At 50.8% G+C, this 143,332-nt stretch overlaps 1 protein-coding gene and 1 pseudogene across 1 annotated transcript; one reads left to right on the top strand and one right to left on the bottom strand.

Moving 5' to 3' along the window:
- Positions 1–5,604: 5,604 nt before the first annotated feature.
- On the top strand, positions 5,605–8,037 carry LOC134433346 (olfactory receptor 14A16-like; the record flags this gene model as incomplete). Its single annotated transcript, XM_063182203.1, has 2 exons — positions 5,605–6,333; positions 7,996–8,037. Coding segments are annotated over 2 exons (771 nt in total), but the record flags the coding sequence as incomplete, so codon positions are not given.
- Positions 8,038–19,359: 11,322 nt separating this feature from the next.
- Positions 19,360–98,033, bottom strand: LOC134433347 (serine/threonine-protein kinase pim-1-like; annotated as a pseudogene).
- Positions 98,034–143,332: the final 45,299 nt, after the last annotated feature.

A 143,332-nucleotide genomic window follows, 5' to 3' on the forward strand; every position in this document is an offset into this window, starting at 1 on the left:
TTTATAAGAAGGGGGATTAGGATCAGGGGATGAAGGAATGTGGGCGAGGGAATATCTCAGGGCAGCATGGCCACTACCACCCTGAGAAGAGGACAGAAAAGGAGGGGAGATGGCAGATGGCAGATGGCTTGTCTGTGCCGAAAACAGACATCCTGTTCTCAGGGAACGTGGGTTCGGGAACGTGGCGGGAGGATTGAATAAACCAGGATAATGGGTTGGAAACATGAACTCATTACATGATCCCATAAATTGAATGAAACAACAGATAAAATTTCCCAAATTTTAAAACCCCTTGTATTTGTAAAATATAAAGCTTTTTCCCAACAGTAACCCAAAATGGTAACTGATAGAATCAACAGAGATATCAGGAAGCTCCTCAAATAACCATGAACAAACTCCCCTCTGAAAATGAACTCCCCTCTAAATTTAAAACTCCCCAAAACTTAACAAAAACATCCTTTTCAGCTTGGGACTGATTATTTCCCATAGCTCCCCCAATAGAAGAGGGAATGCCCACCCACAGGAACAGCAAATCAAAAGCCCAAATCCCCGGGAGCTCTCTGCCCCTCAGTCACACACTCTCAGTCTCACAGACACAACCTTCAGCCAAAGTGGGGCTTATAGAGCTGTCAGAGAAGCTGGTCCCACAGATGTTGAGGGGATTGTCAACTTCTTCTTCAGTGAGATTCAGTAAAACTTGAGTCTAACTTCAGTGTTGCAGCTGATCCGAAGGGGTAGAGCTTCCAGTGATGTCTTACTGGCTGGATCACCACTGGAGACACTCACAGGGACCTCAATGAATCAGGTCCCTGTTAGGGTGCCAGGTGTACCATTGTGGCACTACTGAAGCCCTTGCAGCATCCAGCACTCATGGGCCCAAAGCTCACTGCTACCTCAGAAAGCTGACAGAACAGGCAGGATGGGTTTTCATATGATCTGCTGCAAACTGGGTTTATTGGTACAGGAACAGGGTACACAGCTGAACAGGGTCCAGGGGCAAAGACAGGGTGTAGGCTGAGGGAACAGGGCCTTATATGGGGTAGTGAGCTGAGAGTCAGAGTCCAATGGATATGGGGGAAAATGGTGCAGAGGAGGGGTCAGATCTCAGGTCAAACAATAGGGAAACAAGGGTGGAGGAATACAGCAAACTAGGGCCAATGGAGGGACAGAGGGAGAGGAACATTCTAGGGCTAAAGAAACGTAGGCAATAGGAGTTTAACTAGGGTAATTAGGCCAATGGGCCAATGGGGTAACATAACGTGACATAAATCAGCATGTGTCTGCAAAGATCAATGGGAGAGGAAAGCGTCTCACCCTAACCTGAAAGCCTATTCCTCTTATCTGGAACCAGTCCTCCATGTCTAGGGGCTTGAGACCCTCTGGGCCTCCACACATCCTCACAGCTGGCCCAGGGCAGATCTGGACTGGTCTTGGTGGCAGCTTGGGCTTGGCACACACTTGAGGAGGGTGTCTGTTTTCAACAGGGAGCTTAGGAGTTTCAGATTGCTAAAATAAAAGAAGAAAAACCCCTCTTTGGCTGAGTGCAGCCAGTTCTCCAAGCTAAACTGACCCCAGGTGAGTGAGGAGAGACAGGATGGGGTTTGGAAATGTGGAGCAAGGCTCTCCACACTGGGTCAGATCTCAAGACACAGCTTCTCTGACCAGGCCAGACCTCCTTAGGAAAGCCCCTGGGTCTATCAGTCACAGAATGCTGCTATCATTTCTTCTCTAAAGAGAACCATACACCCTTAAAACAGGAATATGGATTTATTGGAAGCTATTTGAAATATTTCTCTGTAACAACAGAAAAAGAACTTCCTAGTGAACTGCACTACAGTTGAGGGAAGTCAAAGCAAAACCACAGCTTGTCAGGAGTGCTTGATCATAATGAGGCCCATGGTGCATTTGGACCTGAGCCCTGAAACCTCAGAGCCTGAGAGGAGATTGCACAAACCTTTCCAGGAGTCAAAGACGGACAAAAACCCCAAAGTTTCTTGAGGCATAAAAAGGTCTCTCTGAGGTCCATCCCCAACACAGGCTCCTCATGGACTCCTTGGAGGAGAGTATTGGTGGCCAGGATGGCATGAAATCCTCTCAGAGATTCAGTACAGAAAGGAAAATCCAAAGTACCTTAAAAATCTTGAGTATCTCAAAGTATTAATGAGCACTACTGGGTGTCAGTACAAAGCTCTCAAGGGACTCGTTAGAGCAGATAATTGGGGCCATGATTGTACAAAGCTCTCACAGAGTTTGTATCAAAAGGGAAACACCAAGTACCTTAAAAAATCTGAAGTACCTGAAGTATTAATGAGCCCCACTGAGTGTTGTTACTGACAAAGCCTCTCCAGGGACTAATTACCGCAGATAATTGGAGGCCATGATTGCACAAACCTCTCAGAGACTCCAAGGCAAAAGCCAAACCCAAAGTCCTTTGAAAAACCTGCAGAGAGGCTCCTGGCACAGAGGCAGTTCCCGGCAAGGGCAGCACTGCAGAGAGATATCTGTGCCCAGTAGCAGCTCCTGTGCACAGCCCAGCACGGCTGGGGCACTGCCTGCAGCCACCCTGGGCACAGCACAGGGGCACACAGGGGTTAAGCTCAGCCTGGGCTGGGAGCACAGAGCAGAGCTACGTCAGGGCTCACTAGAGCAGAAATCAGCCCAGGTTTGAAACAGTCATTGCCTGGCTGTGGGAAGAGAAGCTGCAGTTCCTGCAGGGATCTCCTGGAGCTGGCACATCCCACGGCTTTGAGGACCTTTCAGGAGGACTCTCAGAGCTGCTCCAGGGCAGGGCTGTGGCCCTAGGGCAGGGCTGGCTTTCCAGGCTGCCCCAGCCCAGGCACAGCCCAAGGCAGCTCCTGTTGCCAGGCTCTGCTGCAGGGCTGAGCAGCCGGGGCTGCAGCCAGGGGTGCCCAGGGCTGTCCTGCAGAGCAGGGTCCTGCAGGCCAGGGCGCTGTGCTGGGGCAGGGACTCTGCTGCCTGCCAGGGACAGCTCTCAGCCAGCCCTGGCAGCTGCTCCCAGCACTGGAGAGAAGCTGTGGGGGGAAGGAGCCACCCTGAGCAGGGCAGGGGCTGCTGCTGAGAGGGGCTGGGTGGGGCAGGGCTGCTCCAGGCTCCAGACCAGCCTGGGCACAGCTCTGGAGGACACTTCCCAAAGAAGGTAAGCCAGGGATTGCTGTAAAGATCAGGAGCTTTCCTGAGAGTGTTTCAATTTCCTTCTTGGAGAAGGATGGGAAATTTGGGGTGATGACAAAAATATTTTTGCTTTTTATACATTTTGAATGTATTCATAGTTCTGTAAATTACTATTATATAGTTATAAAACTATAATCCTTACTCTAGTAAACTCTTAACTAACTCTATTAAACTACTATTATATACTTATCTAACCATAATCCTTAATTAGCTCTAGTAGGTTTCCTAACCTTACTCTTAGATTTTAGAACAATAGACATTTTAGACTGTCTAAATACATTCCTGAAATACAGTATAGTCTTATTATCAGGAAGAGGACCAATAGGAACATTTTTTTATTTGATCAGAATGTGAGCAGTCACAGCAAATATTTTTGGCAAAGAAGCCTTTGGACCTAATCCAACAGGTTGTACGAGGGGTGTGTAACTAGGGAAACTGAATCTCCTATGGGATGTTCCTGTTAAATTTTCTTTATTAATCAACCTTAATAAATTGTGTAAATCAGGAGCTGGGTGTGGCCCATCCCCACTGGGACACCTGGAAGCTTCCAATGAATGTCTGGTTCTTACTTTACTGTTCTCACACTGTTGCAAGTGGGGTTTTTTTTCTCTTTGGATTATAGACAATGAGAGAAGCAGAACACGAATTTTAATCCCAGATTGACAGAACATTCTGAGTTGAAAGGGACACACAGGATCATCCAAGGAATGTTTGAACATTTACACAGACTCCAGAACTGTGACTTAAGCTGGTCAGTCTCTCTGCTGGAAGCCTCCCAAAGGGCCCTCAGCCACTCCTCAGCCCTGGGCAGCAGCAGCATCACCTCTGCAGGGCCCAGCAGGGCTCTCCTGAGCTGCCCTTGCCCAGCTGCACACAGAGCCTGCCCCAGCCAGGGCCCTGCACACAGGCAGGTTTCTGTAGGGCCCCGGCCAGGGCACACAGGCTGGGATGGGCTCTGTGAGCGCTGGCAGGGACAAGGCTCCTCTCAGGAGGGAATGTGCAGGCCCAGGGAGATGCTCAGGGAAGGAGAGGGGGCTGAAGAGAGCAGTGCTGGGGGCAGGGGAGCACTGTTGGTGTGTGGGAGGTGCCAGGCACAGCTGGGCACGGGAACATTGTCCTGAGTGCCCGGCTGTCTCTGCCCTGCCCTCTCAGGCAGAGCACCACAACATCTTCTCTTGGTTCTGCCCTGCCTTTATATTGTCAATGTTATCTGCTGGTGTCAGGGAGGCTCTGGCATTTGCAGCAGCTGAGTCAGGCACTGCCCTTGGCATTCCTGCCAGGCAGGGCTGTCCATGGGAATGGGGTGTCCAAGCTTCCCTGGCACCTGTGGGGCTGTGGGCAAAGCAGTCCATGGGAAAGGGGAATGAGCTGAGCCTGCTCCCTGAGATCCCATCATGGGCACAACTGGGGATCTCCTTGCTGTGCCCTTCCAAGCTCTGAGCTGCCCTCCTGGGTGCAAATCTGTGCCAGAGCCTCTGGGAGCTCCCTGAATGTCCCACGGGGAAGGGCAGAGCTGCCAGAGCTGAGGAAATGCTGCTGGGTTTGCCAAGGGAGCCGTGAGTGTCCTTGGCACAAGGGGGTGCTGAGACCTTTCCCAGAGACCTTTAGAGAGGGTGAGACATTCAGGGATCCCTCTGCTCTGGGCAGGGTCTGGTTTATCCCATGGTGATCCAGGAGTGTGATTGTGCTCTGATTGCAGCCAAAGGTGCAAAGCCAGAGCAGCTGGGAACAAGCCCATCCAGCCCCTCACCTTCCCTCAGCCACAGGGAATCCTTTGGCTCTCCCATCTCTCAGTAGCAAACTCTGAGTGCAGCAGAAATGCTGGGGATTTCTGACGGCAGAGAGCCAGGAATGATGTGTGTGTAGGAAAACAATTCCGATAATAAATTCCTGCCATCCTTTAAAAGTGGGAATGCAGATGCTACCATGCCTTTCTGCATTAGGAGTGATTCCATTGACAAATCCTGAATATCCAGCCTTGTCCCTCTGCCACATGGCCACAAACCAAGGGCAGTAGGGCAGGGATAGCTCCTTGAGGGCCCTCACGCTCAGGCCTGGCTGCTCATGGCACACTCAGCCAGCACAACTGGAGCTCAGGGACCTGTGTGAAGGTTTTACCAGAGCAGCAACAAGGGTGGGTGAGTCCCAGTGGGACAGTCTGCAGGGAATGGCCCAGGTTTGGCTCCAAGCAGCATCTCCTGACTTGTCACAGTCCTTTCTCCATTAACAGGTCCCCATGTGCAGCCCCAGCAAATGTCCAACAGCAGCTCCATCAGCCAATTCCTCCTGCTAGCATTGGCAGACACGCGGCAGCTGCAGCTCCTGCACTTCTGCCTCTTGCTGGGCATCTCCCTGGCTGCCCTCCTGAGCAACGGCCTCATCATCAGCGCCGTAGCCTGCGGCCACCACCTGCACACGCCCATGTTCTTCTTCCTGCTCAACCTGGCCCTCAGCGACCTGGGCTCCATCTGCACCACTGTCCCCAAAGCCATGCACAATTCCCTCTGGGACACCAGGAACATCTCCTACACAGGATGTGTTGCACAGGTTTTTCTGATTTTCTTCTTTCTTGGATCAGAGTATTTTCTCCTGACCATCATGTGCTACGACCGCTACGTGTCCATCTGCAAACCCCTGCACTACGGGACCCTCCTGAGCAGCAGAGCTTGTGCCCACATGGCAGCAGCTGCCTGGGCCAGTGGTTTTCTCTATTCACTGCTGCACACAGCCAATACATTTTCCCTGCCCCTGTGCCATGGCAATGCCCTGAGCCAGTTCTTCTGTGAAATCCCACAGATCCTCAAGCTCTCCTGCTCAAATTCCAGCCTCAGGGAACTGGGGCTCATCACAGTTAGTGGCTGCTTGCTGTTTGTTTGTTTTTTGTTCATTGTTTTCTCCTATGTGCAGATCTTCAGGGCCGTGCTGAGGATCCCCTCTGAGCAGGGACGGCACAAAGCCTTTTCCACCTGCCTCCCTCACCTGGCTGTGGTCTCCCTGTTCCTCAGCACTGGCACAATTGCTCACCTGAAGTCCCCCTCCATGTCCTCCCCATCTCTGGATGTGGCCCTGTCAGTTCTGTACTCGGTGGTGCCTCCGGCCCTGACCCCCCTCATCTACAGCCTGAGGAACCAGGAGCTCAAGGCTGCAGTGTGGAGACTGATGACTGGATGGTATCAGGAACATTAAGCTGCTGACCAATTTCTGCATATCACTTGTAATAAAAGTCATCTTTGGTATTTCTTGTTGGTTTCATCTTGGAGGTTCTTTTGCTTGGCTTTACTTAATATTGTGTCACAAGAAATGTCATTGTTTGTGCCATTTCTCATTTAATTTCTCGCCATTTTCTCTATGACTGCAGACTGTGTCAAGGAGGGGCTGTGCTCTAGATGGCTTTAGAGATGTAAATGCTCTCCCAGCAAAGTTTTCTGCAGAGATGCCTTTTTCTTGCCTTCTCTGCAGCTGCAGCAGCAATGTCTGTGTGCAGAGCTGGGGGCAGATCAGTGCTAGCACAGCAGCTGTGCCCAGCAGCAGCAGCAGAACTTGTTGTTGCCAGTGCTGCTGCCGTGGCCCTGCCCTGCTGCCCCAGTGACCCTGGTGTTGCTGCAGGGCCTGAGTGCTCTCGGGGCCAGGCACAGTCCTGGGGGTGGCAGTGCCAGGGCTGCAGCAGGGACAGGCCATGGGCACTGCTGGGGCAGCGCTGACGCCTCAGCCCAGGGCCTGGGGGCTCCAGGCTCCTTGCCCAGGCTCTCTCAAGAACACACCCAGGCCAATGCTCAGCACAGAAAATCCCCGTGAGCAGCCCCAGGCTGGCCATGGGCAGGCTGGTGGCAAACAGCATGGCTGGGGCTCTGCAAGGGCCCTGGGGCAGATGGGAAGGAGCAGCAGAGCAGGGGCTGATCCATCCCCAGTGCGCTGCACAGCCCAGGGCAGCGTCCCAGAGCGTCCTCATGGAGCTGCCAACAACATCCCCCCTCTGCAGCCCTGGCCTCTCCCCCAGCTCACACAGGTGCCCCATCCTTGCAGGCACAGACACAGCAGCACTGGCTCAGCAGCCCCTGTTTTCATTGCACACAGCAGGTGGAAGCACCCCCATGGTGTTGGTGTGGGGACATGAACCTGAGGGAACACAAATGCCATCAGCCCCTGGGGCCAGCAAGGGCTGGGGGACACCAGGGAAACCACTCAGCTTTGTCCTGGCCTCTGCAGTCAGCCAGAAAGTTTGTTCCCATCAGCTGGGAGTTTCCTGTCCCACTGCAGATGCTGTTGCTCAGAGCCAGGGCTGCCTGACCAACTGCCCTCAGCATTTCCTTGGCTTCACCTTTGCTTTCTTTATTCTTCCTGCGACAAATTTCTTCCTATTGCCCACACCAGTGGGCCCAGAACTGGACATAGCCCTTGAGGTGCTGCCCAACCAGTGCCCAGCACAGGGGAAGAATCCCTGCCCTGCTCCTGCTGGCCACACCATTCCTGATCCAGGCCAGGAGCCATTGGCCTTCTTGTCCAACTGGGCACACTGCTGCCTCATGTCCAGCCTGCTGTCCATCAGTGCCCCCAGGTCCCTTTCTGCCTGGCTGCTCTACAGCCACTCTGTCTCCAGCCTGTAGTGCTGCAGGGGTTGTTGTGGCCAAAGGGCAGGATCCGGCACTTGGACTTGTTAAACCTCACCTTGTTGGATTTGGGCCCTGAATGCAGCCTGTCCAGGGCCCTTTGCAAAGCCCTCCTACCTTCCAGCAGATCCACACTCACACCCACCTAGGTGTCATCTGCAAATTTGGTCATGATGGATTCAATCCCCTCATGCAGATCATCAGTGTAGATATTGAGGTCCACGCTGGCTGGCTCTGACCCCTGGGCCATCCTGTGGGTGCCCTGTGATGCCACTCAAGGTGATCTGTTCCATAACCTTTCCTGGCACCCAGGTCAGGCTGACAGGCCTGGAGTTCCCCAGCTCCTCCTTCCAGCCCTTCTTGGGGATGGGCTCACACTGGCACCTCCACTCCTCTGGAACCTCCCTACTGAGCCAGGACTGATGGTAAATGATGGAGAGCAGCTTGGGGAGATCATCCACAGCTCCCTCATCCCCCTAGGATTGATCCCATCTGATCCCTTACACCTGTGAGCATCTGAGTGGCTCAGCAGGTCACCAACTGCTTCCTTCTGGATTCCAGGGAGCTGTTCTGGTCCCTGTGTCCATCTACCAGCTCAGGAGAACTCTTGTTCTGAGGGCAACCTGTTCTATTATTGAAAGTTGAGACAGACACTGTGTTAAGTAACTTAGCCATTTCCTTATCTTTGGTTACTATATTTCCTTTTCCTTACTTTGGTTTCTATATTCTCCACTGCATCCAAAAAAGAGTAGAGGTTCTCCTTCTCCCTACTTGTTTTTTTTAATTAAAACAATTTAATATTATTATTTTTACAGAGGTGGCCAGGTTAAGCTCTAATTGAGCTTTCCCCTCTCAACTTTTCTTTCTGCATAATGTAAGGACATCCTTAAAATCTTCCTGAGTTGCTGGTCCTTTTTACCCTGAGTTCCCACAAAAGTTCCATGGGCAGCCAGGCCATACTGCCGGCCAGGGACTATTTACAATTCACAAATAGGATGGGACTGCTAGCAACTTTCCTTAAGCTGTTTTATTTTTCAGCATCAGTCTCATTCATGGTTATGGCAATGGGAAGATGCCATCAGTTCACAGCCCAGGAAGCAGAGAGAGAACTTAATGCTACAACTTATTTTAAAAGTGTTTTGACCAATCACACAAAGCAAAAGCATATTGACAGTAGTTCTATACAATCACTTTAAGCACATGTACCTTTGGTTAAAAAAATGCTTGCTTATTTCAAATACAATACCTGCATGTAAGCCATAAAACACAATGCATAGAGCTCCATTATTAAGCTTCAAACTTCCTAATATCTTGCTAGATAAACTTCTCTGTAGCTGAGGGAGTTATTCTAGACAAGCGTTAATACACAGACCATTGTTCTATTTGTCTTTAGTTTTCTACTTTTTAAATAATTTTCCTGCTGACCTATCTCACGGCAACTGCTTAGCTCAAATCACAATTCCACTGTCTCAGTGGCCTGCCTTTTGCAATTTTCAAAAAACCCTCTGATTTTATGGATTCCCACATGGTCAGTAATTTTCCTTACCAGCTCATCTTTTGCCACACTGGAACAGGCTGCTCTTTCCCCCTTAAGATTACTTTCTTGAAATGTGTCCATCCTTTTTGTACCCCTTTGTTTTTAAGGGCTGTTTCCCTTCAATAAATCAGGACCTGATTTGGTACTCCCCAAATCTGCATCCTAAACAGACCAAAGTCTGCCCTTCCTAATTCCAGTGTAGAAGTTTTGTTGCTGCCCCTCCTTCTTTCACAGAACATTGAAAACTTGATTATTTCATGGTCACTCTGCCCCAGGCCGCCTCCGAGCCCCACATCTGCCACCAGCCCTTCTCTGTTTGTAAACAGCAGCAGACAGAGCTTTCCTTGGCAGTGGGAGTGTTACCATAAATTTGGTAAAACAGAAAACTCCTCAACACCAATGTAGCATTAAGAAGCATCATTCTTTATTCAGCTGGATGCAGGGGGGATAGCTCCTCCCAAAGCTGTGCATGCTGAGAACAGGAAAGTTTTTGTTAATTTTCTGTATTTTTCACACATATTCATTGATTTTCCCAGACTAAACATAAATATGATAATGGTTTCTCCAAAATCATTAACATATTTCTCCTCCCCTTTACCCATGCATTCTTCTGTCCTGGAGGTCTCCCTGGTGCTCATGGACCCCAATGTTCCAGTGGGCCTGGCTGTGATGCTGGTCACAAGGGTTGCATGAGAAGAGAGAGGCGAGAATGTTGATCCATTATCAGAAGGCTTGATTTATTATTTTATGATATATATACTACATTATAACTGTACTAAAAGAAATAGAAGAGAAAGGTTCTCAGAAGGCTAGCTATGTTAAGAATAGAAAAAAAAAAAGAATGAATAACAAAGACCTGTGTCTCAGAGAGAGAGCGAGACCGAGCTCTACCATGACTGGTCAGTAAATCCAAACACCCACAGGAGATCAATCACGGATCCACCTGTTGCATTCCACAGCAGCAGATAACCATTGTTTACATTTGTTGCTGAAACATCTCAGCTTCAGCTGGAAAAATCCTAATGAAAAGATTTTAATGAAAAGATGTCTGCGACACCTGGCTGAGCTGGCAGGACACTGAGGCTGGTGAACTTCCAGTTCCCCTTCTCACACAATGGGCATTGTGTGGTTTCCATAGATCTGAGGTTTTGGAGAAAAAGCTCCAAGTGTCAGCTCACCTGGTGTACACAATTGATCATCTCATAACATGAGGTCACAGAGTGGGTTATGTGAGGTCATTGAGAACTATGACATCATAGAACTTCATATGTGACATCACATGGAAGAGGTCTGACATCAGAGAGCCGGCTGTGACATCACAGAGTTGGCTGCGACATCAGAGACCAACTGTGTGACATCAGAAAATGGGCTGTGACATCACAGAGCAGGCTGTGACATCACAGAGGGGCTGTGTCACATCCCAGCAGGGCTTTGTCAGGTCACTGGGTTGGTCACTCTGCCCCAGCTCCCCCTCACAGTTTCTCCCAACAAGTCCAATGCTGTTGATTCCCATCAGGGTCCCTGTCCCCCAGGATCCCCCCGGCCCACCTGGAGCCACAGTCTCCACCAAAGGATGTTCCACAGGATCCACCCCAGAGCCTGACATGGGGACAAGGGGCCAGGGCTGTGTGACCGGGACATCAAGGACAGGGATTATCCAGGTCACTGTGGCCTGGGTTGGGTTCCCCAGGGCAGGAAAGATGTCTGGCAGCTGGAGCAGGGTCTGGGAAGGGCCTCCAAGTTGGGGCTGGAGCCCTTGGGCTGTGAGCAGAGGCTGAGGGAGCTGGGCTTGTCCAGCCCGGAGCAGGGAAGGCTGAGGGGCTCCTCATCCCAGCCTGGCAGTGCCAGTGAGGAGGGGATGGAGAACAGAGCCAGGCTCTTCACCAGGGGGCTGGTGGGAGACAATGGGCAGAAGGGTTGGATGAGGGAAATGTTGGGGAGGGGATAGGGACAAAGTGTGATTGATTGTCAGCGATGAGGAGTTTTGATTTTCATATCTGTTCAAAATGCATTAGAAGCTGTTGAGGGCCAATATAAATTGGACATTGCTGATATCAACCTAAACTGGAAAAGACAACTGAACAGGACAAAACAGTTCTCTCTGCATTGTTTTCAATATAGTATATTCATTTTGAATACACTTCTGCAATGTGACTAATTAACCGCAGAAGAATTAAAAACTTCAATGACTCCCAGAGACGTGTCTTATTTTGGTATTCTCAACAAATATTTATGATCTTTTCTAACTGAATTCCTGAACCAAAAAGCTGAAGAAAGAAGAGGCCCCTGGAGCAGTAAAATTCATCATCGGTCTCCAAGTGGCTGAGGATCCATCCCCATCAGAGCAGCAATGAACAGAAATGGGCCCAGCTTTGTGGCTGCCCCAGCTCTGAGATGGGCCCTGGGCCTGGAGCAGGAGCAGCTCTTGAGGGCCCCAAGGCCACGGCTCTTGTGCTGCCCTGGGCAGATGGGATGGCAGCAGGGGCTGCAGAGCTCTCAGCACCTCAGCCCGAGGGGAGCAGAACAGCCAGGGAGCCTCCTTTGGCCTTGGCCAAGCACCTTCCCCCATGGCTGGGGCTGAGTCCTGTGGCAGCTGCAGCTGCTGCTGTGCCCTTGCCAGGGGCTGAGGACGTGGGGCAGTGCCCAGAGCAGCCTGGCCTGAGCAGAGCTGTGGGGCCAGAGCTGGCTGGACTGGGCTGGGGAGAGGCCCTTGGTGCTGCCCAGAGCTCAGGGCAGCTGGCAGAGCTTGCAGGGAGCTGGGCTGGGCTCAGAGAGCCTGGCCCAGAAACCATCAGTGTCCATCTCAGCCTGGCTGAGCGTGCAGGGGCAGGACTCAGGCCAGGCCTTGTGGGGCAGGGCCAGCACCTGTGCAGTCATTGCAAACAGGCAAGTGGCCCAGAGAGGAGGCTGCTCTGTGCCCTTGGTGGCATGGACAGAGCAGGGAGGGGGCCCAGGACATTTGTCAGTTCCAGCCTCTGTGCCCAGCCCTTGGCAGCCCTGGCTGCTGAGCCCAGCTTTGGCCTGGGCTGAGTTTGGCTGTGGCCCAGCTCCATCCTCCTGCAGGGCTCAGGGCCTGTTCCCAGCCATGGCCAGCCCTGGCTGCCTCTCTGCTGGCCCAGAGAGTGGCAGAGCCCGGGGCAGGGCTGTCTGTGCAGCCCCACAGGTGCCACGGGCTCTGCAGGAGCTGGCAGAGGCTACCCAGCAGGGAGGCCATGGGGCACACCTCAGGGCACAAGTGGCACTGCCTGTTCATGGGCACACAACTGATGTCTGCCTGGAAAGGGGCACAGGTTTTAACACCATTGGTTTCATAATATACAAGCGTATTTTTATTATCTAGGTCATTTAAATACATTTAAGAAATGGCAAATTTTTCCCGCCAGGAACAGGAATTTCCTGGATCTACTAGATCCTTTTAATGATGGCAGGAGAAGAAATACTGATCTTCACCTCTGCCTTTGCCTTCAATATTCAGCCTAATATTTCATGACACTCCTTCCTTCAGATGTTTCCAGGTCTCCTGGATAAATGGCCATGTCGAAGGACATCTCTTCACTTGACCAGCTGGATCTATTTCCCTTTCATTTCTCCCAGATTTCCTCCTCCAGATGCTTTCTGGTCATTTGAGTGCCTACCAACTGACTGGCTTCAGGCTTTGAACTTCAGGAAGTTGCCCAATCTTTCTAAATTTCCAATTAATATCACATTAGTCAACATCCTAATTACATTTATATCTATCCTAGAACTACTTTTTTATGTCTTTGTCTAAAACTCCTCCTGCACGGAAATCCCTGAGGGATGGGGGACATGTCATATGCTGCTGGGACATCCCAAGGAGCTGAGGGAAGAGCTGTGATGGTTATTAAACTGTTCAAATATTCAATTTGTGTTTGTGTGCAAGAAACCTTTCTGTGCCTCTGAGTGTAACCAGTCCCTGAGCCCAAAGGACACAAACCTGATGAGTTGTGGTTCCCACTGCAGGGGCACTTGAACCTTGGCTGTGAACAGGAGAGCTCTTCATCCCCTTTCTCTCTGTTCCTCCCTCTGGGCATGGAGGGAGCTCCTGACTTCAGCCTGTGACTCGTGTGTGCAAAGAGCAAATCTGGGCAGAATTGGGGCAGGAAGGGTTTGGGGGGACCTTGGGATTTGTGCTGGGCACAGAAGGTGTTTTTCATTGCTCTGAGACTGTCTGCTGTGGAAAGTGAATTCAATATCCAGCAGAGGAATGACTTTTGCATTTGATGGAGCTTTGTCTTCCCTTGGCTTTGTCGGCTGACAAGAAATGAACATCCCTCTGTGTCTCGGGCAGCTCTGTCTCCAAGGAAAGCAGGTGGGAGTTGGAGCCAAGGAGCTGAAAGCTGCAGGTGCAGCCTGGGCTGGAGGGAGCTCAGATTGGCACAAGGCTGCACTGAGTGCCAGGGCTTGGATGGGGAAATGGTGGGGTGGGGGGAGGGACAGAGTCTGATTGTTTGTCAGCCATAAAGGGTCTTGATTTTCATATCTATTCCAACTGCTTGAGGAGCTACTTGGATTCTGTGTCAGCTGGAGATTGCACATATCAATTTATTAACAGGGAAACAAAAATAAACAGGACCGAAAATAATCTTTTCTCACTGTCTTCTTAAATATCATGTTCACTTTGAATCACTACTGAGATCTACCTAACCACAAACGATTTGAAAATTAAAATCAAATTATTCCCAGAGGCTTGGCTTGTTAAAGTGTTCTGAATGTTAATGAGCCCTGGGACACTGAATTCCTGCACTGAAGATCTGCAGGCTGAACAAGCCTCTGGAGCAGGAAAATTCAGCAGCAGCCTCCAAGGTGCTGAGGATGTCAGCAGCCCCCACTGAGGCCATCCCTGCCCAGAGACCGTGGGGGAATGGGCAGACAAGGAGAGCATCCCTGGGGCTGGGGCAGCACAACTCAGAGGCACCAGTGGCTCCAGCTGGGAAATGGAGTGTGGAATGTGGCTGGGAAAGCCTTGCCTGGGCTGTGCCAAGCAGGACTGACAAGCCCTGACTCCCATCCCCCAAACAACTCTGTCAAGGAGACATTTAAAAGAAGTTACAATTCGTTGTGTGCTCTGAGTTGAATGTACTGGAGAAATACCAACAGGAGATTCTCAGAAGCTCAAAACAACAAACCAGGAACTTGACTGGCATTTTTAGAAAATCAAAGAAACTTTGGCAACATGTTTAATACGACATTCAATCAACAAAACCACTTCGCAAAGTAATAACTTGGCCCATTCAACTTCACAAATTCTAAGTCTACTCAATTTTAAGTTAATATTTGCAAGAGGACAAAAATAGAAAAAGTATTTTTCTGTCTCTCTCAGACATGGAGAAAGAAAAATAAGATTTGGAGAAGCGCACACACGCAGCTACCAACTCCTGAATTCCAGCAGTGTTCAGATGGAAATTCCAAGAGGAGATAGGGTCAGGATGTGTGCTTGCCTTGTGGTCAGCCTTCAATACCCCTTTGGTCTTCCTGGATCCTTCCCCCAGCTGGCACTTGGACTCATTTGGTCCCTCAGGAGCTGGACTGGGGGCTCCAGAGGTGGCTGTGGAGCATTGCCTGTGCTGTGCCAGAGACTGGCAGACACTCCTGGGCTGGGATAGAGGCTCTGGGATGATTGGGGTTCCAGGGCAGGGCAGGGCTGGACCTGCCCCTTCTCCCCCACACACGAAATGTTTTGAGCCAAAAATCTCCTCCAGTCTGTCACAATAAGGAAGGATGGAGGTGAATTCCCAATTCTGGCCATGGGCACCTGGATAAGAAGGACAGTTCTTTTCCATAGGAGGGAAAGCAAGGAGCCTCAGTGTTTCAGGAGCAGATGAGAAGAGACCCTCAACATGCCCAGGTAAGCTGGCCCAGTCAGGCAGTCCATGGGAGGCCAAACCAGCCAGACCTGTTCTGTGTTCCCTTGGTTTTATGGGGACCCATAGTGTCACAATGGACCCTTGGTTCAATGGGGTCCCAGAGTGTCTCAATAGCTCCAATATTCCAGAAGGCCCCAAAGTGTCACAGGGGTCTTAAATCATTCCATAAGCCCTTGCAGTGTCACAATGGTCTCCATGGTTCCCCACGCCTCACAATGTCATGGGACTCCTCTGTTCCATGAGCCCTGCAATGTCACAATGGACTTTTGGACCCTGGGGGTTTGCAGTGTCACAATGGTCTCCTTTGGCTCCACAGTGTCACAATGGACCATTGATGACAGGAGGCCCCTCTGTGTCACCCTGGAGCTTTGGTTCCATGCAGCCCTGCAGTGCCACAAAGGCCTCTTGGTTTCATGATGCCCCAGAGTATCTCAATGGTCCTCCTGGTTCTATAAGGAACCCCATGGTCACAATTGTCTCACTGGTTCCATGAGGCCTCATAGTGTTATGATACTTTGCTTATTCCCTGAGGCCTCATAGTGTCACAATGGTCTCCATGATCCTATGAGTCCCCTCCGTGTCACAATGGCCACTTCATTCCATGAGGCTGTGAAAGTGTCTTATTGGTGTCTTCATCGTTCCATGAGACCTTGCAATGTCACAATGGACCTTTGGCCCATGAGGTCTTATAGTGCCACAATGGCCCCTTGGTTCCACATCAGACCAAAGTGTCACAATGTTCTCCATAGTTCCACGAGGCCTCTCAGTGTCACAATGATCCCTACACTCCATGGAGCGTCAGTACATTCCCCTTGGTTCCATGAGGCCTAGAAATGTCACAGGGCTCTCCATGATTCCATGAGGCCCCACAGTGTCACACTGTTCCCTCAGTCTCACAGGGCCCTACAGTGTGACAATGGTCCCTTGGTGTCACAGGGCCCCACAGTGTCATAACGGTCCCTTGATCTCACAAGACCCACAGTGTCACAATGGTCCCTTGGTCTCACAGGGCCCCACAGTGTCACAATGGTCCCTTAGTTCCATGGGCCCTGTGCTGCTGCATTCCCCCCTCCCCTTCTCAGGCCGCCGTGCCAGCTGAGAAATGCTCCTTGGGCCTCAGCTTTGGCCAACAGCCCCTGGGCTCAGCTCCTCTGCAGCTCATCACAAACACTGTCTGCTCCAGCCACTGCTGCTGCCCAAACAGCTCCTGGTTCCTTTAGGAGCAGCCCTGGGAACTGCTTTTGTTCCCTCAGTGGCACAACATCCCTGTTCTCACACTGCCAAAGAAAGCTGCTGATGCCAAGGGCGGCCAGGATGAACCATTGCTGGGACTGAAGCCCCTCTCTTGGGGCCCTGCACGCAGCGCTCCAAAAGGAGCCCTTGGAGCTCTCCTGGGCCAGCGACTCCCTCTGAGTGGGGCCTCTCCCAGCCGGGAACTCTCCCGTTTGCTGCACTCGGGGATCGCCAACAACAACAGAGCCTGGGCCTATCCCCGCACTCCTCCAGGCTCAACCCCTCACCCACTGGGGAGATGCCAAAGGATCCACAGGGAGCATTCCCTGTCCTCAGGGGAATTTTTCACAGGTGCCTTGCACTGACTCTTGGTGTCTGTGTGCACACAGGAGTGCCTGTGCTGGGGAAATGTGGCAGAAATGCTGCTCTCTGAGGGGTTGGATTGCCTTGGATAGCTGAGTCAGTCAGCTATCAGATATCAGTAAATAAGATTAAGTCATGGGGTATAAGCTGTGAAATGCTTCTGAGAGTTGTTCTTTTCGAAGTTGTTAAGTTTATTTAAGTTATGTGATAAGGACTGTAAAGTGTTATTCCTCTAGTAAATTGCTAAGTCATAGGTTTTAAGTTAGGTTAAATAGTCCAAAGTGCTGTTCTTTTGCTAAATTGTGAAGTTAAGGGTATCAGTAAAAGTTAAGGTATAAGTAAAGTCCTGTTAAGTTTGACCTCTGTTAAGCTTTTGGCCCATATTCCTTTTATCTTTGCCCTCAATGTCCTTGTGTCACACACATACCCAGGAAGAGTTCTTGCCTGATTTCTGGTGTGATTGCCTGGATTTGGTTTGGTTTTGTTGTTGCTTTGTTTCCTTGGTGTGCCTGAAGGGTCCAGTGAGGAGCAGAGTGACTCTTGCCAAGGAACTTTGTGCTGCTGGCCCTTAATATTAAATGTGGTTTTTGCTGATCCCTTGCTGGGGATTTTTTCAGCACTCTCAAGCCCTCGTTTGTAACAGGGTGAAGGAGCCCTGGCCCAGGCTCTGGCCCTGGGGGACATGGGGACACTTCCGGGGGGTCCCTGTCCCCCTGTGCCACCCCCGGGGCCCCGGCCCCCCGTCCCCGTGTCAGGCTCTGGGGTCGATCTCGTGGAGCATCCTCTGGGGGAGGCTGCGGGGCCGGGGGCGGGGGGACCTGGGGGGACAGGGGACCCTGCTGTGCACGAGCAGGGTTGGACTGCTCTGGGGGGGCTGTGAGGGGTGCCGGGGATGAGTGACCTCCCCAGTGATCTCACACAGTCCCCTGTGATATCACACTGCCCCTGCGATGTCACACAGATCCTGTGATGTCACAGAGCCCCCAGTGATGACACACAGCTTTTTTGCAGTGTCACACAGCCACCTGTGATATCACACAGCCAACTGTGATGTCACAGCCCACTCTAGCACGTCACACAGCACCCTTGTGATATTACACAGCCGTCTCTGGGATGTCAGCCTGGAATGTCATGCAGTTGCACTGTGATGTCACAAAAGGCTCTGTGATGTCTGAAAGCCACAATGTGATGTCAGAATCTGTTCTGTGATGTCACCACCTGCTCTATGATGTTACACAGCCACCCAGTGATGCCACAACCCATTCTCTCATGTCACAGAGCCACCCTCTATGATGGCAGGATCTCCTCTATGGCCTCACACCCTACTCTATGATGTCACAGAAGCTGTATGATGTCACAACTCCCTCAGTGATGTCACAAAACCCTCTCTGTGACATCATACTGTGATAAGTAGAAAAGTTGCCCATTTTATTAAAAGGTTGCAGAGTTCACAGGTTGGGCCATTTCCTGCCAGGGAGGGGTTCTAACTGTTTGTTGTTGTAATCATCTGTTGTTAAGAGTTTTTCGTTAACTACCTGTTGTTGATGGTTGAGAATTCCCCTTTTTGTCGAGTGGCTTGCTGCTTCCAGGAGGATGGCACTCAGGATGCTGAAGAGGAGGGGACAACCAAGTTGGCATGCAAATGACATCAGGGTTGGCATGCAAATGAAGAAACCCCGCTCCAAACCTAGCCAAAAACCCCTAAAAACAACAAACCAACATGGAATTGAGGGATCAAAGTGATGTCTAGACGTGAAGAACAGAATCCAGTGTCCACTAAGACCCTTTTTACCCCTCATCCTAACCTAAAAACATGTTGGTTGGAAAGAGGACCTCAGATGTAAAACCAAAATACTGGGAATCTCCTGGTGCTGTGGTGAGGAAGGAACCCCCAGCTTTGCCTGCAGACTAGTGGACAAATTGGACCCTTTCTCCTCCTCTGTGCCACTCCTGGGAGCAGTGGCAGTGTGAGACCCAGGGGATCACCCTACCTGAGCTGAATTTTAATGAAGACATTAAAAAGGAGAAAGAACTCCTGCCTGATTTATTTAGTTTATATTAAAAAACCACATTTTTAGAAACCAAAAACATTATTGGTCATTGGTTCTAAGTAACATAATTGTCTTCATTGATTCCTTAATCTCCATTGGCTATTTATTTATTCCTCTTTATGGTAACTAGTAATATTTGAGTCTTTTTGTCATCTTTTTTATAATCGTTTTCTCAGAAAGGGTCAAGGGAGGCACTTTGGGGTCCCTGGTGACATTTCTGGGGCACATTTGGGGCAGCTTTGGGTCTGGGGAGGGAATTCAGAGAGAACTTGAGGGTCTGGAGGACACTTGGGGGAGCCAGGTGGGCACTTGGAGGGGAATTCAGGGATTCCGGGTGACAGTTCAGGGTCCGGGACAGCACTTGGGGGTCCAGGGGGGCCCTTGGAGGTCAGGGAGGGGAATTTGGGGCCTTTGGGGTCCGGGCTGGCCCTTGGGGGGCCCTGACGGGCTTCTCTGGGGTGCAGGGGGTGATGGGAGTTGTAGGCGCAGATCTAATACTGTTTAACGAGGCCGTGGAGCATCACGAGAGTTCGAGGCGCAGCTGCAATAGCTCTCGGTGGGAAGCGCAGGGCATGACCCGAGATGAAGTCCTGGCTAGAACGGCACAGGACGTGCGCCGCGGAGAACAATGGGAGCTGTAGTCCCGGAAGTGGCTCCAACGCTTTGTTCTGGAGTCCGGGAATGCTCCTGGGGGACTCTTCTGCGTCCGAGCCGTGACTTGAGGTCCTCAGGGGAATGTAAACGTTCAGGAGAACTTCGGGGAGCTCGGGAAGCTCTAACTGGGCTCTTTAGGGTGCAGGGCACAGCAGGAGTTTTAGGTGCCTGACTGTGTTCTGAGGCGCTCTGGGGCCGCAGGGGAGGAGATGAATTCCCAGAAGTGGCTGTACCGGGCATCCGTGGGGTCGGGAGCACTCAGGGGTCCAGGGACGCTTTTAGGGGGTTCCGAATGGGCACTGAGGGGGCACTGAGGGATCCTGGAGGGTCTGGGGGACACTTAAGGGAAAAAGGAGGGGTGGATCCCGGGGTTCTGTGGAGCGCAGGGCATGACGGGCGTTGTAGTCCCAGCTCCAATGGGGCTGAATCGGGCCGCGGGGCATGACAGGAGCTGTAGGTGAAAATATGTCACCCATCCTAGGCACTGCTCAGGAGGCCCCGATTCCGGCGCTGATTGGTTTTGGGCAGTGATGGGCAGAAGCCTTGGCAAATGGGATGCAGCAGAGGCGGGAACAGCCCATTGAACTTCTCCAGTCCCTCCCAATACCGCCCAGTTCATCCCCAGTACAGACCAGTACATCCCCAGTAAAAGGCAGTTCATCCCAAGTAGAACCCAGTTCAACCCAGTGCCCCTCCAACCCCTCCCAGTACAGCCCAGTCCCTCCCAATTCACCTGAGTTTATTCCCAGTCCCTCCCAGTTCATCCCAGTGTCATCCACAGGATGCCCCAGTGTCCCCAGTCTTCTCCGCAATGGCCCCAGTGTCCCCAGTATGTCCCAGTATCCTCCAATGTTACTCCCAGTATGTCCCAGTGTTGTGGTGTGCTGTATTGTCCCATTTTGGCCTTCCAGGTCACTTTCCCAGGTGTGCCTATGTCTCTCTCCCTTCCCCCTTACCCCCATGCTGAGTGAGTCCTGTCACTCAGACCTAACATTCCAGCAAGGCGTCATGTGGTTGGTCAAGTTTAAAGGATGCCCCTATGCCCAGAGGTCATTGGCCTGTCTGGGTGTCATCTTCCCCTGAGACCCTGCCCCTCTCACCTGGTTGGTGGCTCACCTGTACCTCCCCTTCCCCTGTCCCTGAGCTTAAAAAGGGTGATCAGACCATGCGGCCGGGTTCTGTTGGAGCAGTTGCTCACGTTCAGACCTCTGTAACCATGGAATAAACCTCTGGACATTAAACCCTCTAGCAGAATTCTCTCTTTTTTCTCTTCACCATGGCCTGAAGCCATTCTTCCTGAGGTAAACAGGGTTCCTAACAAGCCTGGACTTGTTCAGTGCCCAGCTGCAACCACCAGTAAGCCAAGGTATCTCTGGGGTGATACACTGCATTTGCTGCCTTTGGCCCAGCAGCAAGGGTCAGACTGGCCCAGGCACAATCTAACTGGTAATATTGGGAGCCTTTTTTCCAATATTTGGCGTCCCTGAGGCGGGCTAAGTGACTCTTCAGCCCGAGACGGACCCGCAGCACCTCGGAGAAGCTTCTAGCAGCCGTGCATCCAGCTGAAAGGGGCTTTGGTTGCATTGCCCTCAGCTAGAGACTTTGGGAATATTCACAGAAGAAGTTTCGTGGACTGCTCGGCACCTCTGGAAAGCCCAGCTCCTTTCTGGTGAGCAGATTTTCCAGAGGGAGGACAGGGTAGCCTCTCTCGCCCACAGAGAGGTCCTGTTCCGGTGAGGAGACCTGCCTGTACCCAGCCAGCTACAGCTTCCATTTCGGGTGAGTATCTCTGCTCTCGGTAGGGCAGGAGCTCAAAAACAGACTCTGCCGTGAGTTCTGTTCCTTTTTGCGTTTGCATTTCTAGCTGCGCAGCCCCACAGACGGGAATTCATTGTGTTCTCGCTTTTAGCTTTCTGCCACGTGTGTTACTCTCTTTTGAAATTCGCACCGGAGTGGGAGCTCTCTGCCCTTCCCCCCGGCTTTGCAGCGCAGCGTGCTCGGCTCTCTCCACATGGTCAGGGGATGCCTCTCTCTCTCTCTCTGTGCGGGGGAGGGGGGTCTCTCGGCTCTCTTGCCGCGGGGGACTCTCTTTCTCAGCTCTCTGTGCGGGGGAGGGGGGGTTCTCTGCACACGTGGCACGGGGGGCCCCGGTTTCGGCTTGCCACGTGGCGTGGCTGCTCTCCCAGCTCCGCGGGGGGGCTGCATTCCACGGTGGGGGAGGCTTTGTTTCTTCCTCGGCTCGGCTCTGCTGCTGCTGCCCGGGAATTTTAAAAGCAGTATATACAGCTGCATTGTGAAGCTTTTGTCGGCTCGTTATCGCTTTCCATCTGTGGTTTTTTTAGAAACCGGTAGCTGATTTTAGCTTTGTTTTTGGTCAGGCGGGATCTAGTACTTTGCTTTTTACATCTAACATGGGTTTGAAACTCAGCATTGTACAAAAAGGAGTGTTTTATAATATTGTTAGCATTTTAGACAGTGATAATGTGAAGTTCTCAAAGGGAAAATTGAAGCAGTTTATAAGATGGCTTTTCCTCCACTTCCCACAAATCTCCCCTGAAGAAATCCACAATATTCAATTCTGGGATAAAGTTGGAAATGAATTGATAACCTTAGGACAATCTAGCAATGCACCCTCAGCTAAATTTGTGTTTTGGAGTTTACAAATTCGAAGAGCATTGCTCAAACAAAAGGAAATGGAGAAAAAGCCAAATGTAAAGCCATGTACCTCTGCTCTCCCTGTTTCTCCCTCTCCTAGCTCTAAAACCCCTAAACCTCTTTCCCCAAAAGTTGGTATTTTAAAGAGAGCACACTCATTGGGAAGTCGACGCCCAAACTCTGTTGAAATGCCTGAGTTGCCCCGTCCACAAGGCCCTGGCCAGGCTGCATGGAACCTTTCCCAATCCCCTATGTCCCCTCCTCTGAAACCCACAGCATGTGTCAGCTTTCCAGAGAGCAGTGATGCCCAAAATGGCCCCCAGTCCCTAGGGGGTCCACAAGATGGTGGATGCCACATGGCATCTTCTCAAACCTGGTCTTCTTCTTCCCAAAATCCTCTTAAGCATCCTGAAACTCCAGCCCCATCCCCCTCTCCTCCTGTTCCTCCTGATACCTTTCCCCCTCCCCCTCCCTTTCCTGCAATACCCTCAGCTCCACCCCTCTACTCCTCCCAGGGGGCGTCTGCTGATGTGATGTCACAAGGCATCCCCGCCCCCTGCCTGCCCCTTGACCCCGCCCCTTGTTCCCACGGTTTCCCCGCCCCTTGCCGGCCCCCTGTCCCCGCCCCCTGTACCCGTTGCGTCCCCGCCCCCTGCCAACCACCTGTCCCTACCCCGTGTACCCGTTTTGTCCCCGCCCCCTCCCCGAGTTCCCACGGTGGGGACACACCCACTGCCGTTCCCCAAACCTGTAGCTGTGATCCCAATGCTTCCAATTCAAGGGATACAGAGCAGGGAACAGCAGATTCAATGCATAGTCCCATGTTGTCACTGGCTCCTGTCACCTTTCAGCCTGCAGCTCAGGGAGGAGCAGCTCCAACTGCTAATTGGAGTTCTTTTGGACGACAATTGATTAAAGAGATCTGTAAGTCTCATAAAGAATATGGTCCACACAGTCCATATTTCCGTGGCCTTTTAAATTCTGAATTGAGTAGGACTGTAGTGATTCCACATGATTTAAAACAGCTTTTTTCCTGTCTCATGACCTCCACGGAATTCATATTATGGGAAATAGCATGGACACAAATGCTAAAAGATGCTCTCCCAGGCTTGCATTCTGATCCAAACACAGCCAAAGACAACAGTGGTAACCCTATCACCATTGAGCACCTCTGTGGTGAGGGCCAATGGTCTTCACCCCCAATCCAAGCTACTGCAATTCCTGCAGAAACATTCGAGAAAGTAAAAGAAGCATCTGAAAAAGCATTCTTTCCCCTACAACCTGAGGGGCCTTTTGAGCCCTATAGTAAAATTAAACAGCTACCATCAGAGCCTTTTTTGAAATTTGTAGAAAGGTTAACTAGAGCTATTGAAATACAAGTTAAAAAAGAGAATGCTAGGGAAGCAATTTTAGAGGAAATGGCATTTACAAATGCAAATGAACAGTGTCAAGCGGCAATCCTGAGCCTTCCTATAGAGCCTTCTCCAACCTTAAAGGATATGCTCCTAATGTGTAACAGGAAAGTGCCTCTGATGAGTGTGGCTGAAGACACCAGACCAAGGCTGCTGCCAAGACCACCTCAGCGTGTCACCGTTGCCAGCCCTGTGCCTTTCCCCTCAGCACAGCAGTGCCCTGGGCAGCAGCGGAGACCAGCAATGGTTGAGCCCACAAAGCCATGCCTACTTTGTAATAACCTAGGGCACTGGAGTAACCAGTGCCCCCTGAAAAGGGAATTTGATGAATTTCGAAATGGCAGGGGAGGAGAACTACAAGCCCTCCCGGGGGGTCAACAACAACAAAAAAACTGAAAAGGGAGCACCGGCCTGCCAGGCGTGCAGACACAAAAAGAGCAGGCCAAGGGAAGAAGGGTAGCAAAACAAATCAAGCGCGCAATAATATTAATGTTTGTGTAAGTGAAGCAGGTGCTTCAAAGACTGTGTATGATTTAAGTGATCCTGTGTTAACCACGTCTTCTGTCAATGAGCCTTACAGGTTGCAGCTGACTGAGTCACTCCATCTGGAGGACACTGATTGGCATTTTGTGTCTGCAAATCCTGAACAGAAAGGTACTTGGAACCGGATTCGTTGTAAGTACATCGTCATTGGGGACACCAAACACACACCACAAGAGATCAGAATTGCTCCGGGAATGACAACATCAGATCCTGAGCAATTTGTTCTCGGCCTGCACTGTTTCCACCCACCCCTGTTTCTTCCCAAGGGACAAATTGTTGCACAAGCTATCCCTGTGCCATCTTTACCTGAAAGTACTGAAAAACAAGGGCCCACAGTCGCCCGAGTACAAGTTATTGGGAAAGACAAACCCAAATTATGGTGTAATGTCAGTGGGGGTGGGGAGTCAAAACGCATTGAGATGCTTGTAGACACAGGTGCAGACTGCACAGTGATTCCAGTACAAGACTGGCCAGCACATTGGCCTTTGCAAAATGTTGCCAGTCACCTTCAAGGTGTAGGAGGTCTTCAATTGGCAAGACAATCCAAAAGCATTATTCAATTTGAGGCACCAAACGGACAATTTGCAAATATCTGTCCATTTGTGTTGGATTTTTCGGAACCTTTGTTAGGGAGAGATTTGATGGCCCAGTGGGGTGTCACAATTGATATTCCAGACTCTCCACAGCATATTTGTACAGCAGTCATTGAACAACAGTGCCCCACCCAAAAACTGAAGTGGAAAACAGACAAACCAGTTCAGGTAAAACAGTGGCCGCTCAGTAAACAAAAAATGAAGGTGCTTGAGGAACTAGTGGAAGAGCAACTAAATAAGGGCCACATTGTGGAGACCATGTCCCCATGGAACTCTCCAGTGTTTGTCATCCAAAAAGCTGACAAAAAGTGATGGCGACTCCTCTGCGACCTCCAACAAATTAATAATGTAATTGAAGATATGGGTTCTCCCCAACCTGGTATGCCATCCCCAACAATGCTTCCCCAAGATTGGAAATTAGCTGTTATTGATACTAAGGATTGTTTTTTTCAAATCCCCTTGCACCCTGACGATGCACCGTATTTTGCATTCTCTGTCCCTTCCATTAATAAGGAATCACCTATGAAAATGTACCATTGGACCGTTCTTCCTCAGACATTAAAGGTATCTCCAGCTATCTGCCAGTGGTATGTCTCTTCCCTGCTTTCCCCAGTACGTGCAGCCGCAGAGAAGGCCATCATCTATCATTATATGGATGATATCCTTGTGTGTGCTCCCAATGATGATTTACTCACACATGCGCTTGACCTAACGATCGATGCATTGATTGTTGCAGGGTTCGAGCTCCAGGAAAAGAAAATTCAAAAGATGCCACCTTGGAAGTATTTGGGCTTAGAAATTGGAAATAGGACCATTGTTCCTCAAAAACTAGAAATCAATCCAAGGATCAAGACCCTTGCGGATGTCCACAAGTTGTGTGGGTCTTTGAATTGGTTAAGACCATGGCTCGGTCTGACTAATGAAGACCTTGCCCCTCTCTTCAATTTATTGAAAGGGGGAGAGGACCCAGGTGCTCCTAGGTCTATTACCCCAGAGGCACGGAAAGCTCTAGAAAAGGTTCAGATTGCAATGTCCACAAGACAGGCCAACCGATGCCGGCCTGACCTGCCATTCAAATTTATCATCCTAGGTAAGTTGCCACACCTCCATGGAATTATTTTCCAGTGGGAGGAAAAAACAAACACCTAAGGCAAAGAACACACCAAAAAGAACGGGACCAGAGGGACCCTCTCTTGATCATAGAATGGGTTTTCCTCAGTCACAAAAGGTCCAAGAGACTGACAAAGCCTCAGGAGCTGGTAGCAGAACTGACCGAAAAGCAAGGACCCGGATCAGGGAGTTAGCAGGATGTGATTTTAAGTGCATTCACATTCCAGTTGAGTTAAAATCAGGTCAAAATACTATGAAAATACTGGAACAATTGTTTCAAGAAAATGAAGTGTTGCAGTTTGCTCTGGATTCCTACTCAGGACAAATTTCGGTAACGCGGCCCGCTCACAAATTGTTCGAACAAGATGTTCAATTCACCTTAAAACTGAGAAGTGCTCTAAGTAGGAGACCTTTAAAAAGGGCTCTGACTGTCTTCACAGATGCATCCGGGAGGTCCCACAAGTCCGTTATGACTTGGAAGGATCCTCAAACCCAGCAGTGGGAGACAGACATTGCTGAGGTGGAAGGTTCACCTCAGGTTGCTGAATTGGCTGCGGTTGTTAGGGCCTTTGAAAGGTTCTCAGAACCATTTAATCTGATTACAGACTCTGCATATGTGGCAGGAGTAGTATCCAGGGCAGATCAAGCAATACTGCAAGTTGTGTCTAACATCGCACTTTTCGAATTGCTCTCAAAACTGGTAAAGTTAGTCACTCACCGAGAGCAACCATTTTATGTGATGCATGTCAGGTCACACACTGACTTGCCAGGGTTTATCGCTGAAGGCAACAGAAGGGCAAATGCTCTTGCTGCATCTGCAGTGATGGCCACTCTCCCAAATGTTTTTGAACAGGCAAAAATCAGCCACCAGCTTTTCCACCAAAATGCACCTGGCCTGGTTCGTCAGTTTAACATCACTCGAGAACAGGCCAAAGCGATTGTGGCCACATGCCGAAATTGCCAAAAACATGCACTCCCTACAGTGAGTACGGGAGCAAACCCAAGGGGACTGAAGAGTTGTGAACTGTGGCAAACAGATGTAACACACATACAGTCTTTTGGATGGCAGAAATATGTTCATGTTAGTGTAGATACCTTTTCTGGAGCGGTCTATGCTTCTGCCCACACAGGAGAATCATCTATCGATGCTATTAGGCACCTCTTACAGGCTTTTTCTTTCATGGGCATCCCCAAGGAGCTGAAAACTGATAATGGGCCTGCTTACAAATCCAAGGAATTCGGGAGCTTTCTGCAGCAATGGAGAGCAGAGCACAAAACTGGCATCCCCTACTCCCCTACAGGTAGAAAGAACTCACCGTGATATTAAAAGGGTCCTGGACCAGCAACAACAGGTTCTGAAGGTGGAACCTCCCCACATCCGGTTATCCAGGGCGCTATTCACAATCAATTTTCTGAATTGTTCTTTTGACAGCCTGAACCCAGCCATCCTACGCCACTTTGGGGGGAGCAATCATAGGTTAATTAAGGAAAAACCTCCAGTTTTAGTAAAGGACTCTGAGACTTGGAAAATAGTGGGACCTTACAAATTGGTTACTTGGGGACGTGGATATGCCTGTGTGTCCACCCCCTCTGGTTTAAGGTGGGTTCCTTCCAAATGGGTAAAGCCCTATGTTCCCAAGGTCTCAGAGAAATCTACAGAAGCACCCCAGATTGCTCATGCTGCCTGGAGAAGAAAACGCCGCACGTGTTCTCTGGAGGAATTTCCACTTAAACCTCCTATCTGGAATAGTTTGTAATAAATGTTTGTTTCAGGTTTTTGTACCAATTTAGATCCCACTGTTCGTGTGTAGCCTCGAGACGCCATGAGACTGAGCCTGCTTCTCGTCCTACTCGTGATCATCCCACCTGTGACCTCCTGCATAATGCCGCAGCCCAAACCACATATGGACTACCTTGACAAAAGCTCTCAGACATCAACAGAGAAACTGACAACTGGCTGAATGGACTCTTCAATGGCTGGGGACTCTCTTACTGGTTGGGATCTATTCTGAAAACTGTGTTTTTAGTGCTGTTTATTTTAGTTATAGTTATTGTAGTTTTTAGCATTGTTTTTGGACTAATCAAATGCATGGTGCTCAAGTTAATTTCAAGCTCATCTCCGCCTCCTGAAGTCTACCATTTAGAAGCCCTCAGTGCTCCAATGGATGACCTGGAAGCCTCAGTGGAAAACACTGACCCTCCTGTAGAGGAAGAACCGATTTACCAACCATGGTTTGGCAATCATTCTGCACCACAAACACAGTCCTTTTCTTTTTAAACAAAACTAGGGGGAGATGTTGTGATGTGCTGTAATGTCCCATTTTGGCCTTCCAGGTCACTTCCCCAGGTGTGCCTATACCTCTCTCCCTTCCCCCTTGCCCCCATGCTGAGTGAGTCCTGTCAATTAGGCTTAACATTCCAGCAAGGCGTCGTGTGGTTGGTCAAGTTCAAAGGATGCCCCTATGCCCAGAGGTCATTGGCCTATCTGGGTGTCAACTTCCCCTGAGACCCTGTCCCTCTCACCTGGTTGGTGGCTCACCTGTACCTCCCCTCCCCCTGTCCCTGAGCTTAAAAAGGTGATCAGACCATGCGGTCGGTTTTTCTGTTGGAGCAGTTGCTCACGTTCAGACCTCTGTAACCATGGAATAAACCTCTGGATATAAACCCTCCAGCAGAATCCTCTCCTTTTTCTCTTCACCATTGCCTGAAGCTATTCTTCCTGAGGTAAACGGAGTTCCTAACAAGCCTGGACTTGTTCAGTGCCCAGCTGCAACCACCAGCAAGCCAAGGTATCTCTGGGGTGATACACCGCAGTTGCTGCCTTTGGCCTAGCAGCGAGGGTCAGACTGGCCCAGGCACAATCTAACTGGTAATATTGGGAGCCGTATTCCAATAATGGAACAACACGATGTGTACCTCAGGGAGATCTGATTGTAGGGTGAGAATGAATTGCAAATATCACTTTTCTTTGGATGTTACTGCCATTGTCTGTACATTAAACCACATACACAGGGGATAGAAGAAAATGTGCAAGTGTTGAAGGTCTGAGCAAGTGGAAGATGGAGATGTGCAAGTGTCAAAGGTCTGAGAAAGTGAAAGATGGAGGTTTGAGTGAGTAAATTGAAAGGGGGGAATCCCACAGCTCTCTATTATGGGGCGTGGATTCAGTTGTTCAATGTGGGGATGTGATGAGGACATGATGGATATTGCTTGTAATTTTGGGGGGAACAGATGGAAATGTTGTGTGACTAAATGCATGATGTGTGGTAGTATGTTGATGATATGGGGATAGGGGTGGAATGACCTGGGGTGAAATTATTACCCTTGTATACCCATTAATGTGTTCTGTTTATGCTGGATATCACGTTCTGTGCCTTTAAGACTGGCTCTGAAGAGTGAAAGTTTTGTTTGGGTTTTCTTATCAGCCGCTTCCCCCTGGCTGGTGGGACACAGAGACAGGGCAGTACATAGTGCAGCTTTTGCTTTTTTGCTTTTGCTTTTCTGCTTTTGCTTTTTGCTTTGCTCTCTGCTCTTGCTTTTGCTTTGCTTCTGCTCGCTCTTGCTTCTTCTCATTAGCTAGTTTAGCTAAACAGTCCAAATTTCTTCCTGGACTGTTTCTCCTTTCCTTTTTTGAACTAACTCGAACCTGCTCTGGACTGGGAGTTGGAAGCACCTAGAGTTTACACCCTGTGGCCTGCAGCAGCTACCCCAGTTCCAGAGGGACTAAGAACAGAGCAACCACCCCTGAGAGAGACTTTCTGTATTTGTCATCTTTTTTCAGAGTGGTGAAAGAGTGTTGGCATGCAGTATTGTTCATTTTGTGTGCAGGGGGGTTCTGTGCCTGTAAAATAAACAGGTTCTTTCCACTTCTCCCCAAGGAATTATTCCCAAACTGGTTGAGGGGAGGGGACGTGTGGGTTTGCTTTCTGGAGGGGCCCCCCCTTTGAAGATTCACTCCCAAATTTGCCCTATACCAGGACATGGAGAGATCAGCCTCTAACTCCTCAGTTGGAAGGTCCCTTCCAGCTACTGCTTACCACTGAATCAGCCATGTGAACAGCAGAGCAGGGATGGACTCATGCCAACAGAGTCAAAGGCCCAGTAGAAGAACTCAAAGAATGGACTAGAACATCCTAGCTGGGTTAGAAAAGATTGATTCTCAAGCAGAGACTGAAAGACAGCCAGAAAAACACCAAGACGCCCAAAAAGTACAGTCAAACTTCCACCAACCAGCTTGAGAACTGTCTTCCTGTTTTCATGGGTGAGAATTACCAGCATCTTTTGAGGGGAAATACACAAGGGTCTTTACAAGGCGATGGGACAGCTTCTTTAAGAAAATAAGACGATGAAGGAGGGCAAGACCAGGTTGGACCCTTGTTTGCTACCAAGAAGGCTCCATGGTCCTGCTGTGGGTAGCAATCCCATAGGCATGGTAAGGTAGGGACAAAGGGCCATACTTGAGAGTATGGCCTCTATCATTTTTCAGTTGTCTTTTAATTCAACAGGGACTGGAGGGCAGGACCGAGTTGCCCTCTGCACTCACCCCTAAGATACACTGACTATAAGTAGCAGCCACATGGGTATGGTAGATGGGAGTCAAAGCCATACTGGACCTCTTGGATGCCCTTTTGTCCATTCCAAATAAGTGTGTCTAAGGAAAACCTGAGATTTTTTTTCTCCTGTTCCCACTGTCCTTGCCCACATCAACAGATGCTGGTATGACTCATTCAAAAGAAAGAGAAAATTTTTTACTCAATTGTTTGAACAAAATGACTTATAGAAAAAGAAAAGGGGAGTTTGTTATAGATGAGTAATCCTATGGTTGACTCTCACAATTAAGGGGTGAATCTTAAATATATGTTAAGAGAAATTTTGTAGATGTAGACTTATCCTTTCCCTCCTCCGTGCATTGTTATCACAGGATGGCCTCAGTAGTTGGGGCATTCGGGAGGGTTGGCTTGTTGCTGCGGCAGCACCTGACCTCCAATCAAGGTGTAAGAAAGTGATCTCCACCACTGGAAAGTGAAGAAGGAGTCGATTGACAAAATTTTGGGAGGAGCTAGAGGTGTAAAAGACAGAACATCCATTTTGTGGAAAACTACATGACGACCGAATCCTTTGCTCCTGGTGCTGTATTCTTTTCTTTATTCAGTCTTCTGTTTTATTTCAAAAAGGTCTCAGTAAACCATTTAATTTTTGAAAGTAAAAATAGTTTCTCACATGGGATTGTGGAACGTGACGCAAGGTTGTCCACACTGGAACAGCTCTCAAGATACAACTTCTCTGACCTGGCCAGACCTCCTTGGGAGAGACCGTGGATCAATATCAATCAATGAGTGCTCCAAGCAGCTCTCCTCTAAAGAGAACATCAATAAAAGACACTCTTTAAGAAAGGAATTGTCATGGTTTGGGCCTGGCACAGAGCCAGTGCCCCCATGAGAATACCCTCTCCCTGGTGTCTGCTGTGAGATGTGACCAGGAATAAGCAAAGCAGGCTCCAGCTTAAACATGAAGAAAACTTTATTACCTAAACTACAAGAAAAGAAGAAAAAACCTATAAGGGAAAAAAATTGAAAACCTTACAAAAAGCCCACCACCAAAATTTCCCAATCCGATACATTCTCCCAAATCACCAACTGCCCAGTCTGGCACCACCCTTTAGAATATTCAAACTTCAGTCCATGAAGAGGAGAGGAGTCCTTCTTGACCATAGGCTACCCCTGGAAACACATTGAAACCTCGTGTGCTTCCATGTCACTCGGCACCACCCAGAAAGTCCTTTTGCCATTCTGACATCTTCCTTCCATGCCCAGTGCTCTCACCACTGTGCATGGACAAGAGCTGCTTTTAGGGTTGTCTTTTAAGGATGCCTTTTCTCACTCCAAAAAGGCACAGTCTCTGCTTTGGGACATCTGTCCCCCCCATTTTTTTCTACCCCCTGGGGCCGAGGGGTCCTCACAATGAACCCTCATGGTTCTGAGGCACTGTCTCCCCCTAAATGCAGTCTCTGTGTCACAGGAATAAAACTGGGTGAGTCTATGGCTACACAAGAAAAGTCCAGCCAAAAGGCCACTACAATAATCTCTCCCCACTCAGCCAGTCGTCTCCACATCCCTCGGGCCTAGTTCTTGGTTATCTCATTTCCTATCTCTCTTCTTCAGCTCTGAGGAGGATCAGCATTTTTGCAAGGTCCAAATCATGCAAGAAAAGCGTTAAAAATTTCAGTCTCTGTCTGTCCCAGAGCTCCGGCACTCCCACACTTGCTGCTGCTCCGACCAGGCAGTCCTCGCTGTATTCCCCCCGCCCCACCTTCTCCTCCCGGCTGCTATCACATTCCATCGCTGGCTCTCCCTCTCTCTCTTCTGGCGGGGGGGATGGCTGCCCGATGTCTCTTGGGGCTCCTCCACTCTTCCATCCTCAAGGGCCTCCTCACCCCCCATCTCTGTCCAGGCCCAGGCCTACCGCATGGCTGCCCCTCCCCTGCCCAGCAGCAGCAGCTGGACGAGGGAAGGGATGTCCGACCTCTTCCCTAGAAGTTCCAAGAAGGAAGCTCCCAGGACTGAAGCTCTGGTTTTAACCCCTGTGTGTTCTCGGAAGTGTGTCTAAACCCCACTGGCCACATCAGGTGCCATTATCAAAATCCGAGCACCCATTGGTTTGACCAGAGCATCCCAGAATTCCCACTTCTTCCTGGTCAAACCACCACAGGAATGCATACATCTTAGAAGCTCTTTGAAAGAATTCTTGATAACTGTAAAAGGAAACCTTCCTCATGAACTGCTCCAGACAAGAGAGAAATCAAAGCAGAACCATGGTTTGTCAGGACTTGCTTGAGTCTGTGGTGCATTTGGAGCTAAACCCTGGAACCTCATGGCCTAGGAGGAGATTGCACAAACCTTTCCAGGAGTCAAAGTTGGAAGAAACCCCCAAAGTGTCTCAAGGCACCAATGGGTTGCAATGAGGACCATCCCCAACACAGGCTCGTCATGGAATCCTTGAAGGAGAGAATTGGAGGCCAGGATGGCAGAAAAACCACTCGGACAATCAGTGTAGAAAGGAAAATCCAAAGTACCTTAAAAAGCTTCAGTATCTCAAAGCATTGATGAGCCCCACTGAGTGTCAGTACAAAGCTCTCAAGGGACTCATTAAAGCAGATAATTGGGGCCATGATTGCACAAACCTCTCCCAGAGTCTGTATCCAAAGGGAAACACCAAGTACCTTAAAGTAAATGAAGTACCCTGAAGCATTAATGAGCCCCACTGAGTATTGTTACTGACAAAGGCTCTCCAGGGACTAATTACAGCAGATAATTGGAGGCCATGATTGCACAAACCTCTCAGAGACTCCAAGGCAAAAGCAAAACCCAAAGTTCTTAAAAAAACCTGCAGTCCCTGGGAGCATTAAGGAGCCCCCAAGGCCATTGCTGAGCAAGGCGCCCCATGGACTCCTTCCAGCAGATCCTTGAGGCCACTGGGATGTGGGCTAGGGGAGCCTGCTGAGGGCAGGACAAGGGGCTGACAGTGCCCAGCCTGGCTGGGGCTGTGCCAGGAGGCCCCAGTGCCTCAGGACAAGGTGTCTCCTTCCAGCCCTTGGTGGCACAGACCCTGCTGCTGTGCTCCAGGGCACCAAGACTTGGCTTCTCTTTGTCCCCACCTGTCATCACTGCCCCCAGTTCTCTGCTCTGCCTGGGGCCTGGGGACACTTTCTCAGTCGTGTTTCTCAGTGGGACCCATTAAAAGTCCAAGAAACTTTGGAGCTGGATTCTGACTTGGGGTTCTGGAGAGGTTTCTTCAGCTCCCTCTCAGGGACTCATGTTCAGGGCCTGAGCACAAAGCCCCAGAAGCTCATTAAAGTTCTTGTGCTGTGTCTGTGCTGCTGAGCTGGGCTGGGCTCCTGGCACAGAGGCAGCTCCTGGTCTTCAAGAAGAGCTTCAAAAGCACATTTCTCTTGATGAGCATCTCTTCTGCCAGCCCAGCAGGGCTGGGACACTGCCTGCAGCCACCCTGGGCACAGAGGCACAGAGGCACAGAGAGCTTCAATCAGTCAGGGCTGGAAAGGTGCTGAGAAGTGCCTGGGGCACAATCACTGCCAGCCCTTGGCACAGGAACCTCTGGCTGCAGGACAATGCAGCTGCAGCTCCTGGAGTGATCTCCTAAAGCTGGAACATCCCAATGCCTACAGACCCTGTGAGTACATTCTCTGATTGTCTCTTGTGCAGAGCAGCCAGGGGTGCCCAGGGCTGTCCTGCAGAGCAGGGTCCTGTGCTGGGGCAGGGACTCTGCTGCCAGCCAGGGACAGCTCTCAGCCATCCCTGGCAGCTGCTCCCAGCGCTGGGGGACAAGATCTGGGTGGGAGGAGACACCTGGTCAAGCTTGGAAGTGTTCTCCTTGTGTGGTGAGGATGATGCATTGTTCAGGACTGCTCCCAGCCTGACATTTAACTCCGTAACATTTCCAAGTAGGTTATACAGGAAGCACACCAAGGCAGGGGCTGCATAAAAGGGAAAATCCGGCTTTTTTATTCTACTACTCTGGGTGGCCATGATAGAAAATTGCCCATCAGTATTCATCTCTCATTTCATGCGGAAAAAAATCAAAATATTTTCTCTCAAATCTTAATAAACCAGGCAATGCAGAAATAATCACAGGAGCCCTTAGAGGCAGAATCAGTGTCACTTTTCCAGCCTCCTCAGGGTTGCTGTGATGTTGCCATCAGAGCGTGCAGAGCAGAGCTCTCCCTAGGAAGTGCCTGAGCTGGGAGGGGTCTGCAGGGCAGGGATGAGCTCCCAGGGCTGGGCTGGGCTCTGGCAGCACTGGCAGGGCTCAGCCTTGGGCACAGGGAAGCAGCTGCTGGCAGGGACAACTCCAGGCAGCAGAGTCCTGGGCAGGCAGTGGGGGGAAAGCGCCCCCACGCTGTGCTGGGATATTTCAAGTCTTCTCCAAACCCAACTATTCCATGGTTCCTTTTTTTACAGATCCCCATGCCAAGATATTGCAAATGTCCAACCGCAGCTCCATCAGCCACTTCCTCCTGCTAGCATTGGCAGACACGCGGCAGCTGCAGCTCCTGCACTTCTGCCTCTTGCTGGGCATCTCCCTGGCTGCCCTCCTGGGCAACGTCCTCATCATCAGCGCCGTAGCCTGCGGCCACCACCTGCACACGCCCATGTTCTTCTTCCTGCTCAACCTGGCCCTCAGTGACCTGGGCTCCATCTGCACCACTGTCCCCAAAGCCATGCACAATTCCCTCTGGGACACCAGGAACATCTCCTACACTGGATGTGTGGCTCAGCTCTTTTTCTTTGTGTTCTTCATTGGAGCAGAGTTTTATCTGCTGACCGTCATGTGCTACGACCGCTACGTGTCCATCTGTAAACCCCTGCACTACGGGACCCTCCTGAGCAGCAGAGCTTGTGCCCACATGGCAGCAGCTGCCTGGGCCAGTGCCTTTCTTCATGCTCTGGTGCACACAACCAATACATTTTCTCTGCCCCTGTGCCATGGGAATGCCCTGGGCCAGTTCTTCTGTGAAATCCCACACATCCTCAAACTCTCCTGCTCCCACTCCAACCTCAGGGAACTGGGGTTTCTTTCTGTCAGTGCCTCTTTATCATTGTGTTGTTTTGTGTTCATTGTTTTCTCCTATGTGCAGATCTTCAGGGCTGTACTGAGAATCCCCTCTGAGCAGGGACGGCACAAAGCCTTTTCCACCTGCCTCCCTCACCTGGCCGTGGTCTCCTTGTTCATCAGCACTGGCATATTTGCCAACCTAAAGTCCTCATCCATCTCGTCGTCATCCCTGGATCTGGCCCTGTCATTTCTGTACTCGGTGGTGCCTCCAGTCCTGAACCCCCTCATCTACAGCCTGAGGAACCAGGAGCTCAAAGCTGTAATGTGGAGACTGATAACTAGATAGTTTCAGGAACATCAAACTGCTAACAAATTTTTGCAAACCATTTGTAATACAATTTATCTTTGATAGTTCTTCTTGGTAACATTTTGAGGGTTGTTTTTTTTTTTTTTGTTTTACATTTTAAGTATTGTCCACAAATAAACGTCATTGTTTGTGCCATTTCTCCTTTTGTTTCTTTGCACCGTCCCTGTGACCACAGACTCTCTCAATGAGGGGCTGTGCTGTCAGAGCCTTTAAATGAAGTAAAGGATCTGCTAGCAGAGTTTTCTGCAGAGATGCCCATTTAGTTGCCTTCTCTGGAGATGCAGCAGCAATGTCTGTGTGCAGAGCTGGGGGCAGATCAGTGCTGGTCCAGCAGCTGTGCCCAGCAGCAGCAGCACTTGGTGTTGCTAGTGCTGCTGTCATGGCCCTGTCCCACTGCCCTGGTGGCCCTGGTGTTGCTGCAGGGCCTGAGTGCTCTCGGGGCCGGGCACAGCCTTGGGGGTGGCAGTGCCGGGGCTGCAGCAGGAACAGGCCATGGGCACTGCTGGGGCAGCGCTGACGCCTCAGCCCAGGGCTCCAGGCTCCTTGCCCAGGCTCTCTCAAGAACACACCCAGGCCAATGCTCAGCACAGAAAAGCTCCGTGAGCAGCCCCAGGCTGGCCGTGGGCAGGCTGGGGGCAAACAGCATGGCTGGGGCTCTGCAAAGGCCCTGGGGCAGATGGGAATGAGCAGCAGAGCAGGGGCTGATCCATCCCCAGTGCGCTGCACAGCCCAGGGCAGCGTCCCAGAGTGTCCTGATGTAGCTGCCAACTCCCTCTGCAGCCCTGGCCTCTACCCCCGCTCACACAGGTGCCCCATCCTTACAGGGACAGACATGGCAGCACTGGCTCAGCAGCCCCTGTTTGCATTGCACACAGCAGGGGGAGCACCCCCATGCTGTTGGTGTGGGCCCATGAACCTGAGAGAGCACAAATGCCATCAGCCCCTGGGGCCAGCAAAGGCTGGTGGACACAAGGGAAACCACTCAGCTTTGTCCTGGCCTCTGCACTCAGCCAGAAAGTTTGTTCCCATCAGCTGGGAGTTTCCTGTCCCACTGCAGACGCTGTTGCTCAGAGCCAGGGCTGCCTGGCAGCCACCCCCAAACTGCCCTGAGCATTTCCTTTGCTTCATCTTTGCTTTCTTTACTCTTCCTGATACAAATTTCTTCTAATTTCCCACCCCATGGGACCCAGAACAAGACATAGCACTCAAGGTGCTGCCCAACCAGTGCCCAGCACAGGGAAAGAATCCCTGCCCTGCTCCTGCTGGCCACGCCATTCATAATCCAGGCCAGGAGCCATTGGCCTTCTTGCCCACCTGGGCACTCTGCTGGCTCATGTCCAGCCTGCTGTCCATCAGTCCCTGCAGGTCCCTTTCTGCCTGGCTGCTCTCCAGCCACTCTGTCCCCAGCCTGTAGCGCAGCAGGGGTTGTTGTGGCCAAAGTGCAGGACCTGGCACTTGGTCTTGTTAAACCTCACCTTGTGGATCACACAACCTTGTTAAACCACACCTGGATCCAGCCTGTCCAGGGCCCTGTGCAGAGACCTCCTACCTCCATCCTCCATCAGATCCAAAGTCACACCCAGTTTGGTGTCATCTGCAGATTTGCTGATGTTGGACACAATCCCCTCATCCAGACCATTCCATGCAGACATTGAAATCCACACTGGCTGGCTCTGATCCCTCGGCCATCCTGTGGGTGCCCTGTGATGGCACTCAGGGTGATCTGTTCCATAACCTTTCTGGACACCCAGGTCAGGCTGATAGGCCTGGAGTTCCCCAGATCCTCCTTCCAGCCCTTCTTGGGGATGGGCTCACACTGGCACCTCCAGTCCCCTGGACCCTCCCTGCTGAGCCAGCTCTGATGGTAAATGATGGAGAGCAGCTTGGGGAGCTCATCCACAGCTCCCTCATCCCCCTGGGATGGATCCCATCTGATCCCACACACCTGTGAGCATCTGAGTGGCTCAGCAGGTCACCAACTGCTTCCTCCTGGATTACAGGGGCTGTTCTGGTGTGAGAGTCTGTCCTAATTTTCCCTCATCTGCCTCACGATCGTCCTTGGGAGACCACTGAAGAGAAGACCCCCCCCACGGTCTATATCTGGCTCTGAAAGAGAAAAGTCACACGCCACAGGCCCTGAGACCTGAAAGCTCAGTGTTGAGCTACTGTTTACACAAGTGTGTTTGCTGTATGCTAAGAAGAGGGCACCATGTCCCGTTTGCAACAATAGCAGCTCTGGAAGCTGTCCCACCTCTCGGCCTGGCTGGACTTCTCCTGAGTTTCAGGTGGTCTCCCACAGAAGACCCTCGCCTGTTTTACAATCACCGTGACAGACAGACTGAGATGTAAGAAGATTCTCCATCAAGGACTGAGACATGAAACTCCTAAAAAGGCTCCTCTGCTCCTTCCAAGGACTGGGACTGAAACCCCCAGCCCGGGGGAGCTGTGTGGGGAGGCAAGCTGACCAAAGAGAGTAGTTTGCCTGCAAATTGTGACCACTGGACCAAGAATACGATGGCTCTCGCTTACTGCTGAGAACATGGACTACCTGTTACATCTGTTCCCTATTGTATCTGTTTCCCCCCCCCTCACAAATTTCAGTAATAAAAACCTCTGAGTTAGCTAGAGCCTTTGAGATCTCCCCAGCGTAGCAGGCGGACCCTCGGCTGGACTGCATCAAAGGACTTTGTCTCTGCGTTGGTAGCTATATCCCCTCTCCCTCTCTCTCTCTCTCTTTCTCTCTCTTTTTCTCTCCCTTAATCCCTCTATTACATTTTTTGCTGTGGTTATTTCAATAAAACTGCATTTGTTTTGATTATCACTGCAAACCCCCTTGTACCGTGTTGGTGTTTTGCACTCTGAGATCATTCCTACGAACCATCAGGTCATCTGTCCATTGGGACGGACCCTGACATCTGGTCCCTGTGCCCATCCACCAGCTGAGCAGAGCACTTGTCCTGGGGACAGCCCGTCCTAATATCAAAAATTGAGAGAAAAAAGATGTTAAGTAGCTCTGCCTTCTCCTTATCTTTAGTTACTATATTCCCCACTGCATCCAATATAGAGTAGAGGTTCTCCTTATCCCATGTTTTGCTATTAATTTAATTGTGGAAACATTGTCTATTTTTTTTTTCACGGAAGTAGTCAGGTTAAAATCTAATTGAGCTTTCACCTCTTTACTTTTTTTCTGCACGACTTCACAACATCCTGAAACATTTCCTAAGCTGCTTGACCTTCTGTCCAAAGCTGATGCACCTCTTGTTACCCTTGAGTTCCCACAAAATCTCCACGGCCAGCCAGGCCAGTCATTTTCCTCACTAGCTCATCTTTTGCCACACTGGGACAGGCTGCTCCTTCCCCTTAAGATTACTTCCTTGAAATGTGTCCATCCTTCCTGGATCCCTTTGTTTTTAAGGGATGTTTTCCTTAAAAAAAATCAGTGCCTGATTCTGTACTCCCCAAATCTGCATCCTAAATAGGCCAAAGTCTGCCCTTCCTAATTCCAGTGTAGAAGTTTTGTTGCTGCCCCTCCTTCTTTCCCAGAACATTGAAAACTTGATTATTTCATGGTCACTGTGCCCCAGGCAGCCTCCAAGCCCCACATTTGCCACCAGCCCTTCTCTGTTTGTGAACAGCAGCAGACAGAGCTTTCCTTGGCATTGGGAGTGTTACGAAAAACTTGGTGAAACAGAAAACTCCTTAACCTCAATGTAGCATTAAGAAGCAGCATTCTTAATTCAGCTGGATGCATTGGGGAGAGTTCCTCCCAAAGCCCTGCATGCTGACCACAGGAAATTTTCTGACTATTTTCTCTATTTTGCACACATATTCATTGATTGTCGTGGACTAAACATATATATGATAATCATTTCCCCAAAATCATTAGCATATTTCCCCTCCTCTTAACCCATGTGTTCTTGTGTCCTGGGGGACTCTCTGGTGGTCCCTGGTGGTCGTGGACCCCAATGTTCCAGTGGGCATGGCTGAGCTGGCACGACACTGAGGCTGCTGAACTTCCAGTTCCCCTTCTCACACAATGGGCATTGTGTGGCCTCCATAGGCCTGGGGTTTTGGAGAACAAACTCCAGGTGTCACCTCAGCTGGTGGAGACAATTTATGATCTTGTAACATGAGGTGACAGAGTGGTCTATGACATCACAGAGTGGGGTAGGTGAGTTTATCGAGAACTATGACATGATAGACTGCCTCTGTGACATCACAGAGCAGACTTTGATATCACAAGGCAGAGATCTGGCATCACAGAGCAGAATATTACATCACAGAGTTGGCTGTGACATCAGAGACCAGCTGTGTGACAATAGAGAATGGGCTGTGACATCACAGTGCAGGCTGTGACATCTCAGAGGGGCTGTGTGACATCCCAGCAGGGCTGTGTCAGGTCACTGGGTTGGTCACTCTGCCCCAGCTCCCCCTCACAGTTTCTCCCAACAAATCCAATGCTGTTCATACCCAGCAGGGTCCCTGTCCCCCAGGATCCCCCTGGCCCACCTGGAGCCACAGCCTCCACCAAAGGATGTTCCACAGGATCCACCCCAGAGCCTGACAGAGGAAAGAGGGGCAAGGGCTTTGTGACCAGGACATCAAGGACAGCTATTATCCAGGTCACTGTGGCCTGGGTTGGGTTGGCCAGGGCAGGAAAGATGTCTGGCAGCTGGAGCAGGGTCTGGGAAGGGCCTCCAGGGTGGGGCTGGAGCCCTTGGGCTGTGAGCAGAGGCTGAGGGAGCTGGCCTTGTCCAGCCCGGAGCAGGGAATGCTGAGGGGAACCTCAGGCCAGCCTGGCAGTGCCAGTGAGGAGGGAATGGAGAACACAGAGCCAGGCTCTTGACAGGGGGCTGGTGGGAGACAAAAGCCAATGGGTGGTAGGGGAAAGAGGGGAGATCAGCCAGGACAGGAGGAGATGAAATGAGTCAGGCTGGTTTCAGCATTTCTTCAACACCAAGAGCAGCCTGACTTCCCTTCTCCATCCACCACTGACAGCTTTGCAAATCAGGAATTGTTTGAGCTGTTTTGTCCCCAAAACAGAACGAGCATCCTGATACAAGAACCTAATTGTGCCTATATCTATCACAGAACCATGTTTCTATAAAATTATTTTAGTATGGAAATCACTTATGGATGGTGGACTCATCAGACGCTGCTGGAATATTGCACATAGCTCAGGGAAGAGCGTGATTGTTATTAAATTGTGTCCTGTTCAACTGTGGTCCGTTGGCCATGAAGAGAATCTTTCCGTGCCTCTGAATCTCATCAGTTCCTGACCCCTAAAGGACAGAAACCCTGATGAGCTGTGCTTCCCACTCCAGTGGTGGCACTTCCACCTTCCTCCATAGCCAGAGCAGAGCTCCCTTGTCCCAGAAAGTCCCTGGCAAAGGAGAAATGAAGGAAACAGGAAAGGCTGTGGGGATCAGGTGCGGGGTAGATCCAGGGACAAGACTGACTTCTGTATTTGATGGAGCTGTGCCTTCCCCTGGCTTTGTTGGCTGACAACAAATGAACATCCCTTTGTGTCTCAGGCAGCTCCTTCTCCAAGGAAAGCAGGTGGGAGTTGGAGCCAAGGAGCTGAAAGCTGCAGGTGCAGCCTGGGCTGGAGGGAGCTCAGATTTGCACAAGGCTGCTCTGAGTGCCAGGGCTTGGATGGAGGAGATGGTGGGGTGGGGGCAGGGACAGAGTCTGATTGATTGTCAGCCGTGAAGGGTCTTGATTTTCATATTTATTCAAATTGCATGAGGAGGTACTTGGATTCAATATCAATTGGAGACTACACATATCAATTTATGAATAAGAAAAAACCTTAAAGACCTAAAAATGGTTCATCACTATCTTTGTAAATAAAATATATTCCGTTTGAACTCACTACTGAAATCGGCCAAATTAACCACAGATGGTTTGAAAACTTAAAACAAATTATTCCCAGAGGCTTGGCTGGTTTAGGTGTTCTGAATGTTAATGAGCCCTGGGACACTGAATTCCTGCACTCAAGAGCTGAAGGCTGAACAAGCCTCTGCAGCACGAAAATTCAGCAGCAGCCTCCAAGGTGCTGAGGATGTCAGCAGCCCCCACTGAGGCCATCCCTGCCCAGAGACCGTGGGGAAATGGGCAGACCAGGAGAGCATCCCTGGGGCTGGTGCAGCACAACTCAGAGGCAGCAGCGGCTCCAGCTGGGAAATGGAGTGTGGAATGTGGCTGGGAAAGCCCTGTCTGGGCTGGGCCAAGCAGGACATACAAGCCCTGACTCCCATTCCCCAAAAAACTCTCTCAAGGAGACATTTAAAAGGAATTAGAATTGTTTGTGTCCTCTGAGTAGGATGTACTGGAGAAATACCAGCAAGAGATTTTCAGGACCCCAAAACAACAAAACAGACTTTGCTGGTAACTTCCCAAAATGAGAGAAATTTTAGCAACTGGTTTAAAACCACATTCAACCAACACAGAACACTTCTTAAAGCACTGACTTGGCCCATTCAACTTCACAAACTCTAAGCTATTTGAATTTTACATTATTCAAATTTACAAAAGGACAGAAATAGAAGGAAATGACAGAAAGAGGGAAAGGCAAAAAAATACAGAGGAGCACAAAGAGAGGTACCAACTCCTGGATTCCAGCACATTTCAGATGGAAATTCCAAGAGGAGGTAGGGTCAAGATGTGTGCTTGCCTTGTGGTCAGCCTTCAATACCCCTTGGTCTCCCTGGGCCCTTCCCCCAGGTGGGCCTTGGGCTCATTTGGTCCCTCAGGAGCTGGGCTGGGGCTGCAGAGGTGGCTGTGGAGCATTGCCTGTGCTGTGCCAGGCACTGGCAGACACTGCTGGGCTGGGATAGAGGCTCTGGGGGGATTGGGGTTCCAGGGCAGGGCAGGGCTGGGGTTCCAGGGCTGGGCAGGGCTGGACCTGCCCCTTCCTCCCCCCCCGCCCCTGACAAAATGTTTTCAGCCAACAATCTCCTCCAGTCTGTCACAATGGACAATGTTGGAGGTGAAACCCCAATCTCAGCCATGGGCACCTGGACTAGAAGGACAGTCCTTTCCCAAAGTTAGGAAAGCACAGAGCCTTCCCCAGAGTTTTTGGGACAGATGAAAGGTGACCCTTGTGAAACCATTACCAGCCAGATTTGTCCTGACAATCTTCCTATTGGAACAATCTCTGGATATATGGAATTTTGGAGGTGAAATCCCAATTCTGGCCATGGGTGTCTGGAGGAGAAGGCCAGTTCTTTTCCATGAGAAGGAAAGCACAGAGTCCCAGTATTTCAATAGCAGATGAGGAGACTCTCAATGTGCCAAGGTCAGCTGGACAATTGCCTGTTGATTACAAGAAGACCTGCAGTGTCACAATGGACCCTTGGTTCAATGAAGTCCAACATTGTCACAGTGGTCCCTATGTTTCATAAGGCCCAGTGGTGTCACAATGGTCCCAACGAATCCATGAGGCTTTGCAGTGTCACAATGGTCTCCGTAGCTCTCCAGGCCCCACAATATCACGTGACTCCTGTGTTCCATGAGCCCTGAAATGTCACAATGGCCCTTTGGACCCTGGGAGTTTCTAGTGTCACAATGTTCTCCTTTGGGTCAACAGTGTCACAAGGGACCAATTATGACATGAGGCCCCACAGTGTCACAATGGTCCTCTTGGTTCTGTAAGGAACCCCAGGGTTAAAATTGGTTCCATGAGGCTCCACAGAGTCATAGTGGACCCTTGGTTTGATGGGGCCTGCCAGTGTCACAATGATCCCTACATTCATGGACCACACACTATCACTACAATTCCCTTGGTTCCATGAGGCCCAGCAATGTCACAGTGGTCTCCATGATTCCATGAGGCCCCACAGTGTCACAATAGTCCCTTGGTCTCACAGGGCCCCACAGTGTCACAATGGTCCCTTGGTCTCACAGGGCCCCACAGTGTCACAGTGGTCCCTTGGTTCCATGGGTCCTGTGCTGCTGCATTCCCCCCTCCCCTTCTCAGGCCACACTGCCAGCTGAGAAATGATCCTTAGGCATCGGCCTTGGCCAACAGCCCCTGGGCTCAGCTCCTCTGCAGCTCGTCACAAACACTGTCAGCTCCAGGCACTGCTGCTGCCCAACCAGCTCCTGCTTTCTGTAGGAGCAGCCCTGGGAACTGCTTTTGTTCCCTCAGTGGCACAACATCCCTGTTCTCACACTGCCAAAGAAAGCTGTTGGTGCCAAGTGCGGCCAGGATGAACCATTGCTGGGACTGAAGCCCCTCTCTTGGGGCCCTGCAAACAGCGCTCCAAAAGGAGCCCTTGGAGCTCTCCTGGCCAGCGACTCCCTCTGAGTAGGGCCTCTCCCAGCCGGGAACTCTCCCGTTTGCTGCACTCAGGGATCCTGAACAACGACGGAGCCTGGGCTGATCCCCTCACTCCTCCAAGCTCAACCCTTCACCCACTGGGGAGATGGCAAAGGATCCACAGGGAGCATTTTCTGTCCTCAGGGGAATTGCTCCCAGGTGCCTTGCACTGACTCTTTGTGCCTGTGTGCACACAGGATTGCCTGTGCTGGGGAAATGTCGCAGAAATGCTGCTCTCTGAGGGGCTTGAGCGCCTTGGATAGTTGAGCCACTCAGATATCCAGATATGAGTAAGTACGTAAGTACAGTTTAGTCAGAGGGTCTAAACGAAGTTAAATGCTCCTAGGAGTTGTTCTTTTGCTAAGTTATTAGGTTTAATTTAAGTTATTAGGTAAGTTAAATATTGTTAACTGTTATCCCTCTGTTAAATTTCTTATTCATGGGTATAAGTTAGGTCAAATACTGTTAAGTGCTGTTCTTTTAAGGTATCAGTTAAGGTTAAGTGTAAGTTAAGTCCCGTTAGGTTTGTCCTCTGTAAGCTTTTGGGCCACATTCCTTTTATCCTTACCCTCATTATCCTTATGCCATACACACAGAGGGACAGTTCTCAGTTAATTTCTGGTGTGATTGCCTGGATTTTGTTTGGTTTTGTTGTTGCTTTATTTCCTTCGCGTGTCTGAATTGTTCAGTCAGGAGCAGAGTGACTCTTGCCAAGAAACTTTGTGCTGCTGGCCCTTAATATTAAATCTGGTTTTTGCTGCTCCCTTGCCGGGGATTTTTTCAGTGCTCTCAAGGCCTTGTTGGTAGCCCTGGCCAGGCTCTGGCCCTGGGGGACACGGGGACACTGCCGGGGGGTCCCTGTCCCCCTGTGCCACCTCCAGGGCCCCGGACCCCGTCCCCGTGTCAGGCTCTGGGGTCGATCTCGTGGAACATCCTCTGGGGGAGGCTGCGGGGCCGGGGGCGGGGGGACCCGGGGGGACCCGGGGAGACAGGGGACCCCGCTGTGTACGAGCAGGGTTGGACTGCTCTGGGGGGATCTGTGAGGGGGGCTGGGGCAGAGTGACCTCCCCAGGGACCTCACACAGCCCCTGTGATGTCACACTGCCCGTGATGTCACACAGGCCCTGTGATGTCACACAGCCCCCTGTGATGTCACACAGCCCCTGTGATGTCACACAACCCCTTATGATGTCACACAGCTACCTGTGATGTCACAGCCCACTCTGGGATGTCACACAGCACCCTTGTGATGCCACAGAACCAAATCTGGGATGTCAGCCTGGAATGTCATGCAGCTGCACTGTGATGTCACAGAGGGTGCTGTGATGTCACAAAGTCACCATGTGATGTCACAGTCTTTTCTGTGATATCACAGCCTCCTCTATGATGTTACACAGCCACCAAGTGATGTCACAACCCACTCTGTGATGCCACAGAACCACCCTCTATGATTGCAGCATCTGTTCTATGGCCTCACACCTTACACACCTTCAGGGATGTCACAAAACCCTCCCTATGATGTCATACTGCCACTCTGTAATTTCACAGCACACACTTTGACCTCACTGCTGGCTCTATGATGACATCCAGCCATGCCATGATGTCACAGCCTGCTCTGTTATTTCATAGAATCCCCTTTGTGATGCTGTAGCTGCTCAATGACCTCACACAACAAACTCTGTAGTGTCACAGCCCAATCTGTGACCTCACACAACCCACTTTGTGGTGTCACACAGCCCCTTGCTGGCATCACAGCTGCTCTGTGCCTCTATGACACAGTCAAAGAGGTGCTGCTGTGACACAGCCCCCTCTGGGCCATCCCACAGCCCCTGCCAGGGCTGAGCCCCTGTGAGCTCTGTCTGTGCCCTGCTGGTGTCCCTGAGGGGCCCTGGCAGTGCCCCAGTCCTGCTGGGCTGTGCACAGGAGCTGCTCCTGGCCAGAGCTGTCTCTCTGCAGGGCTGCCCTTGCCAGGAGCTGCCTCTGTGCCAGGAGCCCGGCCCAGCTCAGCAGCACAGACACAGCACAGGGACTTTAATGATCCTCTGGGCCTTTGGTGCTAGTTGCATCAGATTCTGTCCCTCTGAGTGGACTCAAAGAACTTCTCAAGAACTTGAAGTTAAGTTGAAACATGGAAGTTTCTTGTAGTTAAATGGGGCCCACTGAGGGACATAACACTTGTGAAAGTGTCCCCAGGTTCCAGTTAGAGCAGAACACTGGAGGCAGTGATGGCAGCTGGGGACAAGCAAGGCAAAGATGTCTCTGGTGCTGAGCAAAGCTGGATGTGTTTGAGGAATGCAAAGGGCCCAGGCCTGAGCCCCAGCCCCTGGCCAGGCAGATCCTGTCCCTCCCTCCTTGCTCAGGGCTCTTGCCGGGATGGGCACTGGCATGTGGGGATGGGCAATGGCAAGGGCAGGAGCATGGGGTATTACCGCGCCTGAGTGGGCACGGCTGGTGAGAGAGAGACGGTGAATCTTGTTTCTTGAATCAGAAGGCTTGATTTATTAAGATATTATATATAATACATTAAGACTATACTAAAAGAATATAGAGAGAGGTTTGCAGAGCAGCTAGGCTAGCTAAGAATAGATAGAAAAGGATCTACAACAAAGTTGTGTTCAAGGACTCAGTCCCCTAGCTTGCACTGGTGGTTGGCCCTAAATTATAAACATAGGAAATGAACCAATCAAGGTGTCCCTGTTGCATTCCACAGCATCTGATAATAATTGTTTACCTTCTCTTCGGAGGCCTCTGGCCTCCCGAAGACGCAGAAATCCGAAAGAAAGGATTTTAGTGGAGAAATGTCTGCGACAATGGGGCAGCCCCTGCCAGGCTGCTGAGCAGGGACAAGGAGGCAATGAGGCCCCAGCTCTGCAAGGGTCACTTGTCCCCTCGTGGCCTCAGGCCCAGGGCCAGCAGCCATGGCCAAAGTGCTGTCCAAGTTGGCTCTGGCAGGGCTGCCTTGCAGCTGCTGCCCATCCCTGTGCCCTGTGCAGCCCAGGCTGTCCCACGGTGTTCCTGCCCTGCGCCTCTGTCCCTGCAGGCTGTCGGCATCCCCCGGCTGCCCCACCTGGCTGGGCCCTTCCTTTGCTGACAGCTCTGCCTCCTGCCTGCCTCTGCCTGCCCACACAAAGCCTTGGGCTGCTTCAGGCTCCTTCTGGGGCCGTGCTGTACCACAGCCCTGCCCTGGCAGGGAAATTCCTTTCTCCTGGTGTCCAGTCTGGGTCTCCTCAGGTGCCTTTGGAATTAATTCTTTCTTTCTCTGGCTGTTTTCTACTATGTGAAAAGGATCCACCATCTCTGAAACCACCCTTCAATCCCTTCCAGGGCTCTCCTCTGCTGTCCTCACTCCCCACCCCACTGAGCACAGGGCTCCCATGTCCCTATAAATTGTCATGTGCTTGAGGCCAGGAGCACCTGGACAAGAGGGACGGTTCTTTTCTATAGGAAGGAAACCACAGAACCCCAGGGTTTGAAAGCAGATGAGAAGCAGTCACCAGAAGCCAAGGCCAGCCAGACCTGTCTTTCCTAGCAGTTTTTGTCTTACAGTAACCCTTAGATATTCAGGGAGTTTTGGGGGGGGGAATTCCATTTCAGCCATGGGTTCCTGGACTGGAATGACAGTTCTCCATGGGAAGGAAAGTGCAGAGCCCCAGTGTTTCAAAGGCAGATGAGATCTGGCCCTCAGGAAACCAAGAGAACCTGGACAGACCTGGCAGCTTTTGTCTGGGAGATATCCTTGGATATAAGGAATTTTGGAGGCTGATTCTCTATTTTGGCCATGGATGCCTGGACTTGAGAGATGTTTTTTTCAATGAGAAGAAAAGCACAGGCCCCCAGGTGTTTTGAAAGCAGATGAGGGGTGGTCCCCAAGAGGCCAAGGACAGCACAGAGTGGGTTGTGTGAGGTCACAGGTAGGGCTATGACATCACAGAGTTTGTTGTGTGAGGTCAATGAGCAGCTACAGCATCACAGAGGGGATTCTGTGACATCACAAAGCAGGCTGTGACATCGTGGCATGACTGGATGACATCATAGAGCAGGCTGTGATGTCAAAGTGTGTGCTGTGCCAATACAGAGTAGATGTATGACATCACAGAGAGGGTTTTGTGACATCACTGATGGGATTGTGACATCACATAACTGTCTTTGACATCACAGGGTAGAATGAGCGGCCACAGAGCAGATCCTGCCATCATAGAGGCTGGCTCTATGACATCAGAGAGTGGGTTGTGACATCACTGGGTGGCTATGTAACATCATAGGATGGGCTGTGACATCACATAGTGACTTTCTGACACCATAGAGTCTTCTGTGAAATCACAGTGCAGGTGCATGACATTCCAGGGTGACATCCCATAGCTGGCTCTGTCACGTCATAAGGGTCCTCCGTGATGTCACAGAGTGGGCAGTGACATCACAGATGACTGTGTGACATTGCAGAAGAGCTGTGTGGCATCATAGGGGGCTGTGGCATCACAGGGGCTGTGTGAGGTCCCTGGGGAGGTCACTCTGCCCCAGCCCCCATCACAGTTCCCCCCAGAGCAGTCCAACCCTGCTCGTGCACAGCAGGGTCCCCTGTCCACCCGGGTCCCCCCGGGTCCCCCAGCCTTGCAGCCTCCCACAGAGGGGATGTTCCACGAGATCAACCCCAGAGCCTGACACGGGGACGGGGGGCCGGGGCCCTGGAGGTGGCACAGGGGGACAGAGACCCCTCGGCAGCGTCCCTGTGTCCCCCAGGGCCAGAGCCTGGCCAGGGCTCCTTCACCCTGTAACAAACGAGGCCTTGAGAGCGCTGAAAAAATCCCTGGCAAGGAAGAAGCAAAAACCAGATTTAATATTAAGGGCCAGCAGCACAAAGTTCCTTGGCAAGAGTCACTCTGCTCCTCACTGGACCCTTCAGGCACACCAAGGAAACAAAGCAACAACAAAACCAAACCAAATCCAGGCAATCACACCAGAAATCAGGCAAGAACTCTTCCTGGGTATGTGTGTGACACAAGGACATTGAGGGCAAAGATAAAAGGAATATGGGCCAAAAGCTTAACAGAGGTCAAACTTAACAGGACTTTACTTATACCTTAACTTTAACTGGTACCTTCAACTCCCCAATTTAGCAAAAGAACAGCACTTAACACTATTTAATCTAACTTAAAATCTATGAGTTAGAAATTTAACAGAGGAATTACATTTAACAATCCTTAACTTAGCTAATAAATTAAATGTAACAACTTAGAAAAAGAGCAACTTTTAGCCGCATTTAACTTCGTTTAGACCTCATGACTTATACTTACTTACTGATATCTGGATATCTGACTGACTCAGCTATCCAAGGCACTCCAACCCCTCAGAGAGCAGCATTTCTGCCACATTTCAGGCATTCCTGTGTGTACACAGACACAGAGACAGTGCAAGGCACCTGGGAGCAATTCCCCTGAGGGCAGGAAATGCTCCCTGTGGATCCTTTGCCATCTCCCCAGCGGATGAAGGGTTGAGCCTGGAGGAGTGGGGGGACTGGCCCAGGCTGCGTCGTTGTTTGGGATCCCCACGTGCAGCAAATGGGAGAGTTCCCAGCTTGGAGAGGCCCCACTCAGAGGGAGTCACTGGCCCAGGAGAGCTCCAAGGGCTCCTTTTGGAGCGCTGAGTGCAGGGCCCCAAGAGAGGGGCTTCAGTCCCAGCAATGGTTCATCCTGGTCACACTTGGCACCAACAGCTTCCTTTGGCAGTGTGAGAACAGGGATGTTGTGCCACTGAGGGAACAAAAGCAGTTCCCAGGGCTGCTCCTACAGATAGCAGGAGCTGGGTGGTCAGCAGCAGTGCCTGGAGCTGACAGTGTTTGTGATGAGCTGCAGAGGAGCTGATCCCAGGGGCTGTTGGCCAAGGCTGATGCCCAAGGAGCATTTCTCAGCTGGCAGTGTGGCCTGAGAAGGGGAGGGGGGAATGCAGCAGCGCAGGCCCATGGAACCAAGGGACCATTGTGACACTGTGGGGCCTTGTGAGACCAAGGGACCATTGTGACACTGTGGGGCCTTGTGAGACCAAGGGACCTTTGTGACACTGTGGGGCCCTGTGAGAGCAAGGCACCGTTGTGACACTGTGGGGCCTTGTGAGACCAAGGGACCATTGTGACACTGTGGGGCCCTATGAGACCAAGGGACCATTTTGACTCTGTGGGGCCTCATGGAATCATAGAGAGACCTGCGACATTGGTGAGCCTCATGGAACCAAAGGGACAGTACTGACACTGTGTGGCTCCATGATGTAGGGATCATTGTGACACTGACACAATGGCCCCATCAAACCAAGGGGCCATTGTGACACTGCAAGGCCCCATGGAGCCAAAGGTCCCTTGTGACATTGCAAGACCTCATAGAACCTAATGGAGAGACCATTTGGGCACTGCAGAGCCTCATGGAACCAAGGTCCATTTTGACACTAGAGGGAATTCATAGAATCATTGGGACACTGTGAGGCTCTATGGAATAAGGAAAGCATTGTGACACTCTGAAGCCTCATGGAACCAGTGAGACCATTGTGACCCTGGGGATCCTCACAGAACCAAGAAGACTATTGTGATACTGTGGGGCCTTGTGAAACCAAGAGGCCGTTGTGACACTTCAGGGCTGCATGGAACCAAAGGTCCAGGGTGATATTGCAAGGCCTGATGACATCAGTTGTCCATTGTGACACTGGGCCACCAAAGGAGACCATTGTGACACTGCAGGCTGCATAGAACCGAGGGGCCATGGTGACATTTTGGAACTCCATTGAACCAAGGGTTCATTGTGACACTGCAGGCTTCATGGAACCAAAGCTCCAGGGTGACACACAGTGGCCTCCTGTTATCAATTGTCCATTGTGACACTGTGGAGCCAAAGGGAGACCATTGCGACACCACAAACCCCCAGGATCCAAAGGCCCATTGTAACATTGCAGGCTGCTTGGAACAGAGGAGTCACATGTCATTGTGGGGCCTGGGGAACTGTCGGGATCATTAGCGTTTCAGAGTGACCCTGAGAAAAGTTCGAAAGTCTCTTTTCCCAGCCCGGTGCTTGAAGGAGTCAGGGCTCTTCATTTCTCGGTCTCAAGGTTGTTTATTTTATCTTATCTATTAAAAATTTTCTAGTGCCTTGCCAAGGTCAGCTCACAAAGACAGTCAGAGGCATTCTGCCTGCCCACAGGGCTGTATTATGTCTTTATACAAAAACTATGTATACAATGTTTACAATTTCCAAAACCTATCACCTATGTTAGACCTTGAGCTTCTACTCTAAACCAATCTCTAAGTGCCAACACCACAGCAGAAGATGGAGGCCAAGAAGAAGGAGAAAGGCTGGACACACTTAGTTCCCTCCATCTTGCCCCCATACCAAAAACGCAAAAATCTACTTTTCCACCCTGTGAAAACTTCACTAATATTCTATTTAAACTGTTGTGGCTTGCTGATCTTCATACAAGGTTGGTAATTTGCTCCACGGGTCATAATCAAAACCACAGGGGCATTTTGGGCCCTATGCCAGGGTCTCTGAGACCCCTGACAGGGTTCGTGGCTGCTCAGGACAGCCAGAGGGATGTCCTGGGTCCTGACAGGGAACCACAGAGACCATTGTGACATTGCAGTGACTCATGGAATCATTGGGACCATTGTGACACTGTGGGGCCTTATGGAACCAAGGGGCAAGTGTGACACTGCTGGACACTGTGGAACCAAGGAGCCATTGTGACACTATGGAGCACCATAAAGCCAAGGGAACACAGAACAGGTCTGGCTGGTTTTGCCTCCCATGGACTGCCTGACTGGTCCAGCTGATCTTGGCATGTTGAAGGTCGCTTCTCATCTGCTGCTGAAATACTGGGGCTCTGTGCTTTCCTTCTGATGGAAAAGAACTGTCCTTCTTCTCCAGGCACCCATGGCCTGAATTGAGATTTCACCTCCAAACTTCCTTTTATCCAGGGATTGTTCCCTGGAATATTGCCAGGACAAGTTTTTCTGGCAGTGGTTTTGCAAGGGTCACCTCTAATCTTTCCCCAAAACACTGGGGAAGGCTCTGTGTTTTCCTTTCTACAGGAAAGAATTGTGCTGCTTCTCCAGGTGTCCATGGGTGAGATTGGTCCTCCACCTCCACAACTCCCTAGATCCAAAGACTGCTTCCCCACAAAATCTGCCATTCCTGACAAGTCTGGCTGGCCTTGGCCTAGTGAGCCTTTCAGCTGCTTTCCAAAAACTGGGTCTCTGTGCTTTCCTACCTATGAAACTGTCCTTCTCACCCAGGTGCCCATGGCCAGAATTTGGGTTCCCCCTCTAAAATTTACTGTTGTGAAAGGCTGGAGGAGATTGTTGGATCAAAACTTTTCATGTGTGAGGGAGGAAGGGGCAGGTGCAGCCTTGCCCTGCCCTGGAGCCCCAATCCCCTCAGAGCCTCTATCCCAGCACAGCAGTGGCTGCCAGTCCCTGGCACAGCACAGGCAATGCTCCACAGCCTCCTCTGAAGCCCCAGCCCAGCTCCTGAGGGACCAAATGAGCCCAAGGCCCACCTGGGGGAAGGGCCCAGGAAGACCAAGGGGTATTTGAGGCTGACCACAAGGCAAGCACACATCTTGACCCTGCCTCCTCTTGGAATTTCCATCTGAACACTCCTGGAATCCAGGAGTTGGTAGCTCTGTGTGTGCTTCTCTAAATATTTTTTGTCTTTCTCTCTTTCCATGTCTTCTTATGTTTCTTTGCTTCTGCAGATATTGAATAACATGAAATTGAACAGGCTTAGAGTTTGTGAAGTCAAATGGGCCAAGTCAATGCTTTGAGATGTGTTTTTTGTTGATTGAATGTCTGTTGTAGTTTGACATGAGAAGAATTTTAAAAAGTAATACAAAAATTTTGTGTAACTGACAATCTGTTAAACCACAAAGACACTGAACACGCCTCTGTGAAACACAAATGTTAAAGATGAAATAAACCAGGAACCTCCTCTTTCTTTTCCAGTCAGCAAAGAAGCAGCAGGCCCTGGCCCCAGCCCCCATCTCAACCAAACCAAACCAAACCAAACCAAACCAAACCAAACCAAACCAAACCAAACCAAACCAAACCAAGCAACCCTGCCGTGGGCTGAGCCCCTTTCCCCCTCCCCAGACCGCCCCCCTCCATTGGCCCTATTCTAACCAAACCAAACCCCAACAGCTCCCAAACAGGAAAACAAAAGAGGCTACAAAACCTCAACCAGAACAAAGCTGGCCACAGAAATTAAAATCTTACCATCAAGTCCCCTCCCCCAAGACAATTAAAACTAAAAAATTTACAACCTACAACCCATACAAAATAACCCTACAACTAATATTAAACACAATAAAAAGCCCCAAACCAGTCATAAAAGCAATCTTAATATAACTCAACCACAACTTCCCCCACAAGTTATCAGCAGGTCAGGGGTAAATCCTTTCAATAATTCAATCCTCCCTCAACTGGAAAAAAAATAAAAACCAAACAAAAAACCTTAAAACCATAAAAGTCAGTAAAAAGTTAAATCCCTCCCCCAAAAAAGAAGAAAAAATACCTTTATCTTAAAACTAAAATCTTCTTATAAACTATAAAGAAAAAACTGTTTTTCTTAATAACACATGAAACTATAAAAAAATTCAAATTAATCAAAATATTTCAAATTAATCTAAGAAAAACCTGCATGTTAAATAAATAAATGTTAAAATAACTGTAATTTTACAAAAAGTTTAAACAGGGGAAAAAAAAAGTAATCCAGTATCCCCAAGAGAAGATCTCTATTGTCAGAGATAAAAATAATTTTATAAGAAAATAATAAAAACTTTTACCTTTAAACAGCTCATCTTTAAAACAATACCCCTTAAGCTGACATGGCCCATCAACAAGCTGTAAAAAAGCTTGTAGCAATAAAAACATCACAATAACAAAGATCCCCAGACAACTGTTATCCATGACAAAACTAAGAACAAAAAACAAGCTATTTTTTCCTCTTGTAAAAATCTCCATAACCTTAACAGGAAAAACTTCTCCCCACAGTGAAGTAAAAAAATTCCTTCTAGAAATAGTGAACTGACTAGCAATTTCTAGTTTAGTTTCTTTACATTTTCAGAAAAATGAAAAAGATGTGAAGAAAAAAAAAAAAGTATTCTAAAAAATTTATTTTAATTCTTACTACCTTTTATTTAATTTTACTTTTAACAAATATTTATTTATACCCTTTTAAAATTTTAAACCTCCTATACCTTTCTTGTAATCCTATCGCACAACAAGATAAATACATAAATAATTAACCAGCACTACAACCCAAAATACTCATCAGTACATTAATTAGGAAATCTCAAGATTAGAAAGATCTATAATTAACAAACAAAAAGCACTACAGTGTCATAAAAAACATTTTGCCAAAGTTTCTCTGATTTTCCAAAGTTACCAGTAAAGGCTGTTTTGTTGTTTTGAGTTCCTGAGAATCTCCAGTTCGTATATCTCTAGGGAGTCCAACTCACAGTACACAAGCAATTGCAATTCTTTTCAAATGTCTCCTTGAGAGAATTGTTTGGCGTTTAGGGGTCAGGGCTTGTGTGTCCTGCTTGGCACAGCCCAGGCAGGGCTTTCCCAGCCACATTCCACACTCCATTTCCCAGCTGGAGCCGCTGCTGCCTCTGAGTTGTGCTGCCCCAGCGCCAGGGACGCTCTCCTTGTCTGCCCATTCCCCCACGGTCTCTGGGCAGGGACGGCCTCAGTGGGGGCTGCTGCCATCCTCAACAACTTAGAGGCTGCTGCTGAATTTTCCTGCTCCAGAGGCTTTTTCAGCCTTCAGCTCATGAGTGCAGGAATTCAGTGTCCCAGGGCTCATAAACATTCAGAACACCTTAACAACCAAAGCCTCTGGGAATAATTTGATATCAGTTACCAAATCTTGTGTGGTTAAAAAGAGAGATTTCAGAAGTGCATTCAACTGAATATGTTCTATTTAAAAATACTGTGAGAAAACATTTTGTAGGACCTGTTTAGTTTTTTTTTTTTTTTCCTGTAATAGCAATCTCCACTTGACATTGAAACCAAGTACCTCCTCATACAGTTTGAAGATATAAAAATCAACACCATTCATGGCTGACAATCAATCAGACTCTGTCCCTACCCCCACCCCACCATTTCCCCCATCCAAGCCCTGGCACTCAGAGCAGCCTCGTGCAAATCTGAGCTCCCTCCAGCCCAGGCTGCACCTGCAGCTTTCAGCTCCTTGGCTCCAACTCCCACCTGCTTTCTTGGAGAAGGATCTGCCCAAGACACAGAGGGATGTTCATTTCTTGTCAGCCAACAAAGCCAAGGGAAGGCACAGCTCCATCAAATGCAAAAGTCATTCTTCTCCCTGGCTCTGCCCTGCCCCTGATCCCCACAGCCTGTCCTGTCTCCTTCATCCCTCCACTGCCAGGGACTTTCTGGGACAAGGGAGCTCTGCTCTGGCTATGGAGGGAGGTGCCAGTGCAGCCACTGGAGTGGGAACCACAACTCATCAGCTTTGTGTCCGTTGAGGGACCAGGAACTGGTGACACTCAGAGGCACAAAAAGTTTCTTTTCATGGCCAACAGACCATAGTTGTACAGGACACAATTTAATAACAATCACACTCTTCCCTGAGCCATGTGCAACATCCCAGCAGCATCTGATGAGTCCACCATCCACAAGGGATTTCCATACTAAAATTACTTTCAGACAAATGTGGTTCTGTGATAGATATAAACACAATTAGGTTCTTCTATCAGGATGCTCATCCTGGAGTGGGGGAAAAACCGCTCAAACAACTCCTGATTTGCAAAGCTGTCACTGGTGAATGGAGAAGGGAGGTCAGGCTGCTCTTGGTGTTGAGGAAATGCTGAAACCAGCCTTATTGGAAAAAAAGGCTCCCAATATTACCAGTTAGATTGTGCCTGGGCCAGTCTGACCCTCGCTGCTGGGCCAAAGGCAGCAATTGCGGTGCATCACCCCAGAGATACCTTGGCTTGCTGGTGGTTGCAGCTGGGCACTGAACAAGTCCAGGCTTGTTAGGAACCCCGTTTTACCTCAGGAGGAATGGCTTCAGGCCATGGTGAAGAGAAAAAGGAGAGGATTCTGCTGGAGGGTTTAATGTCCAGAGGTTTATTCCATGGTTACAGAGGTCTGAACGTGAGGAACTGCTCCAACAGAACTCCGACCGCATGCTCTGATCACATTTTTAAGCTCAGGGACAGGGGAAGGGGAGGTACAGGTGAGCCACAAATCAGATGAGAGGGGCAGGGTCTCAGGGGGAGATGACACCCAGAAAGGCCAATGACCTATGGGCATAGGGGCATCCTTTGAACTTGACCAACCACATGACGCCTTGCTGGAATGTTAAGTCTGATTGAAAGGACTCACTCAGCATGGGGGTAAGGGGGAAGGGAGAGAGGTATAAGCACACTTGGGGAAATGACCTGGAAGGCCAAAATGGGACATTACAGCACACCACAACACAGCCTGACTCATTTCATCTCCCCATGCCCTGGCTGATCTCCCCTCTTTCCCCTTCCACCCATTGGCTTTTGTCTCCCACCAGCCCCCTGTCAAGAGCCTGGCTCTGTGTTCTCCATCCCCTCCTCACTGGCACTGCCAGGCTGGGATGAGGAGCCCCTCAACCTTCCCTGCCCCGGGCTGGACAAGCCCAGCTCCCTCAGCCTCTGCTCACAGCCCAAGGGCTCCAGCCCCACCTTGGAGGCCCTTCCCAGACCCTGCTCCAGCTGCCAGACATCTTTCCTGCCCTGGTCAACCCAACCCAGGCCACAGTGACCTGGATAATAGCTGTCCTTGATGTCCTGGTCACACAGCCCTGGCCCCTTGTCCCCTGTCAGGCTCTGGGGTGGATCCTGTGGAACATCCTTTGGTGGAGGCTGTGGCTCCAGGTGGGCCGGGGGGATCCCAGGGGACAGGGACCCTGCTGGGCATGGACAGCATTGGACTTGTTGGGAGAAACTGTGAGGGGGAGCTGGGGCAGAGTGACCAACCCAGTGACCTGACACAGCCCTGCTAGGATGTCACACAGCTGGTCTCTGATGTCACAGCCTGCACTGTGATGTCACAGCTCATTCTCCAATGTCACACAGCTGATCTCTGATGGTTGGTCACAGCTGGCCACAGCCAACTCTGTGATGTCACAGCCTCCTCTTTGATGTCAGACCTCTTCCCTCTGATGTCACAGATGGCTCCGTGATGTCACAGAGGCACTCTATGATGCCATAGCTTTTCCATGACCGCACATAACCCGCTCTGTGATGTCAAAGCCCACTCTGTGACCTTATGTTGCCAGATGATAAATTGTCTCCACCAGGTGAGCTGACACCTGGAGCTTGTTCTCCAAAACCCCAGGCTTATGGAAACCACACAATGCCCATTGTGTGAGAAGGGGAACTGGAAGTTCAGCAGCCTCAGTGTCCTGCCAGCTCAGCCAGACCCACTGGAACATTGGGGTCCACGACCACCAGAGAGACCCCCAGAAGAGAAGAACGCATGGGTATAGGGGATGATAAATATGTTAATGATTTGGGGAAAATGATTATCATATGTAAGTTTGGTCCAGGAAAATCAATGAATATGTGTGCAAAATAGAGAAAATAAAGGGAAACTTTCCTGCACTCATCCTGCATGGCTTTGGGAGGAGCCATCCCCCGTGCATCCAGCTGAATAAAGAATGCTGATTCTTAATGCTACACTGGTGTTAAGGAGTTTTCTGTCTTACTGAATTTTTGGCAACACTCCCACTGCGAAGGAAAGCTCTGTCTGCTGCTGTTCACAAACAGAGAAGGGCTGGTGGCAGATGTGGGGCTCGGAGGTTGCCTGGAGCAGAGTGACCATGAAGTAATCAAGTTTTCAATGTTCTGGGAAAGAGGAGGGGCAGCAACAAAACTTCTACACTGGAATTAGGAAGGGCAGACTTTGGCCTATTTAGGATGCAGATTTGGGGAGTACAGAATCAGGCACTGATTTTTTTTTAAGGAAAACATCCCTTAAAAACAAAGGGATCCAGGAAGGATGGACACATTTCAAGGAAGTAATCTTAAGGGGGAAGGAGCAGCCTGTTCCAGTGTGGCAAAAGATGAGCTAGTGAGGAAAATGACTGGCCTGGCTGGCCGTGGAGATTTTGTGGGAACTCAAGGGTAACAAGAGGTGCATCAACTTTGGACAGAAGGTCAAGCAGCTTAGGAAATGTTTAAGGATATTGTGAAGTCGTGCAGAAAAAAAGACAAGAGGTGAAAGCTCAATTAGAGTTTAACCTGACCACTTCTGTGAAAAAAAAATTGACAATGTTTCCACAATTAAATAAATAGCAAAACATGGGATAAGGAGAAGCTCTACTCTTTATTGGATGCAGTGGGGAATATAGTAACTAAAGTTAAGGAGAAGGCAGAGCTACTTAACATCTTGTTTCTCTCAATTTTTGATTATAGGACAGCTGTCCTCAGGACAAGGGTTCTGCTGAGCTGGTAGATGGGCACAGGGACCAGAACAGCCCCTGTAATCGAGGAGGAAGCAGTTTGTGACCTGCTGAGCCACTCAGATGCTCACAGGTGTGTGGGATTGGATGGAATCCATCCCAGGGGGATGAGGGAGCTGGTGGATGAGCTCCCCAAGCTGCTCTCCATCATTTACCATCAGTGCTGGCTCAGCAGGGAGGGCCCAGAGCACTGGAGGTGCCAGTGTGATTCCATCCCCAAGAAGAGCTGGAAGGAGGAGCTGGGGAACTCCAGGCCTGTCAGCCTGACCTGATTGCCTGGCAAGGTTATGAAACAGATCACCCTGAGTGCCATCACAGGGCACCCATGGGATGGCCGAGGGATCAGAGCCAGCCAGCGTGGATTTCAATATCTGCATGGAATGGTTTGGATGAGAGGATTGTGTCCAACATCAGCAAATGTGCAGATGACACCAAACTGGGTGTGAGTTTGGGTCTGATGGAGGATGGAGGTAGGACGGCTCTGCACAGGGCCCTGGACAGGCTGGATCCAGGTGCGGTTTAACAAGGATGTGTGATCCAACAAGGTGAGGTTTAACAAGTCCAAGTGCCGGGTCCTGAACTTTGGCCACAACAACCCCTGCAGCACGACAGGCTGGGGACAGAGAGGCTGGACAGCAGCCAGGCAGAAAGGGACCTGCAGGGACTGATGGACAGCAGGCTGGACATGAGGCAGCAGTGTGCCCAGGTGGCCAAGAAGGCCAATGGCTCCTGGCCTGGATCAGGAATGGTGTGGCCAGCAGGAGCAGGGCAGTGATTCTTCCCCTGTGCTGGGCACTGGTTGGGCAGCACCTTGAGTGCTATGTCTAGGTCTGGGTCCACTGGGTTGGGGAATTAGAAGAAATTTGTATCAGGAAGAGTAAAGAAAGCAAAGGTGAACTAAAGGAAATGCTCAGGGCAGTTTGGGGGTGGCTGCCAGGCAGCCCTGACTCTGAGCAACAGCGTCTGCAGTGGCACAGGAAACTCCCAGCTGATGGGAACAAACTTTCTGGCTGACTGCAGAGGCCACGACAAAGCTGAGTGGTTTCCCTTGTGTCCCCCAGCCCTTGCTGGCCCCAGGGGCTGATGGCATTTGTGCTCCCTCAGGTTCATGTCCCCACACCAACAGCATGGGGGTGCTCCCCCTGCTGTGTGCAATGCAAACAGGGGCTGCTGAGCCAGTGCTGCCGTGTCTGTGCCTGCAAGGATGGGGCACCTGTGTGAGCTGGGGGAGAGGCCAGGGCTGCAGAGGGGGGATGTTGTTGGCAGCTCCATCAGGACGCTCTGGGATGCTGCCCTGGGCTGTGCAGCGCACTGGGGATGCATCAGCCCTGCTCTGCTGCTCCTTCCCGTCTGCCCCAGGGCCCTTGCAGAGCCCCTGCCATGCTGTTTTCCCCCAGCCTGCCCACGGCCAGCCTGGGGCTGCTCACGGAGCTTTTCTGTGCTGAGCATTGGCCTGGGTGTGTTCTTGAGAGAGCCTGGGCAAGGAGCCTGGAGTCCCCAGGCCCTGGGCTGAGTTGTCAGCACTGTCCCAGCAGTGCCCATGGCCTGTCTCTGCTGCAGCCCCAGCACTGCCACCCCCAGGGCTGTGCCCGGCCCCGAGAGCACTCAGGCCCTGTAGCAACACCAGGGCCACCAGGGCAGCGGGGCAGGGCCACGGCAGCAGCACTGGCAACACAAATTGCTGCTGCTGCAGGGCACAGCTGCTGGGCCAGCCCTGATCTGCCTCCAGCTCTGTACACAGACATTGCTGTTGCAGCTCCAGAGAAGGCAACAAAAGGGCATCTCTGCAGAAAACTCTTCTGGGACATCCTTTAGCATCCAGTACTTCAAGCGCAGTGCAAGGGGTGGGATTCAAAGACCTGAGATAAAGGTGAAGCAACAATACATACACTCGAGGGTAGAACACTCTAGAACAATAACCATATAGGGGACACAAGTAACCAGTAGGGGAGGAGAACTTAGACAACTTGGCATAACAACACTAAAGGCTCATGGGGCAACTCTCTAACTCACCTTAAGTTACACAAATGATTCCCAGGGCTTGAAACTCGAGCCCAGTACTTCCGAGGTAAAATCTTTCTGACTGAGTTACAGCTGGGCTAACTCACACACCGCTGCTTTGCCCTGGTCCCTTGGGACCGTGTGGCCCAACAGAGCCACAAAGATGTCCTGGGTTCCACAAGGCTCCACAGTATCACAATGGTCCCTTGGATCCATGGTGCTTGGCAGTGTCACAATGGCCCCTTCATTTCACAAGGCTCTCAAATGTCACATTGGTCTCCATAGGAAGGAAACCACGCAGCCCTCATGTTTCAGGGGCTGATGAACAGCAATCACCAGAGGCCAAGGCAAGCCTGACCTGTCTGTCCTGGCAGGTTTGCTTGGAGCAACTCTTGGATTTTTGAAATGATGAATGTGGAGTCCTAATTTAAAACATTTGTGCCTGGAGAAGAGGGATGGGGTTTTTTTCATAAAAAGAAGAGCACAGAGCCCTTTCCAGTTGTTATGGTTTGGGCCTGGCAAAGCCAGAGCCCCCATGAGTCTACCCTCTACCTGATATCTGCTGTGAGATGTGAACAGGAATAAGCAAAGCAGGCTCCAGCTTAAACGTAAAGAAAAGTTTATTACCTAAACTACACACAATTAGTAAACTACACACAATTACTTAACTACACACACAAAAAAAAAAAAAAATCACAAGGAGAATGAAAACTACACAGAAACACTTCCCCCTCCTCCTCCAGATCCCAGTACAATTCATCTCCCAAAATTATCCACACTCCCAAAATTATCCACACTCGGTCTGGCACCACCCTTTAGAAAATCAAATCTTCAGCTTATGAAGAGTAGACGGAGTCCTTCCTTGTACCATGGACTTCTTGTCACAATTAGCACACCGCCCGGAGTCCCGCTATCTCGTGACTTCTCCTTTCCATGCCAAGGTGCTCTCACCACCAGGCATGGGATGAAGCAGAGGCCTGCTTTCAGGGTGGGCCTTTTTAAGGATGCCTCGTCTCGTTCCAAGCAGAGCACACTCTCATCTCTGGGACCTTTGTCCCCCCCATTTCTTCTATACCCCCTGGGGCCGAGGGGTCTCAACACCAAACTCTCCTGGCTCTGAGCCCCCGCTTCCCCCTGCAATGCAGCCTCTGTATCACCAGGAAACAGTCCATGGATCTACAATAAGAGAGTCCAGCAAAGTTGCCACTCCATCTTCCTCCATTTCTTCAACATCTCTTTTTCTCTTTGCCAGAGCCCCTTACTGGCCTGTTTCTTCCTTCATCTTCCACTCTTATCCTTTTCCTAGGAAAGGTAATGTTCTGTGAAGTTCTCACTATCCACTGGGGTTAAAGGCTCTCCCAGGCCGCTGGACTGCTCACAGGCCCCCCGCTTCTCCTCTCAGCCGTGCTGCCGGCACATGATATCATGTTTCAAGATAACAGCACAGGCTGCATTCTCTTCGTCTCCAGAAAGGTGGGGGGGGGAGGAGGGGGGGGGGGGTAAACAGGTCCCTCGATGCTCCCCCACCATTCCACCAAATCTGGGCCTACCATAAATGGGCCACGTGTCTTTCCCCTCCCCCAGCCCAGCCAGCAACTGGGCCGGGGGAGGGAGGACCAACCCTTCATGCCGGAAATCCCAAGAGAGCTCTGAAGGACAAGAGCCCTGCTTTTAACTCCTTGGGTTTGTAGTCTCAAGAGGCAGATCCAATGCTCCACTGGTCAAACCAGGTGCTCATCTTAAAATCCGAACACCCATTAAGTAACCACAGCAAAACAACATATCCCAGATGTCCCATTTCTGGTCAAGCCATGACACCAGTGTTTTGAAAACAGGTGAGTGCTGCCCCTCAGGAGTCAAAGACCAGCCAGACTTGTCTGTTCTGGGAGCTTTTGTCTGGGAGAAATCCTTGAAAACACAGAAATTTGGAGGTGGAATACTAATTTTGGCCATGGATGCCAGGAAAAGATGGACAGTTCTTTTCCATAAGAAAGAAAGTGCAGAGCCTCAGAGGTTCAGGGGCAGATGGGAGTGACCTTCCACATTCCAAGGTCAGCCAGACCTGTCAGGTGAACCCTGGGAGGCCAAGGCAGCCACACCTATTTCATGTTGCCTTGGTTCCACAGGGCCCTGCAGTGTCACAGTGGCTCCTTGCTTCTATGAGGCCTTGCAGTGCCGCAATGATTCTCTTGCTTCCATGATGCCCTGAGGTGTCATAATAGTTCCTTGGTTACACAAGTCCTTAAGGATCCTAATGGTCTCCATGGCTCCACAAGCACAAGGTCCCACAGTGCCATAATGGACTTTGGTTTCCATGAAGCCTTACTGTGTCCAATGGCCCCTTGGTTCCATTGGGGTCCAGTAGTGCAACAATGATTCCCTTGGTTCAACAACTTCCCATAGTGTCACAATGGCCCCTTCCTTCCATAAGGCCCTGCAGGGTCACAATGGTCTCCATGATTCCACGGGGCCTTGCAATGCCACAGTGCTCTCCATGGATCCATGGTGCCCTCCAGGATCACAATGGCCCTTTGGCTCCACGAGGCCCTGAAATGCAGCAATGGCCTCTTGGTTCCACAAAGCCCTTCTGCTTCACACTGGCCCCTTGGGACCATGCAGCCCAACAGACCCACAAAGATATCCTTGGTTCCACAAGGCCCCACCGTGTCACCGTGGCCCCTGGGATCCACGCTACCCTGCAGGGTCACAATGTTCCTCTTGGTGCCTTAAGGGCCTACAGTGTAACAGGTTCCACAAGGGCCTGCAGTGTCACCATGGTCCATTGTTTCCACAATGCTCCGCAGTGTCACAATGGTCTCCATAGGAAGGAAACAAGTGAGCCCCAGTGGTGCAGGGGCAGTCACCAGAGAGGCAGTCACCAGAGGCCAAGCCTAGCCAGACTTGTGTCATCCTGATTTTTTAAGATTTTCTAAGCCTTCTGATGTTGACATTCTTGTAGTGAACTTTCGCACACACTTTCTGTAAATAACTCATTGTTATTTATGGAGGAGGAGAGAGTTAAAGAGCTGTTGGTTTGACCAGTATCATTGGAGAGGTGACACTGTCACCTTCCAATCTGCTGTCACTTTTGGAAAACTATAAATGTTGGAGTCAGAATATAAACTTCACTTTTTTCTTTCACCTTGAGAACAGTGGTGTGCGCTTCTGTTCTTTTCTGTCCTCTAGTGACATCTGGTGACTGCCAACGTGTACTGCAGCCTAGGCTGAGAGAGTCCGGATTGCCGGTATTGTCCCCCCTCTTTGGTGCTTTGCCTGCTGTTCTTGGGGTAATGGCAACTGCTGTGGGTTTCGAGAAGGATTCCCTCATTTTAGACCTCTGGAGGGGGTCCTGGAGTGGAAACAGGTTTCTATTTCCTGGAATGATTTTGAGTGATTGTTTCTGTGGGCCCTAGAGCGAGGGCTCTTTTCGGACTCTGGGAAGGTGTTCTCCAAGGAGGAGTGGTCTCTTGTGGGGGTCCACCGCATGGAGGCCCTCTTTGATGATTGCACTGTAGACATGGGATTGCTGCTGGTGCAGTGGAAAAAGTGTGAGGAGCTTTGGCGGGGGTCTGGCTCTTGTACCCCTCGGAGTTCCCAGTTGACCCCTTCTGTCTTGGACATGGACGAGGGGCAGTTTGAGTTTCTGTGTGATGTGGAGCTCTCTCCCCACCCTGGGACAGTGTGCTAGGGGATGGGTCCAACTCGGGGGATTGCGATGGTTCCCCCGGGGTGGATTTGGCTGTGCCAGGCTCCCTTGTGCCGCTCTCTGCAGTGATGCGGCTCCACGGGCTGCACCTCTCTCGGCACCCCTCCCCTCCTCCATGTCAGGGACAGGGCCCTGCTCCGGTCTCGTCCTGTTGCAGACATCTTTTCATTAAAATCCTTTCATTAGGATTTTTCCTGCTGAAGTTGAGAGCTTTCAGCAAAAAAGTGTAAACAATGGTTATCTGCTGCTGTGGAATGCAGCAGGTGGATCCATGATTGGTCTCCTGTGGATGTTTGGATTTACTGACCACTCACGGCAGAGCTGCTCTTGCTCTCTGCTGAGACACAAATCTTTGTTATTCATTCTTTTCAATTCTATTTTTAGCTTAACCTCCTGAGAAACCTTTTCCTTTCTATTTCTTTTTAGTATAGATACAATGTAGTGTATATATAATAAAATAATAAATCAAGCCTTCTGATCATGGAGTCAACGTTCTTGTCTCTCTCTCATCCTGGAAACCCTTGTGACCACCATCACATCGTCCCAGTCCACACTGGATTTGCAGGCCGTGCTGGCACCCGTGCCCGCCAAGGCGCCCCCTGCCGGGTCTGCGGCGTGACAGGGCTCTGAGGTATTTACCTTTAGTGTGAATTCCGACAGAGCCGGTGGGAGGCCGGTGGGTTCCCGGGGCCATGGCGTCTCCTCGTCGAATTTGTGGACGCTTCCCTCGTGCCAGGTGACTGTGTGTCCAAGGGCCCCCATGCGTTTCTGGCAAGAAGCCAGAACTAAGACTAATGAGATGTCTGAGCCTGCCTCCTCGCGGCATCTGCTAGGTCACAGAGCAGGCTCCTCTGGCTCTGCCAGTGCTGCAGGGGGCGTGGGGGTGACTGGTGTTGACCTGGCTCCCAGTCAGTCATCGCCTCTTGTCCCTGTGGGGACCAAGTACCAGGACACAGCAGGTGTTGTGGCTTTGCCAGGGGGTTCCCAGGCTTTCCCTATGCTCAGGGGTGTTACTCACAACACTTATGAACCGCTTTTGTATAAGCTGGAGAGGGAAGTCCATGATGAGGTTGCTCAGCATGGTTTGGAGTCGGCTGAGGTTATGCAGAGTCTCGGGAGGGTTGCTACGGACGTGCTGACGCCTCATGACCTCAATCGTGTGGCATATTCTCTTTTTGACTTTGTGCAGTTTGGTGTTTTTGAGACCAAGTGGGCTCGTTTGGTGGCCCATGCGGTGGTGCAGAATGCTGCATTGGCGCCACAGGACCCCAGGTGTGGGGTTGTCACTGACATGCTGTTGGGCACAGGGCTTTATGCCAATGTTCAAGCACAGGCTGGATACGATCCCCTTGTGCTTGACCAGTGCCACATGCTGGGCACGGCAGCAATTGTTCAGACCCTGGAAATGGCTGCTCCAAGGCAGCCGTTTGTGACCATTGTCCAGGGGGTTGATTTGATGAGTCTTTCATGGCATTTGCAGCAAGGCTGACTGCGTCTGTGGAGAGGTAGGTGTCTTATCCTGTGGCAAAGAGGATTGGGATTGCAAACCTTGCGAGGTGAAATTGGAATGATGCTTGTAGGAGGGTCATAGTGGCGGTGCCTGGTTTTCCTACTGTCTCCCAGATGGTGGAGGCCTGTGCGGACATCATCCCCTCGGGTTGGAAGTTGGCTGCCGTGGCTGCCGCTGTGCAGCCAATCTGGGCAGCACCGCAGGGCAGGCAGCCAAAGCAGGGGACTGCGCAGGCTGGCAAGAAGCGGGGGAAGAAAGCACAGAAGGTCAAATTCCCCATGTTCTTATGAGGTTGGTGTGGTAGACTGAATCACATGTCCAATATCTGCCAGGCGACTGTTCATGTTAATGGCCAGGCTTTACTGGGCTCGGGAAACATGAAGCCGCCTCAAGTTCACTGGACTGCTGTCCTGACAAAGGACCGTCCCGATATGCTGCGCACCCTGTCTGTTCCTGGTGCGATGCCATCAGAAATCCACCTCTGCTGGCTTCTCAAAAGCAGTGCTGACATCGTGGTTCTCTCCCTTTCATTCTGGCCCCCAGAGTGGCCCCTGGATCTGGTGGGGACGTCTGTCGTGGGCCTGGGAGGGACGGCACAATGCTACATGAGCGAGCAGCCAGTGCTGGTTTCAAACCCAGAGGGACAGACAGCCTGGGTTAGGCCTCATGTTACTTCAACTCCTCCCAACCTCTGGGGGAGGGATGTTCTGTCTGTCTGGGGGGTGTGCATCGGGACGGATTTTTGATGGGGGCCACTGCGATGAAGGGCGCAGAGTGTCTTACGCCTCCTATTCAGTGTCTGGTGGACAAATCTGTCTGGGAGAAGCAGTGGCCCCTCCCTCAAGATAAATTGGTCGCCCTTCAGAACCTGGTGTAGGAGCAGTTGGACCAGGGTGAAGCCGGCAGGGGGGCTTTGTACAAACCACAAACCAGGCAGGGCTGCTGTAGAATGTGCCTTGAGCTGCTTTAATTTTCAGCATCAGTCTCATTATGTGGTTATGACAATGGGAAGATGCCAGCAGCTCACATTCCAGGCAGCAGACCAGGAACTTAATGTTACAACTTACTTTATAAGTTTCTTGACCAATCACACAAAGCAAAAGCACACTGACAGCAGTTCTAGCCAATCACCATAAGCACACGTACCTTTGGTTAAAACAATGCTTTCTTATTTTGAATACAATACCTGCTTGTAAGCCTTAAAACACAATGCACAGAGCTCCATTATTAAGCTTTAATCTTCCTAATATCTTGCTAGATAAACTTTCCGTAGCTTACAGAGCTATTCTAGACAAGTGTTAATACACAGACCATTGTTCTATTTGCCCTTGCTTTTCTACAGTTTAAATAATTTTTCTGCTGACCTATCTCATGGCTGCTGCATAGCTCTGCTCACAGTTCTGCTGTGTCTGAGGCCTGCATCTTGAAGCTTTCCCAAAATCCTCTAATTTTGTGGATTCCCACACAGGGTCATCTGGAGCCTTCTACCAGTCTCTGGAACACTCCTGTCTTCTGCATCAAAAAGAAATCTGGGAAGTGGAGGTTGTTGCGACACCTCCGAACAGTTAATGCCGTGATGGAAAGCATGGGAACATTGCAGGTGGGCACGCCATCGCCTACCATGCTTCCCCCTGCCTGGTCGGTCCTCATTGTGGATCTGGAGGATTATTTCTTTATGATTCCTTTGCATCCCGATGACAGTCCGAAGTTTGCCTTCTCAGTGCCAGCGATTATCGAGGCTGATCCCGCACAGAGATATCAATGGAGGACTTTGCCCGAGGCATGCAGAATTCTCCTGCCTTGTCTGGAGTTGGCAAGCAGTTTCCTGATGCACGTCTGTATCATTATATGGACAACATTCTGGTGGGTATGCCCACCCAGGATGAGCTGCTGAGGATTCAGCCTCAGTTGCTCGATGCTTTCCATGCTCATGGACTGCAGGTGGCTCCAGAAAAGGTTCAATAACAACCACCTTGGAAATACTTGGGGGTCAAAATTCTGGAAGGGATGATCCGTCAACAGGAGGTGCAATTTGTCCATTCCGTGAAGACACTGAAGGATGCTCAGAAATTGGTAGATGTCATCACTTGTTCATGTCTGTACTTGGCGCTAACTGATGCACAGCTGTCTCCTCTGTATGATTTGTTGAAAAGAGACTCTGATCTAAAGTCGCCTCTCACACTGCCCCCTGCGGCGCTTATGGCATTGGAGGTGGTTCAGCAAGCTGTTTTGGCTTGCCAAGTTTATCGCATTGATTCCTCTGTTGATGTCACTGTGTTCATCACCACTCCAGATTCGCATCCCACGGGCATTATTGGCCAATGGAGTGACAAATGATCCCATTCCTCGCACATGTTGGAATCAGTTTTCCTGCCCCATCAGCTGCAGAAGACGGCAACTGCATTGTTTGAGCTGATTGATCGCTGGATAATCAAATGCCGGCAACGGTGTTTGCAATTGATGGGTGCGGATCCTGCAAAGATCATACTCCTGGTGCAACGGGAGGATTTTGACTGGAGCTTTGCAAACAGTGTGTGCCTGCAGAGTGCTCTGGAAAATTTTTCAGGGCAGATCATTTGTCATCTGCCCAGTCATAGGCTACTGCATATAGTGAAATTCACACAAATCTCTTTGCGGCCCAAAAATAGCCAGGAACCTGTGCAAGGACCCACCGTCTTCACTGATGGTTCAGGGAGAACAGGAAACGCCATTGTTACTTGGAGAGACCAATCAGAGTGGCAGGTTCTGGAAGCTCATGAGGATGGGTCAGCCCAATTGGTTGATTTTCCCAGGAACCTTTCAATCTGGTCATGGATTCTGCCTATGTGGCCAATACTGCACAGAGTTTGGGTCATTCCGTTTTGAAGGAGGTCAGTAATCCTGCCTTGTTTCATTTACTGAAGACCTTGTGGTGTGCCATTCAGGCCCGGGTTCATCCATTCTATGTTCTGCATGTCAGGAGTCACACCAATTTTCCAGGCTTTATAGTGGAAGGTAATGCGAGGGCTGACAAGTTGGCTAACCCAGCGTGGGGAGCGCCTCAGCCTGATACACTCGCGCAGGCCAAGGCATTGCATGGGTTTTTCCACCAAAATGCACATACCCTGCAGAAGCAGTTTCAGCTGACGCCAACTGAGGCTCGTGACATTGTTGAGTCATTTGATGACTGCCATGTACTTGCTCAGCCTTTCCAGCTGGGGTAAATCCCAGAGGCCTTAGGGCCTTGGAGCTTTGGCAGACCGATGTCACCCAGATTGCCGAGTTTGGCCGGCTCAAGTATGTGCATGTCACGGTGAACACGTTCTCCTCTGCGATGTGGGCTTCGGCTCACACTGGGGAGAAGGCCCGTGATGTCCTTGCCCACTGGAGGATGGATGTCGTTCTGGGCATGCCTTCTGCTGTGAAAACCAACAATGGTCCTGCTTACACATCACAAAAGTTGCGGCAGTTCCTGCAGTTGTGGGGTGTCTCGCACAAGTTTGGTATCCCTCATTCTCCAACTGGTCAAGCTATTGTAGAACACGCTCATGGTACTCTGAAGCAGGTTCTTCAAAAACAAAAACGGGGAATGCAGGTTGAAACCACGCAAAGTCGGTTGGCAAAAGCCTTGTGCACAATAAATCATCTCACTGTGCTACAGAACTCAAATAACCCTGTCATTTTGAATCACCATCTCTCGTTGCAGGCTGCGGACGAGGCACATCAGCCTTGAGTGAAGGTACAGGTGCAGAATTTAGTCACCAAACAGTGGGAAGGTCCCTATGACCTTATCGCTTCGGGGCGCGGGTATGCTTGTGTATCCACACAGACTGCGGTAAGCTGGGTACCTTCGAAGTTTGTTCAACCTGACCTGCAACCGCAGAGACAGAATCCAGCTGATGAGCAAGATGGAAACCGTGACCAACCTGGAAGGCATCAAGCGGGGGAATCATTGAGTGATGATTCGGATGCAGATGATAAGAGTGATCACTCTGATGATTCCTCCGCAAGTGGACACTGAAGAGTGTTCATATTTTCTTTATCATATTGTTCATTTTCTTTTTTTTTCTTTTTTAAAGGAAAACAGTGAGATGTTGCCCTGTTTTTTTAAGATTTTCTAAGCCTTCTGATGTTGACATTCTTGTAGTGAACTTTCTCACACACTTTCTGTAAATAACTCATTGTTTTGCATTCCTTTCTGGAGGAGACAGTTGATGGACTGTTGGTTTGTCCAGTGTCATTGGAGAGGTGTCACTGTCACCCTCCAATCCACTGTCGCTTTTGGAAAGCTGTAAATGTTGGAGTCAGAAAATAAACTTCCCCTTTTTTCTTCACCTTGAGAACAACGATGTGAGCTTGTGTTCTTTTGTGTCTTATAGTGACACTCCTGGGCCAGCGACTCCCTCTGAGTGGGGCCTGTCCCAGCCGGGAACTCTCCCGTTTGCTGCACTCGGGGATCCTGAACAACAACACAGAGTCTGGGCTGATCCCCCCACTCCTCCAGGCTCAACCCCTCACCCCCTGGGGAGATGCCAAAGGATCCTCAGTGAGCATTCCCTGTCCTCAGGGGAATTTCTCACAGGTGCCTTGCACTGACTCTTTGTGTCTGTGTGCACACAGGAGTGCCTGTGCTGGGGAAATGTGGCAGAAATGCTGCTCTCTGAGGGGTTGGAGTGCCTTGGATAGCTGAGTCAGTCAGGTGTGTAGGTAAGGTAAGTCACAAGGTCTAAGTAAAGTTAAATGCTGCTAAACAGTATTTAACTTAAATTATAACCTATGACTTAGCAATTTAAAAGAGGACTAACACTTAACAATATTTAACTTAGCTTATAACTTATATTAAACTTAAAAACTTAGCAAAAAAACAACTCTTAGCAGCATTTAACTTCACTTAGACACTTGACAGCCTCATGGAACCAAGGGGCCATTGTGACACTGAGGGGACTCATGAAATCATGGAGATCATTATGACACTATGAGGCCCCATGGAATAGGCAAAGCATTGTGACACTGCAGGGCCTCATGGAAGCAGTGAGACCATTGTGACCCTGGGGGTCCCCATAAACCAAGAGCACCATTGTGATACTGTGGGGCCTTTTGAAACCAAACGTCCTTTGTGACACTGCAGGGCTGCATGGAACCAAAGGTCCATTGTGACATTGCAGGGCCTCGTGTCATCAGTGGTCCATTGTGACACTGGGCCACCAAAGGAGACCTTGTGACACTGCAGGGCTTCACGGAACCTCGAGGCCATGGTGACATTGTGGAACTCCATTGAACCAAGGGTTCATTGTGACACTGCAGGCCTGCATGGAACCAAAGCTCCAGGGTGACACAGAGTGGCCTCCTGTCATCAATGGTCCATTGTGACACAGTGGAACCAAAGAGACCATTGTGACACTGCAAATCCCCAGGGTCCAAAGGTCCATTGTGACATTGCAGAGCTCATGGAAAAGAGGAGTCACATGACATTGTGGGACCTGGGGAACCACGGAGATCATTGTGACACTGCAAGGGCTGATGGAATCAGTGGGACCATTGTGACACTGTGGGGCCTTCTGGAACCTAGGAGCCATTGTGACACTTTGGACTCCATTGAACCAAGGGTCTATTGTGACACTGCAGGTCTTCTTGTAATCAAGGGACCATTGTGACACTGCTGGACCCCATAGAAACAGGTCACCATTATGGCACTGTGGGGCCTCATAGATCCAAGGCACCATTGTGACAGTGTGGGGCCCCATAAAACCAAAGGAACAAAGAACAGATCTGGTTGGTTTGGCCTCCCAGGGGCCACCTGACTGGTCCAGCTGACCCTGGCATTTTGAGGATCTCTTCTCATCTGCTGCTGAAGTACGGGGACTCCATGCTTTCCTTCCTATGGAAAAGAACTCTCCTTCTCCTACAGGAACCCATGGTCAGATTTGGGATTTCTCCTCCGAATTTCCTTATATCCAGAGATTGTTCCCGTAGGAATATTGCAATACAAATCTGGCTGCAGTGGTTTCACAAGGCTCACTTCCCATCTGTCCTCAAAACACTGGGGAAATCTCTGCGCTTTCCTTGCTCTGGGAAAGGAATGTCCTGCTTCTCCAGGTGTCCATGGCCAAGATTGTTTTGTCACCTCCAAAATTCCCTAAATCCAAAGACTGCTCCCAGACAAAATCTGCCTTTCCTTTCAAGTCTGGCTGGCCTTGGCCTTGTGAGGCTCTCACTTGCCTTCCAAACACTGGGGCTCTGTGCTTTCCTTCCTATGGAAAAGAACTGCCGTTCTCTTTCAGGCGCCCATGGCCAGAATTGGGGTTCCACCTCCAACATTGCCTTTTGTGCCAGACTGGAGGAGATTTTTGGCTCAAAACATTTCATGTGTGAGGGAGGAAGGGGCAGATCCAGCCTTGCCCAGCCCTGTAAGCCCAGCCCAGCCCTGCCCTGGAACCCCAATCCCCCCAGAGCCTCTATCCCAGCCCAGCAGTGGCTGCCAGTCCCTGGCACAGCACAGGCAATGCTCCACAGCCACCTCTGCAGCCCCCAGCCCAGCTCCTGAGGGACCAAATGAGCCCAAGGCCCACCTGGGGGAAGGGCCCAGCAAGACCAAGGGGTATTGGTGGCTGACCACAAGGCAAGCACACATCTTGACCCTACCTCCCCTTGGAATTTCCACCTGAACAGGGCTGGAATCCAGGAGTTGGTAGCTCTGTGTGTGCTCCCCTGGATCTTTTTTGTCTTTCTCTCTTTCTGTGTCTTCTTCTGTTTCTGTGCTCCTGCAAATTTTGATTAATATTAAATGGAAGTGGCTTAGAATTTGTGTAGTTGAATGGCTCAAGTCAATGCTTTGAGAAGTTTTTTATGTTGACTGAATGTCTGTTGTGATTTGAGATGAGAAGAATTTTAAAAAGTAAAACTTTTCGTGTAAGTGACAATCTGTTAAACCACTAAGATACTGAACATGTCTCTGTGAAACACAAATGTTAAAGATGAAAAAGTCCAGGAACCTCCTCTTTCTTTTCCAGTCAACAAAGAAGCAGCAAGCCCTGGCCCTGGCCCCCATCTCAACCAAACCAAACCAAACCAAACCAAACCAAACCAAACCAAACTAAACCCAACCCAACCCAACCAAACCAAGCAGCCCTGCCGTGGGCTGAGCCCCTTATCCCCTCCCCAGGCTGCCCCTCTCCACATTGGCACCATTCTAACCAAACCCAACCCCAACAACTACCCAACAGGAAAACAAGAGGCTACAAAACCCCAACCAGAACAAAGCAAGACACAGCTATTGAAATCTTACCAAGTACCCTCCCCCCAACACAACTAAAAAAAAAAACCTCTACAACCTACAACCCATACAAAATAACCTTACAACTAAAAACTTAAACATAAAAAAAGCCAAAACCAACCATAAAACCAATCCTAACACAACCCAACGACAACTTCCACCACAAGTTACCGGCAGGTCAGGTGTTAGTCCTTTCAGTGCTTCAATCCTCCTTCAAGTAAAAGAAAAAAAACCCAACAAAATACATGCATATTAAAAAAAAAAACAATAAAAAAACATCCAAGTCAGTAATGAAGAAATTAAATCCCAAATAAAAAAGGGGAAAAAATACCTTAATCATAAAACTAAAATCCTTTTATAAACTATAAAGAAAAACAACTTTTTTTTATAGTACAAAAAACCATTAAAAAAATTAATATCAAACAGAAACCTGCATGCTAAAATTAAACAAATGTTAAAATAGCAGTATTTTCATAGTACATTTAAACAGGGGAAAAAAAAAAAAAGTAATCCAGTATCCCCAAGAGAAGATCTCTATTTGCAGAGATAAAAATAATTTAAAAATAAAAAATAAAAACTTTTACACTTAAAGAACTCATCGTTAAAAAAATACCCCATAAGTCAACATGGCTCATCTATAAGCTGTAAAAAGGCTTGTAGCAACAAAAACTTCACAATAAAAGAGTTCCTCAGACAAATGTTATCCATGTCAGAATTAAGAATCAAAAAAAAAAAATTTCTTCTTGTAAAAAAATCTTTATAACATTTACAAGAAAAACTTCTCTCCCAAAGTAAATTTAAAAAAGACTATTCTAGAAATAGGAAATACCTAGAAATTTTAAGTTTACTTTACATTGGCAGTAAAAAGAAAACTTTAAAAAGAAAAAACAGTGTTCTAAAGAATTTATTTTCATTTTTACTACTTTTTTCTTTTTGAATTTACTTTTAATAAAAATTTCTTGATAGCCTTTTAAAATGTTAGGCCTACATTGCCTTTCTCCTAATCCTATCTCACAACAAAATTAATACATAAATAACAAACTGACACTAAAACCCATTACACTCTTCAATGCATTAATTAAGAAATCTCAAGATTAGAAAAATGTTAAATTAACCAAACCAAAACCACTACAATGTCATAATAAACCATTTGCCAATTTTTATCTCATTGTCTAAAGTTCTCAGTAAAGACTGTTTTTTTGTTTTGAGCCCCTGAGAACCCTGTTGGTATTTCTCCAGTGAGTTTAACTCAGAGGAGACAAACAATTGTAATTCCTCTAAAATGTCTCTTTGAGTGAGCTTTTTGGGGGGAGTCAGGGCTTGTGTGTCCTGCTTGGCACAGCCCAGGCAGGGCTTTCCCAGCCACATTCCACACTCCATTTCCCAGCTGGAGCCCCTGGTGCCTCTGAGTTGTGCTGCCCCAGCCCCAGGGACGCTCTCCTTGTCTGCCCATTCCCCCACGGTGCCTGGGCAGGGATGGCCTCAGTGGGGGCTGCTGACATCCTCAGCAACTTGGAGGCTGCTGCTGAATTTTCCTGCTGCAGAGGCTTGTTCAGCCTTCAGCTCTTGAGTGCAGGAATTCAGTGTCCCAGGGCTCATTAACATTCAGAACACCTTAACAAGCCAAGCCTCTGGGAATAATCTGATCTCAGTTTTCAAACCATTTGTGGTTAATTCAACAGATCTCAGTAGTATATCCAAACTAAATGCAATATATTTTAAAATGAGTGACAAAACATATTTTATGGTCTTGTAATTTTTTTTCCTGTTCATTCATTAAAATGTGCAATCTCCAATTGACACTGACTCCAAGTACTGCTCCAGAGGCTTGTTCACCCTTCAGCTCTTTAGTGTAGGAATTCAGTGTCCCAGGGCTCATTACCATTCAGAACACCTTAACAAGCCAAGCCTCTGGGGACAATTTTATTTCAGTTTCCAAATCTTGTGTGGTTAACAAAGAAAGATTTCATAAGTGCATTCAACTGAATATATTCTATTTAAAAAGACAGCGAGAAAACATTTTTTAGGTCTTATTTAGGTTTTTTTTTTTCCCCTGTTAATAGCAATCTCCAATTGACTTTGAATCCAAGTACCTCCTCATGTAGTTGAAACAGATATGAAAATCAAGACTGTGACGTTTTTCACAGGGGTTCTTGGATGAGGGAAGAGATGAGGATCTGACTCTATGTTTCAGAAGGCTTGATTTATTATATTATGATATATAATTCATTAAAACTATATAAAATAATGGCAGAAAATGTTTCATCAGAAGGCTTAGGTAAGAAGAGAAAAGAAAGAAATTATAACAAAGGTTTCTGGCTCGAGCTCCGTGTCCAAGCCAGCAGGGCTGTGATTGGCCATTAATTACACACAACTACATGAGACTAATCAGAGATCTACATGTTGCCTTCCACAGCAGCAGATAATCATTGTTTACATTTGGTTCCTGAGGTCTCTCAGCTTCTGAGGAGGAAAAATCCTAAAGAAAGGATTTTTTCATAAAAGTTCTCTGCGACATAAGACACTTCATGGCTGACAATCAATCAGACTCTGTCCCTACACCCACCCCACCATTTCCCCCATCCCAGCCCTGGCACTCAGAGCAGCCTTGTGCCAATCTGAGCTCCCTCCAGCCCAGGCTGCACCTGCAGCTTTCAGCTCCTTGGCTCCAGCTCCCACCTGCTTTCCTTGGAGAAGGAGCTGCCCGAGACACAGAGGGATGTTCATTTCTTGTCAGCCAACAAAGCCAAGGGAAGGCACAGCTCCATCATATGCCAAAATCATTCCTCTGCAAGGTATTAAATCCACTTTGCACAGCAGACATCTCAGAGCAATGGAAAACACCTTCTGTGCCCAGCACAGATCCCAACAGATCCTCCCGTGCAAACCCTCCCTGCCCCAATTCTGCCCAGATTCACTGTTTGCACACACTAGTCACACACTGAAGTCAGGAGCTCCCTCAATACCCAGAGGGTGGAAAAGTGAGAAAAGAGATGAAGAGCTCTCCTGCACAGAGCCAAGGTCCAAGTGCCCCTGCACTGGGAGCCACAGCTCATCAGGTTCGTGTCCTTTGGGCTCAGGGACTGGTGACTCTCAGAGGCACAGAAAGGTTTCGTGCCAACAAACACAAATTGAATATTTGAACAGTTTAATAACCATCACAGCTCTTACCTCAGCTCTCTGGAATGTCCCAGCAGCATCTGACATGTCCACCATCCCCATCAGATTTTAATGCAGGAACAGTTTTAGACATAGATATAAGAAAAGGTAATTCTGTGATAGATATAAAGACAATTACGATGTCGCCTTACGTGATATTTATTTAAATTTCAGAAAGTTTGGGCAACTCCCTGAAGCTCAAAGCATGAAACCAGTCAGTTATGAGGCACTTGAATGACCACAGAGCATCAGGTGGAGGAAATCTGGGACCAGTGGCAAGAAGAAATATCCAGTTGGTCTGGTGAAGAGATGTCCTTAGACATGGCCATTTAACCAAGAGAGATGGAAGCACTTGATGAAAAAGAGATGGATTAAATAATAGACTAATTATTGGTGACACAAGTAGATGGGAAGATCAGTATTTCTTCTCCTGCCATCAGTACGCTTCCAGGAAATCCCCGTTTCTGGTGGGAAAAGGTTGCCATTCCTTAAGAGTATTCAAATTGCACAGATAATCAATATTTGCTTGTATATTATGGAACTAACAGGTATTAAAACCTGAGCCCCTTTCCAGGCAGACATCAGTTGTGTGCCCGTGAAAAGGCAGGGCCACTTGTGCCCTGAGGTGCCCAGCTTCGATTGGATCACTCCGAGAGCACCTGAGGGAGAGCAGAGCACCTTGCAAGCTACAGGTCCCTGACAGCCCCGCAGGGCTCCTATCCCATCAACATCTGCTCTGCTCCAGTCTGAAACAGGGCCCAGCATGGTGCCGGGATCATCAGAGAGCTGAGGTGTGTGCTGGAAATCAATGTCCTCTCCATCCCGCAGCAGCACTGCATTTCCCTCCTGCAGCCTTGGTCTCCAGCACAGCCATGGAGGCTCTTTGGGCTTGGGACTGTTGCTGCAGCCCCCAGGGCAGCTGAGCTCTGCCTTTGGCACAGTCAGGCCTGGCCAGCACAGGCCATGCTCAGCAATTGCTTGTGTGTGCCTGGCCTTGCTGTCAGCCCCGGCAGCGGCTGCGTGGCCCCTTTGTGGCCCTGTGCTGGCCCAGCCATGGTGGCCCAGCCCCTGTGCAGGCCCAGCCCAGGCCAGGAGCATTGCGGCTGGGAACAGCCCCTGTGCCGTGGTGCCCACAGCAGCCTTGGGGCTCTGTGCCCCATGGCCTCCCTGCTGGGCAGCCTCTGCCAGCTCCTGCAGAGCCCCTGGCACCTGTGGGGCTGCACAGACAGCCCTGCCCCGGGCTCTGCCGGCCTCTGGGCCAGCAGAGAGGCAGCCAGGGCTGGCCATGGCCAGGAACAGGCCCTGAGCCCCGCAGAAGGATGGAGCTGGGCCACAGCCAAACTCAGCCCAGGCCAAAGCTGGGCTCAGCAGCCAGGGCTGCCAATGCATGGGCACAGAGGCTGGTGCTGGCAAATGTCCTGCGCCCCCTCCCTGCTCTGTTCATGCCACCAAGAGCACAGAGCAGCCTCCTCTCTGGGCCACTTGCCTGTTTGCAATGCCTTGCACAGGTGCTGGCCCTGCCCCACAAGGCCTGGCCTGAGTCCTGCCCCTGCACGCTCAGCCAGGCTGAGATGGACACTGATGGTTTCTGGGCCAGACTCTCTGAGCCAAGCCCAGCTCCCTGCAAGCTCTGCCAGCTGCCCTGAGCTCTGGGCAGCACCAAGGGCCTCTCCCCAGCCCAGCCCAGGCGGCTCTGGCCCCACAGCTCTGCTCAGGCCAGGCTGCTCTGGGCACTGCCCCACGGCCTCAGCCCCTGGCAAGGGCACAGCAGCAGCTGCAGCTGCCACAGGACTCAGCCCCAGCCATGGGGGAAGGTGTTTGGCCAAGGCCAAAGGAGGCTCCCTGGCTGCCCTGCTCCCCTTGGGCTGAGGTGCTGAGGGCTCTGCAGCCCCTGCTGCCATCCCATCTGCCCAGGACAGAACACGAGCCACTGCCTTGGGGCCCTCAAGAGCTGCTCCTGCCGCAGGCCCAGGGCCCATGCCAAAGCTGGGCCTGCAAAAAAGCTGTTCCCATTTCTGTTCATTTCTGCCCTGATGGGGATGGATTCTCAGCCACTTGGAGGTTGATGATGAATTTTATTTCTCCAGAGGCCTCTTTTTTCTTGAGGTCTTCCGTTCAGAAATTCAATGTAAAAGGCTAATAAATATTTCTTCCTAACACAGCTGAACAAGAAAAGCCCTTGGGAATAATCTAAGTTTTCATGTGTTCTTTGGTTAATTAGACAGATTTCAGAAGTCTATTTAATGTGAATATACTGTATTTAAAGCAATGCAGAGAGAATTGTTTTTTCCTGTTTTCTTATTTTGTTCATAGATTGATATCAGCAATGTCCAATTGATATTAATCCCCAGCACCTCTTCATGCAGTCTGAACAGATATGAAAATCCAGACCCTTCATGGCTGACAATCAATCACACTTTGTCTCTATCTCCTCCTCACCATTTCCCTCATCCAATCCCTGGCACTCAGAGCAGCTGAGGAATGGAGTCACATCCAGGGGTGTCCCCAGGGCTCAGAACTGGGGCTAGGTCAGTTCAATCTCTTTATTGCTGATCTGGATGAGGCCATCGAGAGTATCCTCAGCCAGTTCCCAGGTGAGCCCAAGCTGGGTGGGAGTGTGGCTGCGCTGGAGGGCAGGAAGCTCTGCAGAGGGATCTGGACAGGATGGAGCCATGGGCCCAGGACAACTGGATGAGGTTCACCACAGCCAAGGGCCGGGTCCTACCCTGGGCTTACAACCACCCCAAATCCCTGGCCCTACCCTGCCCCTGATCCCCACAGCCTGTCCTGTTTCCTTCATCCCTGCATTGCCAGGGACTTTGTGGGATAAGGGAGCTCTGCTCTGGCTATGGAGGGAGGTCCAAGTGCTACCACTAGAGTGGGAACCACAACTCATCACGTTTGTGTCTTTTGGGGGCTGTGGAACTGGTGACACTCAGAGGCACAGAAAATTTCTCTTCATGGCAAACAGGCCCCAGTTGAACAGGACACCATTTCCAACAGGAAACCAATCACAATCCTCCCTGAGATATGTGCAACGTCCCAGCAGCATCTGATGAGTCCACCATTCACAGGTGATTTCCATACTAAAATTAATTTCTGACAAAAGAACAATTAAGTTTTTGTATCAGCATGCTCATCCTGGAGTGGGTGCAAAACAGCTCCAAAAATTCCTGATTTGCCAAGCTGTCAGTGGTGGATGGAGATGGGAGGTAAGGCTGCTTTTGGTGTTGAGGAAATGCTAAAAAAAGCTGACTCATTTCATCTCCTCATGCCCTGGCTCATCTCTCCTCTTTCCCCTTCCACCCATTGGCTTTTGTCTCCCACCAGCCCCCTGTGAAGAGCCTGGCTCTGTGTTCTCCATCCCCTCCTCGCTGGCACTGCCAGGCTGGGATGAGGAGCCCCTCAGCCTTCCCTGCTCTGGGCTGGACAAGCCCATCTCCCACAGCCTCTGCTCACAGCCCAAGGGCTCCAGCCCCACCTTGGAGGCCCTTCCCAGACCCTGCTCCAGCTGCCAGACATCTTTCCTAGCTTGGGGAACCCAACCCAGGCCACAGTGACCTGGATAATCCCTGTCCTTGATGTCCTGGTCACACAGCCCTGGCCCCTTGTCCCCTGTCAGGCTCTGGGGTGTATCCTGTGGAACATCCTTTGGTGGAGGCTGTGGCTCCAGGTGGGCCGGGGGGATCCCGGGGGACAGGGACCCTGCTGGGCATGAACAGCATTGGACTTGTTGGGAGAAACTGTGAGGGGGAGCTGGGGCAGAGTGACCAACCCAGTGACCTGACACAGCCCTGCTGGGATGTCACACAGCCCCTCTGGGATGTCACAGCCTGCTCTGTGATGTCACAGCCCATTCTCCAATGTCACACAGCTGATCTCTGATGGCTGGTCACAGCTGGTCACAGCCAACTCTGTGATATCACAGTCTGCTCTGTGATGTCAGACCTCTGCCCTCTGATGTGACAGATGGCTCTGTGATGTCACAGGGGCAGTATATGATGTCATAGCTGCTCAAACACCTCAAATAACCCGCTCTGTGATGTCAAAGCCCACTCTGTGACCTCATGTTACCAGATGATAAATTGTCTCCACCAGGTGAGCTGACACCTGGAGCTTGTTCTCCAAAACCCCAGGCCTGTGGAAACCACACAATGCCCATTGTGTGAGAAGGGGAACTGGAAGTTCAGCAGCCTCAGTGTCCTGCCAGCTCAGCCAGGCCCGCTGGAACATTGGGGTCCACGACCACCTGGGACCACCAGAGAGACCCCCCAGGACAGAAGAACACATGGGGAAGGGGAGGGGAAATATGTGAATGAATTTGGGGAAACCATTATCATATTTATGTTTAGTCTGGGAAAATCAATGAATATGTGTGCAATATACAGACTGTAAACAGAAACTTTCCTTTACTCAGCCTGAAGGGCTTTGGGAGGAGCTGTCCCCCGTGCATCCCCCTGAATAAATAATGCTGCTTTTTAATGCTGCATTGGTGTTAAGGAGTTTTCTATTTTACTAAGTTTTTGGTAACACTCCCACTGCCAAGGAAAGTTCTGTCTGCTACTGTTCACAAACAGAGAAGGGCTGGTGGCAGATGTGGTGCTCAGAGGTTGCCTGGGGCACAGTGACCATGAAATAATTAAGTTTTCAATGTTTTGGGAAAGAAGGAGGGGCAGCAACAAAATTTCTACAGGGGAATTAGGAAGGGAAGACTTTGGGCTGTTTAGGATGCTGATTTTGGGAGTACCAAATTAGGTCCTGATTTTTTGAAGGAAAACATCCCTTAAAAACAAAGGGGTCCAGGAAGGATGGACACATTTCAAGGAAGTAATCTTAAGGGGAAGGAGCAGCCTGTCCCAGTGTGGCAAAAGACGAGCTAGTGAGGAAAATGACTGGCCTGGCTGGCCGTGGAGATTTTGTGGGAGCTCAAGGGTAACAAGAGGTGCATCAACTTTGGACAGAAGGTTAAGCAGCTTAGGAAATGTTTAAGGATGTTGTGAAGTCGTGCAGAAAAAAAGTCAAGAGGTGAAAGCTCTAATAGAGTTTAACCTGACCATTTCTGTGAAAAAAAAATAGACAATGTTTCCACAATTAAATTAATAGCAAAACATGGGGTAAGGAAAACCTCTACTCTTTATTGGATTCAGTAGGGTATATAGACACTAAAGATAAGGAGAAGGCAGAGCTACTTAACATCTTGTTTCTCTCAATTTTCGATATTAGGGCAGGCTGTCATCAGGACAAGTGCTCTGATGAGCTGGTAGATGGGCACAGGGAGCAGAACAGCCCCTGTAATCCAGGAGGAAGCAGTTGATGACCTGCTGAGCCACTCAGATGCTCACAGGTGTCTCTGGGTGCAGATGGGATCCATCCCAGGGAGATGAGGGAGCTGTGGATGAGCTCCCCAAGCTGCACTCCATCATTTACCATCAGTGCTGGCTCAGCAGGGAGGGCCCAGAGGACTGGAGGTGCCAATGTGAGCCTATCGCCAAGAAGGGCTGGAAGGAGGATCTGGGGAACTCCAGGCCTGTCAGCCTGACCTGGGTGCCCAGAAAGGTTATGGAACAGATCACCCTGAGTGCCGTCACAGGGCACCCACAGGATGGCCGAGGGGTCAGAGCCAGCCAGCGTGGATTTCAATGTCTGCACTGATGATCTGCATGTGGGGACTGAGTCCAGCATCAGCAAATTTGCAGATGACACCAAGCTGGGTGTGAGTGTGGATCTGCTGGAGGGTAGGAGGGCTCTGCACAGGGCCCTGGACAGGCTGGATCCAGGAACCAAATCCAACAAGGTGAGGTTTAACAAGTCCAAGTGCTGGGTCCTGCACTTTGGCCACAACAACCCCTGCAGTGCTACAGGCTGGGGACAGAGTGGCTGGACAGCAGCCAGGCAGAAAGGGACCTGCAGGGACTGATGGACAGCAGGCTGGACATGAGGCAGCAGTGTGCCCAGGGGGCCAAGAAGGCCAAAGGCTCCTGGCCTGGATCAGGAATGGTGTGGCCAGCAGGAGCAGGGCAGGGATTGTTCCCCTGTGCTCAGCACTGCTTGGGCAGCACCTCGAGTGCTGTGTCCAGTCGTGGGCCACCCAATTTAGGAAGGACATGGAGGGGCTGGAGCGTGTCCAGAGAAGGGCAAAAAGGCTGGGGAGGGGTCTGGAACACAAGCTACCAACTCCTGTGAAGAGCAGCTGAGGGACCTGCAGTTGTTTATCCTGGAGAAGAGGAGGCTCAGGGGAGACAAGGCGGTGTCAGGGCACAGGTTGGACTTGATGATCTCCAAGGTCTTTCCCAACCTTTGCTGATTCTGTGATTCTCTGAAACCACCCTTGGAGCAGTTGCAGGAGGAGCCCTGGGCCTCCTCTTCAGGAGCTCCAGCAGCCCAGGTCCCTCAGCTTCTCCTGCCAGCCCCAAAGCCCATCCTGTCAGTCCAGAGGAGCCTCTGCAGCTCCTCCTCACTGCCCAAAACAGGGAGCCCCAGAGCCAGACACAGCAGCCCAGATGTGCCCCCCTGGCTTGGGGTGCTGCTGGCAAGGGAGCAGCACCAGACACTGCAGGAGCCTGCAGACAATTCCTGCAGCACTTGTAGGATGATCCTGCTGCCCAAGGGACGTTCCCATGGTGCCAAGTCAGGAACTTCAATAGGGAGTGGGGCCAGAGAGGAAAGGGCAAACAGAGATGGGCTGTTTGCAGGGGAGGGAACAGGGGTGGAAAATAAGAAGAAATGTGTAGCAGGAAGCGTAAAGAAAGCAAAGAGTAAAGAAAGTAAAGGAAAGTGAAGCCAAGGAAATGCTCAGGGCAGTTTGGAGGTGGCTGCCAGGCAGCCCTGGCTCTGAGCAACAGCGTCTGCAGTGGGACAGGAAACTCCCAGCTGATGGGAACAAACTTTCTGGCTGAGTGCAGAGGCCAGGACAAAGCTGAGTGGTTTCCCTAGTGTCCCCCAGCCCTTGCTGGCCCCAGGGGCTGATGGCATTTGTTCTCCCTCAGGTTCATGTCACCACAGCAACAGCATGGGGGTGCTCCCCCTGCTGTGTGCAACGCAAACAGGGGCTGCTGAGCCAGTGCTGCCGTGTCTGTGCCTGCAAGGATGGGGCACCTGTGTGAGCTGGGGGAGAGGCCAGGGCTGCAGAGGGGGGATGTTGTTGGCAGCTCTATGAGGACGCTCTGGGACACCGCCCTGGGCTGTGCAGCGCACTGGGGATGGATCAGCCCCTGCTCTGCTGCTCCTTCCCGTGTGCCCCAGGGCCCTTGCAGAGCCCCAGCTGTTGCTGTCCCCAGCTGCCACGGCAACCCTCAGGAAAATGCGGTGCCAGGGCTGTTCCAGGTACAGTTGCAGTGACACTCGTTGGTGCCACCAGGTGCCATGGCAACGTCCACGGGGACCCGTTCCTTGGTTTGGTGCCATGGCAACCAATGCCTGGAGCCATTGTGATGGTTGGTGGCCATGAAAAGCTGCCCTGGGCCCTTGCTCAGGGCTGGTGTCAGTGCCCAGAGCCAGAGGGGATCCCTTGCTGGGGGCTGTGCCATGGCCACCTGCCCTGTGCCGCGCTGGCCGCTCGGGCACCAGGAACCAGCAGCCACCGGCACTGCCAGGGCCAAAGGCCAGGTCAGCCAGACAGAAAGGGGCGGGGCTGGGCACTGTTTCAATGGCAACCAGCACTGGGGGAGACACCTGGGTCACCTGGCCTGGCAGTTGCCATGGAAACCCCTGGCAGGGACTGAGGGCACAGCCCCTGGCACTGAGACCCTGCTGGGCCGGGTGCTGAGCACAGGGCTGGGCACGCAGAGATGGTTTTGTTCTTGCTGAGCTGCAGCACAGCCAAGGCCTGTCCTGCCCCTCGTCCAGCCACGCTGGGGAGGGGCTGGGGCTGCGGGGGAGCTGGGCAGGGGACACAGCCAGGACAGGGGACCCCAACTGAGCCCGGGCATAGCCCAGACCAGAGCACATCATGCTCAGGGTGTGAAGGGGGGAAGGGGGGAATTTTGGAGGGAGGGCTTTTGCCTTCTCAGGTAACACTTAGGCAAGAGGGGGCCCTGTTTCACCAGTGGGCAGGGTCACTACCAAAGACACGGACACCAACTTAAGGAATTGTGTCATTTATATCATGCATAGCTGCAGAGATTTACAAAAGGATAAGCTCAGCAAAGCACATCATCATTAGCAAAGAATTACAAAAGAAGCTCAGCAATCCATCATAATCCATCATTACATTTTCATGACCAATTCCTTGGTGAAACACTAGAGGTGTTTGTGGAGACAAAGATTGTGGCTGACAATCAAGGTACACCTTACAGATACCAGTAGTACTTTAGTGACACTGTTCTTCATTCTTTTTTTTCAATCACATTCCAGTTAGGAACAAGAATTCTGTTGTGCATGGAGCTGGCACCTTTTTAATTCCAGAATAATGCCCCCAGGTCCTTTGCTGTTCAGCTTTCCCATGCTGTCTGTGGCTAACAAGGCCTGGGGGGCCCTTTCCCCTCTGGCTGGAAGGGGCCGGGTCCCAGTCCCTGAGGGGCACCCAGGCTCCTGGATGGAATTCCTGTGCAAGTCCCTCAGTGTCACAGCAGCCTTCCCATGAAGCCCTGTGGATCAGAGCATGTTCCACAGGGGCCCTTGGGGCAAACAGGGAGATCTGGTCTGGCAGGATGTGTAAAACCATATCCTGGCAGATCTAATTGTTCTCACACAGAATCCCTGGCTGCAGGGACACATTCCCATTGTTCCTGCCCAGGGTTAAGGACTCAGTGTTGTCTTTCCCAGGAGCTGCTCCTTCAGCTGCCTTGGGAGGGCAATTTGGCCTCCGGACCCACACTCCGGCTCCATTATTGGGACTGCTGCATCCAAACCCTTTATCTCCACAAACGGTGGTGACTGGAGGTGGATCTCCTGTTTTCACAATTGTTCTTAAAATTGCAAAATCAATAATTGTGCTACCCTGTCATGGGGTTGAACAATCCAATCTTGTTTATTATTGTTTATAGAATTACTGTGATTTCTCCTGCATATTCTGCATCATTTCCTCCTGCCATGACAGGAACACTTCGCAAGGCCAAGCTCCAAGGGAGCAGTTATCAAAGCAAAGTGTCCTGGAGGAATCTGAATTCCTGTTTCAGTACTGATAGCTCTCATTTGCTTTGAATTTCTCCTCATTAATTCCAATGCATGAAGGCCCAGCCCTGCAGCCTCTGGGCTGGCCCTGTCAGGGGCCATCACAGCCAGAACAATTTCCCAGGCAGCCCAAGTCTCACTGCCCATGGCTGGATTTGCAAACTGGGGGCAGCCGTGCACAGCCAGGGGGTTCCATTTCCCCCGTGGGCCATTGTAAGGGCATGGAGCACATCTGGGAGATGGGTTCTCCATGGACAAAGGTTCTCATCTCCTCATTTTTCCAACTGCTCTTTTAACAACCCCTTCACCCTTTCAACCAATCCTGCAGCTTGTGCATAATCTGGTACATTAAAAACCCTGCAGGCTTAATCACTGTATTTTTCTCAGGAACAGACAAAGCACTCTGCATCACAGTATCAGCACACCCTGTAAAAATAGCCAATTTCATCTCTTTCTCCTTTTTCCGTTGTATACAATCTCAGAAAGTTGACCACTGACATTAGGTTCCTGGCCAATTCTGTTCTGTAGGGTATTTAGTGTTACATCCCTGAACAGCCAAAGATACCAAATTACTATTGTCAGCATTTCACATTATTATTGTCAATATTTCACATTATTCTTATTTTACATGTACATATTGATATAGAAATGTAGATATAGATATCTAGATATAGAAATATATATCTATAAAAATCTATAAATATAAACATGAAGGTCTTATTATCCTATAAATACGTATATACTTATTTATTATATTGATATTTCACTTGCACAAGTGCATCTGAGCTCAAGATTAAAACTTTCTTCTGTTGCTCCATGTGGGAGCATTCCAACAATAATTGCTCCTCCTGAAGGTGCTGTTTCCTATGTGCTCTCAGCAAATTCAGCTTTGTCTGCCCAAACCCACAAGGTCTTTTCCTTTTCCATGTGCAATTTTTGGATGCATTTGAAGCCATCCAGGGGTGCAGCTTCTTTTACCCAACTGCCCCACTGCTCCCACAGGGCTCCGACCTCAGCCCACTCCTGAGCCAGGGAACTCCAGGGAAGGGCTTCCCAGCTGGGAATTTCTGATGGCACTGATTCCTCACATTGACACTGAACAAGTGACATTTTGTTGGGATCTGGCCAGACTGGGCCAGTTTTGTTTTACCAGTGGGCAGGGTCAGCACCAAAGACACAGACTCCAACTGAAGGAATCAGTGTCATTCACTGCAGTTCAGAGCAGCAAAGAATCACAAAAGGAGCAGCTCAGCAATGCACCCAACAATCCCCATCACAGATTGCAGCAGTGATTAAGAAAGATCCAGCAGCATTTACCCTCAGCCTTTACCATCCCCCAGACCCACACAGCAGCTGGGGAAGCTGTCACAGCCAAGGGCTGCAGAGCCACTCCTGGGCACTGGGAATTCCTGCAGGTGCCTCCAGCCCCAGGTGAGGCTCCAGCCCCACTGGGAGAGGGCCCAGCTCTGACAGTGCTGAATGAACAAACTGACAGCACTGCTAGGGTGGCAACATCTGCTTTCATCCTCCTCTTGGGTCCCTCCCAAAGCCTGGCCAGGGCTCAAGGAGGAACCAAGGGAGCTGACTTAGACCATACAGCCTCAAATAAGGCCAGATGTCAGATTTCATGGCCTTGTCTGGCTTCTAAATACACAAAGGTCAAGACATGTTTCACTAATGAGTGGCTACATCTATTACAGGGCCTAATGACCATGCATATTTCATCAGGGAGCAGATACAAAGAGAACCTTTGCTTGGAAGGTTCATCCAGAGGCCACCTTTTGCTCAGGGCCTGCTGTCCAGGCCTCACTCAGGGCTGGTGTCCAGGCCTTGGCACTTCAGGGACGCGGTTTAGTGCTGGGCTTGGCACTGCTGGGTGAGTGTTTGCACTGGCTGAGCTCAGAGGGCTTTTCCAACAGAAAGGATTCTGTGATTCCATGATTATATCCACTGCATTCAGTAGGGGCTATTTTAGCAGAATTCCTTTGCTCCAAAAGCTCCCTCTTGCCCAGCTCCTGTGGCCTGAGGCTTCAGCTCCTTCAGTTCCTGGTGCTGAGCTGCTCATTCTGAACGAGTTGACTCGGAGAGAAGAACACAGTCCATGCAATTCCTTCTGGAACATGAAGAGGGGAGGCTGTGCAAACAGGAGCATTGTTTGCTGCGGCCTCCTCTCTGCCCTTCACGCCTTTCAGCACTTTGAACCAGCCAAGAGCTTTCTTCAAGAGTGCAATGGAGCAGCTGTTCGTGCTCCCAGGCCTGGCTCTCTCCAGTCTCTGCCCTTGCCTGGTTCTGTCCCTCGTGCTGTGCCCTCTGTTCCCCCACGGCTCGGTGGCTGCTGCCCAGGACTGTGGCACTGGCACAGATCCAGTGCTCCACAGCCTCCTTTCTGTGCCCTTGGAGCTGCCTGGGCACAGCAGCCTTTTCCATCTGGAAGCTCCCCATGGACAGGGAGTGCCCAGCTCCGTTCCTTGCACAGCCTCCAGGAGCCCAGAGCTGCCATCTCCAGTCCCTGCTGGCACTGGGGGCTCCCAGGTGCCTCAGGCTGCTGTGACACCGCTGCACACGGGAGGCAAGAGGGGCAGGGGCTGTGCTCAAAGTCAGCTCCATCTGCTGCTGCTGCTGCTGTGGGGTCATTTGTGCAGCCCTGGCCCAGAGTCAGGGATCAGATCCTGCCAGTCTCTTCCAGCCCTGGCTGCTCAGAGTTTGGGCCTTGGAGCCTCAGGTGGCCAAAGGCAGCTGCTGCTGGTGCCTCTGTGTGCCTGAGTTCGGCAGTGCTGCTCCATCAGTCTGTGCCCAGTAACGGGGAAAAGCCTCAGCCCTGCAGGTGCAGGAGCTGCCGGGCTCTGCCTGAGCAGCTCAGCCAGCAGAAGGGAGCTGCTGCTCCACACGGGAACCAGGAGCAAAGGACATTCCTTTGATAGGACATGTTTTCTATTGAAAGGAAGAAAAGGAAAAAGTAAGAAAAAACTGTATAAAATGTGAAAGATAAAAACAAAACCCAAGTGTGCAGTGAAAAATCTTCTCTAACTCTGAATTAAGAGGCAACTGATCTTTTGAAAGAGAACTCAGTTATTTACTTTGTAAATGTGCTGATGGCATGGATCTATCTTACTGACTTCAGCAGTCTTTTCAAAAAGTTTTTGGGGATTGTTTCCAATATTGTTACTTTAAATTGTGGTCGAGGCAACAGGAAATTGCTTTGTGCCCTTCCAGCTCCAAGCAGGACTGGGAATGGAAACTCTGTCAAAGCCCAAATCCTTTAGAAGATGACCTTCCTTCTCACCCTGAGAATGAGCTGCACATTCCTTTTGAAACTGTCAGGGATTTCTTAGAGTCACTAAGTCCCACTGACAGCTTTTTGCTCTGGTGTGGAAGTGCAGAAGGGCAATTCTCCATCCACCAGCTCCAGACTGCACTGCCTCAGGAGCACGGCCCACTCGCCAGCTTTGGCCCACTCGTGGCACTTCTAGAGGAGGAAGAAAGTGCAATTGCACAATTCCAACCAAAAAGGAATGAAGAGTGGGACAGACAAAACATCCTGTACAGATCCAGGCGTTCAGCTGGGACTGTGGAGAGTTTGGGTCCTTGTCAGTTGGATGTGTGTCCCCAGCTGCAATCTCTGGGCCTGCAGCAGAGTCTCACTCACCGACCAAAGCACAAAGCTCAGGCGCTGTGCTCACAATGGGCTCGTCTGATGCAGAGCTGTGAGAGCAATGTGAGAGCAGAGCCAGCCCAGCTGGGCCCAGGGCTGAGCCCAGCAGAGCCCTGGCAGAGCCCAGAGCAGCCTCAGCACCCGCAGAGCCCGGCTGCAAGGAAAGCAGAAAGTGCCCATCAGCTGAGGGCTCCTGTGCCCTTGTGCCAAGGCCTGCGGTGCCCAGGCCATGCTGGCTGTGCCCAGAGCTGCCCATCCCTGCTGCCTTTGGCAGCAGAGCAGGAGGGCAGCACATGTGCCCAGCCTGCAGCCAGCCAGGGCACATCCAGCCCTCAGCAGCTGCCCAGAGCCAAAAAGCAGCTGGGCAGCTGACTGAAGAATTCATTGCATCTGCCCCAGCTAAGGGGGAACCTTTGGTGCCCAGCTGTGCCATGCCCAGATCTGGGAGCAACCCCCTGCCTGTAGACTCACCTGCAAATTGGACCTGGAGCCTGGCTTTGAAGAAGGTGCCAGAATCCAAGTCCATCATCTTCACCTGGCCAGGCCAAGAAGAGATTGTCATCCTTGAGGTTGTCCTTGGTGTCTCCAGCAGCAGCCCTGCTTGGAACAGCTTCTCCAGGGGCTCCTTTCCCTTCCCTGGGGTCAGACCAGGCTGTCAGGGCTCTGCCCAGGGCCCCAGCCATCCATGAACCATACAAACAAAACCAGGGGGATGGTGGCCACCAGTGCTTGTCACACCGGGTCTCCAGCTCAGCTCCAGCCCAAGAGCTGCATGTTCCCTTCTGCTGACCCCTGCTCGGAGCTACAGGCAGGACAAAACCAGCCTGGTTTGCTTTGCCACTGATTGCCAAGAGATGCATGGAGCTGGTACCTGCTAGGCCCCTGGATCCAACTGTGCACGTGTATTTCTTCAGTCTTCTAGGGCAGGGAAACACCCTTCACCCAAGGATGACAGAAAAGTTCTTCTAAGGATGGCCTGTCCGAGGGTTGCATGGACAAACACCTCTTAATAACATCTTGGCACACTGGGGAGAGAAACCAGAAATCGCCAGTCAGTTGGAGAAGTTGCCCCCCTGTTTCCATGCCCAGGTCATGCTGGTTGTGCCCAGAGCTGGGCCTAAACTTCCCCATGGATGCTCTGTTTGGAGGAGAGCAGGACATGTGCCACCTCCTCAGCAGCTGCCAGAGTGGGATGCCCATGAGCCCACTGCTGTCTCCCAGCACTGGTATTCCCCCCGTGCCCAGAGATGAGGATCCACCTCGAGAGAGCCATCGTGGGAACAAGATTCGCCCCCGGATGATCTCCTGGCCCCTCCTGAACGGGTGCTTCCCCATGACCAGGTGGCACAGCAGGAGGCCCAGGGACCAGATCGTGGCTGCCTCGCCGTGGTAGCGTTGGTGCTGGATCCACTCTGGTGGGCTGTAGGACAGGGTTCCTGTGGAACACAGACACAGCTCAGCAGGGGGCTGCTGCTGCTCCCAGAGCCCAGCCCCAGCATCCCTGGGCATGTGGGAGCTGCCCCAGAGGCACACGGGGTGAGCGCTGCCCTCTCGCCAGCACCTGGGACTTGTGCACAAACTCGCGGCTGGAAAAGAAGCCACTGGTGCTGGAAGAGGGCAGCAGAAACCCTGGGAAAGCCCAACCATGACACACAAAGGAAAAACCCACTCAGTAGTGGAGAAAACCCACTCTCCTCCCCACCCGCATGGCCCCCAAAAATGTTAATAAGCCAAGGCGAACAAGGAGAGCGGAGCAGTCCAGCCCTTCCTTGCCTGCACACCAAACCATCCGGGGCACATGGTCAGGCCTCCCTCTCTGCTGGCCCCATGGGGGTTTGTGTTGGGCTGGCTGCCCCAGCTCCAGCCCCAGCCCAGGGCACAGTGGGTGCTGAAGGCTGTCAGCAGGGCTGGGAGATAGCCGCCCTCACACCCCACCCAGATCAACTCGGCTCCAGCATCAATCCCATCCCGGCTGCAATAGGGGGAAGCCCCAGTGCTGCACCCAGGCTGGGCCACGAGATGCCCAGGAGCACCCCCTGCGAGGGCTCACCTGCAAATTGGGTGTAGGCTGTGTCTTGGAGGAAGGCGCCACAGCCAAAGTCAATCAGTTTCAGCTGCCCGCTGGCCAGGTCGAGCAGGACATTCTCGGGCTTAATGTCCCGGTGCAGGACCCCGCAGCTGGTGCAGTGCCGCACGGCCTCCAGCACCTGGCGGAACAGCCCCCGCGCCTCCTCCTCCGGCAGGAACCCCCGCTCTGCCAGGAAATCCGAGAGCTCCTGGCACCGCTCCGGACGCTCCAGCACCAGCAGGAAGCTGTCGGGGAGCTCAAGCCACTCCAGGAGCTGAATGACACCGCCACAGCCACAGGACACCTTGGCCAGCAGCACGATCTCCAGGGGTGCGCTGGTGCCGTCGGGCTGCAGGAGGAGCACGACGCCGTCAGTGGGGCCGAGGCTGTGCCGGGGCTCTGGGAGCCCTCAGACAGCTCGGGATGCTATGCATGCCCCGCTCAACCCACGCCCACTCTCCCCGCAGGGCTCACGGCGTCTCCCACCCTGCCGGGCCCCGGCTCCTCGCCGCCCGGCACGGCCCGGCTGCTGCCGCTGGCTCCGCTCACTCACCAGCTCGCCCCAGTGCCGGATGCGATCCCTCGGCACGCGTTTGATGGCCACCTGCGAGCGAGGGAGAGCAGCGGGCTGAGCTCGCCGCCCGTCCCGCCGCACCCCGACCTTCTCCTCCTCCTCCCTCCTCCTCCGCCCCCTCCGCCTGCGCCCGCCGCCGGCCCCGCCGCTCACCGGGGCGCCGTCCGAGAGCCGCGTGGCTGCGAAGACGCTGCCGAAGCCGCCGCGCCCCAGCAGCGATCCCAGCCGGTACCGCTCCTGCAGGGCCTCCTGCGCCGTCCCTGCGGGCGGGACGCGGCTGTCAGCGCTCGGCCCGGGGCCAGCAACGGCCCCCGAGCGCCCCTCACCCGCCCCGGGCCCGGCATCCCCACCCGCCCCGGGCCCCGGCGGCTCGGGGCCGGAGGCCGCGCTGCCGAGCGCCGGAGCTCGGGCCGGGGAAGCCGCAGCGGAAGCGGCGGGAGCGGCCGCGCCGCGGGTGTGCTCCGCGGGCCCCGGGAGAAGCCGGGGCCGGGGCCGGGACTGGAGCCTGCGTCGGGTCCGGGGCCGGGGTCGGGCCAGGCGGAGCCGAAGGGCGGCGATGCCGCCCCCGCACCAGGCACTGATGCCCGCCCAGCAGCGCCACCGCCAGCACGGCCAGAGCCGGGCGGAGGCGAGACCGCGGCGGGACGGCCGGGGCCGGGCACGGGGCAGCCCCGCCCGGGGCCGGGGGCGGGCCGGGGGCATGGCCCAGCCAGGCAGGGGAGAGGGAGGCGGGGAGAGGAGAGGGACGCCGGGCAAGGGACCCCGAGAGAATGGTGCCCGACAGCGGGAAAGGGAGAGAAAGAGAAATAATAGGACAAAGAGAAAGAGAAAGAAAAATAGGGGAAAGCGTGTTTTAAATTATCTGTTTTGCTGCTCTCGCCGCTGCTGCTGCTGCTGCTGCTGCCGCTGCTGCAACTGAAGCACCGGGGCCGTTCGTCCCCGTGTCCGTTCCCCGCTCGCCCCACGAGCCCGTTCCCCGCTCGCCCCACGAGCCCCACGTTCGAGCCCCACGCACTCCCGGGACAGCCCCTCCGTCTGCCCAAACACGGGAACTTTGCAGTGCTGAGCCCAGATGCAGAGCCCTGACTCCTGCACTCCTCGATCCCCTCGCTCGCTGCTGTGCATTGTCCTTGCTGAGCGTCAAACACTGTCGGGGCACCTTCCCTTGGGGTAGGATTCCTACCCGACCCGAGCACTGCACTTACATCTCCAGTGTTGCTTTCCAGTAAAAACAGGGGAAGGAAAACTGTGTGTGGCTCATGGTATTTTAGTGTGTCTAAAAATCACTAAGTCATCGATCCTAGAGGTGAGGTGCATCTGGAATTACTGGGATGCAACATAGAAAAGGGGAGCATAGAAATAAATAGAGGAAAACACCTTGGATTGTTTCTTTTATTTCACATCTGGAAAGCTTTTTCAGTTTTCCAGGAGTCTTCTCCTGTCTGCTCTTCCCAAAAATCTCTCATGGAGAACAAGGTCAAGCTTCTGTCACAAGATTTGCCACCAGGAAATTATGCCACTGGTGAAATTTTCATTGTGACTGTTTGTGCTGGCTTAGGGCAAATTTGGGGAGGAAACCTCCTGAAGGGGTCTGTCTAGAAAGCAAGTTCAAGTGGCCCCTCCCCCTACTAGTTCAGGAAAAGACTTCCCTTGAGAAAAGTGAAAAAAACCCCAGTTTATTTAACGAGTAAAGTATTCACAAGCATGAAAAATGAATAATATTAAATAAAACCTTGGACAGTGCTGAAGAGATGGCAAATTCAGAAAGTCCTTTTTGTGGGTTGTAGTTGGCTCACTCGGTCTCTTCTAAGTCCCTCTGGTTCTGGAATGCAGCATCCCAGAGCTCGGGGGGCCACACGTGTGAGCTGCTGCCAGTGTTTGTCTGGGTTTTCAGTCCAGAGCAGGTTTAAACAGTTCCAAGAAAAAGGAAAGTCACAATCCGAGGAACTTCTCTTCCTAAGGTGGCTAAAATCAAATTGCTGGACCTTGGCTGTGAAGGCATCGGGAAATTTCCAAATCTGGGCACTGGCGGTCCCAGCAAACACCAGAGCTGGATGGTGCTGGAGCCAGAACCTGAAGATTTCCAAACTTTGGCTTTCTGTGCCAGCAAATCACTGGACTTGGGCTGTGCCGGCACCAGGAAGTTTTCAGATCTGGGCGCTGGCAATGCCAGCAAACACCTGATCTGTGTGGTGTCGTTGCCAGTGACAGAAATCTGCCGGATTTGGGCTCTGCTGGCATCGGGAAATTTCCAAATCTGGGTTCCTGTGCAGGAAACACAAGATGTGGGCAGTGCCAGGCCCAGTAGCAGAAAGGTGAAAGGTTTTAGATTTCTGTGCCAGCAAATTGCTGCACTTGGGCTGTGTCAGAATAGGGAAATTTCCAGATCTGGGCACTGGCAGTGCCAGCAAACACCAGTGAAATCTTCTGGTCCTCGTCTGCACTGTTGAGCAGTGGTTTCCCTGAGAACCAGCTCTGGCAACTTTACAGACAGCGACTGCTTTCATCTCGTTGTCTGGAAACAGAACTTTACTGAAGGCAAACACAACAAACAGGACAGCGTACACAGTACAGAGAGAGAAGCAGAAAAAGGCCTGGGTCCAGGGTCTAGCAGGAATATTTATACATTTATTTATGGGGAGGGGTTAAGGTGGGATCTGAGGGAAGGATCCAAGAGGAAGGAAGGATTAAGAATATTACAGTTTTTGCAGTATAAAGTAACAAATGGTAGCAAAGAGAACTCAGAACTTTCTAGTAACAATTGCATATGAGTAAGAGGATCATGGGCGGGAGCTCCTGCTGACCCCAACTAAAGAGGGTTTTCCCACGGCCTTAAGCCGAGGTCTCCCTCTTCTTTTAAACCAACTGCAACACACCAGATCTGGGCAGTGCCGGGTTTTGGCTTTCTTTGCCAGACAATTGCTGCATTTGGGTTGTGCCAGCACCAGGAAATTGCCAGATCTGGACACTGGCGGTGCCAGCTAACCGCAGGTCTGGGTGCTGCCAGTGCTATCACCAGAAAATTGCAAGGTTTTGTCTTTCTGTGCCAGCAAACTGCTGGACTTGGGCTGTGCTGCCACTGGGAAACTGCTGGATCTGAGCACTGACAGTGCCAGCAAACACCAGATCTGGGTGGGGCCAGCACCAGGTATTTGCAAGGTTTTGGCTTTCTTTGCCAGAAAATTGCTGGACTTGGCTCTGCCAGAACAGGGAAATATCCAGATCTGAGCACTGGCAGTGGCAGCTAACACCAGGTCTGGGCACCTGTATTGGCATCAGGAAATTGCCAGATTCTGGCTTTCTGTGCCAGCAAATTGCTGGACTTGGGCTGTGCCAGCCCTGGGAAAGTTCCAGATCTGGGCGCTTGGGCAGCAAACACCAGATCTGGGTGGTGTCTCGTAGTGTGTTTTTATACTTTGTAATACTTTGCAATAGTTTTGTTTTTGAATCCCCATCTTTTTCCCAAATGGTTCATCCCAGATGGTATCCCCCTCCCTTTACCTGTGTAATCCCTTTCCCTTGCTGAGGGAATCCCCAAATCCCCACCCTGGCTCTCTGTCAATCACTCAGCATCCCATCCTCTCCATCTAGAAGCTTTGCTCCTGGATGTCGAGTGATTAGCCAGCAGCCGGGGGTCAGCACCCCAAGCCTTGCCCCATATGCTGTCCTAAATGTCTGTCCCCCAGTCCCCATGCCTTAGGGTCACTTATTGGTTAGTATTGGCAGGGACAGTGTGTGTGCCAGGGACCAGCAGGGAGTGGAGCTCACTGGGCACAGGCCTGGCCAGGGTGGGGTCACCCTGACATCATGGACTGAATGTCTGCTGTGAGCCAGGAGAGCTCTGCAGCCCAGGGACACAGCATGCACAGGGAAAGGGGTCTGGGCACTGACTCCTCTGACCCTCAGGGAGCTCCCCCAGGAGGATCCAGGGCAGCCCCGAGCCCCTCTGGCAGCCCTGGAACAAGGCCGGCACCTCTGAGCCCCTCCGTGGCCGTGCAGAGCCTGTGTGGGAGGGGGTCAGTGCAGGGAGCACCATCAGCTGCCTCTGTGTGCCAGGCTGAGCAGCAGAGCCCAGCAGAGGCACCCAGGGCCCCAGGCAGCACAGCCCCCGTGCTCTGCGGAGCAGCAGCCCCAGCTCAGGCTCTGGGGAGCAGGGCAGGGGCTGCAGCAGTGGCTGCTCGGGCCAGCGCAGACGTGTTCCCCTGGGAAGGGCTCTGGGGGCAGCTGGCATGGGCCAGGAGCAGAGCAGGATCCCGTGGGGGTGCAGAGGAGCCCTGGCAAGAGGCTGCCCTGTCCCTGGGCCAGCAGGAGCTGCCTGAGGAGCCCTGGGGCCAACTCTGCGCTGTGCTGGGCAGCAGGGCTGGCCCTGGAGCTGCAGGAGCTGCCCGAGCTGAGCATCTGCTGAGCACTCCAGACACAGAGTGGCTGTCCCTGACCTCCCGGGCCTCCAGTTCCTGCTGCCGGGCCAGACCTGACTCTGCTGCTCTGTTGGGCTGGGGCTGGGGCAGGGAAAGGCTGAACTGGGCAGTGCCAGGGAGAGGAAAACAATGGAGCCTGTCTCCACAAGTCCCCACAGTGTCAGAATGGTCTCCATGGATCCATGAGGGCTCACAGTGTCACAATGGCCCCTTGGTTCTATGGAGCCCCACAGGGTCACCATGGTCCCCTGGTTACACAAGGCACAGCAGTGTCACAAGGGCCCCTTGGTTCTGTGGAGCCCCACAGGGTCAGTTTTGCCAGTGGGCTGAGTCAGAACCAAAGACACAGACTCCAGCTGAAGAAATTGTGTAATTTATATGATGTATGTCTGCAAAAAATTACAAAAGCAGAAGCTCAGCAATGCACCCAACCATCCCCACCAAAGATTGCCTGCAGTGATTAAGAAAGATCCAGCAGCATTTACCCTCAGCCTTTACCATCCCCCAGAAGCACACAGCAGCTGGGGAAGCTGTCACAGCCAAGGGCTGCAGAGCCACTCCTGGGCACTGGGAATTCCTGCAGGTGCCTCCAGCCCCAGGTGAGGCTCCAACCCCACTGGGAGAGGGCCCAGCTCTGACAGTGCTGAAGGAACAAACTGACAGCACTGCTAGTGTGGCAACATCTGGTTTCATCCTCCTCTTGGGTCCCTCCCAAAGCCTGGCCAGGGCTCAAGGAGGAACCAAGGGAGGTGACTTTGATCCTTCAGCCCCAAACAAAGCCAGATGGGGCCTTGTCTGATTTTTAAATACAGAAAGATAAATCCACATTTTACCCATGAACACATACTGAGATCACATTGCTAATAATATTAGCAATATAAATATAAATTCATTAAGATAAATTCATTAATGAGCAGATACAAATATAACCTTTGCTTGGAAGGTTCATCTGGAGCTCAGCTTTGCCTCAGGGCCCGTTGTTCAGGCCTCAGTCAGGGCCTGGTGAGGCCTCAGTGCTTCAATCAGTGCTTTGACCTACAGATGAAGTGCAACCTTCAGAACAATTTCAATAACACAGTTTAGATTTAGGTATTAGGTATAAAGGCATTGCCTCTTGTTCTTCAATTAAGTGCTGTTCAAGTTCATTACTCAGAGCTATAATTTGCATTCCTTTTAAAACATGCCTAATTCGTTGCTATTCTCTGTTGTTTATCAAATGCCTCTGCTTTTTCTTGAGACTGTGTCTCTCTTTAGACAAGTCTCAGTACTCCATTTCCAGCACAAGGTGTCACAACAACTCTAACATTAAATCATAACACACCAAGTGCTCACACTGCATTGATCACAGTGACTGCCGCAAATTTATTTCACAGCAGCCTCTAATTTGGGAGCCAATCCCACCAGGAAGAATTTTCTTCCTTCTGCCACTGTTCTCCTGATCTTTCTGTCGAGGTGATTCCTGGTTGCTGGACCTCAAACCCAGCACTGATAGACATTCCTGCCACATTCCTGTCCTGGAATAGCCCAGGTTCCTCCCTGGCCAGCAAGCAGATAATCCAAGGCCCTGAGGTTCTGCAGAGCCCCATTTGTGTTTGTTGGAGCTCACAGCATGTGCTACTGGATATCTTAACAGCATCACTTATTATTTCTTCTAATAATTGATTTAGCTCATTAATGTAAATTGGGTGCAGCCATGCAGGGGGTTTCCATTTCCCCATGGGCCATTGTTAAGGGCATGGAGCAAATCTGGGACAGGTTCCCATCTCCTCATTTTTTCAACTGCTTTTTTAACAACCCCTTCACCTGTTCAACCAGTCCTGCAGCTTGTGGATTGTCTGGGATATGAAAAACCCAGCAGTCTTAATCACTGCATTTTTCACAGTAACAGACAAAGCATTCCACATCACAGCATCAGCAAATCCTATAAAAATAGCCAATTTCATCCCTTCCTCCTTTATTCCTTGCATACAATCTCACAAAGCTTACCACTGCCATTTGGGTCTTGGCCAGACCTTTTCTGTGGGGTATTCAGTGTCACAGTGAGCAGCTAAAGCTGACATATTATAATTGTCAGCCATATTTCACTGGGTCAATTTTAATTACATAGATAAAAATATAAATTACTGTCTAATATATAACTATTAAAATCAATTATTGTTTATTATTATTATTATTATTATTATTATTATTATTATTATTATTATTATTATTATTATTATTATTATTATTATTATTACTATTATTATTATTACTATTATATTATTGCTATTATTATTTAACTTACACAAATGAACCTGAGCTCAAGATTTGAACCTTTTCTCACTCTGTGTGGGAGTATTTCAACAACAGTTTTTCCTTCTGTTGGTGCTGTTAATAAAATTCACCCTCATCTGCCCAAACCCACAAGGTCTTTTCCTTTTCCATGTGCAATTTTTGGATGCATTTGAAGACATCCAGGGGTGCAGCTTCTTTTACCCGACTGCCCCACTGCTCACACGGGGCTCCGACCTCAGCCCACTCCAGAGCCAGGGAACTCCAGGGAAGGGCTTCCCAGCTGGGAATTTCTGATGGCACTGATTCCTCACATTGACACTGAACAAGTGACATTTTGTTGGCATCTGGCCAGACTGGGCCAGTTTTGTTTTACCAGTGGGCAGGGTCAGCACCAAAGACACAGACTCCAACTGAAGGAATCAGTGTCATTTTCTGCAGTTCAGAGCAGCAAAGAATCACAAAAGGAGCAGCTCAGCAATGCACCCAACCATCCCCACCAAAGATTGCCTGCAGTGATTAAGAAAGATCCAGCAGCATTTACCCTCAGCCTTTACCATCCCCCAGACCCACACAGCAGCTGGGGAAGCTGTCACAGCCAAGGGCTGCAGAGCCACTCCTGGGCACTGGGAATTCCTGCAGGTGCCTCCAGCCCCAGGTGAGGCTCCAACCCCGCTGGGAGAGGGCCCAGCTCTGACAGTGCTGAATGAACAAACTGAGAGCACTGCTAGTGTGGCAACATCTGCTTTCACCCTCCTCTTGGGTCCCTCCCAAAGCCTGGCCAGGGCTCAAGGAGGAACCAAGGGAGCTGACTTAGACCATACAGCCCCAAACAAGGTCAGATGTCAGATTTCATGGCCTTGTCTGGCTTCTAAATACAAAAAGGTCAAGACATGTTTCACTAATGAGTGGGTACATCTATCACAGGGCTAATGACCATGCATATTTCATTAGGGAGCAGATACAAAGATAACCTTTGCTTGGAAGGTTCATCCAGAGGCCATCTTTGGTTCTCGCCCCCGCCTCTCTGCTATCCCCACCCACGGGGGTTTTGGTTGGGCTGGCTGCTCCAGTCCTGGGCAGAGTGGCTGGCAAAGTCTGCCAGCAGGGCTGGAAGATGGCTGCCCACCCAGCCCCGCTCTAAAGCAACTCAGCTGAAGACTCAGTGCCCTGACTGGCAGCAAAAGGGAGAATCCCCGCTGCCACAGCCAGCTTGGGCTGGGAGATGTTGGGCCATGAGATGTCAGCAGCGGGAGCACAGCCCTGCGTGGGCTCACCTGCAAAGTGAGTGTAAACTGTGTCTTACAGGTAGGTGCCACAGCCAAAGTCATGAGTTTGCCTGGCTGGTGTCCAGGTCAACCAGGATATTCCCTGGTTTGATGTCGCGGTGCAGGACCCCGCAGCTGGTGCAGTGCCGCACAGCCTCCAGCACCTGGCGGAACAGCTCCCGCGCCTCCTCCTCGGGCAGGAACTGCCGTGCCCGAATGAAACGCTGCAGGTCATGACACTGCTCTGGCCACTCCATGACGACGTAGTTGGGGAGCCTGAGCCACTTCAGCAGCTAGACCACACCGGAGAAGCCAGTGGACACCTTGGCCAGCAGCACGATCTCCAGGGGTGCGCTGGTGCCGTCGGGCTGCGGGAGGAGCACGATGCCGTCAGTGGAGCTGATGCCGTGCCAGGCCTGGGGAAGCCCTCAGCCAGCCCGGGATGCCCTGCGCCCTGTGCTGGCCCCACGCCCGCTCTCCCTCGGGGCGTCCTGGCGGCTCCCACCGTGCCGGGCACCGGCTCATCCCCGGCCGGCAGCCCCGGCTGCTGGCCCCGCTCACTCACTAGCTCGCCCCAGTGCCGGACGCGGTTCCGTGGCACCCTTTTGATGGCCACCTGCAAGCCAAGGGCAGCAGCGGGGTGAGCTCGCCGCCCGCACTGCGAGCCGCATCCTCCGCCCTCCTCCTCCTCCGCCTGCAACCCCTCCGCCCTCCTCCTCCTGCATCCCCTCCTCCTCCGCCCCCTCTTCCTGCGTCCGCCGCCGGCCCCGCCGCTCACCAGGGCGCCGTCCGAGAGCCGCGTGGCCGCAAAGACGCTGCCAAAGCCGCCGCGCCCCAGCAGCGATCCCAGCCGGTACCGCTCCTGCAAGGCCTCGTGCGCCGTCCCTGCGGGCGGGACGCGGCGGTCAGCGCTCGGCCCGGGCCAGCAACGGCCCCCGAGTGCCCCTCACCCGCCCCGGGCCGGCCATGCCCAGGCCTTCGCTCCCGGAACGCGGCACGGGAGGCTCGGGGCCGGCGGCCGCGCTGCCGAGCGGCGGAGCTCGGGCCGGGGAAGCCGCAGCGGAGGCGGCGGGAGCGGCCGCGCCGCGTGTGTGCTCCGCTGGCCCCGGGAGGAGCCCGGAACCGGGCCGGGGCCGGGACTGGAGCCTGCGTCGGGTCCGGGGCCGGGCTCGGGCCAGGCGGAGCCGAAGGGCGGCGATGCCGCCCCCGCACCAGGCACTGATGCCCGCCCAGCAGCGCCACCGCCAGCACGGCCAGAGCCGGGCGGAGGCGAGACCGCGGTGGGACGGCCGGGGCCGGGCTCGGGACAGCTCCGCCCGGGGCCGGGGGCGGGCCGGGGGCATGGCCCGGCCCTGCAGGGGAGAGGGAGGCGGGGAGAGGAGAGGGACGTCGGGCAAGGGACCGCGGGAGAAGGGTGCCCGACAGTGGCAAAGGGAGAGAAAATTAAAGAAAAAGAGAAAGAGGAAGAAAGAGAGAAAGAGTATTCAAAACTATCTGTTTGCTAGTGCCGCCGCTGCTGCTGCTGATGACGCCGCTGCCGCCGCTGCAACTGAGGCACCGGGGCCGTTCGTCCCCGTATCCGTTCCCCGCTCGCCCCACGAGCCCCACGTTCGAGCCCCGCGCGCCCGGGGGACAGCCCCTCCGTCTGCCCAAACACGGGAACTTTGCAGCGCTGAGCCCAGATGCAGAGCCCTGACTCCTGCACACTGGCACAGCGATCCCCTCGCTTGCTGCTGGGCATTGTCCTTGCTGAGGGTCAGAAACTGCCAGCCCACCTTCCCTTGGGGCAGGATTCCTACCTGAGCCCAGCACTGCACTTACATCTCCAGTGTTGCTTTCCAGTAAAAACAGGGGAAGGTAAACTGTGTGTGGCTCATGGTATTTTAGAGTGTCTAAAAATCCCTAACTCAGCGATCTTAGAGGTGAGGTACATCTGGAATTACTGGGTTGCAACATGGAAAAGGGAAGCACAGAAATAAATAAAGAGAAACATCTTGGATTGTTTCTTTCATTTTCATTTTGCTTCTGGAAAGCTGTTTCAGTTTTCCAGGAATCTTCTCCTGTCTGCTCTTCCCAAGAACCTCTCATTGAGAACAAGGTCGAGCTTCTGTCACAAGATTTTCCATCAGGAAATTATGCCACTGGTGCAATTTTCATTGTGACTGTTTGTGCTGGTTTAGGGCAAATTTTGGGAGGAAACCTCCAAAAGGGGTCCATCTAGAAAGCAAGTTCAAGCGGCCCCTCCTCCTACTAGTTCAGGAAAAGACTTGAGAAAAGTGGGAAAAAAACAGTTTATTTAACAAGTAAAGTATTCACAAGCACGAAAAATGAATAATATTAAATAAAACCTCTGACAGTGCTGAAGAGATGGCAAATTCAGAAAGTTCTTTTTTGGGGTTGTAGTTGGCTCACTCGGTCTCTCCTGAGTCCCTCTGCTGCTGAAATGCAGCGTCCCAGAGCTCGGGAGGGCGACAGGTGTGAGCTGCTGCCGGTGCTTGTCTGGGTTTTCAGTCCAGAGCAGGTTTAAACAGTTCCAAGAAAAAGAAAAGTCACAGTCCAAAGAAACTTCTCTGCCTAAGCTAGCTAAAACCAAATTGCTAGACCTAGGCTGTGAAGGCACCGGGAAATTTCCAAATCTGGGCACTGGCAGTCCCAGCAAACACTAGATCTGGATGGTGCTGGAGTCAGAACCTGAAAATTTCCAAAATTTTAGATTTCTGTGCCAGTAAATCACTGGACTTGGGCTGTGCCGGCACCAGGAAATTTCCAAATCTGGGAACTGGGGCAGCAAACACAAGATGTGGGAGGTGCCAGACCCAGTAGCAGGAAGTTGCCAGGTTTTGGATTTCTGTGCCAGCAAATTGCTGCACTTGGGCTGTGCCAGAATAGGGAAATTTTTGGATCAAGGCACTGGCAGTGCCAGCAAACCCCACATTTCAGGAAGGATTGGATCTGGACCCTTCCCTTCCCTTCCCTTCCCTTCCCTTCCCTTCCCTTCCCTTCCCTTCCCTTCCCTTCCCTTCCCTTCCCTTCCCTTCCCTTCCCTTCCCTTCCCTTCCCTTCCCTTCCCTTCCCTTCCCTTCCCTTCCCTTCCCTTCCCTTCCCTTCCCTTCCCTTCCCTTCCCTTCCCTTCCCTCCCTCAACAAGGTGCCAGAGGGGCTGGACAGCAGCCAGGCAGAAAGGGACCTGCAGGGACTGATGGACAGCAGGCTGGACATGAGCCAGCAGTGTGCCCAGGTGGCCAAGCAGGCCAGTGGCTCCTGGCCTGGATCAGGAATGGTGTGGCCAGCAGGACCAGGGCAGGGATTGTTCCCCTGTGATCAGCACTGCTTGGGCAGCACCTCGAGTGCTGTTTGCAGTTCTGGTGCCCCCAATTTAGGAAGGACATGGAGGAGCTGGAGCGTGTCCAGAGAAGGGCAACAAGGCTGGTGATGGCTCTGGAGCACAAGTCCTGTGAGGAGTGGCTGAGGGAGCTGAGGTTGTTTATCCTGGAGAAGAGGAGGCTCAGGGGAGACAAGGCAGTTTCAGGGCACAGGTTGGACTTTATGATCTCCATGGCCTGTTCCACCCTTGCTGATTCTGGGATTCTCTGAAACCACCCTTGGAGCAGTTGCAGGATGAGCCCTGGGCCTCCTCTTCAGAAGCTCCAGCAGCCCAAGTCCCTCAGCTTCTCCTGGCAGCCCCAAAGCCCATCCTGTCAGTCCTGCAGAGCCTCTGCAGTTCCTCCTCACTGCCCAGAACAGGGAGCCCCAGAGCCAGACAGAGCAGCCCAGATGTGCCCCCCTGGCCTGGGGTGTCTCTGGCAAGGGAGCAGAACCAGGCATTGCAGGAGCCTGCAGACAATTCCTGCAGCACTTGCAGGATGATCCTGCTGCCCATGGTGCCAAGTCAGGAACTGCAATGGGGAGTGGGGCCAGAGAGGAAAGGGCAAGAAAGAATGGGCTGTTTGCAGAGGAGGGAACAGGGGTGGGCAATCGGAAGACATTTGTACAGGAAGAGGAAAGAAAGCAAAGGTGAAGCCAAGGAAATGCTGAGGAGAGTTTGGGGGTGGCTGCCAAGCAGCCCTGGATCTGAGCAACAGCATCTGCAGTGGGACAGGAAAGTCCCAGCTGATGGGAACAAACTTTCTGGCTGACTGCAGAGGCCAGGACAAAGCTGAGTGGTTTCCCTGGTGTCCCCCAGCCCTTGCTGGCCCCAGGGGCTGATGGCATTTGTGCTCCCTCAGGTTCATGTCCCCACAGCAACAGCATGGGGGTGCTCCCCCTGCTGTGTGCAATGCAAACAGGGGCTGCTGAGCCAGTGCTGCCGTGTCTGTGCCTGCAAGGATGGGGCACCTGTGTGAGCTGGGGGAGAGGCCAGGGCTGCAGAGGGGGGATGTTGTTGGCAGCTCCATCAGGATGCTCTGGGACGCTGCCCTGGGCTGTCCAGTGCACTGGGGATGGATCAGCCCCTGCTCTGCTGCTCCTTCCCATCTCCCCGAGGGCCCTTGCAGAGCCCCAGCCATGCTGTTTGCCCCCAGCCTGCCCACAGCCAGCCTGGGCTGCTCACAGGGGTTTTCTGTGCTGAGCATTGGCCTGGGTGGGTTCTTGAGAGAGCCTGGGCAAGGAGCCTGGAGCCCCCAGGGCCTGGGCTGAGGCGTCAGTACTGCCCCAGCAGTGCCCATGGCCTGTCCCTGCTGCAGCCCCAGCACTGGCACCCCCAGGGCTGTGCCCAGCCCTGAGAGCACTCAGGCCCTACAGCAACACCAGGGCCACCAGGGCAGCCAAGGGAATCTAGATAGCCCTGGCAGCTTTTGTCTGGGAGGTACCATTGGAAAACCATATAAAGAATTTTGGAGGCGGATTCTCAATTTTGGCCATGGATGGCTGGACTTGAAAGTGTTTTTTTCAATGGGAAGAAAAGAACGGGTCCCCAGTGTTTTGAAGGCACATGAGGGGTGGCCCCTAAGAGGCCAAGGCCAGCCAGAGCAGTCTGTCCTGTCAGGTTTCATATGGGAATAATCCTCGGATATAATCAGATTTGGGGGAGGAATCCCAATTTCAGCCTTGAACCCCTGGAGGACAAGGACAGTTCTTTCCCACAGGAAGGAATGCACAGAACTCCAGGGTTTCAGGGGATGATAAGAAGCAACTCTCAACATGCCAAGGGCAGCGGGACCAGTCAAGCAGCCCCCAGGAGGCCCAGCTACCCAGACCTGTTCCATGTTCCTGGATCCTTGGGGCCCTGCAGCATCAAAATTGCCCCTTGGTTCCATGAGGCCCTGTAGGATCACCACAGATCTTTGTTTCCATGAGGCCCAGTGATATAACAATGGTCTCCTTGGCTCTGCAGTGGCACAATGGCCCCTTGCTTTCCATGAGGCCTTGCAGTGTCCAAATGGTTTCCTTCTTGCCATGGGACTGTACAAGGCCACAATGGCCCCTTGCTTCCATGAGGTCACAGTGTCTCCAAACGGCCCCTTGGTTCTATTGGGTTCCCTGGGATCACAGTGGCCCCTTGGCTCCAGCAGGCCTGGATGTGTTACACTGGCCCCTTGTTTCCATGGGGACCCACAGTGTCCCAATGGCCCCCTGCTCCCATGAGGCCCTGGGATGTCACAATGGTCTCATCGCTTCCACGAGGCCCTGCTGTTCCACAATGGCCCTTGAAGTGTCACAATAGTCCCAGTGGATTCCCCTGCTGGTTCACAATGGCCTCCTTTGTTCTGTAGTGTAACAATGGTATCCTTGATTCCACCGTCAGAATGGCCCTGTGGTCTCATGGAGCCCCCACAGCCCCTTATGGAGCTCCACAGCCCTTTATGGAGCCCCACAGTGTCACTTTAATCCCCTTGAGTCCATGAGGCCCTGCCATGCTACAAGGACCCCTTGGTTATACAAGGCCCTGCAGTGTCACAATGGCCCCTCGATTCCAGTGGTCCTGAAGTGTCCTAATGGTCTCCATGGTTCAATGAGGCCCCACAATGTCACAATGGACTTTTGGTTCCATGAGCTTTCGTACTGCCAACAACAGTCTCCTTGGTTCCACAGTGTCACAATGGACCCTTTGCTCCATGAGGTTCATTGGTGTAACGTGGACGCCTTGATTCTGTGAGTTTGTGTTAGTGTCACAATGATCTCCTTGGTTCTGGGACCCTGCTGTGGCTGCTGTGTAACAATGGACCTGTGGTACCATGAGGTTCCATAGTGTCACCATGGTCCCTTTGGTTCCACAAGGCCTTGCTATGCCACAATGGCCCCTTGGTTCCATGAGGTTCTGTACTGTCAACAATGATCTCCTTGGTTCCACAGTGTCACAATGGATCCTTGGTTCCATGAGGAGCCTGGCCTCCCACAGCCCCTCACAGCTCCCCATGGCCCCTCATGGCCCCTCACAGCCCCTCATGGCTCCCTCACAGCTCCCCATGGCCCCTCATGGCCCCTCATGGCTCACTCACAGCTCCCCATGGCCCCTCACAGACTCTTAGAGACCCTCTCAGCTCCTTGCAGCCCCTCATGGCCCTTCACAGCCCCTCATGACTCCCTCACAGTTCCCCATGGCCCCTCACAGCTCCCCATGGCCCCTCATGGCCCCTCACAGCCTCCCACAGCTCATGGCTCCCTCACAGTTCCCCAAGACCCCTCACAGCCCCTCACTGTGGATGCTCTGGAAGAGAGAGAGAGAAACAGCAAGTGTTTCTCACAGCAGCATGTGAGAATTTTTAGGGTGTTGTAGGGATGTAATAACTTGTTAAGTATAAACAATCTGCAGGTGGTATTCTTCTACTTTGTCTTTCTGTTCTTCTCAAGCACAGTGTAATGTATTTTTGTTAACCAGCCAATCAAACAGAATAAATCATCTCACGCTATAGAAACCACAAGGTTCTCTTGAATAAAACCTTATTTCACTCTCTCTACAAACTGCCTCCCGCCTGTTCCTGTGTCATTCTCGACTCAAGAGTGACACCTCACAGCCCCTCATGACCCCTCACAGTTCCTCACAGCCCCTCACAACCCCTCACAGTTCCTCACAGTTCCTCACAGCCCCTCACGGCCCCTCACAACCCCTCACAGCCCCAGACGCGGGGCGCCTCCCAGAGAAGGAGGAGTCGGGCCCTGCTTGTTTTCCTTTCATTTCAGTCCCTTCATTACAGCGACAAGTAAAGAAAGGCTGAAATGGAGCCTTTCCCCAGCGTTTCCCTCGGGGTTAACTGTGGCCTGAAGCTCTGTGCTGGCGCTGGCCCCAGCACCACCATCCCTGCAGCCGCCAGGCCTTTGCTGTCCCCCGTGTCCGTTCCCTGTCCCCGAGTCCCGCCCGGCTCTGGCAGCAGCAGCAGCCGCAGCGCAGGGGGCGCCGGCCCGGCCCAGCCGGGGCTCCCGGCCAGGAGCAGCAGCAGCACCGGCCCCTTCCCGCCTGCTCCTGCCTCGGCTCCCAAGGGCTTTTTCCAGCTCAATTCTGGAGCAGAGCAGCCAGCACCCACACACAGCCCTGACTGCTCAGGGCCCGACTGTGCTGCCCCGAGCCAGGCCTCAGAGGAAGAAAGGATCGGATTCCAGAGCTGTTTACAGCAGTTTTACTCACCCTGAGGTGGCAGCAGGAGGCTGCTGGTGCCTTTGCCTTGGGAATTGGGGATCATGGCTGCTTTTGGCCCTCTTCTGCTTGCCACCTGAATTTTGTCCATGAAACTGCAAGTGCCTCTTTCAGTTGGTGCTACCCACGGTGCTTTCATGACAGTGAAGTCAGTATTTTTGTCGAAGGCATAAAGATCAACAGATACTGGAATGTTCACCAACCTCAAGCTCTAAGGTGAGGGGAATTAAAGCCTCGCAGGCCACATTTGCAGTGCTCATACACAGCCCTGTTGCTGGCACTGATGAAATAGAATAAGCTGACAGAGGCCATCACAAAAATTGCCTCTGCAGTGTGGAATTAAACTAAAAAATCCACCAGGAGAAACAGAAACCAGAACTTCTCGACTCGCTTCATGGCTCCTTCCCAGCAGCAGGAAACAGAGATGCCCAGAGGTGTTTTGCAGTGCTGCTGCCCCCAGTTTACAGCCAGGCTTGCATTCCCTAACAATTCCTGGTACCACCTCCTGTTTTCTTAGCCTGGAACAGTAACAATGAAAACCTCACCAATGGCACAACTCCCCAATCCACCAGCAAAAGAAAAAGTTGTCAAGTTCTCCAAACCTTTGTCCTGCTTTGCTGCAAGAGTCCTGCTGCAGGCACAGTGTGGAAAGCCAAGAGAAGCCACAGGTGGTGGCACATCTTGTGACAGGAGCTCGACCTCATTCTCCAGGAAGTGTTTTTGAAAAGAGCAGACAGGATTACAGAGAAGATTCCTGGGAAACTGAATCAGCTTTCTAGAAGTGAAATGAAAATGGAAAGAAATAATGTGAAATGTTTTCCTCAATTTATTTCTGTGCTCCCCTTGCCCATCTTACACTACTTCTCCATGCCATTAATTCCAAATGCATCTCACCTCTAAGATCAATGACTTAGCAAGTTTTAGACACTCTAAAATACCATGAGCTGCACAGTTTGCATTCCCCTGTTTTTGTTGGAAAGGAACGCTGGAGACACAAGTGCAGCGCTTGGAAGCCTGCAGGCAGGGAATGTGCCCCGGCAGTGTGTGACCCTCAGCAGGGACAATGCTCAGCAGCGTTGCTGTGCTCAATCCCCATGGAACCATGCCAGGAGCAGCTGCTGAGCTCAGAAGCCATCGCAGCCCCCGCCCTGCCCCAGAGCCCCCTGTCAGGGTGGGCTCCTGCCCTGGCTCTGTGTGCCAGGAGCCGGCAGCGCTGGGTGCAGGGAGCCCAGGGAGGGCACAGAAACGCTGGGTGAGAAATGCTGGGGCACAGCGAGATGGGCGAGTGCAGCCGGCCAGGGCAGAGGAGCAGCACGCACAGGGGGCACAGCCTGCAGGACACATGGCCAAGGGGAGAAAACAGCAAACTTCTCAGGAGGGTGGAGAACAAACTTTTAGTTGCAAACTTCAGAGAATGAGGTATTTGGGAGATCTGAAACAGCATTGAATTACAGTAAATCACTTGACAAAGCACTGACTGAGCAAACTCTAACTTGTCCAACTTCAAGTTATCCAGATTTCGATAAAAGGAAGTCAGGAAAAGAGAGAGAGGGAGAGAGAGATCCACAGTCAGTCTTGGATCTCAGCTGCTGTGAGCTCCAGGGCCGTGGGATGTGTCAGTGTCACACCCGTGTCACAGCCTGACCTGCTGTGGTCCCTCTCTCAGGTGGGTGACTCCTGAGGGTGACTTTTGGGGTGCCAGGGGCTTGGCAGACAGCTTGGGGCTGGGCCACAGTCTGCAGTGGCTGGGGTGGGACAGTGACCACCCCACCTATGCAGAACTCTCCCTGCCCCAAACACACACTGGAGATGTCTGGGGCCGTTCATCATTTCTCTGCTTTCCAGCACTGAGGCAACGGACTCTGGCTACAGCTCTGAGCTCGTGCCCAAGGCAACCACCCCTGGCAATGGGGCTCCATGGAGCTGCTCTCAGGAAACCCCCAAGAGCTGGGGAGTGCCCCAAAACCACCTCAGAAATGTGAGATACCTCAAAATCTCTTCAGGAATGTGGATTATTCAAAAACTCACTCAGTAACAGGTTCGCCCTCCCTTCATCATCCCCAGACTCTGGCTGTCTCATTCCAGACCCCAGCCCACCTCCCCAATCCTAATCCCAACCCCAACCCATCCCACTCCTCCTGGACATCAAGACCCCCTTCTCAAGCTGTACTTCCCCCATTTCCCACCTCCCAAACCCCATCCCACCCATCCTGCCCCACCTAATGCCCATCTCACCCCTCCTGATTTGAAGCCCACTTCACCCAATCCTCTTCCAACGCCATTCCACCCTGAGGGGCTGTGGAATCGAGGAATTCTAGGATGGGATTGAGTAGTTTTCAGTGGCATTGAGCAGTTTTGAGCTGACAGATCAATCCCTCTCGTCTTTTGGAGTGCCAAGAAATAAAGACAATTAAACCAAATACCCCAAACCCCCCCGCCATATCCTCCCAGATGTCTCCCAGAATCCAATATTTCCCCAAAACACAAGTAAAATGTGAGGCTTTAAATGCCTTTGATGAATTTGTTGACTTTTACTCCAACTTTCTATGTTTTGAAGGGAGGAAGATAAATCAAAGATAGTTAAAGGCAAAATAAAAGGAACACCAGCCACTTCTGACTGTATAAAAGGGAATGTGGGTCACCAGGGCTCTGACCATTGTGGGTCCTCTGATGAGGATGGAGTTGGAGCAGTGCATGAATCTCTTCCTGCAGTCGGGGCATTTGCAGGACTTCCCTTACCAGTGCTTCCATTGGTGTCGGGTAAAGAATGACCGGTCTGAGAAGCTCTTCCCACACTGGGGACACTTGTAGGACCTCTCCCCCGTGTGGATGTGCTGGTGGGTGACGAGGGTGGAGGTGTGCCTGAAGGCCATCCCGCAGTTGGGGCAGCAGAAGGGCCTCTCCTCTGTGTGAATTCGTTTATGTACAAGGAGGTGGGTGCTGGTGTGAAACCTCTTCTGAGACTGGGGACACTCGTAGGGCCTCTCCCTGGTGTGGAACCTGTGGTGGACAACTACATCGGACCTGTGGCTGAAACTCATCCCACATTCCAAGCACTCGTAGGGCTGTTCGCCAGTGTGGATCCTCTGGTGGCTGATCAGGTTGAATCTCTTCCTGAAGCTCTTCCCACACTCCAAGCACTTGTAGGGCTTCTCCCCATCATGAAGCTGCTCTGGGGCAACCAGCTCTGAGCTCTGGCTGAAGCTCTGTCCACCTTCTTGTCACAGGGTGGGTCTTTCCTCCTTGGAGCACCCTGGGCTGGCTTTGGAGCCCATCCTCATAGAGGATTTCTGGGGATTTTCCTCCCCAGTGGAATTCTGCACTGTGGAGTCACTCAAAACAGCCTCTTCCACGAGGTTCTGCTGTGGGGATTTGTCCTCTCTGGTCTCCATCCTCAGCTTCTTCTCTGGGGGAGTGTCAGGATCCGTCCTAGTGGACAGATACCCTGATGGTTTGTAGGAATGATCTCAGGGTGCAAAAACCAACATGGTACAAAGGGGTTTGCAGTGATAATCAAAACAAATGCAATTTTATTAAAATAATCACAGCAAAAATGCAATAGAGGGATTAAGGGAGAGAAAAAGATAGAGAAAGAAAGAGAGAGAGAGAGAGAGAGAGAGAGAGAGAGATCAGGGATATAGCTACCAACGCAGAGACAAAGTCTTTGGGTCCTTTGGTCCAGTCCAGTCGAGGTCCGCCTGCTACGCTGGGGAGATCTCAAAGGCTCTAGCTAACTCAGAGGTTTTTATTACTGAAAATTGCGAGGGGGGGGAAACAGATACAATAGGGAACAGATGTAACAGGTAGTCTATGTTCTCAGCAGTAAATTAGAGGCATTGTTTTCTTGCTCCAGTGGTCAAAATCTGCAGGCAAACATCTTGTTTCGGTCAGCTTGCCTCCCCCACACACCTCCCCGGGTTGGGGGTTTCAGTCCCAGTCCTTGGAAGGAGCAGAGGGGCCTTTTAGGAGTTTCATGTCTCAGTCCTTGGTGGAGAAGCTTCGCACATCTCCGTCTGTCTGTCATGGTGGTTGTAAAACAGGTGAGGGTCCACCCAAAACTCAGGAGAAGTCCAGCCAGGCCGAGAGGTGGGACAGCTTCCAAAGCTGCTATTGTTGCAAACGGAGCACGGTGCCATCTTCTTAGCATACAGCAAACACACTTGTGAAAACAATATCTTAACACTGAGGTTTCAGGTCTCAGGGCCTATGGCATGTGACTTTTCTCCTTCAGAGCCAGATATAGACAGGGGGGGGTCTTCTCTTCAGTGGTCTCTCAAGGACGATCGTGAGGCAGATGAGGGAAAATTCTGACAGACTCTCACACGACCCCGTGACTCACGATTGTCTTGAAGGGATCTTCATCAGCAGAGCTCTAGAATGTCGCTGATCAGTCTTGCCGTACTGTCTCTGCTTTTCCAGCAGAGACAGTATGTCAGAGAGAAAAGGAGGAAAAGAAAGGATAGGAAAAAGAAGGGGAAAAAGGGAGACAATAAACAAACATAATTAATATTGATTATCATAACAATTTTCACAAAGGATTAATTAATTAAAACAATATTCTTTTTATAACAATTTCAAAGAAATGGTTAAAACAATCACAAATAATCAAAAGCAAAGCAATAAAAAAATCACCATATAAGCATTAACCTTCAAATAATTTTCTAAAACAATTCACTAAAAATCAAAAGCAATTTTCACAAAATCATAAAAGAAAATCTGGATTACTCTAACACACATATGCTTAATTCATAATTGCTTTGTGTCAAATGTCTTGGGGATTTCCACGGTGCAGGGGACATCAGCCAAATTGTGTGCAGCAACTATAGATATCATCCATCTTGTCAGCTGTTTCACCATCTTCTAATTCGTAACTACTAGGATTGCTGAGAAAAATAAAACCAAACAGAATTAAAATCAAAAGGATTAAAAGGATAACAATGGGATGACACACACTGTTAGGACACTCGTAACAGTAGGAGACCACCCAAAAAGAGTATCCTACCACCTGTGCTCAGCATCTTTCTTCACTCTTTCCATGACACGGTGTATCTGTCTCATGGTATGATGAACAGTCACCAGGGTCTCCTGTCCGCTTTCCTTGATCTTCTCCAGGATTTCAACCAAGTTCTTAGGGAGCAGCAGTTGTCTTACCAAAGTGAGATTCAGCTCAATAGGAGTAGGCATCAGTTTGTGAATCAGTGTGTAGTTAGATTGCCATAGGTAGTGAGAAGTGACTGGAGCTTCACAAGAAAAAATCACATCCTGAAATCCTAGTAAAGTTACAAGCACAAAATTTTGAATGATTTTTAGTATCTACTATAACATTTTATATGAGTACAAAATCACAAATAATTCTAAAACATGCACATCTACTGTCTACGTATATAAGAACTGTTTCAGAAGTCTCATTAGGACAAATCTCAAAGTGACAGATATTTTGCTCTATGTCTTAACAAATGTCTTGAGCTATGATTGGATTGCTTTCACAGATGAACTCTTATTGTTCTCAGGCAATACAAGATTCCAAATTACCAGTTTGCCATTTCTTATTAATTTGACGGGCCTATTCCCTATGTTCAGAAAGATGGCTCAGTCGTAATTCAGTTCTAATGCTTTAACAGGGAAAATTAAATGCACTAAGGTATTGCATATGGTTAACACGAAAACTGTGGCTGTATTTAAAATGGGGTCACAGGTAAAAATTCAGTAGGTTTCACCAGGATTGGAATTCTCTTTCAAAGTCAGTGGCACTGTCCCAAATTATTTTCTAAATTTGTGTGGGAAAAGTGCCTTCTTCACCTTCTCTTATAATTGAAGCAAAAACTGTCTGCATCTACAATTGTGCCTGGATACAGCTGAGAGCCAAAGAAACATTGTTTTGTGTAGCACAAAGTGCATCAATTATCAATTTGTGATCATTTAGATTTACCTTCTCCCAATTTGGTAATATGTTTGATAGCAACCACTGGTGCGTTCACAAAAGCCAGTAAGAATGACTGCAGTGGTTGCTGTAATTTGATCAAATCTCTAATTGTGACAGCCAATTGATTCAAGTTGAAGTAATTTACATGTTATGTATAATATCATCACCTGGTGTTACCGTAAAGGGAAGGGAAAACATTATTTCCATCACTAGTGTTATCATGGTTTATCAGGTCTTCTTGTCCCTCGGAGTTCTTCTGAAAAAGTAAACACAACAGACTGCCACGAAGAGGCAGAAAAAGTTAGAACAATGGAATTGTCAGAGAGGTTTTGAACAGCAGTGGTACTTCCCCTACAGCAGCAGAGGGTCCACCAAAAACAGGTTGTCCAGGGTAATGTGCTGGGTTCTTGAAATCATCTGGTCCCTGTAGTGAGGGAATTATGCTTGGAGCTGTCGGGCAAAAAGCAGTGATTTTGGAACACTCATTTACCCCCCATCTATAGTAAGAGGTGTGAGAAGTCCATTCAATCTTTTCACCTTCTGCCCAATCCTGCACACTTTTGACAGTAGAGTGAGAAACGTTGTCAGATTGAATTTCCTGTGGGTTTAGGAAAATCCCAAACCATCCTTGCATTGCTTTAACAGTATTATCTCCTGTATCTCTTTTAAAAGCATCAGCCTGGAGCAACCCAAGTATAAACATAGCATAGGACTTGGTGTTAGTACAGACAAGAAAGCAATTCTGTCCCTCGCTTTGGAAAATACACCAAACAGTTAACAGTTCCCCAACCTGGGCATTGTCCTGTTCCTCTTTGTTAGCAGAAGTGGGGGAGAGAGGAGGGGTTGCTTAAGTCACAGAGGCAGGTTTATTTTGTCTGCTACCCAAGCTCCCAGTTTCTTGGATTGCGCAGTTCTCCTCCATCTCCCTGGGAGCCAAGCCAACCACAAACAACCCCCCTTCCCAGGTAGTGTACCTATTCTCAGCATCTTTGAAACCACAGGAATAAAAACCAACAGGTTTTGTCAGACCCTCAGGACCCTGCTGCCAAATGTGTACTGAAAGCTGTGAGGAGGGAAATCCCCACTCCACCTGAAAGGGGTCTATAGGATTGATAGGGTCCAGTGTCTGATGAGCTGTCACTTCAAGAATCAGCAATTGCAATGTTTCCTTTTGAGAAGAAGTCCAATCCCATTTTATTCTTTTTCTCAGCAAGTCGTAAAGGGGAATAAAAGGGTCATTCTGGTTACTAAGAAGTTTATCTGGTCTTTATATAGGAGACATAGCTACTATGGTTTTCTGAAGGAGAATTGCTGTAGGTTTAAGTGTTCCTGGAAGCCTTTGAGTTAAAGAGGTCATAATTTCAGGCTTTACAGGTGATTGGATTGGAGATTCAAAACCAGGAATTAATTTCTTTTCATGAATCAATTGCAGGCAGCCGGATTTGTGAATGTTTTCCAGGAGTTGGTCAAGGGTACCAACCAAAGGGTCTCTCCTTTCCAAGGGGTTAAGCCCCCCTGCCCAATGAGCTGTGTGCTGAGTTAGGGACCATGGGATGCGTCTGTCTGCTGTGGTTAGAAGCACCCCGTGTCCCCAACACCCACTGGCTTTTTGATCTGACAAAAGAATCTGATCTCCCCCAATGAGAGACATTTGACAAATCTGTTCTGTTTCAGATTTTTGAGGGAGAAGCCTGTACTGCTTTGCAAGTTTCGTTAATTCAGTAGTAGTGTACGGGATTTCTTTAGTGGTTTTGTGCGGGTTACAATCTTCATTATTGATATAGTTGCATTCTGTTTTAATTAGAGGTTTTATGTTATTACAGCAGCGCTTCCCGCAATTTTTCATCAGGGCTAATTCTTTTTGAGAGAAATTTTGATTAATGTGAGGAGTTTCTTTATCTTCTGTTTCTTTTGAGGAATCAGAGTTCTGTGAATTTTTAACATGTTCCTCTCTCAGGGCAGCCCACAACAACTTATTTACATTTCTTTCTTCATCCAATTGTTTTTGCAAAACTTCAACTAGGTTTTGGAGGGAGCCTAGGATAGCATTGTCCTCACTTTTTCACTTAAAGCAAGTTTCTATGGCTGCTGTGAGACAGGCACCCAAGACTGAGCAGAGGATGGTTTTATTTGTGCCCAGTTTGAATTTTGTTTCATGTTGCAAAAAAGATATTCTATCAATAACATTTTCTAAGTTAAACCAATTGCAGCTTGCTCATTCTTCTCCCCCCGGAGAAGGTGTGGCATTGTATTTAGCAAGCAGAGCATAAAATTCAGCTTTACCTTTTGCACTGAAGTTCTTAGTCATTTTGTGAGGGGACCAAAGCTACACCAGGGACTTAAGTTACACAAATCACACAGCCTTTCCACTGTCCCCTTGCTTCCCTGGGTAGTTGAAGAGACAGAATCAGTCTGGGAGGCCCTGTGAGGTTGCTTCAAATTTGTCTCTTCCTTCCCAGACAGTACAGATACGCACTCACATGAACACACACACACAAATGTTTTCTTTGTGAGGGGACCAGAAACCTAGAACAGGGGGAAAGCCATGCAGCCTTTGCTGGGCCACCCCTCACTCCCCTGTGTAGGTGAAGGGACAATATCTGTCTAAAAGGCACAGCTTAATTTCTTCAGGTCTGTCCCTTCCGTTTTAGACAGTCCAGGCACACAAAAATACAACAGTAAAAACAGTAACAGTTTCAAATTCAGCTCAAATACAACAGTAACAGGTTCAGATTCAACTCAAATACAACAACAACGGTATCAATATCAGTAACAGCATCAATATCAGGATCAGGAGAAGTATCAGTGTCGGCATCAGGGCCGGTATCAGAGTCAGCAACAGTAGTGACAGTAACAGTTTCCCCTGTTTTGCACTGAGAGATCTTTTGTGCCAATTCCGGAGTCAGAGCACTCAATTTAGCATGGGATTTGCCTGCAAATCCCTCTGTCTACTGGAATACTGTCCGTGACGCCAATTTAAGGTCAGGGTCCATCCTAATGGACAGATGACCTGATGGTTCATAGGAATGATCTCAGAGTGCAAAACACCAACATGGTACAAGGGGGTTTGCAGTGATAATCAAAACAAATGCAGTTTTATTGAAATAACTACAGCAAAAATGTGATAGAGGGATTAAGAGAGAGAAAAAGAGAGAGAACGAGAGAGAGAGAGAGGGAGAGAGAGAGGGGATAGAGCTACCAACTCTGAGACGAAGTCCTTTGGTGCAGTCCAGCCGAGGGTCCGCCTGCTACACTGGGGAGATCTCAAAGGCTCTAGCTAACTCAGAGGTTTTTATTACTGAAAATTGTGAGGGGCGGGGAAACAGATACAATAGGGAACAGATGTAACAGGTAGTCTATGTTCTTAGCAGTAAATGAGCTTGATAGATGTAACAGGTAGTCTATGTTCTTAGCAGTAAGCGAGAGCCATTGTATTCTCGGTCCAGTGATCACAACCTGCAGGCAAACATCTCGCTTTGGTCAGCTTGCCTCCCCCACACACCTCCCTGGGCTGGGGGTTTCAGTCCCAGTCCTTGGAAGGAGCAGAGGGGCCTTTTAGGAGTTTCATGTCTCAATCCTTGATGGAAAAGCTTCTCACATCTTCGTCTGTCTGTCATGGTGGTTGTAAAACAGGTGAGGGTCTTTGGTGGGAGACCACCTGGAACTCAGGAGAAGTCCAGCCAGGCTGAGGGGTGGGACAGCTTCCAAAGCTGCTATTGTTGCAAACAGGGCATGGTGCCCTGCCCTCTTCTTAGCATACAGCAAACACTCCTGTGAAAACAATAGCTCAAAACTGAGCTTTCAGGTCTCAGGGCTCGTGGCGTGTGAATTTCTCCTCCAGAGCCAGATATAGACGGGGGGGGGGGGGGGGGGGGAGTTGTGTCTTCTCTTCAGTGGTCTCCCAAGGACGATCGTGAGGGCAGATGAGGGAAAATTCTGATGGACTCTCACACCCAGTGTCCCCAGTCTTCTCAGATTGGCCCCAGTGTCCCCTGTATGTCCCAGTATCCCCCAGTGTCACTCCCAGTATGCCCCAGTGTCTCCCACAGCGTTCCCAGTGTTCCCCAGTATGTCCCAGTTCCTCCCCAGTGTTTCCAAGGACAGTTTCATTTCTCACAGTGGCCGCAGCAACCAAACCCAGCAGTGGGGCCAGTGCAGTGCTCCATGGCCACAGCCCCTTGCAGGGGCCCAGTGCAGCTTGGGCTGATGATCCACCCTCGCAGCTGGCCCAGGGCAGCTCTGCAGTGCCTTTGGTGGCACCTGGGGCTGGCACACACTTGAGCAGTGTGTCTGTTTGCAGTGGGGAAACTCAGCAGTTTGAGATTGCTGCAAAAAGTACAAAAAGGGAAAACCCCTCTGAGGCTGGGTGCAGCCAGCTCTGCAAGCACAGCAGGGCCCAGGGGAGTGAGGACAGACAGGATGGGGCTGGGCAATGTGGAGCAAGGTTGTCCACACTGGGTCAGAGCTCCAGGGACAGCTTCTGTGAGCAGGCCAGAGCTGCTGAGGAGAGACCCTGGGTCAATATCAATCACAGAATGCTGCAATCACCTCTGCCCTAAAGAGAAATTTAATAAAAGACACCCTTTAAAATAGGCATGTGTATTTTATTACTGCTCTTTGAAATCTTTCTGCATAACTGGACTAGGAAAACTTTAATGACCCTCTCAGGGCTTTCCTGTTGTTTACATCAGTCTCAGTCCTTGAGAGTGTCTTGAAATAACTTCTCAATAGCCCAGAGTTAAATTTAAACTCCAAATATTCTTGAAGTTTTAATAGGTCACACAGAGGGGACGCCACTGGGAAACTGTCCCCAGGTTCCAGGGTCAGCAGAACACTGGAGGCAGTGATGACAGCTGGGGACAAACAAGGCAAAGGTGTCTCTGGTGCTGAGCACACCTGGATGTGTTTGAGGAATGCCAAGGGCCAAGGCCTGAGCCCCAGCCCCTGGCCAGGCAGATCCTGTCCCGCCCTCCTTGCTCAGGGCTCTTCCCGGGATGGGCGCTGGCATGTGGGGCTGTGCAATGGCAAGGGCAGAAGCATGGGGCAGCCCCTGCCAGGCTGCTGAGCAGGGAAAAGGAGGCAATGAGGCCCCAGCCCTGCAAGGGTCACTTGTCCCCTCATGGCCTCAGGCCCAGGCCCAGCAGCCATGGCCAAAGTGCTGCCCAAGTTGGCTCTGGCGGGGCTGTCTTGCAGCTGCTGCCCATCCCTGTGCCCTGTGCAGCCCAGGCTGTCCCACGGTGTCCCTGCCCTGTGCCTCTGTCCCTGCAGGCTGTCGGCATCCCCCGACTGCCCCACCTGGCTGGGCCCTTCCTGTGCTGACAGCTCTGCCTCCTGCCTGCCTCTGCCTGCCCACACAGAGCCTTGGCCTGATACCAAAAGGGTTTTTTCCATGTTTACCCTGCCCGTGATCTTTCAGCACAGGAACAAGACATGCAGGGGCTGCTGTCCCTGCAAGGATGGGTGGAAGAGAAGAAGAAGAAGACATCTGGCTCAAGGGTGCAGGGATAGAGAAAACAAAAAGTGAATCTGGGAACTTGGGGTGGGTTTTACGGAAATGGGTAAATTGTAATTCACATTTTGCAACTGCATATGTGCAACACACTGGTAGAATTACACGTTCATGTAAGGTTGGGCGATATTCCATGTTGGATCTCTCTCCTGAATAAATGATACCCTCTGAAATAGCAAATTAATGTTCAGGAGCCTTATTCTGATATTTCAGAGATTTGGTGACAGTGGTTCCTCACAGAACCAAGGACTCAGCTGTGACACTGTGCAAACTCATGGAACAAAGGGTCCATGGTGACACAACAGAACCCCATGGAACCAAAATCCATTTTGGCACATTGGGGCCACATTGAACCAATGCTCCATTGTGATACTGCGGATTCAAGGAGACCATTGTGACCCTGAGAAACCTCTTGGAACCAAGGGGCCATTGTGACACAGAAGGCCTGATGGAACCATGGCTCCATTTTGACACTACAGAACCTCACGGAACCAAGGTGACCATGTTCTACCGCGAAACCTCATGGAACAAAGGGACCATGGTGACACTGTGTCATGGTTTAAGCCTGGCACAGAGCCAGTGCCCCCATGAGAATACCCTCTCCCTGGTGTCTGCTCTGAGATGTGACCAGGAATAAGCAAAGCAGGCTCCAGCTTGGAAATAAAGAAAACTTTATTAACTAAACTACAAGAAAAGAAGGGAAAAACTATAAGGGGAAAATTGAAAACTTTACAAAAAGCACTTTCCTCCTCCTCCCCACCAAATTTCTCGATGTAATATATTCCCCCAAATCATCAAATCTCAGTCCAGCATCCTTTAGAATACTAAAACTTCAGTCCATGAAGAGGAGAGGAGTCCTTCTTGCACCATAGACTTCCCCTGGAAACATGCTGAAACCTCGTGTGCTTCCATGTCACTCAGCACTGCCCGGAAAGTCCTTTGCCATTATGACATTTTTCCTTCCATGCCCAGTGCTCTCACCACTGTGCATGGACCAGAGCTTCTTTTAGGGTTGTCTTTTAAGGATGCCTTGTCTCACTCCAAAAGAGGCACAGTCTCTCCTTCGGGACATCTGTCCCCCCCATTTTTTCACTCCCTGGGGCCGAGGCGTGCCCACAATGAACCCTCCTGGTTCTGAGGCACTGCCTCCCCCTAAATGCAGTCTCTGTGTCACAGGAATAAAAAATGGTTCAGTCTATGGCCACATAAGGAAAGTCCAGCCAAAAGGCCACTCCATCTCTTCCCCCACTCAGCCAATCTTCTCCACTTTCCTCGGGCCTAGTCCTCGTTATCTCATCTCTTATCTCTCTTCTTATTCAGCTCCGAGGAGGATCAGCATTTTTGCAAGGTCCCAATCATGTAAGAAAAGGGTTAAAAATTTCAGTCTCTGCCTGTCCTAGAGCTCCGGCACTCCCACGCTGCTCTGGCCCCTGCTCTGGCCGGGCACTTTCTTGCCGCACTCCCCCCTTCTCCTCCTCGGCCAGCTGCTATCACATTCTGTCGCCGGCTCTCCCTCTCTCTCTCTTGGGGGGGGGGGGATGGGGTGGCTCGATGTCTCTTGGGGCTCCTCCACCCTTCCATCCTCAAGGGCCTCCTCACCCCGCACCTCTGTCCAGGCCCAAGCCTACCGCATGGCTGCCCCTCCCCCGCCCAGCAGCAGCAGCGGGACGGGGGAGGGAGATCCGACCTCTTTGCCTCAAAGTCCCAAGAGAGAACTCCCAGGGCCGAAGCTCTGGTTTTTAACCCCTGCGTGATCTCAGGGGTGTGTCCAAACCCCACTGGCCACATCAGGTGCCAGTATCAAAATCTGAGCACCCATTGGTTTGACCACAACATCCCAGAATTCCCACTTCTTCCTGGTCAAACCAGCACACACTGCAGAACCGAGGAGACTGCCGCTGGCAGCGTGAGAGCTCATGGAACCAGAAGTCCATTGTAACACAGGATGTACACCAAGGGTCCTTGGGCCTGATGTACGCCAAGGGTCCCTTGTTAAACTGTGTGGCCTCATGGAACCATGAGCCATTGTGACACAGCAGGGCCTCATAGAACCTGGAGGTCATTATTAAAATTGGTGGCCTTGAGAAAACAAAGGGCCTTTGTGGCACTTCAGAGCCTTGTGGAGCCAAGGGAACACTGTGACACTGTGAGGCTCCATTAAACCAATGGCCTGTTGTGACACTGCAAGGCCTTATGGGATCATGGAGACCATTGTGACACTGCAGGGCCCCATGGAACTAAGGATCCAAGAACAGTACAGGACCCCATGGAACCAAAGGTCCATTGTGACATTGCGGGGCCTCGTGGAATCCTGGAGGCCATGATGACACTTGGAGGCCTTGTTGGATCAAGGGGCTCTGCAGGGCCTCATGGAGCCAAGGAGACCCTTCTGACACTGTGAGTCCCCACGGAACCAAACGTCCATTGTGACACTGCAGCACCAAGGAGACCCCTGTGACACCGCCAGGCCTCATGGAAGCAAGGGACCATGTGACACTGGAGCCCCATGGAAACAAGAGGCCAGTGTGAGACATCTGGGCCTGATGAAACCAAGGATCCAATATGACACCACCACTGTGACCCTGCAGGGCCCCATGGATCCCAGGGAACAGGGAACAGGCCTGCTTGGCTTGGCCTGACTGGTCCAACTGCCCTTGGCATGTTGAGGGTCTCTTCTTATGTACCCCTGAAACCCTGGGGTCTGGGCTTTCCTTCAATTGGAAAAGAGCTGCCTTTCTCATTCAAGCATCTATGGCCAAAATGGGATTCCCCCTCCAAATTTCCCAATATCCAGGGATTTCTCCCACATAAAAGCTTCCATTACCAACACGTCTGGCTGACCTTGTCTTCCTGAGGGCTGGCTCTCACCTGCCTTCAAACAGTGAGGCTGTGTGCTTTCCTTCCTATGGAAAAGAACTGTCCCTCCTGCACAGGCACCCATGGCCAAAACTGGTACTTGTCCTCCAAAATTCCTACATTCAAGGGTTTTTTCTCCCAGACAAGATCTCCCAGTACAGACAGGTCGTGCTGGCCTTGGCTTCTGGTTGTTGCCTGAATTCTGCCCTGAAACACTGGGGCTCTGCCCTTTCCATCCTAAGGGAAAACAACCATCCTTCTTCTCCAGGTGCCCGTGGTCGAAATTGGGATTCCACCTTCAAAAGTCCTATATCAAATGATTGCTCCTACACAAAAGCTGCCATTACAGAAAGGTCTGGCTGGCCTTGGTCTCTGGTGCCTGCAGTTCATCAGCCCCTGAAGCACTGGGGTTCTGTGCTTTCCTTCCTATGGAAAAGAATCTTCTTATTCCTCAACGGCCAAAATTGCTACTCCTCCTAAAATATTCACGATATGAAGGGTTTCTCCCAGACAAAACCTGCCAGCTCTCTCTGGCACTGTGGGCTCGGATGGCCACCTGTCATCTACTCCGGAAACACTGGGGCTCTCTGCCTTCCTTGTGATGGAAATAGAACAGTCTCCTTGTCCAGGGGCCAGGGCCAAATTTGAGATTTGGCCCCTAAATTTCATATATCCAAGGATAGGTCCCAATCAAAAGCTGCCAGGAGAGATGAGTTTGGCTGGCTTGGCCTCCCAGCGGCTGCTTCTCATCTACCATCAAACCCTGGGGCTCTCTGCTTTCCTTCAGATGGAAAAGAAATAGCCTTTTCATCAAGGGACCAGTGGCCAAAACTGGTATTCTACCTCCCAAATTATGTGTATCCAAGGATTTCTCTCAGGCACAAGCTGCAATTCCAGCAAGGTCTGGCTCACCTTGGCCCTTGGTGGCTGCTGCTCATCTGCCCCTGAAACACTGGGCCTCTGCTTTCCTTCCAATGGAAGAGAATCGTTGTTCACATAAAAAGTGCCCATGGGCAAAACTGAAATTCGGCCTAAAAAATTCCATCTATCCAAGGATTGCTCCAAGGCAAAAGTAGCCAGGACACACAGGTCTGACTGGTCTTGTCCTGAGGTGATTTTCTTAGGTTATGAGTGGAATGTTTTCATTTCCAATACCTTGGAGAGGGCTGAGAGATCTCCCAAGGTGGGCTTTGGAGGCCTCAAGCACATGAGCACAATATAGGGACAAAGCATGTGCTCAGGGGGGTGGAGACTGAGGACAGCAGAGGAGAGCCCTGGGAGGGACTGGACGGTGGTTTCAGAGATGGTGGCTCCTTTTGACATAGAAGAGAACAGACAAAGAAAGAATTAATGCAAATAGCAGATAGGTAGGGCCAGACAGAACCCAAAGAGAAAGGAATTTCCCTCCCAGGGCAGGGCTGTGGCGCAGCACATCCCCCAGAAGGAGTCTGGGTCAGCCCCAGGCTTTGTGTGGGCAGGCAGAGGCAGGCAGGAGGCAGAGCTGTCAGCAAAGGAAGGGCCCAGCCAGGTGGGGCAGCCGGGGGATGCCGACAGCCTGCAGGGACAGAGGCACAGGGCAGGGACACCGTGGGACAGCCTGGGCTGCACAGGGCACAGGGATGGGCAGCAGCTGCAAGACAGCCCTGCCAGAGCCACCTTGGGCAGCACTTTGGCCATGGCTGCTGGCCCTGGGCCTGAGGCAGGAGCAGGAGACAAGTGACCCTTGCAGGCCTGGGGCCTCATTGCCTCCTTGTCCCTGCTCAGCAGCCTGGCAGGGTCTGCCCCATGCTCCTGCCCTTGGCATTGCACATCCCCACATGCCAGTGCCCATCCCGGGAAGAGCCCTGAGCAAGGAGGGAGGGACAGGATCTGCCTGGCCAGGGGCTGGGGCTCAGGCCTTGGCCCTTGGCATTCCTCAAACACATCCAGGTGTGCTCAGCACCAGAGACACCTTTGCCTTGTTTGTCCCCAGCTGTCATCACTGCCTCCAGTGTTCTGCTCTAACTGGAACCCGGGGACACTTTTTGAGTTGTGTTCCTCAGTGGGACCCATAACAACTTCAAGAAAATTCGGAGTTTAAATTAAACTTTGATTTATTGAGAAGTTTTCTGAACACTCTCTCAGGGACTGAGTCTGATGTAAACAACACGAAAGCCCCAAGAGGGTCATTAAAATCATTGTGCTCTGTCTGTGCTGATGAGTTGGGCTGGGATCCTGGCCCAGAGGCAGCTCCTTGCAAACCAAGAAGAGCTTCAAAAAGACATTTCTCCTGAGGAACAGCTCCTCTCCTAGCCCAGCAGGGCTGGGGCACTGCCTGCAGCCACCTCGGGCACAGCACAGAGGCACAGAGAGCTTCAATCAGTCAGGGCTGGGAAGGGGCTGAGAAGTGCCTGGGGCACAATCACTGCCAGCCCTTGGCACAGGACAATGCAGCTGCAGATCCTGGAACCATCTCCTAAAGCTGTAACATCCCAATGCCTCCAGACTCTGTGAGTACAACTCTGAATATTCCTGGTGCAGGGGAGGTGAAATGCCCATGAAGCTTTGACATGCTGAGGAATGCTGGTCAGTCATAAAATATTTCCAATACAAGGAAATTCTGACATCCATTAAAAATTAGGACATTTCCAAAGACTTTGTATTCGGTTTCCTAATATTGGAGAATGGTAGGGACCGGGGGGATTAATAATAAAGATTGATTATGAATTATTAATTATGAAATTTTAAAAGTTCCTGAGACATGGGAATGTTCATTTTTGTGTTCTGTAGATTCACAGGAGGTCCCTAATGTACTTTTAGCCACTCTGCCCATGGACAGCACCAGCATCACCTTTGCTGGAGCCATCAGGCTCAGGCTGAGCTGTCCTTTGTCCCACGTGCAAACAGAACCTGCCCCAGCCAGTGCCCTGCAAACAGGCAGGGTTCTGTCAGGCCAAGGAGAGTTCACAGAGATTTGGGGTCTGTGAATGCTGGCAGGGAGAGATCAGGCACTGGGAAACACCTGCAGGAGGAAAATCTCCAGGAAGCAGAGAGAAGATCAGGGAATGAGAGAAAACAAAACCCAGCAATGCTGTGGCAGGGAGAGTTGAGAGATGTCCTCAGGATCCCCTCCAGTGCAGCCCCTCCCTCTGAACAAGCCCCCTCTCGCTCCTGTGCCCCCAGCCAAGCCTGTGCCCTCAGGGCCGGGGATCCAAGGCATGCAGCCCCTCCTGTGCAGGCAGAGCTGCAGCAGAGCCGTGGGGCAGCTCTGCAGCCCCAGGCCCAGTTCCCTCTGCAGAGCACAGGGCTGGGAGCAGCTGCCTGGCCCTGGGAGCTCTGGCAGGGGGCACAGCTGACTCAGGGTGACGCTGTCCCCAGAGTCCAGCTCTGGGCAATACTGTCAGTGCAGCCAGGGAAGGAGCTGCATCTCCCTCAATCCAATGCCATCATAAGGACACTTGGAATCTCCCTGAGATTTCAGTCCAAGCTTTGAGCTTCCCTCCAGGATACAAACCTGTCCTGTAGCATCTCTGTGTTATCTAAAAGCCCCACAGTGTGACACAGAGGGTCTATGATGAGAAAATGCTGTTGGGTTGGTGAAATGAGCCCTGTCCTCGGTACAAATGTGGGGCTGAGTCCTTGAGAAGGGGATGGACATTTGCTGGACTGTGGGGATCCATCTGCTCTCAGCAATGTCAGGATGGTTTTAAAGGAAGCATGGGAGGGTGATCATCCTCTGTCTGGGAAAGGTGAAAGCCTAGAGAATCCTGGAACAGGACAGGGTGACAGACCTTCTTCCCTCCCTCTCCACTCACCACCTTGCCTCAGAGAACTCACTGTTCTCCCTGAGGGCAGCAGAAAGTCAGAGAGTTTCTGACATCCAAAAATAATCAGCAGGGGAGATGAAGAAAAGCTGTAAATAACACTAGTACATTTAAACAGACTATACCATTCCTGTTCTCTGGCAGTGGGAGGGCAGATGCTGACAGGGCTGTCTGTGTTAACAGAGATTCAAAGTGGAACACGAGGACAGATCCCTGTGCCCCTGCTATGTCTGCACATCAAGGCTGAACTATAAAAACCTCTGTGTGTACCTGCCCTGAACCTGAAGTCCCAGTCAGGCAGCACCAGCCAGGGCTCCACACTTGAAGCTGAAAGAAAATCTGCTGGAAATTGAAAAGGGTGTCAGAGTGTTACAGGAGAAGGGCCTATGAAAATAGGCTTTGATTTTGCTGGAAGAAGTTTCTCCCAACCGGTCACTGACTTTTCTCCATGAACAGCTCCCAATGGCCAGAGAAATCCAATGTCCAACAGCAGCTCCATCAGCCACTTCCTCCTGCTGGCATTGGCAGACACGCGGCAGCTGCAGCTCCTGCACTTCTGCCTCTTGCTGGGCATCTCCCTGGCTGCCCTCCTGGGCAACGGCCTCATCATCAGCGCTGTAGCCTGCAGCCACCACCTGCACACGCCCATGTTCTTCTTCCTGCTCAACCTGGCCCTCAGCGACCTGGGCATGATCTGCACCACTGTCCCCAAAGCCATGCACAATTCCCTCTGGGACACCAGGAACATCTCCTACTCAGGATGTGCTGCACAGCTCTTTTTCTTTGTGTTCTTCATCTCAGCAGAGCTTTCCCTCCTGACCATCATGTGCTACAACCGCTACGTGTCCATCTGCAAACCCCTGCACTACGGGACCCTCCTGGGCAGCAGAGCTTGTGCCCACATGGCAGCAGCTGCCTGGGCCAGTGCCTTTCTCAATGCTCTGCTGCACACAACCAATACATTTTCCCTGCCCCTGTGCCATGGCAATGCCCTGGGCCAGTTCTTCTGTGAAATCCCACAGATCCTCACACTCTCCTGCTGTAAATCCTACCTCAGGGAGCTTGGGCTTCTGGCTGTAAGTGTCTGTGTAGCCTCAAACTGTTTTGTGTTCATTGTTTTCTCCTATGTGCAGATCTTCAGGGCTGTGCTGAGGATCCCCTCTGAGCAGGGATGGCACAAAGCCTTTTCCACCTGCCTCCCTCACCTGGCTGTGATCTCCATGTTTGTCAGCACTGGTGTATTTACCTATCTGAAGCCCCGCTCCATGTCCTCCCCATCCCTGGATCTGGCCCTGTCAGTTCTGTATTCAGTGGTGCCTCCAGCCCTGAACCCCCTCATCTACAGCCTGAGGAACCAGGAGCTCAAGGCTGCAGTGTGGACACTGATGACTGGATGCTTTAAGAAACATTAAACTGCTGGCCAATTTCTGCAAATAATTTGTAATAAAAGTTTTCTTTGAGGTTTCTTGTTGGTTTGGTTGTAGTGGTATTTTTTGCTTTGTTTCAGGTATTCATATTGTCCAGAAAAAAAAAATGCAACTCTTTGTACCATTTTTCAATTTCTCTCCACCTTCCCTGTTAACACAGTTTGTGTTAATGCAATGCTCTAGGTGGCTGTAAATGAACTAAAGGATCTCCCAGAAGAGTTTTCTGCAGAGATGCCCTTTTGCTGCCTTCTCTGGAGCTGCAGCAGCAATGTCTGTGTGCAGAGCTGGGGGCAGATCAGGGCTGGCACAGCAGCTGTGCCGAGCAGCAGCAGCACTTGGTGTTGCCAGTGCTGCTGTCGTGGCCCTGTCCCGCTGCCCTGGTGGCCCTGGTGTTGCTGCAGGGCCTGAGTGCTCTTGGGGCCGGGCACAGCCCTGGGGATGGCAGTGCCGGGGCTGCAGCAGGGACAGGCCATGGGCACTGCTGGGGCAGCGCTGACGCCTCAGCCCAGGGCCTGGGGGCTCCAGGCTCCTTGCCCAGGCTCTCTCAAGAACACACCCAGGCCAATGCTCAGCACAGAAAAGTCCCATGAGCAGCCCATTGCTGTTGGTGTGGAGACATGATCCAGAAGCACAAATGCCATCAGCCTCTGGGGCCAGCAAGGGCTGGGGGACACCAGGGAAACCACTCAGCTTTGTCCTGGTCTCTGCAGTCAGCCAGAAAGTTTGTTCCCATCAGCTGGGAGTTTCCTGTGCCACTGCAGACGCTGTTGCTCAGAGCCAGGTTTGCCTGGCAGCCACCCCCAAACTGCCTTGAGCATTTCCTTGGCTTCATCTTTGCTTTCTTTACTCTTCCTTGGTCCAGATTTCTTCCCATTGCCCACCCCTGTTCCCTCCCCTGCAAACAGCCCATCCCGGTTTGCCCTTTCCTCTCTGGCCCCACTCCCCATTGCAGTTCCTGACTTGGCACCATGGGAACGTCCCTTGGGCAGCAGGATCATCCTACAAGTGCTGCAGGAATTGTCTGCAGGCTCCTGCACTGCCTGGTGCTATTCCCTTGCCAGAGGCACCCCAGGCCAGGGGGGCACATCTGGGCTGCTGTGTCTGCCTCTGGGGCTCCCTGTTCTGGGCAGTGAGGAGAAGCTGCAGAAGCTCTGCAGGACTGACAGGATGGGCTTTGGGGCTGGCAGGAGAAGCTGAGGGACCTGGGCTGCTGGAGCTTCTGAAGAGGAGGCCCAGGGCTCATCCCAGTTCATGCTCCAAGGGTGGTTTCAGAGAATCCCAGAGTCAGCAAGGTGGGAAAAGACCTTGGAGGTCATCAAGTCCAACCTGTGCCCTGACACTGCCTTGTCGCCCCTGGGCCTCCTCTTCTCAAGGATAAACAACCCCAGCTCCCTCAGCCACTCCTCAAAGCTCTTGTGTTCCAGACCCCTCCCCAACCTTGTTGCCATTCTCTGGAAATGCTCCAGCCCCTTGATGTCCTTCTTAAATTGGGGGCCAGAACTGGACACAGAATTTAAGGGGCTGCTTAGGAGTGCTGAGCACAGGGGAAGAATCCCTGCCCTGCTCCTGCTGGCCCACCATTCCTGATCCATAGGAGTTACATGCATGGGATGAGGGAAATGGTGGGGAGGAGGTGTGGAAAAAGTCTGTTTGACTGTCAGCCATGAAGGGTCTTGATTTTCATACATGTTCAGGATGCATTAGAAGGTTCTGGGGGTTAATACCAACTGGACATTGCTGATATCAATCCATAAACAGGAAAAGAAAACAGGACAAAACAGTTCTTTTTTTTTTTTTTTCAATATAGCAGTTTCACTTTTAATACACTTGTGAATTAACAACAGAAATATTGAAAACTTAGATTTTTTCCGTGGGGCTTGTATTGTTCCAGTGTTTTGAGCAAATGTTTAGTTTATGAGCTTTTCTCACTGAATTCCTGAAATGAAGTGCTGAAGAAAGAAGAAGCCTCTGGAGGAGTAAAATCCAAGTGGCTGAGGATCCATCCCCATCCGAGCAGCAATGAACAGAAACGGGCACAGCTTTGTGGCTGCCCCAGCTTTGGCATGGGCCCTGAGCCTGGAGCAGGAGCAGCTCTTGAGGGCCCCAAGGCCGCGGCTCTTGTGCTGCCCTGGGCAGATGGAATGGCAGCAGGGGCTGCAGAGCTCTCAGCACCTCAGCCAGAGGGGAGCAGGGCAGCCAGGGAGCCTCCTTTGGCCTTGGCCAAGCACCTTCCCCCATGGCTGGGGCTGAGTCCTGTGGCAGCTTCAGCTGCTGCTGTGCCCTTGCCAGGGGCTGAGGCCGTGGGACAGTGCCCAGAGCAGCCTGGCCTGAGCAGAGCTGTGGGGCCAGAGCTGGCTGTGCTGGGCTGGGGAGAGGCCCTTGGTGCTGCCCAGAGTTCAGGGCAGCTGGCAGAGCTTGCAGAGAGCTGGGCTGGGCTCAGGGAGCCTGGCCCAGAAACCGTCAGTGTCCATCTCAGCCTGGCTGAGAGGGCAGGGTCAGGACTCAGGCCAGGCCTTGTGGGGCAGGGCCAGCACCTGTGCAAGGCATTGCAAACAGGCAAGTGGCCCAGAGAGGAGGCTGCTCTGTGCCCTTGGTGGCATGGACAGAGCAGGGAGGGGGCCCAGGACATTTGTCAGCACCAGCCTCTGTGCCCATGCATTGGCAGCCCTGGCTGCTGAGCCCAGCTTTGGCCTGGGCTGAGTTTGGCTGTGGCCCAGCTCCATCCTCCTGTGGGGCTCAGGGCCTGTTCCCGGCCATGGCCAGCCCTGGCTGCCTCTCTGCTGGCCCAGAGGCCGGCAGAGCCCGGGGCAGGGCTGTCTGTGCAGCCCCACAGGTGCCAGGGGCTCTGCAGGAGCTGGCAGAGGCTGCCCAGCAGGGAGGCCATGGGGCACAGAGCCCCAAGGCTGCTGTGGGCACCACGGCACAGGGGCCGTTCCCAGCCACAATGCTCTTGGCCTGGGCTGGGCCTGCACAGGGGCTGGGCCACCATGGCCAAGAGGGGCCACGCAGCTGCTGCCGGGGCTGACAGCAAGGCCAGGCACACAGGGAATTGCTGAGCATGGCCTGCGCTGGCCAGGCCTGACTGTGCCAAAGGCAGAGCTCAGCTGCCCTTGGGGGCTGCAGCAACAGTCCTGAGCCCAAAGAGCCTCCATGGCTGTGCTGGAGACCAAGGCTGCAGGAGGGAAATGCAGGGCTGCTGCGGGATGGGGAGGACATTGAATTCCAGCACACACCTCAGCTCTCTGATGATCCCAGCACCATACTGGGCCCTGTTTCAGACTGGAGCAGAGCAGATGTTGATGGGACAGGAGCCCTGCAAGGCTGTCAGGGACCTGCAGCTTGCAAGGTGCTCTGCTCTCCCTCAGGTGCTCTCAGAGAGATCCAATCCCAGCTGGGCCCCTCAGGGCACAAATGGCACTGCCTGCTCATGGTCACATAAGTGATGTCTGCCTGGAAAGGGGCCTAGGTGCTAATCCTTGTTAGTTTCATAATATACATGCAAATCATTATTACCTGGGTCATTTGAGTGCTTTTAAGAAATGACAGTATTTTCTCTGCAGGAGCAGGAATTTCCTGGATTTACTGGATTCTTCTACTCATGGTAGTAGAATACTGATCTTCCTCTCTACCATTCCCACCAACATTAAGTCTAATATTTCATGACCCTCCTCTTTCAGGTGTTTCCAGCTCTCCTGTTTAAATGGCTGTGTCTAAAGATGTGTTGTCATTTAGACCAGCTGGATCTATGTCCTTCCACTTCCTCCCAGATTTCCTTTGGCACAGCTTTTCTCTGGTCATTGCAATGAGTCTCCCATGGGTGGCTTCATGCTTTGACTTCAGGGAGTTTCCAAATCTTTTAGAAGATTTAATAACACCTTTGTCAGCATCTTAATTTTACTTTTACCTTATATATCACCTCTTCTTAAGAATTTGTCCAAAATTCTTCCTGTATGGTGATCCCTTGTGGATGGTGGACATGTCAGATGTTGCTGGGATGTCACAAGGAGCTCAGTGAAGTGTTTTGATGTGTATTAAATTTTATCATTTCACATTTTTTTATGTGTGATGTGAAGATAACCCTTCCTGTTCCTCTGAGTCTCACCAGTTCCTGATCCCTCAAAGGACACAAACCTGATGAGTTGTGGTTCCCACTCCAGTGGCTGCACTTGGACCTCCCTCCATGGCCAGAGCAGAGCTCCCTTGTCCCAGATAGTCCCTGACAAAGGAGGGATAAAGGAAACAGGAATGGCTGTGGGGATCAGAAGCAAGGCAGAGCCAGGGAGAAGAATGACTTTTGCATTTGATGGAGCTGTGCCTTCCCTTGGCTTTGTTGGCTGACAGCAAATGAACATCCGTCTGTGTCTCGGGCAGCTCCTTCTCCAAGGAAAGCAGGTGGGAGTTGGAGCCAAGGAGCTGAAAGCTGCAGGTGCAGCCTGGGCTGGAGGGAGCTCAAATTTGCACAAGGCTGCTCTGAGTGCCAGGGCTTGGATGGGGGAAATGGTGGGGTGGGGGTAGAGAAAGAGTCTGATTGATTGTCAGCCATGAGGGGTCTTGATTTTCATATCTATTCAAACTGCATGAGGAGGTACTTGGATTCAGTGTCAATTGGAGATTGCATATATAATTGAATTAACAGGAAAAAGAAATCTGAACAGGACCTAAAAATCTTTTCTCACTCTCTTTTTAAATAGAATACATTCAGTTTGAATACACTTCTGAAATCTGTCATATTAACAACAGATTATTTGGAAACTGAAATGAAATTATTCCCAGAGGCTTAGCTTGTTAAGGTGTTCTGGATGTTAATGAGCCCTGGGACACTGAATTCCTGCACGTAAGAGCTGAAGGCTGAGCAAGCCTCTGGAGCAGTAAAATTCAACAGCAGCCTCCAAGCTTTTAGAGTGTGTGGAGGACAACTTTTTGTCACAGCTGGTGAGTGAGCCCAGCAGGGGAAGGACTATGTTGGACCTGTTGTTTGAGAATAGAGATGGGCTAGGCGGAGATGGGGTGGTTGGAGGCCGCTTGGGGAACAGTGATCATGAAATTATAGAATTCTCAATATTTGATGAAATCGGGATAAACATCAATAAGACTTTCACACTGTGCTTCCCGAGGGCAGACTTTGGCGTGTTTAGGAGAGTTATTCAGAGAGTTCCTTGGGAAATAGTCCTTAAAAAGAAAGGAGTCCAGGAAAGGTGGATGTGCTTCAAAACAGAGATCTTGAGGGCACAGGAACCAACTGTCCCTGTGTGTCAAAAGATGAGTCAACAAGGCAAACATCCAGCCTGGATGGACAACGAGGTTTTGAAGAGACTTGGGAATAAAAAGAGGATGTATCATCTTTGGAAGGAGGGTGAGGTCTCAGAAAATATTTAGGGGGTTGCTAGGGCACATAAGAAAAAAATTAGGGAGGCCAAAACTCAGTTCAAACTTAATTTGGCAACTTCTGTAAAGGATAATAAAAATTGTTTTTATAAATATATTAACAGCAAAAAGAAGAGTAAGACCAAACTTTGTTCTCTATTGAATGAGGGAGGAAACTTAGTAACTGCAGATGAGGAGAAGGCAGCGGTGCTTAACACCTTTGTCTCAGTCTTTAATGGGAAGACGGCTTGTCCTCAGGACAGCTGTGCTCCTGGGCTGAAATATGGGGTCAGGGAGCAGAATGGGCCCCCTGTTATCCAGGAGGAGGCAGTCAGAGAACTGCTGAGCTGCTTGGATGTTCATAAATCCATGGGTCCAGATGGGATCCACCCCAGGGTGATGAGGGAGCTGGCAGATGAGCTTGCCAAGCTGCTCTCCATCATTTACCCGCAGTCCTGGCTCACTGGGGAGATTCCAGATGACTGGAAGCTGCCCAATGTGACACCCATTCACAACAGGGGTGGGAAGGAGGATCCTGGTAATTATAGGCCAGTCAAACCTCAGTACCCAGTGAGGAAATAGAACAGTTTATACTGAGTGCTATCACACAGCACTTACAGGATGGCCGAGGGTATCAGACCCAGCCAGCAGGGGTTTAGGAGGGGAAGGTCGTGTTTGACCAACCTGGCCTCCTTTTATGACCAGGTGACCCTCCTGGTGGATGCAGGAAGGCTGTGGATGTGTCTGTTTGGACTCCAGCAAGGCCTTTGGTATTCTGTCCCACAGCACATGCCTGGAAAAGCTGCAGCCCAGGGCTGGGACAGGAGCACTCTGTGCTGGACTCAGAACTGTCTGGAAGGGCCCAGAGAGTGGTGGAGAGCAGTGCTGCATCCAGCTGGCAGCCAGGCACCAGGGGTGTCCCCAGGGCTCTGGTCTGGGGCCAGCTCTGTTCAATATTTTTATTGATACCATGGATGAGGGGATTGAGGCTTTCATTTGTAAATCTGCAGATGACACTAAGCTAGGAGCATGTGTCCATCTGCTGGAAGATAGGAGGGCTCTGCAGGGAGACCTGGAACGGTTGGATGGATGGGCAGAGTCCAATAAGATGAAGTTTAATCAGTCTAAGTGTCAAGTCCGGCATTTTGGCCACAATAACCCCTTGCAGCGCTATAGGCTGGGGCCTGTGTGGCTGGACAGTGCCCAGGCAGAAAGGGACCTTGGGGTACTGGTCAACAGCAGCTGAATGTGAGGCAGCAGTGTGCCCTGGTGGCCAAGAAGGCCAAGGGCTCCTGGCCTGGATCAGGAATGGTGTGGCCAGCAGGAACAGGGAGGTCATTCTTCCCTTGCACTTGGAACTGGTGTACCTGGCATTCTTCCCCTGTACTGTATCTTGAGTGCTGTGCACAGTTCTGGGCCCCCTAGTTTGGGAGGGAAACTCAGGGGCTGGAGCATGTCCAGAGAGGGGCAACAAAGCTGGTGAGGGTTCTGGAGCACAAGTCCTGTGAGGAGTGCCTGAGGGAGCTGGGGTTTATTAACCTGGAGTGTGGAGAGTATTATTAATAATTGGTTAGCTGAGAAAGGCCACACTGATATAATGCCACTGGTTAAGCTGAAGGAGAAAAGTCAGCAGTCAGCAAGCTGAAAGGAAGAGTCAGCAGCGACCTTGCTGCAACATGAGGATAGGGAGTTGAGATTAGTCCTGAATATATCCTAAGAATATGTAGAAAGTATCAAAAGTAGAACCATAGGAATGTAGAAGTAGGCGTAGGTGCTGATATGTAAGCTGACCAATCCTGAGCTCAACTTTTGCAATATGTATGAAGCTCATTATTAACTGTATTTAACCCGCCGTACTGATCAATAAAATTGAGCCTGTGATGATCAAATTGATGTCCTGGTTCCCTTCCGTCGACAAATGGTGGAGAATGCGGGCATAACCGAATCTCTGCCCTTTTTCTCGGATTAAAAGAAAAAGGGATTATGCCACGGTCGAGGAAGTTGGGTTTGGGTCCCTGCAGCCGGGACGGTGCCCGAATTTGAAGCACCCTTAAGGTTCACAACTGTGAATCAAGCCAATACGTAGGAGCCTGGAGAGCTACAACAGCGCGCGCTGATTAATAGGTATGGATAGGCAAGCGGCATATGATTTATTTACAGCCTATTTAGAGCAGCGTGGGATAAAAGGGATAGATTTAAAAAAGGAGTTACCAGGGTTATTAGCCTATGGCCATGCTAAGGGTATCTTTTCTAATCCTCATACAGTTCATGAGCTAGCAGAGTGGAAGAAGTTTGGGGAAATATTGTGGGATACAGTACTAGACGATGATAAGTCAGCATAGAAATTCGGGAAGTTATGGCGGGTGGTGTATAACATGTTACTTCAGCAGGTCTCTGAGAGAAAGGCAGCAGAAAGGGCAACAGAAGCTCATAAGAGGAATATAGGGTATGGTCGTGAAGATGATCCCCTGGCACCCTCTGTAACTAAAGTACTTATGCCTAAGAGTCCCCAGCAAAGTGGTGTGGAGGATTTCTCTATAGGCGCAGTGGAACCGTCTGCACCTTTCCTGTCAGAGGGGGAGGGCGAGTCGGATGGTGGGGGTAGGAGCAAGCCAGCTTTGCCTCCGCCACCAGCTTCAGGCGGGTCGGATGGTGGGGGGAGGGGCAAGCCAGCTTCGCCTCTGCCGCCAGCCTTGCCTCCGCCGCTTCCCCTCAGTGAGCCGGCTCCGGTTACAGCCTCGGTGGGGGGGTCACCTCCCCCGCCCAAGCCGGCTCCAGCGGGGGGGCGGATTGCCCTCCGCAGGCTGGCTCCGCGTGAGCCGGCTCCGGTTTCACTGTCAGCTCCAGCGGGGGAGGGGGGGCCCTTGCTTCCCCCGCGCGAGCCAGCCTCTGCTTCACTGCCCCCCCCGCGTGAAAACTCGGTGTCTGCACCGAAGCGCCAGCAGCATAGCACCCTTAAAGGGCCAGATCCCATCCCAGGGGCACACCGTGATCCATGGGGGGAGATGGCTAAACAGAGGAGGGAAGCTTGGGCTGCTTTGGCGAAAGAAGTAATGCAAATGGGGGATGGTGAGGCGGTGGAAATAGCTTCTAGTCTTCAATGTCCAGTTACATACACACCACAGTATGATGCACAGGGGAACCTTACGCATAATATAGCAGAATATACTCCCTTAGATTGGAAGCTGTTAACTCAGCTACGTTCTACGATTAGTCAGTTTGGAGTAAAAAGTGAGCCTGTTAAGCAAATGTTAGATTATTTTTTAATACTCAGGTTTTATGTCCTAATGATTTAAGAGGAATAGTTCGGTTGATATTCACTCAGCATCAGCAGTTATTATTTAATGCCCATTGGCACGCGTTGGTAAATGAATCGGTTGCTGTACAACGAGCCCAGGGAGACCCATTACATGGGGTGACAGTAGAGGAGCTGATGGGCTTAGGGGCATATTTGCGTACAGAGGCACAGATGATATCGGGAGCTGATAAACTTAGAGAGTCTATGAGGTTGGTGCGTGCTGCAATAGATATGGTTAAAGAGCAAGAGGGTTACCGGCTTATATGGGTATTAAGCAAGGAAGGGAAGAATCATTTGGAAATTTTATAGATAGAGCAGCTACTGCTATAGATCGGGCTGGTGTGGCAGACTACATGAAGGGGGCGCTATTGAAGCAGTGTGCCTTGCAAAATAGCAATCCAGCAACCCAGAGAGTGTTAGCTACTTTAGGGGCAAATTGGACTATTGAGGAAGCATTAGAGCGAATGGCATTAATGCCAACAGCTTCACAGGCATTTATAGCAGAAGCCTTAAAGGAATTAGGATTGGGGTTGCAAAAGCAAGCAGAGTCCACTCAAAATCAGGTGCTAGCTGCTCTTGCTCCTCTCCGAAATGGCTCTCTGGCATTCACTCAAGGGGGTTCGAAGCCATTCCTCAAGTGTTACCGATGCGGCAACTAAGGACATACACGCCGAACGTGCCGAGCAACTGGCGTATGGTGTCAACACTGCCGATCCATCTCCCACAACACTACGGCTTGTAGGCGCCGGTCGGGAAACCATTTGCAGAGCGCGAATCATGGGGGCCGCGCCCAGACACAAGTTGCCGCCGTGACATCGGAGACACCAGCAGCTGCCGTGACATCGCTGCCACTTCCTGTCTGCAACCCGCAACAACCGGGAGCCTCGGCCTGGACTTATCAGCAGCAGTAGACGTCACACTAATGACAAACCGACCTGAGAGGATACCCACTGGAATAAAGGGTCCTCTTATATTAAATGGACAAACATGTGGAGCATTATTGCTGGGACGTTCCTCTATAACTATGTTGGGATTATTTGTTTTGCCTGGTGTTATCGATGCGGACTTTACAGGGGAAATACAAATTATGGCTTACACCCTTTATCCTCCGATTAAAATTACAAAAGGACAACGCATTGCACAATTGGTACCACTGTCACAAATGACATCAGGAATACAATCATTTACTGGGCAAGCACGGGATGAAAAAGGTTTTGGCTCTACTGGTGTTACACTTTTAACTGTGGATTTACAAAATAGACCAAAACAAAAGGTTGAAATTACCTATGGGCATCAAAGCATAACCCTTTATGGATTATTGGATACAGGAGCAGATACTAGCATCATTTCTCCAGAAGCCTGGCCACAACATTGGCCTCTATTTCCTTCATCAAACATGCTCACAGGAGTGGGAGGATTTACATTGGCAAGCAGGTCGCCGTCTTTGTCTGTGTGCATTGAGAATCAACAAATATCTGCTGTGTTTTCAATTGTTCAATTGCCTCCTACAGTTTCCTGCTTAATTGGAAGGGACATTTTAACACAATTGGGAGTGGTGTTAACTAATCAGCACCCTTTGGGGTAATTGCCATTGCTTGGACTTTCCCCATTCCACTCACCTGGAAAACGGATACATCGGTGATGGTTAAGCAATGGCCATTAAAAGGGGAGAGTCTTATGCATGCCCATGAATTGGTACAGGAACAATATACAAAGGGACACCTGCGACTGTCCACAAGCCCTTGGAATACACCTATTTTTGTAATCAAAAAGAAATCAGGGAAATATCGTTTGATACATGATTTGAGGGCTGTAAATGACCAAATGGAACCTATGGGGGCCTTACAGCCTGGTCTTCCAAATCCAGCTATGATTCCAGAACACTGGCCACTTTTAATTATTGACCTAAAGGATTGTTTTTTCACTATTGGCCTGCATCCTGATGACATGAAGAGATTTGCTTTTACTTTACCAGCAATAAATCGTGGGGAACCAGATAAAAGATTTGAATGGACATCTCTTCCGCAGGGCATGCGCAACTCCCCCACTTTATGTCAGCTTTATGTTGATGCAGCATTACAGCCACTACGTCGTAAATGGCCAGCAACTATAATATATCATTACATGGACGATATTTTGTTTGCACAGCAACAGCCATTCTCCTCTTTACAGATTAACACCATTATAAATACTCTTGCTGCATATTCACTTGTTATTGCTGCAGAGAAAATTCAGACTACAAAGCCCTGGAAATATTTGGGATGGACTTTGACGGATCAAATAGTGATACCACAAAAATTGGAATTACAATTGGACATTAAAACTCTACATGATGCACAGAAGTTGCTGGGAGACTTACAGTGGCTGAAGCCTATTGTGGGAATACCAAATCACTTATTAGAAGCCCTACGGCCTTCGTTAAAAGGTGTGGACCCTACTACTCCTGTACAGCTGACAAAGGAGCATCATCTTGCCTTGCAGCAAATTAGTAACTGTGTACAGCAAGGGTATGTGTCTCGTCGACAACTCGACCACCCCATTGACCTTACTATTTGGAATAGCCCTTGCCACTTGCTTGGTGCTCTCTCTCAGTTGCAAAAGAAAACGGGGGAGATACGGGTGTTGGAATGGTTATCACCACCACTACAGCATAAGAAAACAATATCTTCAAAAATTGAACAATTGGCTGCATTAATCAAAAAGGGGTGTCTCAGAATTCTTGAAGTGGATGGTAGAGAACCTGCTACTATTAGATTGCCTATGGAAAAAGAAACCTTGGACTGGTACTTGATAAATTCAAAGAATTTACAAGAAGCATTATTGATGTCACCTGCTAAAGTAGAGACTAGTAAATTAGTGCCTAGAGTTTTGCAATGGATGACAGAATGGAACTGGATTACTCGACCTTTAAGAGAAGAAAACCCCATAGAAGGAGCTATTACAGTTTTTACAGATGCAGGAAAGAAATCAAGGCGTGCTGCTGTTACCTGGCAAGAAAAAGGACAATGGAAGCATCAACTCCTCACAGCAGACCCTGCAGATAGCTTACAAACTTTGGAATTGTTAGCAGTAGTATGGGCGGTGTCCAACTTACAGGAGCCTTTAAATGTGGTCACAGACTCTATGTATGTTGCAGGAGTAGTCAAACGAATAGAGGAAGCAGCAATTAAGGAAGTGAATAATAAACGATTGTATGAGTTACTGATACAGTTAAGGAAAGCTTTACGGGAAAGAGCAAATGGTACCCTTAAGCAGTATATTGAAAAACATCAAGATTTGACAGATCCACAAGCATGTTTGGCTAAGGTTTTATATGTGATTAATCATTTATGCATTTTTGGGGAAGATGATACCCCCCCTGCAATGAAACATTATCCAAGGTCAGGTCAGGAAAATACTAAGGAAACAGAGGTCTGGGTTAATTATAAGAACCCAAGTTCAGGATTATGGGAAAAACCTGCAAAAGTATTATATTGGGGTCGGGGGGTATCTTTGTGTTTCCTCACCTACAGGGCCTTTGTGGGTGCCTGCTAAGTGGACTAAACCTGTTTTTGATGCAGCCTCTGGTGGATCGCCTTACGGAGGAGGACAAGGAGCGACTGGGGAAGAAACTGCTTCTAGTCCTACAACCACTACTGTTTCAATTGAAGGGGTACTCGGAAGCGGTGGACAGAGCACTGACACATCACTACCGGACAGCCCAGGAGCTGATTGGTTTCATTGACTCATTATCAACTTTTCACTTAACAGATCCAGCGAAACTACATTGCCTTGACTGTCACAATCCACATTGTGCTGCCTGGATAGCTCTACGTTTTGGGGGTTGTAAAAGAACTTTTTGGATAGAACAATCATTATTACGGGATTTGTGGTGTCATACTTGTGAACACGAGCACACGTGGGGAAAAAGCTGGCAATATGAATTAAGGAGACAAACAGGGCAAAACGCATATATAGCTTTAAATCTTTATGAGTCTCCTGAACAGAAGGTTCTTGCTTATTATCGATGGGAAATACAATGTATTGTAAATAGAATTAAGGTTCAAAGTAAATCACGTATAGTTTCTATAAGGTGTAGGAAATTAGTGCCTTTAACACAGCATTCAGTTGTAGGACCCTTCCAAGGGGATCCTGATAGAGCATTAGATTGCTGCATTGATAAGTTGCAAAAATTAAGTTTGAAAGTGGCAGGACCAGTGAAATTAGGAGCAGCAAGATTGAAGACAGATAAGAAAAACAAGGCAAAAAGGGAACGGTCTCATTTGAATAGGGGTATCAGTGATTGCTAATTAATTTTCTATGATTAGAACACTTTTACAGTTGTGGGACCCTCAAGAAGATATAGTTGTTGAGGAGGATAACGAACAAGAACTACGATTACGAAATAAGATACACCTTGTGTTAAAGAAAGACCTTGAGCTGTTAGCCTCATATAGTAAAAAGGCTGAAGAGACTTTGCGATCACCACCATTGAATTGGTTGCTTTGGGTTGAAGAACCAGAATTTTATACTGGTCCTTACTTACATTCGCTTCCTTGTTATGTTTGCAAAAAGGATAAAGATAAATGCTATGCATGGGTAGCTTTGCATTGTGCAGATTGTAATCAGGTTTATTGGTATTCACAGAGGTCACTGGGATATTTATGGTGTACATCTTGTTTTGGAAAGTGGATTGGAAATCATATCTGGGTTAGAGCTCTTGAACAAAGTACTGGCCTGCCAGGACGGACAGGATTACAGCTCTTTGAGAGTGCAGAACAAGTGGTTATAGCATATCTTAGGTGGAAGTTACAGGACAACCTTAGAATATTTGAAATTACTAAAGCCTCACGCATCATAGCAGCTCGCTGTAAAGCTGATTTGCCTTCAAACTTATCTCATGCTATACCTGTGAGCAAGGATGCTGATTTAGAATTAGATCAGTATATTCAAAAATTGACTCAGCCTTACAATAAACAATCTAGCAAACCAGGGAAAAGACAGCGAAGAAAGGAAAAACAACGTAAGCAGAAGGAAGAAAAGGAGAAGCAAAGCAAGCAGAAAGAAAAATGAGGTTTGTTTTTGTTATACTGCTCAATGCTGTAGCAAGTGAAGCAGTAGGAGTAACACACTTTAGTCAACCAAGGGAAAATTTATGGGTAACACTTGCTAATCAAACTAACCAATCATCACTTTGTCTTAGTCTTGGAGGAGTCACTAACCCATTTCGAACATGCCTGGTGGGACTTCCGGTGTGGTCTCCTGGAGAATTTTGCAGTTTGATAAACAATCAAACCTTATGTATGTCTAACATGTCAAACATCACATTGCCGGTGCAACAAGGGTATACTGCAGGTCAGAGTGATGGCTATCGTCAATGCTTACTAATCCAATCACTTAACACCCCTTTGCATTCTCCTCCTGAAGAATTGGATCTTTTTGGAAGTACAAACGCCAGCATATCTAACACTACAGCTGGTGGATGGTTAACTTCAAACTTTTGGGAGCTCAGAATTTAAACCAACCTAAAGAAACATGGGCCACCCTAGATTCATCCCTGAATGTGAGTGAATTCTCTCCACAGCATTACAGTCAATGTAACGGCACAAATATCACAGCACCAATGAAATTACCCACAGGAATATTTTTGATTTGTGGAGACAGGGCGTGGAATGGTATACCAGCTAAACCACAGGGTGGACCCTGTTTTTTGGGAAAATTGTCACTGTTTCATCCTAATGTGTCCTTGCTAATGCAGCTGAGTCAAAATTCAAACAGGAGAAAACGTAGCATACATGACTTAGACTGCAGCAAGATAGGAGATCCACGGTTTTGGGGCACATTCAAACAGGTGGTGGTTTCAACTATCTTACCAGGAGGATCTGCCAATAAAGCCATGAATTTAGCAAAACAATTAGGATGCTGGGCAAGGGATGAGCTGAACAAGACATCACAAATTCTAGACATGCTAACTGCAGATGTGAAAAGTGTTAACCATGCTGTTTTGCAAAATACAGCTGCTGTAGATTTTTTGCTCTTAGCACAAGCCATGGATGTGAAGAGTTTGAGGGAATGTGTTGCATGAATCTGTCTGATCATTCGGTGTCCATTCACACTAAGATAAAAGAATTACAACAGGGACTTCACAAACTTAAGGAAGAAGACGGTTTAGGAATTGACGAATGGCTTAAAGGCTTGGGACTCGGACCGTGGCTGAGGAACCTTGTGATCTATGCTATAGGACTTCTGGGTGTAATTTTACTGGTTTTGCTTATTTTGCCTTGTATCTTTAACTGTATTCAAAACATGGTCAGCCGTACAATAGCAAAAACATGGCAAACTAATCTCCTTGCACAAGAAGAAAACGGGGGAAATGTGGAGAGTATTATTAATAATTGGTTAGCTGAGAAAGGCCACACTGATATAATGCCACTGGTTAAGCTGAAGGAGAAAAGTCAGCAGTCAGCAAGCTGAAAGGAAGAGTCAGCAGCGACCTTGCTGCAACATGAGGATAGGGAGTTGAGATTAGTCCTGAATATATCCTAAGAATATGTAGAAAGTATCAAAAGTAGAACCATAGGAATGTAGAAGTAGGCGTAGGTGCTGATATGTAAGCTGACCAATCCTGAGCTCAACTTTTGCAATATGTATGAAGCTCATTATTAACTGTATTTAACCCGCCGTACTGATCAATAAAATTGAGCCTGTGATGATCAAACTGATGTCCTGGTTCCCTTCCGCCGACACTATGGGTATGCACAAGGGCAGCTAGTTGCTCTGCTAGTTGCTCTTGGAAGCTATTAATTGGAATTTCATCACCAAAGGAAGGGGATTTTGGTGGTTTGGGTTGATTTTGCCACTAGGAAACCACAGTTTTCTTCAAGAAGAAATGTGGAGCTCACTGAGCCACAGATAACAGCATTCTAGAAATCTGCAGAACAGGTTTAGAAAGACTGAATATGTTGGCTAAAGACCCCTGAAATATTTCTAGGATAATCTGAAGCTAATGAGAAATGGATGTTTGGGATCCTTCAGTGATGAACATCAGCCAACACTTTGTCTTTTTCTTGTGCACCTAAGGCCAAACAAAAGTGTTGGACTGGCTGATCTGAGATCTTTGGATCTCAGTAAAGAATCCTTCAAGCCACAGGAAAAAGGTGGCAATGCTCCTTTTTGCTGGCCAACATCAGGTTTCCCAGTACAGCCATTTGCCCAGGCAGCCCAGAGCAGTGGTCACTGTGCCAAGGCTGACAGAGCTCAAGAAGAGTTTGGATAATGCTTTCAAGCACATGGAGTGACTCTTGGTGTCACTGCACATGGCCAGGAGATGGACTTGATGATCCTGATGGGCCCCTTCCAACTCAGCATATTCCATGATTCTATGACCCTTGTTCACACGATGAGGTAACTTCATATTCCCTTTAGTTTCCACTCTTGCGTGGTTTAACCTTTATAGCCAGACACAAAGCGGTTTTCCTGTTTTGGGAGGTGAAATGAAGATCATTACCTTGTATCCTTGTGACAGTCCTGAGCAAGCTTCCCTGCCACGTGTGGCAGCCTCTCACCCCTGGCTGTGCCTGCAAGCTTGGTGACTCCAATTCTCTCCACCAGGGACAGGAGGAGTTGGGCCGCACACTCGCGCACCGGGGCGGGGCGGCTGCTGGGGAGGAGAGAGCAAACCCTGGGCACAGGGACAAGGAGCAGCAGCAGCGCCGGCCTTGGCCTGAGCCGCTCCCTGCCCTTGGCGGGGGAAGGAGCCTGGGCTCTCCCTGCACCTGCAGACACCTGCACAAGGCTCTGGCCTCAGCTAAACACAAAGGTAGCATTGCACACTAGGCCTGCCTGCACGGAAGAGGGGGAATTCAATCTCCCTGCACTGTCTGATACTCAATTTCTTTCACAGTATTTACTCTGAGATAGATTAAAGAAATAGATGACAGACGAATAATTTAGAAATTAAGAACAATTGATGCTGACCCATCAGAGGGCACCCACTACACAAAGCTGCAGCAGGATTGAGGCTCTTT

The sequence above is a fragment of the Melospiza melodia genome, unplaced genomic scaffold, assembly GCF_035770615.1.
Source record: "Melospiza melodia melodia isolate bMelMel2 unplaced genomic scaffold, bMelMel2.pri scaffold_18, whole genome shotgun sequence".
Classification (NCBI taxonomy): domain Eukaryota; kingdom Metazoa; phylum Chordata; class Aves; order Passeriformes; family Passerellidae; genus Melospiza; species Melospiza melodia.